This window comes from Xiphophorus couchianus, chromosome 7 (assembly GCF_001444195.1).
Source record: "Xiphophorus couchianus chromosome 7, X_couchianus-1.0, whole genome shotgun sequence".
In the NCBI taxonomy this organism is placed as follows: domain Eukaryota; kingdom Metazoa; phylum Chordata; class Actinopteri; order Cyprinodontiformes; family Poeciliidae; genus Xiphophorus; species Xiphophorus couchianus.
Window position 1 is genome coordinate 14,406,363 of NC_040234.1, and position 118,007 is coordinate 14,524,369.

The 118,007-nt window shown below is 38.1% G+C and overlaps 5 protein-coding genes and 1 long non-coding RNA gene across 9 annotated transcripts; 2 read left to right on the forward strand and 4 right to left on the reverse strand.

The window, feature by feature from the left end:
* Positions 1 to 8,401: 8,401 nt before the first annotated feature.
* On the reverse strand, positions 8,402 to 9,369 carry tmsb4x (thymosin beta 4 X-linked). Its single transcript, XM_028022889.1, has 3 exons — positions 9,215 to 9,369; positions 8,832 to 8,944; positions 8,402 to 8,756 (listed from the first exon to the last, which is right to left on the reverse strand). Exons 2-3 carry the CDS (start codon positions 8,929 to 8,931, stop codon positions 8,725 to 8,727), a joined length of 132 nt encoding a protein of 43 aa, XP_027878690.1. The 5' UTR covers positions 8,932 to 8,944; positions 9,215 to 9,369; the 3' UTR covers positions 8,402 to 8,724.
* Positions 9,370 to 10,611: 1,242 nt separating this feature from the next.
* On the reverse strand, positions 10,612 to 19,622 carry tlr8a (toll-like receptor 8a). The gene is made up of 2 exons (XM_028022888.1): positions 19,164 to 19,622; positions 10,612 to 14,190 (listed from the first exon to the last, which is right to left on the reverse strand). The coding sequence occupies exons 1-2, from the start codon at positions 19,164 to 19,166 to the stop codon at positions 11,113 to 11,115; spliced, it is 3,081 nt and encodes a 1,026-aa protein (XP_027878689.1). The 5' UTR covers positions 19,167 to 19,622; the 3' UTR covers positions 10,612 to 11,112.
* Positions 19,623 to 19,721: 99 nt separating this feature from the next.
* Positions 19,722 to 27,408, reverse strand: LOC114148005 (toll-like receptor 7). Its single transcript, XM_028022887.1, has 2 exons — positions 25,517 to 27,408; positions 19,722 to 24,636 (listed from the first exon to the last, which is right to left on the reverse strand). Exons 1-2 carry the CDS (start codon positions 25,529 to 25,531, stop codon positions 21,496 to 21,498), a joined length of 3,156 nt encoding a protein of 1,051 aa, XP_027878688.1. The 5' UTR covers positions 25,532 to 27,408; the 3' UTR covers positions 19,722 to 21,495.
* Positions 27,409 to 28,378: 970 nt separating this feature from the next.
* LOC114148004 (FERM and PDZ domain-containing protein 4) lies at positions 28,379 to 71,728 on the reverse strand. 3 transcript variants are annotated; one of them, XM_028022883.1, is made up of 17 exons: positions 71,306 to 71,727; positions 52,677 to 52,793; positions 46,182 to 46,342; positions 45,819 to 45,921; positions 44,118 to 44,163; positions 43,146 to 43,250; positions 41,832 to 41,939; positions 41,322 to 41,453; positions 39,847 to 39,966; positions 39,506 to 39,642; positions 39,153 to 39,279; positions 38,110 to 38,199; positions 37,834 to 38,016; positions 37,615 to 37,738; positions 36,551 to 37,522; positions 33,832 to 34,995; positions 28,379 to 30,854 (listed from the first exon to the last, which is right to left on the reverse strand). In XM_028022883.1, the coding sequence occupies exons 1-17, from the start codon at positions 71,344 to 71,346 to the stop codon at positions 29,635 to 29,637; spliced, it is 4,950 nt and encodes a 1,649-aa protein (XP_027878684.1). In that variant the 5' UTR covers positions 71,347 to 71,727; the 3' UTR covers positions 28,379 to 29,634. The 3 variants fall into 3 exon arrangements, with proteins under 3 accessions (XP_027878684.1, XP_027878685.1, XP_027878687.1); XM_028022886.1 differs by having other exon boundaries at positions 30,715 to 30,859; positions 71,306 to 71,728; XM_028022884.1 differs by lacking the exons at positions 52,677 to 52,793; positions 71,306 to 71,727 and adding an exon at positions 52,209 to 52,521.
* Positions 64,116 to 69,034, forward strand: LOC114148008 (uncharacterized). The gene is made up of 4 exons (XR_003596179.1): positions 64,116 to 64,263; positions 67,500 to 67,579; positions 68,504 to 68,655; positions 68,926 to 69,034. It is a non-coding gene; the product is annotated as an uncharacterized LOC114148008 (long non-coding RNA).
* Positions 71,729 to 87,240: 15,512 nt separating the features above from the next.
* Positions 87,241 to 110,317, forward strand: LOC114148485 (rho GTPase-activating protein 6). Of its 2 annotated transcripts, none has more exons than XM_028023804.1 (13): positions 87,241 to 87,510; positions 99,308 to 99,467; positions 99,906 to 99,977; positions 101,488 to 101,762; positions 101,992 to 102,187; positions 102,270 to 102,325; positions 102,418 to 102,568; positions 103,244 to 103,392; positions 105,621 to 105,800; positions 106,369 to 106,466; positions 106,573 to 106,835; positions 107,996 to 108,070; positions 108,171 to 110,317. In XM_028023804.1, the coding sequence occupies exons 1-13, from the start codon at positions 87,364 to 87,366 to the stop codon at positions 108,722 to 108,724; spliced, it is 2,376 nt and encodes a 791-aa protein (XP_027879605.1). In that variant the 5' UTR covers positions 87,241 to 87,363; the 3' UTR covers positions 108,725 to 110,317. The 2 variants fall into 2 exon arrangements, with proteins under 2 accessions (XP_027879605.1, XP_027879607.1); XM_028023806.1 differs by lacking the exon at positions 87,241 to 87,510 and adding an exon at positions 92,669 to 92,855.
* The last annotated feature ends 7,690 nt before the right edge of the window (positions 110,318 to 118,007 follow it).

Below are 118,007 nucleotides of genomic sequence, written 5' to 3' on the forward strand. Positions count from 1 at the left end.
TTGATGTATGTACAGTATGTATCTTATTTGTCAAATTAATGTTTCATAACAACCTGTTTTAGTAGCTGGAGTAAGTTATATGATTCTTTCATAAAGAAAACAAAGGCCATGATGGTTTTTTTTGTAAAAAAAAACATCATGGTGATCACCAAGACTTATATTCTGTGGACTGAGAAGACAATGAAACACATGGTTATGCAACAGAGCAGTGATCAAAAGCATTCCAGCAACTCAGTTGATAAATGGCTAAAAAGACAAAATTCAACTGAAATACTAAATTGACTTTTGCACAAATTTTATTTATCAAAGTTGTCTTTGTCAAATTATTGTGTTTTATGCTCTGAAATATTTAGATGTGACAGGAAATGAAAAAAGAAGAAGCATATAAGGAGGCAATAATCAAACTATGTGTAGCAGAAAATGGAAGGATGGTCAGAGGGATTAAATAGAGGTCATGTTTTCACATCGAAACTTTGTTGTTGTTTTTTTTGTACTGTGTGATATTGGACAATACTATGTGCAGCGATAGAATCAGTTATCTATAAATTACAGTTGTCCATAATTTTGCAATCCATGTTCTGTTTTGTTTTTTTGTTTTTTTTTTAAAAAGCCTCTTTTATTTCTATTTTGAAATTGAACTCTATATTGCTGACATCTCAGGCATGTGTTTCATGTAGTACAATGGAGCTGCTCAGTTGACTGTCAGTTACATTGAAGTGCAGGAAGATCGTCACAACAGCGCCCCCACATGTCCTGGATCAAACTTCAAATTTTGAATAAAAAAGATGTTTAAAAGACAGGACAGAATTTACCTTAAAATTGATGACCTCTCCCTTGCAAGATATCAGTATTAAAGCAAAACTGTTTTTTACACACTTATTTAGGTGAGAGACAGGTAATTGAATGAATAATCAAAGAAAGACTACAAAACTGGCAGTGGCTTTGATGTTTCTGTGTTATATCTCCAATTAAAGCAGCATCTGTGCAGGGGCTCCACCTGGACCAAGACTGTTTGACTGATCTTTTCTTTGTATGGAATGAATATCGGCTTAGTTGTGAAGAAACTACAAGACATATTTGGACACTGAAAAAAATGTAAAATAACTTAGTTTTCACAACATGGTCATTGAGAATAGAGATATTTAAGTTTGTGTTTTATTCACATAATTAGAGGGTTAGATTTTAATTGTTATTCATTGTCTTTGTGGAATTTTGTTTTATTCCTCTTCTGTCACAAGAGGTCTCTCTTTGCTGAGAATACAGCAACATGCATGGGTGTGTAAACCAAAGAACTGCTGGTAAAGAATAAAGACAAAGTACTGCACTGTCTCAAACAGGAAGTATGATAACTTCTTGGTCCTCTGTGGATTTGTGGATTCGTGTTTCTTGCAGTTTCTTGTTGCAATCAAAAGGATGAACGTTTTCCCACCAGAACATTGCTCTGCAGCAAAATGAGCATAGGCTCTCTTTACTTCTCAGGGATATAAGTATCATGACTGAGCAGTGTTCTTTATATTGCCTCCGCAAGGAGTGACAAAGAAAATTAGCTTTTGACTTTTTTATGTATTATAGTTTTATCATGTGCCCCAAGTATTGCAACACTTGCTGTGTGAAAGGGAAACACTCCCCCCATCATTTCCTAAACCTCACTGATGAAAACCTTTGAGATAGCATTCCAAAGAGCAGCAGATACTGAAGATATATTTTACACAACCTTATTCTGTATCGTTCCATTTTATTTTAGAATGGGAAATTCATAATTTTCTTTTACTTGATTGTTGACTATGAGACTTAATGCAATTGGCGAGGTCTTTACTATAAAAGGACAAAGCAAATGTAGTTATTTTGAAAGTAGTCTGCATGCACAACCACATCCTGCTTTCACAGGGCATTGACATTGGCAATGAACGCACAGCAGGCAATGCTGACAGCTTTTTAAATGGGCCACTGCTCATCAGAGATAAGATGCTTTCCTGTTTGAAGCTACTGTTTAGTGTGCATTGGCGTCTAGATTTGACCAATTTCTATGTAACAGTCACATTTAAAAGAGGTGTGTTTAGCTTTCATCGCTGCTTCCTGTTAGATATGCCTGATAGATTGATGCATTGAACCTGTTGCACAATAAAGTGCTTTACTAAACACATCGGGAAGTTCTGCCTCAGTTCAGGGAAGAGAACTGACTTCCACTTGCATTAGTAGAAGTGGCTAAATATGTAATTTCCTTGCCTGACTGAGTATTCACAGTGTATTCTGAGTATCAACAAGAAGCTGCTGACTAAAGTTCTTAGATCTTGAAAAAAAGAGAAGGCCAAATCAGGAACTTGCAAAGACTCTGATTGTAATGAGGTGCTTTACAACATGAAAGTGGAAATGAAACACATCACAAGTTTTACCTAAACTGATCAGTCAAATGTCATATGGAAAACAACAGCAAGAAACATTTGTATTAGGCAGCGTTCCTGTCATTGCATTTTATATACCAGTTTTAGCAACCTCAGAGTTTTACGGTGCTGGTGATTGTCTCCAAGTTACTGGCAGCAACATAATAAAAGATGAATAACTAATATGCATTTCTGATGTCCCTCCCAAGTGAATATAGTTGCTTATATATAGACTGTGGGTAGAAACCACAGACTCTCTAAAGACTGCTGGGCTGAAGACATCCCAATTTTGGTTAATAATATACACACAGTTCACTGTTAAATCTGGACGGATCCAGCACTGGATTAATTTAACAGGATGGGTTTGAGCTATGGGTTTTTCTCAGCACACTAGGTCAACGTTTGCATCAAACAAGAATGCATAAACATGACTCATAAATAATCTGAAAAATGTGCTGAAAACTATAACTTTGGGCACTAAAAAAAGTATTTGCTGAAAATGTTTTGTTTTTTTTTAACTTTTAGTATAATTTTACATCAGAAATTCCCAGTATTGTAAAACAATTAAACAACTACATGTCTTTTGAGACTAAGTTTAACTGAAAAACACTACATTTTGATAACAAAATTCACATTCAGCATACAACACTGTAAACAGCTGTCATACAGCATTGTTTCACCATCTTAGCATTTCTTGTTTTATCAAATAGAAGAGGTTCATTGGGATCTGATGAGTTCCTTGGTGGCACCTCTCAGTCCGCTCTGTAACTGGCTAACGATTTTGACCCAATGTTGTATTAAAATTACCAATATTTGTTCCAACAGCATAAGCCAAGCACTTGATTAGAGAAATAACCTAGCACTTTTTGTATACACCTAACATGCAAAGCAAGGACATACAAACTGCACATAGTCTCCAGTCCTGATTTAACCACTACCTTCTCGCTGTGAGGCAACTATACTGACCCCTGCATGACATTCTGTGTGCATCGTTGCTTGATTTATTTCTTCCATAATGTCAAACCATCAAATCCTCTTTATAGTCTAAATGAGCCAACCTCTTCTAGTTTCCACACAGATTAGTTGACCTCCGGATGGAATATCATTCTATGAATGTTAATAGTTTACAGAACGCACAATGTGCTTTGGTTCTGAATGAGGCCGAATCAAATACACAGACGGTCCTCATGGTACTCAGGCCTTCATTTACAGACACTTCTTTTTCAGACTGTGAGGAGATTAACCTCTTTGTTCAACCCCAGGGTGTTCACATTTTATTCATATTAATAATGTAGGTGCAGTTCTACCAAGTCTGTGGGGTGGATAGGGAAATGCCAGGCAACTAAAGAAGGTCGAGGTGCAACTCATTACTACTTCCAGCAAGCAAGGAAGGTGTTAGGGACATCAAAAGGTAATTTAACTTTTTGACTTTTTGTGCTATATTTGAATTTTAAGTGTTACACCAACAAACTGCAGTGCATTAATGTAAGTTGATAGAAAAATCTTAAGTAGTTCTCAAAAGTGGCGCATCTATTTATATTCAGTTGTGAGCTTCATTGAAGACAAGAAGGAAATAAAAATAAACTTTATTAAAATTTAGTACTTTTATGTAGAAATATAATGGTAAATGACCTGCATTTATACAGTGTTTTATCTCATCCAAAGATTTCAAACTGTTTTACTCTACAATCATTCATCCACAAATTAATCCACACTGGCGATAAGCTACATTGTAGATACAACTTTCCTGGGGCAGACTGAAAGAAAAGCGGCCTCCATTTGGTATCATCGGGCCCCATGATCAACACCAGCAGGCAAGGATGGTGAAATGTCTTGCGCAAGGACACAACTACAAAGTTGTGTCCTTGTACAAGGACACAACTGTCCTTGTGTAAGGACACAACTTTCTGTGTCCTAGACAGAAATGGCGGTTTGAAACAACAAGAATGCTCCTCCTGAGCCACTGCCACCCCTACAGTGGATACCTTTCTTCAGCAAAGACCTGCAAGTTAAGAGTAAATGTGAAGGTGAAGTGAGCTAAATACAGGGCAGTACTGGAAGAAAACCTGTAAAGATTTGATACGAGAGCAGTCATTAACCTGGCTTTCAGTAATGATGCTAACTGTACAGCCAGAGCTACAATGGAATGGTTTAGATCAAAATTCATTCACGTTTTAGAATGACCAAGTCTAAATCTCACTGAAAACAACTGCAGGATTTGGAGTTACCTTAAGAACTGGAACATTACAAACTTGTCAGATTTGCTTTGTGTATTTTCTTGATGTTGAACACAAGATGTAATTTCAAGCATCTTTAGTTTCGTGGAAGGTTTTATTTTGAATCCACAGTTCAGTGCAAGTGCCTCAGTAATAATAAAGACTTCTGACAGGACTGGATAGGTTTACAGTGAGGCTTTAGTTTCTTGTTTGATGTTGAAAGAGGTTCTGTTTTCACTGCGCTTTAAAGGTCAGAGTTTAAAGCTGCCCATTATTCCCTCGCTATTAAATAAGTTTGTATGGGGTGTAATTACACAGCCATGTCCCCTAAGAAGAGACCCTACCTCACCTCAGTGCATGCCGAACAGGATAGGACATGCTGGTATTGCTTTTACTTTGCACAGGTGTAAATGATGTCTGTACTGTTATTAGAGAGCTCTGTTGTCGCCCGTAAATGAAAGATTTAATTTCCAGTTACGCTCTACAGCTGGGTAATAAATACCCAGACTTGACATTTTACACTGTAGTTTCAGATCAGAAGGTTGCATAGATACATTTGTTTATGCACATAAACAAATGGTTGTTTGTCACATAATGCTGCATGAAGAAGTCAGTGAGGCTTTTGTGTTATAAGTGAGCAGCATGCGGGAAAAGCCCAACTGGGGAATAGGGAAACTGTCACAAATAGTAGAAGTTCATAAACTATATAACTATATTACTTTGTCTTCATGGCATACGCTGACCCACTTTAAGCTGTACACATATTCACACATGCAATTCTCACACAATTGTCCACATCGATGCACAGGACAATAAATGTTGACAAATTAGAACTTCAGCTAAATTCAGAACAAGCAGACAGACATTTTTGAATCCAGAGAGTTTCTTTGCACAATTTTAAATAACTGCACTTTGGCAATACTTGCTATACCAAGTGGAGACTTGTGCTTATGATCAGAACTAAAGCAGGAAAGTTAGGTAATCAAATTCCTCAGTCTGCTTTAAGTATGAAACCTGAATTACCTAACAGATTTATGTGTTGAAGTCAGATGATTTATCACCATTCAGTTTGTATATCCCAGTGAAGAATTCCTAGCGGGGAGAATACAGGCATTGTGCAAGCAAACTAAATGAAGATACAATCTCAAATGAATGATATATATAAAGTCACAGATTTTGGAATGAGGGTTTTATTATCTTATAACCTAATTGAATATGTCACAGCATTGTTCCAAACGATAAATACATTTTGAATAAAAATAGTATAGTTTAAGATGTGATACTTTTCACCTTCTAACCTCTTTAAAAACTCAGAAGTAGAATTAAAATAATGAAGAACCAGATCTACAGATTCTAAAACTGACCTTCAGTCTAGAACTTTTGTCTTTTTCTGTGTGCTTAATTAAACTGAAGAGTTTTGCATGAACAGCGTGACTCTGCAGCTCTTTAACCACATCCTGTTGCGTACCTATGAAACTTCTGAGCTCCCACAAATTCACAATCAAGCTGTTTTAACAATCAGTGGCACTAGTTGCTCAGTATGACATGTGAAAAGTTAGGGTAAGAAAAATCTTTATTGTCTGCAATTGTGGCCTACTTTGTCCATATAAATGTCAGTGAATTATCTGCCACTCTGCAGCTTTCTTCAGAAAAACAGATGTTTGACGGCAAACAGTCAAAATGTTAGTGTTGTCTAACGTACAGACAGATACAAATGATTTTCAAAAAAATCAAATACATTTTAATCTGTTTCTTGGCAGAACTTCTCACAAACTAAGTTGCTGTCAAAGTCTCCTTTTCTCTCATGCATGCTTGCTCTATAATTACACCCCACCTTTAAACCACACAAAGATGCACACCAATAACAGCTCACTTCTCACTCCCTCCTCTCACTTCCTGACCTAACTTAATGGAAGAAAACTCAAAGCCTTTGACCCAAGTCACACAGTTAATGGAACAAAATATCAGTGAAATGTGTGTGAACTTCCAACTTTATTTAGCAAAGGATTCTGCACCGCAACTATGGCTAGATTTTATTAGTGTCTATATTTTGATTCATGTGTATTATAAATTGTGAGCCTTGTTTCCTTGTCAGAAAGTTTAGTCAGAGTGTTTATCAAGTTGATTTAGTTACTTATTGCTTTGACATAATGTAGAAATAAACATGCCAAGTTGTTCTGCCTTGTTTCTGATTTACTTTCTTGTTTCTTATTTAAAATCAAAATCAAGGAATTTGAAGACTTATTTTTTCCATGGGCATATCTAATTTTTACTAAACTCAAAAGAAGTGCCTTAAAGATGTTTTTTGATGCAATTGTCCTAGTATTTCAAGAACTAATGTGATCTCGAGGGGGGGTTATAAAACAAAATCAATCCAAAGATCAGAAATCAGCACAGACTCAAAGATAAGTTCTGTCAGTTGTTCAGTTCTGCTGTAACATCACTTCCTCCCATGAAATAGTCAACTGTAGCCTCTGTTTAGCACTGGCAGCATGGCCTTTGAAAAAAGCACAGACACATTCACAAAGCCTGCAAGCTACAGAATACATAAGCAGGTACTTGATAAAGCACAGTAACATGTAACTTGAACCATCACTTTTATTTCAAAATGCCACCTTTTAAGTTTAAGATTGTATTAACACATAATTTTTGAATGTTTCAAAGTTGAGGAGCTGCCTATAAAACATAACCTCTTAACTCTTTTACAGATTATTCTAGCCACTCAGTTATCTACATTATAAGGGCCATTTGAGTGGTACCACTGGGATCCTTTTCTCGAAGCACATTATGTACTGTAAGAACCCATATGCAGCCATAGAAGCATCAGTGTTCTTTGTGTTGAGGTTCATTCTGTTACAGAAGCTGCACAGTGTGCTTGTTAGAATGACAGCAGATGAAATCTTGGCGCACACTGCCAATTTCATCTCAATCAACGCATCGTGTTGTTTCAGTCATTTGCATTTCGTTGCATTGGTGTTAGCAGGTTCACACATGATTATTGGATGCAGCGTCACACATGCAACATTGGCATAAACAGGATGACTGACTTGTGTACAAATGAAGTTATTGATCAACAAATTAAATTGTTGGATAGAGGTACAATTGTCTGACCAAACTACACTTAAACAGCAAGATGTTCTTGTGTTAACTATACATTGTTCCAGTTTTACAGATAAATGTTATTTTCCCAGACTAAAAATGACCTATGTTCCATTTTCTTAGAGCATATTCTTTCACAGCTGTTAGTGAAGACACAAAGAGCATGATGTAATCTCCCTATGTATTGATTCAGTATGGAAAATGAGACGTAGTGTTTTCACAGCCTTCAGTGATAGATCTGATGAATGCCAGTTAAGAACCTAAGAGCAACTTTAGTTACATGCCTACAGTTTCATTTAACCCTAGAGCAATTTTCACTTAAATGCATAGTGAAAAATTCAGAGTAAATTTTAGGTTTCCAGTGATGGTCAAGCCAGTTGGTGGTTTGAATTTGAGAAGGTCACAAGGCTTGTTATAAAAGGAACCTCACCATAGAAATTAAGTTCATTTTTCACTGCTGCAGTTAGTTAACTTTACCGTTCCACACAGTATTGCAGACCATTTTCAACCCTACCCACTGAGCAGTCAGGTTTGGCTTTTGGAAAAAACCCAAAATGTTTAATGTGACCTTTAGTAGCAGCAGATTCCTCATGCTTCAAGTTGAACATATCAGTAAATACTGCAAAATTGACAGCCTGTAGAAAGTTTACACATCTGGATTTTCATTGAAATCCAGTTTGGGACATTGCCATGCAAACAAGCCTGTACACCATTTATTCAAGTTTGTTTTATTTTACATATTGAAACTTGTGCATACAAAGGTTTACAAGACACACTTTGCTTAGTGAGCATTCAGAATTGGCCAATCAAAGCCAACAATGATCATGAAATGCAAGTCCATCATGCAATCATTCCACAGCAGGGATTCAAGGGGCTGATCCCTTGCTAAAGAGAAGCCACTTTCTTTACATCTGGTGGAATTTGTAGACATTGCTACGGATTAGCAAGTGCAGGAAGACAAAATGCATCTGTGAAGTGGTTCAAGTCAGCAACGCTTGTGGAACGTGCAAGACATGGGAGGCTGGTCTTCATGATGACTCTGACTTCTCCTGATCAATGGCTGGAACAGAGTAAAGAATTAAAGTTAACCTCAGAACTAAGATGCATGCATTAAGTTACTTTGAGTAGAACTTACTCTCTTTAGTTGGCAGCGTGTTCTTTTCTTGCGTCTCGGTCTTCTTCAGCTTGGTTTTGTCAAAGGTTGTAACCTCAGTGATGTCGGGTTTGTCAGACATGATTGCAACAGCACTAAACAGAACAGTCATTGTTTTAGTAATTAAATCAGAACACCAAATAAAGCTGCACCCTGGATAACAACCAAAGTTTGACAATCTTACAGCTCAACACACCTGACTTAAGAGACTACTCATTTGACATGGCTTCAGTCACAATACCAGACAGAATTATATTTTTTTAAAAACCAACTAATTAAGGACCAAGTTCTTTTTCAAAAATTGAAAGACGATTTTAAAAAAGAAAATTCTACACACAGAAGCACAACAAAAAAAAGTCACTTACCAAACGTGTAGGCACAGTAGATACACCGAAAAAAATCCTCAAAGTCACAGGAACAGAGTGAGGATGGACAGCGCCTTCATTCAATAAATACTGCCCAGTATGTTAATGACCTGTGACGTCACGCCTACGCTGCGTTTGTCAACCAACCATATTTTTTGGTTTAAAATTATTTATATTATTTAGGATGATTTGAAACAAATGACTAACATATCCATATCGTAACATAAGCTCATATAAGGAAGCAGTGCCTTTTTTGACGGGAAAAAAAGAGCATTAATTTAGCACCACAAGCTGCGTCTCATTACGTGATTAAAAGTCCGGTGAGTTTCTCTAGACGTCACAAAATTGTGCAAATTGTAGTCGTAATTCTAGATGTTTCTTCACACAGAAGACAAAAGACACCACGAAGAAGTCTAATAAAAGAATTTATGGGTAGGATGACAAGTTTTTATAATTTTGCCACTTGTGACCCCATGTGGACTAATGCGATAATGCAGCTAGGACATACGCTGTGTAAAAACGCGAAGCACGTATTTAGTCTATAAACCTAAATATTTTAAGATCAGCCTGTGAATAAACATTTTAAACGGACACTGATGATGACATTTTATTTATAATTTATTTAAAACAATTGCAATCAAATATTCTGAAATCTTCTGGCAAAATTTAAATCAGCATAAACTTATAAGTCTCCCATCGTTTCATATTTTCTTTGGTTTACTCATAAGATTTAAACGTTGCATACAATTTAGAGATTATTATCATCGTACTGTAGACCCACAGTTCCACAGTCCCAAAAATATAAAAGCAATTAAATAAACATTTGTATTTTATGTGTCAAACATAATTTGAAATAGACATGTTCAATAGACAAAGATCTGTCTTTTTAGCATATTGATTAGATAACAGAAAAACATCAAATTAAGTCCAAATGTACTCTTTCAGGTTTCTTATGCTGCAAACCAAAGACCATGAGCAAAACTTACACAATGCAGACCTAAAAATACAACTCATTAATCAGATAGCAACTCAACCCTGAAACAATCATGATGATGACAAACCTATTAACCCCAGTCTGATACTCTAAGACGAACATGTTGAGTCACAATTATTGTATTTAAGTTGAATCTGTTGCATCATTTTATCCATTTAATTGATTAGTTTTATAATTAAGTCGATACTTTTTTCTTTTTTTACTTTGTATTGCCATTAGTGTGCCATTAGCTGCTCAACAACCAGAATAAAGGCTTTAAAAGACATTTTAATAACCATTATGAACAGAAATGTACAAAAGAAAGTTGCATATTTAATGTAGTAGTGTCGTGTTTTTTTTTTGACTTAATGCAATTCTAGAACAGAAAACGACCAATTTCAAAAATGAAACAAATTTGACTGCATGGTTTGGTAAATAGGATTATTTTTATTTATAAAGTGCCTTACAATAACAGGTGTTATGAATTGGTCCTATACAAATTAAAAATATTTAGCTTAAAGTGAAATATGTGGGTCTGTATGATGAGCTACAGTAACATCTTAAATTGTTTTCATGTCATGACAGCCTGCAGAACAGAAACAATGGAAAACTAAATATACAGAAACAATTTTAGGTCACTTTTGTAAGGTTAGCTCTGTGTAAGGTTCAACGTGAAGTAAACTCAGTCAGTGATTATGTATTTGTTTATTTCTTGATATAAAATACTAATTGCCTTTGACAGCCACCCTCTTTAACCTACACATGAAAACATGGTCATGTACAGTACTATCTCAATTTTATTTCTTCAAAAGTGCAGGATCAAAGTTACTAAGAATCACAGTCGCAATGACATATACGAAATAATGACATGTTTAAAATGCTCAAACAATTAGTAGGTTATTCTCAAGAATTATTATCTTTATCCCTACTTGCTGCTGAAAAACGTTTTATACGTTTTGCTGTACATAATTTGATTATCCACTTTTACAACACTTCTCAAGTTCTGCCAGAACCAGGGCTCAGCAGCTGGAGTCCTGGGCCACTCCACAACACTTTTCTCACAAAGCCTCCTCCTGAGGCGCAAGAAGTGAGAATGTTGCAGGACAGGTTCGAGCATCAGCAGAACAATCACATCCTCATTTTCATCCAGCAGTCTCTGGTGGGCCATATACATTGCCAGTCTGAACACCCCAGTCTTAACGTAGCCCTCCGTCAAGACAAACAGGGTTTTGCGACTGTTTTGGATACTCTGTGTAAGGTTATCCACTAGTGGGACTCCTGGAGGCCAGTCTCTCTCCTCCAAGCACAAAGGAAGAAGTTTATTGCCCTCCTCTTCCAATTTCACCCGCAGATTCATCATTACCCACTCAGAGACACGTGGATCTTTGGTGTCATAAGTCACAAAGATGTCGTAAATATTTTCCTGTGAGGACAAGGCTCTGTATCCCTTCAGTTTAGCCTGGACATAGTGCAAGACATAAGAAGCATCCCAGTAAAATAAGTGAGCAACTGTTGCCACAAACATGAAGAAAATAAGGAAGAATGTTGTGAAAACGTACATCTTGAATGCCATATCGTCATTTACACATTGATCAATGTCAAAGTATATAAGGGGCTTGTTCCTGTCCTTTAATGGCATTGCACATCTCACCTCAGTTGTTAATCTAGGAATCCTTATTTGTCGTTTTCCAATCCATACAAGGAAATCCAAAGAATCACATGTACATTGAAATGGATTTTTCTGTAAAAATAAAGTCTTAAGATTCTCCGGTTTGGGCTGGAAGGTGGATTGATTGATGATAGCCAGCTTGTTGGAGCTGAGGCTCAGAGTCTCAAGGCTTTTCATGCCTTTGAAAAAGAAACTTTCCAGGTGACATATCTGATTGTGAGTCAGATAAAGAAAAGTCAAAGAGAAACTACTAACTGTTTTAATACCTGCTATGTTGTACAACAAATTGTAACTTAAGTCTAAAATTTTAAGCTGATGGAAATAAGTCAGACTGTCCCATGAAAAGTCTGTCATTTTGTTATTACTTATTCGTAGTTCAGTTAGGTTGCGAGGGAGCTTTTCATAAACATCATCAGGAATTTTTTCAATGTCATTCCACGAAATATCTAAAACTGTCAAATTAGTGAGGTTGGTAAAAAGAGTCTTATATGAGTCATCACCTACTTTCCAAAGAGTCCCTAGCTTGTTATGTGTAAATTGTAGTTCTGCTAAAGATCTGCTGTGCATCTGTTTAGTTGTTAAAGTAGAAATTGAGTTATGACTCATATTCAGCACTCTCAGGACAGGCAAATTTTTTAGGAAGTTTAAATTATGTGTTACTCCAAAAGATTTAAAATAGTGGTCATTCCAACTGAGGTCTAGCACTTCGAGTTTCTTCAGTTCCTGGAAGGCATTGTCATAAGCCAGATCAATCTTATTGAAGGACAGGTCCAAGTAGGTCAAATTAGGCAGTAATGAGAACTCTGTGCCATTTGGTGCAGCAGAGAATCCATTGCTAGATAGATTCAGACACGCAATATCTCCATAACCTTCAAATTGCTTTTGTGAAATAAAGAACAAGTTATTTGAACTGAGGACAAGAACCCGTCCAGCGTTAAAGCACTGTTGCTTTATAAGGCCATGGGATAATTCAAAGTTGAAGTCTTTCGGAGGAAGTTTAATATATGAAGAAACAGAGATGTCTGACCTTTGAACATATCTCTCTACTGAATTTGAAAGCTGTTTCTGTGGAGTGGGATACAGCCTGTTTTCTGCCAAATAAATCATTTTCAATGGATGAAATTTGTTGAAGACAGTGGAATCAGCATGAATAATAAAGTTAGTCCCCAAATTCAAAGCAGATAGGTTTCTAATTTCATAGAGAGGCTTGAGCGTATCCGGTTTAATATTCTGGAAGACCAAACCCTGCATATGTAAGGTCCTTAATGACTGAAGATTCGAAAACTCAGTTGAAAGATTAATGGTTTCAGAATAAAGTTTTAAAGCATAGTTGAAAGAAAATTCAAGCACTTCAAGCCTTGGGAGGTATCGCAGAAATTCAGCCTTTCCAGTAATTTCTCTGAGTAAAAAGTTAAATGAAAGGAGAAGATGTTTAAGCTTCCTCAGGTTCTTAAACCACAATGGATTCAGATACTCTAGGGAGTTTCCCCCCATATTGATTTCCTCAAGTTCAGACAGATTTTCAAATGCATAGGGGTCAATTCCAAGGGAACCATTTGGGCAAGGCACACAGGGAAATGGCGCATTTTCACATCTGGGGCAGTTCCCTTCTATCTTAAGAAGTTTTAAATTATTCAAGCCAGAAAAATCATCCCTAAATATGTACTGTATTTTGTTGCAACTCACATTAAGTATTTCTAAAGACTGGGGTAGTCCTTTGGGAACATTACTTAAGTTGTTATAAGACAAATCCAGATTTTTCAATTTGGTCATGTGGGTAAAACTGTTATTTTGGATTTTCACAGGTTTGCCACACGGATTCCAGTAGTAACAGTTCTTGGATAACCACAGTTGTGTCAGGTTTGGTAAGCTGGCAAAGCTCGTATGATTCATATTTGTAATGTTGTTGCTGCTCAGGTCAAGGATTTCCACACTGACAGGTAGATTGCTTGGAATTTCTTCGAGGCCATTGCCACTCATTTTCAAATCTTGCAGTTTTGTTAGGTTTCTAAGGCTTGCCTTAAAGACCACTTTCTTGTACATGTTTGCCAAGTTGAGATTGAGCCAAGTCAGATTCATCAGGTTGGAAAATGCATCAGCCTTAATGGTCTTCAGGTAATTGTTTGATAAGTCAAGAGCAGTAACATTACTGGTTATCCCACTAGGTACCCATTCTAGGGCGCGGTCACTGCAGTCAAATTGGACCTCGGAGGAATTGGAGGTTGTCACATCACAGAGAAACTGCGCTGTCCAGCGAGGTTTACAGGTGACAGGCTGGATCTCCAGATGGCAGCACAGACCAAGGAGAAGCAGATAAATCCAACACTTTGCAATCTGAAATGAATAACAAAGTCAATTAGATGGTGGATTAAAGGATGTTATGAGACCTTTATGCAATATGTTAAACTGAAGAGATGGACTCCTGTTGTGATTAACTTCCCAGTTTTTATTTATTTCCACTCTTTTTAGTAGTAGAGAGAAATAAACTACACAGGTACATATCAATAAATTAGGACACAATTAAGAAATTGATCCACTTCAGCAATTAATAAAAATGTCAAAAATAAGTAGATTCGTGGGAAGAATGTCTGCAATTAAAATGATGATCCACCCTAAACTAAATTATACATTAACATTTAAATGTTATTGATAAGATTCATATGTATCTAATGAAAACAAATTATTTGAAGATCACTCAGGAAAATCTATTATCCTGTCCAGAGGTAGTTACAGCTATTAAATCTGTTGCCTGTTGTAACGTGTCTTTCCGAGCCGTCCATAAACATACCATGAACGTCAGCATAATGTCATTTATGTTGGGTGCGGGAGTTTTGCTGCTGAGAAGAGGAACACGCCGTGGTTTGTTAACCCTGTAAAGCCCACACCATGAAATAACTGACAGAAAATTCCAATTCTTTGAAACTGGAGCCTTTATTGGTCCCTCTGAACAAACAAAAAAAAATTTTTTCAAATATCATTTTCCATATATGAGTTTCATTTTGTATCATATTTGATACATCGGGTCACAATGCTCAAAGATTATTTTTTCTTGAACAAACAAAAACATAATAAAACACAAATAACTCAGATAAATTGTTAATTCCAAACATAAAAAGTGCTACAACAATGCAGCAATAACAAATCCACCAATGGAACTGGCAGGGTGGCAGTCTCGAGAACATAACATTTCAATTATTTTCTAGACATATTGTGGCTCACAACCTTTTTATTTTGCATTATGATAGTTTCTGTCCTTGTTCAGACAAAGATGCACTCTGCATTTCTTACAGAACACATGGGCAAAGTGGCCCACACAGTGCTTGCATCTTTGTCGGGTTTCCCATGTTGGGAAATGATTGAGGCCATCCTTTCTCACATCAGGGGGCAACTCAGTGGTTTTCCTCCTCCTAGGAGGGGTTGGCGTTGCTTCCGGAGAGGACAAAGGTCTGCCACACTTTTTGACCTTTCGTGCACTTGTGAGGGCAGTGGCAACAGAGGCCTGAAACCTTCGCAGGAGCAGGTGTGATGCAGTTTCTCCAGGTTTCTTCTGTAGCAGATCCATGCATTGATTACTGCCACTGTGATGGTGTGCCACCAAATGTAGATGTACCATCTTCGGGATCTGAAGCTGAACTTGTACAGTGCAGAAAGCATATCAAGAAGGTCAATGCCTCCCTTGAACCTGTTGTAAGTGTCAACAATGGCCGGTCTGGGAACCATTATGTGGGTTTTGGCTTTTCAATCCCAACGCTTCACACTGCCCAGTGGTTCAACATCAACAAAAGAAGAGAGCAGGTTCACAGCTTTGTTGTCATACCATCTCACAATGATGTTGTTTTCCTGGTTTACTCTGAAATCCAGTGACCCTCTGCCGTTTTTCTTCAGTTCTTTCTCATCCATCAGTTGGCAATTCTTCACCCTGTTCATTCGGTCTGTGCCTATGTAGTAGATTCCTCTTTGTTTCAAGTGCTCTACCAATGGAACTGACGTAAAGAAATTGTCAGCAAAAACTTTGTGATTCTTTCCTGCTGGAAGGGTTGAGGTCATTTTCAGGACAACATCTCCTGTAGCACCAACATCAGATTTCTCTTGGTCAAGATTTCCTCCCCTTTGGCACACATCAAAGTCATATAGATAGCCACTTTGCCCACCACGTCCCCACATCTTGAACCCCCACTTGTGAGGTTTTCCTGGCATGTAGCACCGTAGATGTGATTTTCCTTTGAAAGGCACCATGATTTCGTCAACAGCGTGACATTCTTCAGGTGGTCATCATCGCCGCTATCTGGGTGTTCCTCAAGCCTTGCAGGAGTCCATTCCTCATCCTCATCCTCCCCTAGCTGCTCAGTGTCACTTGAATTCCCATCCATAATCATATTCAGAATATCTTCAACAGTGTATGTCTTTGCCATCTAAAGAAAACCCACAGGCACAAAAAATAGAGTGTTTATTTTATCTTTGAATTGGTCAGTTTTCAATGAAAATAAGCAAAAGGTGCAAGTTGCATATCTATTTTTAAGCTATAAATGTACCAAATTATGAACATGCAAACATATCATTAGTTTATATGAAAAAAGACTGTACATTGCTTGAAATACATGTAAAATACATGAAGTACAATAAAAGACAATTGACTGATTTTTCGAGTTAACTGACCCACTGTATCAAATTTGATACATCACTTTTCAACACGGTTTTACAAAGAAATTATGATAAAATACTAAGTAATTTTACATTGCATCAACTCAGTAAGTGTTCCTATTGATAGTTCACCCCAAAACAAATTTTTTTTTCTTACCTTAACCTTGTAAAATTGGCAAAGTTTTCCTGCTGAAAACGCATGTGTCCCAGTCCTTTGCCATGGCAGTCTTGTAGTATCAGTGGAAAGGCCTCTGGTGAGAAAGTTACTACCCCCTGTTGGATTATCAGTGCACTACATGTGTCTAATTGTATACATCGGGTTTTTTAGGGAAAAAAATGTCACACTGCTCATTTGGAGGTCTCAAAAACTCATGTATCACATATGATACGTTTGGCGTTATAGGGTTAATCATTGCAGCAAACCAGCCAGAACTAGCAAAAAGCAAACAACTTTTCACGTTTCTTCCCAAACAAACCGAGTAAGTTGAATTATGCTGTTGGATGCACATCATGATAGCTAAATGATAACTATATCCGTATATCTATGGCTATATATCATGTTAAGAATGTTAAATGTGCAAAGTGTAATGTTTTTTTTTTATTTTTACATATTTGTTAAAACTATCACTATATATATAGACAGCCTGTTTAATGGGCCTCTCAAAATAAGTTATACAGCCTTCAGCACTGTGGATCATTGGTCAAATAAAACCATAGAAAGAGAACCTGAAAGAGAGTTTTTTCAGGTTCTATCCTTTCAAAAAACCTGAAGAAAATTGTTTTTTTTAAATTCTCTACTGACTAAATAGAAACATGGGATTTAAATTGTTGTGCAAAATCTTTGCTGTCACAGTGTTCACGAACCAAGACTTGAACATAATAAGCAATAATTTTAGGGTCAGAATGGAACCAGCAGGTGAAAGAGTTCACAAATTAGACTCGGCTAAAATTACTGTTCTACTTTGATAATGTCTTCTTTAGACTTTGGGTGTTCTCACACCTGGTAGTCCGCTAGACTCTGCACATATGTGGACCAAAATTGCAAAATATGTTTAATTCTCAGCTGCTGTAGTTCGCATTCACACTGGAAACTACCCAAACTAACTGAAATACCTGTTCCTCCCCGTCGCCTGTGGTGGCGCTGCACCAAGAACTACTGAAGGAATTGACACAAAACCTCTGAAGAAGACCAGCACAACTTTCTTCTTTACAAAATATAAACAAAATGGAGCAGTGTCAGATTTTAGGGGTTGTAGGATTTTTCCATTGATATGCTTTACTAGTTTGGATATTGCCCATTAGCCGCTAATGCTAGCGATGCTCCTGCAGGCGCCATTACTACGCTGTGAATCAGGTCCACAAAACCAGACTGTTCTAATGCGGGATGAGTAAGAATCTGTCACAAAAATGATCGTAGTACTCTTATTTCTTCATCGATTTATATAAATATGGCTTAAATTAAAGCTGAGGAAATTGCTGATGTTTTCATATGTAAAATATGTATTCTCTCTTGATATAAATCTATAAACAGTTTGGTTTCTGTCAAGATGCAAGAGAGTATTAAGCAAATTGCTCTTTTATATTGGTCAATATTTAATATTACATAATTCCCGCCTTTAAAATTGACTCATATATTTATATCTATATGAAACATATGAAATATGTAATCCTATTTGATGATATACATTTAAACAAAAGAGGTCATTAGCCCAGTTTTTGTCATTTATTAAAGGTTTAACAATTGTAGGAGTGCACCATAGCAAATAAATAATAAGCTGATAAATAGGTGTAAAACAACTTTAAACTGTTTATATTCTGCTTTTTCTCACTCTCTGTGATGGCACGCAGACCTGTTACCATGGCAACCGACACAACATCCCCGTTAACCTGCAGATCAGAGAGTCTATGTTTATTATATTTATTGACCAGATTGCCCTGCACTGCAGTTCATTTCCTGCTTTTGACGCAGTCTCCGATCCGCTTGCATTCACACTGCCTGTCAACTGCATCAGAATTCACTTCAGCCGGACCGTGACCAAGGTTCAGAATTTGCTTTTTTAAACCGTTTTGAAATTCAAATTTGCATTCACACTCCCCAAACGAATTGGACTTTCTAGACAAACAAATTAGAGTCTGATTAAAGCAGACTAAACAGAGCTAGTGTGAATACACCCCAGGGGTTTTTAGTCATTCTTTACTGCTTAAATGATCTCAGGTTAGATAAGTAGAATCACTGTAAAAACTGTAAGCATCCTTGGTCACGATCGCTATGAACTAACACATTTAAGTCAAAATCAAATATTTACAAAAACTAAAATCGACTACAATTCATAACTTGTGGTTCATTTCTTTGACTTGATAAACCTGTTTTGAACCAAGTACGTTTACTATTGTTTGATATGACCCAGCCACTGAATGTTGATCCCCAAAAGCCCTAAAATTTCAACTGTGGAAAATTCTTTATGTCTCAGTTTATATGTACTACATTTGTTCTACAGCAAACACTCTAAAAGGCTAAATACTTAGCAATAAAAGATAAGAACAGGTTAATTTCTTACTCTTTTAATTAATTAAGAATTAACACAAAAACAGTATCAATAACATGTTTGACACATTTTTCTGTCGCAAACATAAGTAGCGTTGAAAATTGTGTTAGTAAAACTCACCATTTTGCATGATCCTGTAAAACTTCCAAGCTGGTTTTTGCATTTGTCTAAAAAATATTTAAATGGTATATATAATGTGCGAATAAGACATATTTTTATACTACTGATAAATCCGCATGTTATGAAAAAATGATCCTGCCTACTGAAGTCAGATATAAAAGCGGCAAACTGTTTCACCCATTAGGACAGGATGTGGGGGAAGAGTAGCCTGTCAATTGCAGAAGTAACTGTAAAACAGTTTCATTTCCTCGTTTGCAGTTTTACAGATACGCCAGCCAAAGTCAACATCAGAAATACTTCGCAAAATCTATGAAACAGTTTCGCAGCAATGCAGACAATTAGACAACCATAGCTATTCAGGGAAGTGCATTCAAAGCTATAAATATTACAGAACGATTAATGAGTATGTATTGTGGTTCCTTTATTATCATTTATTATGATTTGAATAATTATATGACCTGATATAGTCAAAATTATAAATATATCAAAGCAATGTAAATGACAAAGATCCTTTATTTTTACTGTTGCTACTTTTAAACACAGTTAAAAACAAACGCATGCATTTGTCAGAATTAGATGTTTATTGTCATTGTCCTAATGGCATATTGATGGATACAATAAAATGTCATTTGAACATCTCAATACTTCTAAGAGTTGGATTTTCAAAGTACACACACTGAGCTGTGCTCACATAAGCAAAGCTTTATGTTTGATACTATGTTTATTTGATATTTTGTGACAATGTCTATTTTGTTAATCAAATTAGACTATATACACATACACATTATATATATATACAGTATATATACATATATATATACTGTATATATATATATATATATATATATATATGGCTGGCAGAAGTTGTTTGTAACTTTGAAATACTAACCTCCTATTGCCAGGCTTTTTGGGTCATGAATTTGCAGGACAGTAATAGCATTAGCTTAACATCCTTTATAAAAATCATGTACTGTATAAATGTATACATGTCAAGGCACGTAAAGACCATCAAACAGCTGTGACACATGTTTGTGCAGTTGACTGTACTAGTTATCAAGACCATGTTGGCATTTATTACTGGCCTTTAAATGCAGCTGGCTGTTTGTTTAAACCAAGTAAAGAATTACATAAATGTGTGCTTGTATAACTTGTAATAAATTATTTTACAGTGGCGGGTATATTGTTGTATGATTAAAGAAGTTTTAACTTCAACACAGGGACATCTAATGAAACAACTGTTCAAAAACACATCAAATGATTAAATCTTAAGAATTATCCTAAAATAAAAAAAACGGTTAGCATAATTAAAGAGACAAAAAAAAAAAAATGTTTCTTCCACATATGAAGATACAAAGAAAATTGTAGTAGCAAAACACACCATGGTACATGCTAGGATGAACCCAGCTGTTCAAAGAATATTCAAAGCTACTGATTCCAGGACATTAAAGCCTTCCAGATCTAAAAGGGATCTGACAAAGCAGCAATCCCTTTACAACACCAGCAAAAACTACTGACTGCCTTTTCTTGCCCTGTATTTCAGTATTGCTCTATTAAAATAAAAAGCAATAAAACTAAGCTGAATTGCATGCATAGAAAAACTGCATGTGTTAGAAAAGCCACATGGAAATTACAGAAGTAGCTGTACTTGTTCCTTGTTTGCAACCATAACAAATAAAGACAATCTTAAAATAATTTGTGGTATTAGCATAAACCTGTTGTTCCTTTTTCCAGTAATGAAACCAAGTAGCACAAGCTTTAAGGTTATGCTAAAAAAAAAAGTGCAACTGTATACATTTAAAATGATCACAAAAAACTAGAAAAGTTGTTTTGGAGCAATATTGCTTCTTGGTATCTTACTGTAGGAAAGGCTTTTTGTTTTCTCATGCAGGGTGTCATGAAAAAAATGCATGGTTGCTTGGATGTGCTTCTCATACCAGAGAGTCCAGTGCAACTACCTTTACTGACTTGTAACAAGTGCTGGTTGAAGAAAGGAATGCCAAAATAGAATGTGACCAAGCTGTCGATCAGCATGATGGCAACATACCAGGCTGTTGTAGCTGTGAATAGCTTTCCAGCGCATTCCTGATACCTCGATTTGTTAAAGGAAAAATGACTATATTACAGATATCTTGTTTCTTCAGACTTCTATTGTTCAATCCAATAAATGACACCAAACAAGAGTCAACAGCAGAAAGGCATTGTGAATTGCCAGAGATTATAATCGTAATTGTATAACTTTAAAAATTATTGCCAAGAAGCATTGTTGCAGAAAAGAAATAACTGATAAAACACAAATTGTCTTAATTTTTGCAAACTCTATATTGTCATCCCTTCAGAGTGTCTCTTTAAAGAGATTGCTGTACTGTTTGTGGCTCTCAGTAGCCAATACACTCCTGAGGCTGAACCAGAAGTATGGTTGTGCCTGTGGGTTTGTTGGCCACTCGAGCACAGACCGCTTGTACAATCGCTTTCTTAAGCGCAGATATTTTGAGTTGCAAGATACTTTTTCCAAAAAAATCAGTACTATGACGTCATTTTTTTCATCCATCAGTCTTTGGTGGGCCATATAGAAGGCTGTACTAAAATTACCCCCTTGGATGTAATTTTTGGTGAGAATGAACACAGTCCTCTTGCTCTTGTGGATGCTCTGAGAGAGGTTGTCAATCAGGGGACAACCGGGGACCCAGTCTCGTTCCTCCAGACACAGTGTCAATCGGCGATCTCCCCGCTCCTCCAGATGAGGACACATATCCTTCATCACCCACTCTGACACAGCAGAATCATTTTTGTCAAACATCACAAAGGCGTCATAGACCTCACTTTGAGAAGACAGGCGGCTGTAGCCCTTGAGTTTAGCCCTGCAGAAGTGATAAATGTACCAGACGTCCCACAGGTAGAGGTGACTAGCGATGGACAGAGTAATGAAGCTAAGGAGGAGTGAAGTCATGAGAATGTAGAGGATGATTGATAGGAAGGAGTGCTGGCAGGCTTGTAAGTCCACTGAGACCACAAGATTACCTTTTTGCACTCCTGGAGAAGCACAGGTAACATCGATTCCTATTCGAGGGATGGTCACCGTGGTCTTGTTTAGCCATGTGATGAACCAAGAGGCATTACAGGTGCAAAGGAAACTGTTTTTGTGCAGAAGCAACTTGTCCATCTGCTTAATAACATTATCTGGAAAGCTAGATTGCTCAATATGTTTTATAAGATTGAAGCTAAGATCTAGATATTTTAAACTTAAAGCTTCCTGGAGGAAATTTGGCGTGAGTTTTAGGATTCTGTTGTCATGTAAAACAAGTTTTTTAAGTGATATTGTACAGTTTGACAGCATTCTTGGAACAGAGGTTAGGTAATTTCCACTGAGGTCCAAGACTTCCAGAGATCTCAGAAGTTGTAATTCCCCCCATGCAAAAAAGTACAGTTTGTTCTTTTTAATGTGGAGCTCAGACAGATTGTCTGGCAGACCACTGAAGACTTCTCTTCGAACTGAAAGGAGGTTATTGGAAGAAATGTCTAGTAGTCTCAGATTACGTAATTTTTTGAAATAGTGGATATATCTTGTGTCCCCATCTCTCCACAACATGTCCAACCTGTTGCCTCTGAACTCCAACTTCTCTAAAGATTCACTTTCCATTTCTGTGTTGGTGGAAGTAGAAATCTTGTTGTGATTCATTAGCAGTACCTTGAGTTTTTTTAAATTCTTAGTGAAATTAAGCATATGAGTCAAGCCCTCTGATTCAAAATAATGGTTATTTTTACTTATATCCAAGATGACCAAATTGCTTAGCTCTTTAAAAGCAGTTGAGTACAACAGGTCCAGGCGATTTGATGAGAAGTCCAGGTACTGCAAATTAGTCAGATTGCTAAACTCAGATCCATTCAGGCTTTGGCTCATTGCGTTTCCTGAAAGATTGAGGCACCTCAACTCCTTCAGGTTTAAAAACCTTGAATGCAAGAAAAATATGTTGTTTCTGCTCACATCCAAGGTTTTGCCAAAGTCGCTGCATTCCTTCTTGACAAATAATGTAACGATTCCAAGTTCCTTATCTTTGTATTTGCAGCTGCGAGCATATTCATCATATCTGAAGTAATGAATCTCTCTCACTTCCTTGTTCTGGAACTGATCAGCTGCTGACATGGGGGACCACAGCATAGCCTCTCCCCCGTTGAAACTAAACACATTTTGAGCATCAGAGGGAGATGATATTTTATTATCAGACAAACTGATTATACGAAAGCTTTTTAACTCCATTAAAATGCTGAGGTTTGCCATTTTGATAAAGTTTGTGCCGAGATCAAGAACTGTAAGATTTGGAAGACGTTTTAAGGGAGCAATGCTTTCTGGCTTTAGTTGCTGAAACACATAGCCCTTTAGTCTGAGAATTTCAAGAGACATGAGGGAGGAGAAACTGGAATTCAGTCTAAGAGTTTGAGGATACCTCTGGAGCTCATAGTTAAAAGACAAGTCCAGTTCTTCTAGCTTGCCAAGAAACTTAGGAAAGTTTGTGGACCCAATATCTCTGGCTAAAAAGTTTGATGAGAGATCAAGCACTCTCAGATCCTTTGTGCTAGTGAACCATTCAGGTAATATACATGTCAGGGAATTACTGTGCAAACGTAACGTTTTTAGTTTTGTCAACATTTTAAAAGCTCCCTTACTTATTTTTAGGGGTGCGTTATTTGGGCATGGGGTGCATGGGAAAGGGGCATTGTAGCATCGAGGGCAATTTCCACTAATATCTAAAATCTCAAGGTTTGTCAAGTTTTTAAAATCCTCATCAGAGACCTCTTGGATGTTGTTATTGTATAGATACAGCTCTCTTAAACTTACAGGCAACCTATAGGGAATAAAGGATAAGTTGTTTGACTTAAGGGACAGCAATGTTAGGTTTTCCAATTTTAAGAATGCACCATCTTCTATGCCATAGGAAACATTACAGGGGTTGCGATAATAGCAGTTTTGTCCCAGGTAGAGCACCTGAACACTTTGGATTTCAGAAAGATTTTCCTTAGAAATATAAAAAATATGATTCACTTCTAAACTCAGAAGGACAAGGTTTGAAGGTAAGCCTTTAGGAATGCTATCAAGCTGATTCCCATCTAGATACAGTGCCCGTAGATTCCTTAGTGCAGTAAATGTATCCTCCGCAATGGTTACACTTTTTGTGCACATGTTGTCCTTCGGGCCAATTTTGATGGGTACGCAGTTGCACCTCATGTCAATCTCTGTGAGGTTGTCCAGACCGTGAAAGGAGGTTGCGTTCAAATTTGGAATATGGTTGATGGTGAGAGTCAGATTGGTAGTCTCTCCTGGGATGGAGATGGGGACGTTCTTGAGACTTCTTTCAGTGCAGTCCACTGTCACAGTCCCATTACTGACCTCGCTGACATCGCATGGCAGGGTTTTTGGGTAGGAGATGGCACTTGTTGTTTGAATGCAATAACCCAGGCCCAGCAGGGCCCCACATATCTGCACAAAAACAGGTGACTTTATGAAAACCATGCAGTGCTAAATATACATAACTATTTCAAATAAGTCCAATTTAACATATTCTACTTTACAATGCAGTAAAACACAAATAGTACATTTTCAATATTTAGCATTTTATTGATTTACATTTTCATTGAAAACTTAATAGTCAAGCTCATAGAGTTTGTTATGTAGATTCTGATATATTTCTGTTTGTTTCTGTTATTTTAGATTACGGATTACAGCTGATGCAAAAATATAGTCACTCACAAAAGATTAGAAACAATCAATAAAATAATAGTCTGCTGAAAAGTCCATCCGTGGGGACATGCATGACAAATACTGCATTAGATGGAGGCTTTCAGCTTGTGGCTCTGCTGAGGTCTTCAGCCCAGGCTGCTTTATTAGCCACCTTTATTTTGTTTGCTTTGTTGGTTCTTAAGTCTCTCGTCTTCCACTATAACACTTGATCCAGCCGCAGTTCATGACTTGCCAATCTCCCCTAGACTCTTAGTTTTTTCTTCACAATCCCTTCAAAGCTGCAGTTACAACTATTGCTTTTGAATCTTTTTCTAGCACAATTTTTCCTTCCACTCACCTTTCTGTAAATATTCTTGGCTACATTGCTCTTTGACAAGCCAACTTCTTTAGAAAATAAATTTTTTACCTAGTAGTTATGTCAACTGGGTTCTACATGATTGTGTGTAAAACGTCTAGTTTTGTACGAATTTGGTGTTACCAGCTGTAAGCCATAGTAATCAACATTAACAGAAAGAAATGCTTAAAATATATCCCTTTGTGTTAAATTACTCAAATAATATTTTTTAATGAAATTCTAATGTATCACAAATATATAAGAAGTGACGTATGTCTCACTTACCAGGTGGAGAAACATATTTTTGTAGGAGTATACAAATGTGGCTTGCTGCTGCTGTCAACACAAGAAGAATGCTGAAAGAGCTGGACTGCAATCAGCACTATAGTAATAACATGAAAGTAACAGGTGGCTATGTAAACCTAGTGTGTGTATAATTGGACAGCATCACTTCCCTATTGTTTTAAACCTCACACATTAAAATTGTTATTCTTGTACATTTTTTATTGTGGCGACTGTGTTTGTCTTTGTTTTGTAGGCATATGCTGAGTGAGAGAATTTCATTTAATTGTAATATAGAGATACAGTTTTTGATATTTTCTACAACTACAAAATATAGTGTGGAGAAAATGTCCAACTACACAGCTAAATAACTAAATGGTTTCATTTCTCTGAAAGTTGATGGGCAGAAAGTGAAATTGATAGTTAGAATTTGGGTTTGAAAATTTACATTGTAAATGGCGCAGAATCTTTTTTCGGCCATCTGTGGCTCATTTGTGGCTTCATGGCTGAACAACCTACACCCTCACATGATCACAGCGTACATGTTAGTTCCTTCAGCCTCTGGACAAAACTTAAAAATCTCAGTGTTTACCATAATAGAATTCACAATCGGTGGTTAAACAAATATGGACAGACATTTTCACTTATTTATTTAATACATTTTGGGCTAAATCCAATGTTTTTTCTGCATCTGATAAAATGGCCAAATCCAATGTTACATTGCAAGATACATTGCTTTCAAATGTACTCTGATTATTATATATAGAAATACATGTAGAATTATATTTTTAAAATAAATATAGCAGTTAAAATGTTCTATTATTTTTCAGGAAACAAAATCATAACAGAAATTTCTTTCCCATTACGTTTCAGTTTGTGTTCGTCAAACTTTCTCCTGAATTAGGCCCATTATAGAAAACTTATTGGGACTTCTTTAAACCCTGGAATCATAAACTCCAACGTCACCACTAACTCGAAAGCTTTCAAAATAAACTTTTTATTTTGAAAGTTTTGGTACTTTCTATTTTAAAATATCTCATCCAATGAATTGTTAAATTTGCTGGGGTCACAAAAATATCACCCCCATCTCAGAGTAGAAATCTCCAGCTTCTTGAGCCATGCTAAACTTACAACTTTAGATTTGCCAATGCAGTCAGATTTAAAGTTTAAGTGTAAAAAGTTATATATCCTACCTGCTCTACATAACAATTGGTGTCTTCATCTTGTATAAATCCATATTGGTGCCAGAGTCTTAATCTACTTCTATACATCAATATGTCATATTAAGTTTAAGCTTAGTGGATGAGAGTTCAAGAGTCATTTATGGATTAAGACAAAAATTATTTAATTCAAGCATAGAAAAAAAAATGCTCTTAAGACTGCAAAGATTGTTGACTTCAGTGTGGATCTTTTGATTGATATTATAGATGGGTTTTTATTGTTTTTACATTGGTAAATGCTTTTGTTGTTTTCTAGCGCTTTGATATTTACATGCATTATAAATACATTATTGTTAAAATCTAGAACTAGAAAATCTCACAGAAAATTTATGCAAGATTGAAAGTCAAATGTTCCTTCAAAGACAAAGTCGTTTTTCTCCCTAAAAGTGCTTCATAATACATTCAGTCATCCACCCATTCAAGCTACTCCATTGTATCTGTCTATAACTGAAATGGCAGTGACATAATAATCATCCCAAAATTTTTTCAAGTGTGAAAAACTATTTGGTAAAAAAAAAAAGGGTTATTTAAATAGCTGAGTGATTTTTTTGATCATATCTGAATTAGTTTCTGAAAATAAATACAATATACAGTGATGTGTAAATTCTGGTTTTCTGAAGAAAACATTAAACTGAACATAAAAAACAAACAAACATCAAATTAACAAAATAAATTCAGCCAGAGTAAAGCACATTTTCAAATCTCGTTTTGGACAAAGCTTTTGAAATTAATACTAACCAAATGTAATGTGTACAGTGTCAGAGTGGTGCAAAGTACATATTGGTAAGATTGCCTCTAAAAATAATGCTACAATTAATAATAAAAATAGCATTCACTTAAACCGCTTTATTTTTATATCAGACAGATATAAGAAATATATCTATAAGGGCCAAAGACAAGAAATATTTTACTTGTTCCTTTTTTCAGTATGCTTTTCATATCTTACATTCATTTTCAGTGTAAAAAAACAGTGAGGTCTCTGTAAATAACAGTCCATTGCAAATCTGAACATAGTTTTTAGCTTAATTAGTAGCAAATTAATATATTTTGCTGCTATGACAGTTTTGAAATTAAAAAGATGGTATGTGTAGGTTGCATACCATCAGCTAGTCCCTTTCAGACTAGCTGTTATCATAAGAATCCGAGAATATTTAATCTGATTTAATGCTAAATGACGCTACAGAAGAGAGTTATTTACTGCATTTAAGATATCTGCTAATAAACAGCAACAGCTTTTTTGTTGACAGACCATCTGTCTGATGATGAGGACATTTACCGTCAGGTTCGAATGTTATATGCTCAGGCAAATATCCTTGTTTGTAAGTTTGGATTCTGTTCTGATGAAGTGAAACTGAACTTGTTTAGGTCATGTTGTACATCACTGTATACGGCACATTTGTGGTGCAGTTTTGAAAAAAGCCAGTCTTCAGAGATTGAAGGTGGTTTATAATGATGCATTAAGACTTTTGTTAAATAAACCCAGATGGACCAGTGCCAGCGAACTGTTTGTATCTGCTCACATCAGCACTTTAATGGCTGTTTTAAGAAAGCTTATGTATAAATTTATTTGTCATTTAAACGAGTCTAATAATAGAATTATCCTACTCTTGACTAATGTTAAATATAGTGCAGTAAAATACTCATCTGTACTCTGGAGACATTGGTATGATCGCCTTCTGAATGGTTAGGAGTCGTTTTTTCTTTTTTATTGTACTTTTAATTCTTTTATTGTCTTTGTTTTCTTTTTATGTAATTTGGACTCTTGAGTCTGTAATAAAAATCTATCCATATCTATCCAAACCATCTATCCATTATCTAACACACTTATCTCTACAGGGTTGCGAAGGAGCCTTATGCCTGTCTAAATCAGTCAACCGGCGAGGGGCAGGGCACACCATTCCATCGCAGAGCAACAATAAACCATTCAGCCTCAATTCAAAACGTGAGCCACAACTGCCAGACAAAAAAGGATTGTTACAGCTGACATATATTTATGTTATTGTTTAACTTAATAATAACATAGTTCTGAATCTTCCAAAACTATGACCATGGCTGTCGACTTGTTTACCTATTTCTCAAATCTCATGCATTTCTCTCTGCAACGGACTCATGCAAATTCAAACAGAACATGATCATCATTAATGCAAATGCTTTACCACCACTCAGGCTTGAACAAATTCAAAAATCGTGAATTATTGAACTGAGTTTCTAAACTTAGGGTTTAAAAAACCTTTCCTCATTGAGAATGCAGTTTGAAATACAAGGTTTCATCATTCAGGTTTCACTGAATAATGAAAGGCGAATAACTGCAAGAGATGTCAGAAATGACTGCCTTAAGGAAAAATATAGCCAGACAAAAAAGGACAGCATGTGGTGTACAACATAAATAAACTATAATTATTTGAGAGAAAGATTTTAAAAGTTTACATTTTTTTAATGATGTTGAGAAAAATACAGGAAATTACTCAGTATTCATGTGTAAAATAGTCAACAAATCAAGTGAGTCAGCAAATACATTTTTATGTATTTCTTTAACTTTGTAATATCTTGTCCTGTGCAATGAATTGTCTAAATATAGTGTATGCATTTCCAACACAATACATATTTATACAATTAAAAAGAAGGTGCTTTTCAGGTTGCAATAATTTACATCTTAATCTCCTAATGAAATCAATAAATCATTAAAATAATCCTTATGTAATATTTTAGAATATACTCGAGGGAAGGGTCATTATTCTCTTCATTAGGGTCTGGATATAATCTCTTTAAAACTTTATTTGATATAATTAAATTTTTTCCTTAGATATTAAAATATTGTATACACAAGGCAAGATTTTCTTCACAGCAGTTCACATTGGTTGGTAAACCCACGTCTTTTATGTATGGCTTAAAAATCAACAATCAGAACACAGCAACAGCTTTTTTGTTGAGCAGTGAATTTAGTGAGATAGTTAGCGTGTTTATAACAACAGACATGGTGGCAGAGTAATGTATCAATGTGTTCACACTTTGGTCACCGGGAGAGCCTCCTGCAGCTCCCTCAGCAGCTTTTAGCAGACACACGTAGTTTATGATGACCTCGTCCACCTTGGCCACCACCTCCCTGCGTTCGCTTTCGGTGTTCAGGACCTCCGCCAGAGACATGCAGGCTTGCGCTAAGCAGCACAATGTATGGAAGCTGTGCGTCAGAGTGAGCAGTAGCTCCTCCGGGCTGCTGTACTCTGTGGACATCTGACTGCAGGCGCTGTTCAGCACTTTGGCCTGCAGCAGCAGAAGCTGGGACAGCGTCTCCATGTCGGTCTCACCCATCTCAGGTATGTCACCGCTGGACCTGTGTCTGACACTGCAGTGCAACACGCTAATCATCTCTAAGGCATCCTTCCGTGCAAGTGCAAACCCTGTATGAAGGCTGTATGTTTTTCCCTTCATTGAGTGTACATGAGCGAGTCTGTCTTTGAGACTCATCTCGTTCATAGATGTATCAGTCCATTCAGCCTTGTGGCCTGCTTTCTGGACTGTTTTCTCCTTGCGACTAGATGAAGTCGGGCTACTTGAGAGCAGAACTTGTGAAGACATCTCTGTATCTTCATAACTACCTTGAGTAATTGGCCTTCTCCTGAGGAAGCAGTGACTAAATGGCCCGTGACACCTCCATGTTCCATCTGGCCTTGGAGCTATTGACTCTGACTGCAACAGTAAGACTCCGGTTATCGGCCTTCTCTCTGCTGAATCGGAGCTGACTGAACCTTGGGACAAGCTTTTGGGTAGGGTTTTGGCAGAGAATGCCCTCTTCACTTTTGGGGAATCTTGGGACTGCAAATTCTGACCTATAGTCTTTCCAGTGAGCGTGGCTTTTGTCTTTTCCTTAAGTGCTTCTAAGCTCCTGGAACCTGGCATTAAGGTGCTCCAGCTCCTTCTGAGCATCTGAACCCTGTGCGGCTTCCTGAGGCTTCTTGTTGGGTCACATGATGACGGGTCAGGCTCAGGGCTGGCCAGTGTTACCTCACTAGACTTCGTGCTACTTCGTAATGATGAAGGTGATATGATGGTGGAGGTGGTACTGGTCTCGTTACAGAGAGATAAAGATGAGTCTTTCCCAGTCTTCTTCAGCTGTGTGCAAGCTACACTAGGGGTATTAGGAAAACAGAAAGAACTGTTAAGTATCTCCCTGCAGCAATCAAGTATTTCTTTTATTATTTGTTTAATGTACATGACTAGATTATGGTAGACAGAATATAAAGTAAGGATATTCTATCATTCTTATACAACAGGCAAGGCCATCGGCTTGCTTATCAAAACAGCGTACACTCACCAGCCACTTTTAGTAGATACACATGCTCAATGGTTTTCCAACAACAGAAAATTTGTCAAAAACATGGCAAGAACCAGTGGTTGTTCTCCTTCTTTTATTTATTAATGTCTTAAAAGTAAGAAGTTTACACAATGAATGAGTGCTATCTCTTTAAACAATGAGGGAGTGAGCTCAGTTTATGATGTCAAGGCTTTGGTTTCTTGATTAATCTAATGATAAATTCAAAATAAATCAGCCACAATATAAAGAAGAGAATTGTAAGTCTGCACAAGTCTGGTTCATCATTGGGAACATTTTCCAGATGCTTGAAAATGTGCCGCTTTTATTTGTTAAACATGTACAGATACTATATCATGGGAATGTCCAAACATCATACTGCTCATGAAGGAGAAATATGATGCATTTCTGTGTTCCAGAAATGAACTTGTTTTGGTCTGAAATGCACAAATTAATCGGAAAATCCAAAGACCTTGTGAAAATGCTGACTGAAGTGGATACAAAGTGGCTTGAGGACAACAAAGTTTATGTTTTGTCATGTCCCAAAGCTCTGATCTCAGTCCTTTAGGGAATTTGTGGGCAAATATGAAAAAACGTGTAAGAGCAACACAGCCTACAAACCTGACTTTATTCCTGCCAGTTCTGTCAGGAATAAAGGGCCAAAACCCTGGAAAACTATAGTGAAATTGTGTGGAAGGAAACCCACAACGCTTGACCCAAGTCGTACAATTCAAAGACAATGCAACAAAATATTGAGGATATATATGTACTGAAAACATCTGATTTTGAAGAAATTAATAAATAAATCACAGATATGCTCTTTCTGTAATTGTTGTGGAATTTAACAAATAGAAATAATTTTGGTAATTCTAATTAACCTAAACCAAAAGAAGTTAGTCCAATTTAATTTCAGACAATGAGAAAAAAGGTGTGTGTGTGTGTGTGTGTGTGTTTGCCAATTAATTAAAGTTTCACATTGCAGTCTACCTTAGAACTGTTGCTGACCATTCTGACCACAGCATCTCTAGTGGCTACTTCTCAAACTGGTTTCTTGTCACAACAGTCAATTTACTATTGTCCATTAGCCTTCAAAGATAACATATCCCAATCCAATCAGCACTCTGAGACGGCAGAGTCACAGATCTGTGAGACGCACATCAGTATGAAGCAAAAATTATTGAAACCTTGTTCAATCTATACATTGCAAAAATAAGTCAGTTCTAAAGGCAGTTATTTGTTAAACCTGACACCAGTAAAGTTAGTCTAAAGTGGCTGGTAAGAGTACATTTTCTCATCTTCACCAATGATAATCAAAATAAGACATTTTTCCTTCAAAAAACAAAAAAAAAACATAAGGTACTCTTATCTGAGACATTATTTAAACATGCAAGTAAGAGCTATTTCAAACTTGCAATAAACATTTAGGTGGGGTTCTCAAGTTTTATGCACTCAGGCAGTCTGCACTTCTCACATAATTTCATATCACACATTTGTTGTCACATGAACTGAGGCACAAGTTTTACACCTAAAGATGTTGTAGCAAGAAGAGCTTGACACTAATAGAAAGAGTATCTCCTTTAGTTATTGAACAAATTGCCAATAACTAAACCACTGCCTAAACAGACGTCTGCTGTTGAGAAAGGTGACCGTAGAATATTTAAGATATACAGAACATTATGATAAGAAGGTACATCCTGGAGACCAAATGACTACACCGACATTCCATCTTTTGCTATTGTATTCTTAGCTTTCAACACCACAATATGTCACTTTGCCATATAGCTGTCATGTAACTTTTGAAAATTTTTCATATTGGGATAAGACTCTCCAGCCTTTACTAATGCTGCTATCACACTGTTTCTGATCTTGCAAAATATGTTGGCATATTCAGTACATTTAATAGCCTGTGATGTTGTAGAGAACAAGTAAGTTACTCTGTGGCTTGATGTTACCAATCAATTTTTTCCATTTTTAAATGGATGGAATTTATATGCAGCCTACAACTCTAAGCAGCTAAAGTCTTATTAGCTTATTAAATCAGAAAACAAGGCCAAGTCAATTTCCATTTCATTTAGTTCAAGCATGTATAATGGTTAGGTTACCCAAGGTCAAACTTCATCATAGCAGACAGATCATCTGCATAGTGTATCATGAGATTAAGTAAAAGTGTTGATTAATTATTGCAACATTTTCATGACATTTATGCAAATATTGTAAATGTGGAGAATGTATGCAGTAAATATTGTATTTCTAGATTGGATAAATCCACATCTGAAATTTAATGTTACTTATTTGTTTGTTTATAAGCCATAGAAATGTAACAATGTGCAGGTATAATGCTGTCAAATAGCTTCCAATTGTTGGCGCTGCAAAAAAACATATTTTGGACACTGTGTTGAGTATATATAATTTGTTTTAAAGAATCTTAGTCCAGTAAGGCCAGAATATATGGTTTCCGTTCTCTCTTGGCCTTTGGAATGTTCCTCAAGTAAAAGAAAATGTTGTAGATCATCAGAAAGCCTTCCTCAACAGATTTGGATAATGTCTCCTGAATAGTTTCTGAAAAAATAAGCTGCTGGTAACATTTTTCAAAAAGAAAAGAGGCTCATCTGAATGCCAGGACCAGTATTTAATAGAACCCCCCGCCCCTAAAAAAAACAAAACAAAAAAAAAAAAACTTGTGATACCAGTGTGAGAATGGAATGCTTGGTGAATGTGTTTTATTTCTTTTAATAGTGTATTTCTATAGAAAAACAGTGTAGAGATGTCCCCTAGTGTTTTTGTCTTACCTGTGGTTTCTTTTATCTTGGGCATTTTGTGACTGCTCCCAAACCCTGGCTCAGCACTGGTAGCTGCATGGATTTTTCTCATCAGGGTGGGGTCCATTGTATGCCCCACTTTCCCCTGCACTGTGGGTCCATAGGCCTTCTCCTCAGCCCCAGCTGCATAGCTCATCCCCTTTAGCGAAGACTCTGATAGTACATGCATACTGTCTGTGGCACAAAGGGGAGAGTCCATTGGAGTGACCCAACTGCTGCTGCCAGTGCTACAACCCGCATCTATTGACGAGCACTGTGAGCTCTGCAAAGAATGAACGCCTTCACTTTGTATTGATGACATGCGCTTGCTAACGTGGTATTCATACATCCGTGTGACATCCTGCTCTGACTGCGAAAACTTGATCTGTTTCTGCTTATTGTCCTGTGAAGTAGCATCACTCTCAGCGGGGAAGGGCCCTTTGGATGGGGAGATGAGATGGGCATTTAACTGTTGGTTTCTTTCATCTGAGTCCTGGTTCTCTCCCTTTGCTGTCAGCCTGTCTGCGTGGGAAGCCTGTGAGTCATTTGCACATTCTGATGCAAGATTCTCTGCCATTTTGCTTCCCGGTGCTCTCTGCTGCCATTTTTGATGCCTGTCTTTGCAGTGAGTTCTCCCTAGATCAAGTTGATTCATGTAATAGGAATCTCTTACAGTGAAAGTGTTGTACTTTCCTACAAGATGAGGGGGCTCCTCCTTAGCGGAATCTAGAGAAGTCGAGTTAAATTTTTCAGAGGAACTGCATCTATCTCCTTGGATACTGCTCTCCGCCTCCCTCTGCCTCCCTCTCTGTCTGCTCATTAGGGAGCCCATGTGCATCTTGGTGAAGAATTCACTGACTGATTTGATTTCCATAGTATCTGGTTCCATCTCACCGCCATCTGAGTGGAAAATCTGAGAGGAGGTAACGGCCGAGGATTTAGCTTCCTCTGGATTCTCATCACTAGTTGTGCAAACCTCTGCCTTTTCTTCATTCATGGCACGGTATCCTTCTGTCATGGCTACATGCATCCTCAGGTGGTTTTCTGAATGTCTCTGAGCAGCTGCTAACTCTGAACTCTCGGTCATCTCAGAGGAGTTTGTCTCATTGCCAGAATCGGAAGACTCTGGGCTAAACGTTCGTGATATTTGTACACCTGCATACCACACATACAAAAAAAGAATATGTTATTAAATATGGAAATGGATCATATCAAGGAATAAATCAGCTATATTTTGTAGAAACAATAACATATATTAACATAAAAAAGGGATTCAAAACACAGTATCAGATGTAAATCAATCTGGAAATAATGAAAAAATAACTTACTGACAACATTATATCTTACTGATACAATGCACAATTATATTTAAAAATGATCAAATCCTCCTGTATGCTCGGATATTGAATAACACTTTATGGAACATCACGTCTGTGTAGTGAGATGATGTCTTGGCATTATTTTCCTATGACATCATGTCTTTTTAGATCATTGAAACTGAAGGCAGCTGTAGATTTATATCAGTTGTGTGACAAGGTAAATACAACCTTGTCACACAAGCATGCAGTTATGTTTTTCATAACTGCATGCTTTCTCTGTGTAATGTGATCTTTACTGGATTGGGACTTGTAGTTTCACAAAACCTTAATAAGATGGATGGATGGATGGATGGATGGATGGATGTTTCAAGAGAAATTTCTAAAAGACAAAATTATTGATTTAATTTAGACATGTCAGGAAAAATATCATGAAGGATTCAGTAATTTGATATCACTGTGTTTTTACTGATGATATACCTAATAATATTCTATTCTATTCTATTCTATTCCATCTCCAAACCCTCTAAAATCAATAAAATTAATAGTGCAAGGTGTATCTTCAAGTAATCAGCATGTCTCTTTTTCTTAAAGGTTGGCTTTATGGAAATAGCTCAAATTTTACCTAATTTTGGGTTACAAATATAAAACCGTGGTACTCTTGAGAACTGATGGTGGAGAAGACAAGTTAAGAAAACTGGACATACCAGATGGAAGAGACTCAGTTTTGTCATAGAGCTGCAGCTTCTCAAATAAATTAGCATTCACACTAATGCAAGGCATGATATAAAAAGATAATCGAAGCATTCTGGAGCAATAACTCTTATTTACTACTTTCAAAGAACTGAGCCTCAAGTTCATTGCTTTTCCAAAATGTATCAGCATCAAAACATACACCTAAAAGTATCTATTTGAAGAATCACCTTCATCAAGAAGCCTGTAATAAAAACATTTCTGATCTTAATAAAACCAAACATTATGGAAAGATGTAAAACTCATATTGCTCATATTGTTTTGCATAAATAGTCTAACCAATAGCAACAGCTGCAAAAATTATTAGCACTCCTGAGGTCTGTTCTTAAAAAATTAAAGGGAACCCAGGGTTTGGTCACATCTGTTCAAAGCTATTAAGGAATATAATTTCTGTAATTCTGTAGACTGTTTGAAGCATACCATAATGCATTTTGTGAAAAAAAAAACTATCTCAAAAATAAGATGAATAACACAATGTGTACAAATGTCTCAAACGAATGAAAAAAAATACTCATAAATGGAAACATTGAACACAATGGGATTTATTAAAAAATGAGACAAAAAATAAGAACAAATCAAAAATGAATGAATCAAGTGAGTATAATGTTAGTGGATGAATGTTACAATAGTATAAGGAGAACCTGTGCTGCTCTCAGACTGTGCAGGACTCTGTTCTTCGGAAGCAGCCAGAGCCTCGAGTGCCTGCAGGGTGGACACCACTGCATCGTCCAGAGGCTCCTCAGAACCCTCCGCTCGGTGTGTGGGAACAGAGTCTATTAGAGAGATGGGGATATCATTGCAGGCCTCCTGGGCCCGAGTCCCAGCCCCCTGCTGTTCATCCTCATCAGAACTGTCCCTGAAACCAGGAGGAGGAGCAGCAATGGCCATGTTGAGGGAGTGCAGAAGCACGTCGTTGTCCTCCTCATCATTAACCTCTGGAGGTGGAGGGAGGGAGGTCAAGTCAATGATGTCATCACTGGACCCTGAGAGTGTCAGCAATGTGGGCTTATCAATGTCACTCATCACCAAATCTTCCTCACAGCTGATGTCATCCTCATCTTCTGCGTCATCTGTTGTCTCTGCATAGCAGATGTCATGCAGCAGGGGCTCCTCGATGCACTCTGTGGGACCAAAGATTTTGGTAGAGTATGGATAACCCTCCTCTATGGCATCCATCATCTTATAATCCTCCTCAAGGCGCCTGTACATGTGGCTGTAATTATCTGCAATCTCTGGGCCTTCGTCCATCAGTCTCTGGTAACCCAGGTTTTGGGGGTTCACGCTGTCCAGAGGGGGTTCCCCAAATATGAAGGAAACCTTTGCATTTCTGGATGAATCCGGTGGTTTAGGCCTTGGTATGTTGAGATAAGTCTGGGAGCAAGGAACTCTGCAGCACTCCGCTCTCTCTGCCATATGAACAGAGTGCTGAGGCTGGTGAATCTCTGTCACATACACAGGCTGGACTTCACATCTACTGTGGTCAAGGTATTCACACTCCTGGTCTAAGTAATCTTGGCTGCACCTCTGGTTACTTCTGTCCTCACATGCTTTGTGAGGTATACTGTAAGCACACTCGATTGCCTGGTAGTTTTGTTTCGGTTTAGCTGCATGGCCTGTGAAAAAGGAACCGAGAGTCTGAATTAATATTTTTGAACACATTCTGCCAAGTCACGGATAGCTATTTCAAATCATATTGTTTCCCTACTTGTTTCCGTGTTTTTGGCCACATTGAAGATGGAGCGCCGAGAGTCTACGAGTAATCTGTAGTAGCCAGCAGTCAAACAGGCCAGATTCATTGCATCAACAGATTCCATTAACAGAGTGATGGGCTGTAAGAGAAGAAAACAATCCGATGAGACAGTCCGATCAAAAAATTTAAGTATTTTAATAATACATAAAATATTTTTTGAAATTTTGTATTAACCTTCACGTCCAGAACATGCAGGTCCACTCTAACCCTGTTATCATCTTCAGCATACATCTCAATGCGGTTAACATGGCTGAAGTCAGCCAGAAGAGCCACCAGATTTGTTTTTGTGTTTATCACATGACTGATGCCGTATTTAGGCCCCACCAGCAAAGTCACTTCTGTGTGCTTCTCGCCTTGCTGTGGACGGGACAGAGACGCCATATAAATATAACTAAACAGGATGTGATACTAGCTGCATGCATGCGGGGATACCAAGACGAGCTTACTCACCACCAGAGTGGATTTGAAAACACGGCCTCCATAAAGTCTCAAATCACTGAGATACTTCAGATAATGCACCTTTGCCTGCAGTGCAGTCAGCTGAAGAGGTGATGAACAGAGGGACATAGTGTCAGATGTAAACTAAACTAAGTAAATAAAAGTTGTAAAGCAGAATATGAAAAAAGAACATTGTCTTGTATTTAAGCACTGCCTTGCAGAAGTATCATACCTCTTGATCTTTTTCGCATTTTGCTATTTTGTAACCACACACTGCAACATGATCAAATTAGATTTTGAACAAAGATAAGTGGAATTGGAATGATGTATACAGGCTCTTTTACATTGATACCTCTCTGTAAAAATTCACCTAAAAAGCCACCTTTAGCAAAAGTACTCCTGGGTGTAAACAACCTTGATATAAATGCCACTGTTCTGTGAAGGGCTCAGAAGATTATGATTAAATATCATCACAAAGATGAAGGAACCCAGCAGACAGTTCAGGGATGGAATTGATAAGGTTTGGTCGGAGGAGATTGAAATGGTACTTTTTGGTTGAGATGCAGAAGGTTGGGTGAAAGAAAAATGGACATTATCTTGAACACAGCACCATCCCCATTATGAAACATGGTGGTGGCAGAATCATGCCGCTGGGATATTTTTCTTCAGGTGGGAAAGATGGATGGAGTTTATGGGAGGTCAGTCCTGGAAGAAAACCTGTTAGAGGCTGCAAAAGACTTTACACTTCACCCTCCTGCAGAATATGACCCAAGCTTTTGCTTTAAAACAAAAAATCATGAAAACCGTGTGTTAATGTGTGTTATTATACTTCCACTTCACAATTATGCATCAATTTGTGCTGATCTATCACCTAAAACCCCAATAAAATACACAGAAATTTGTATTTACAATAAATGTAGCAAAACGTAAGTGGTTATCAATACCTCCACAGTACTACAGATCTTAACTCTCCACTAGGTGGTATCCTTGAGTAAGTTGTGCAAATAAAACAGAGATAAAAAAAAAAAGAATACAGTGGATAAGCAACTCTTTACCTTTTTGCCAGGAGGCACCAAGTTTTGGTTAGTTTTCAAGATGTGGGTGAGAGCTTTTTTGATATTCTTCTCTTTCATGCTAGACAACACTGCAGGTGGCAGGAATAATGCCAGACCCCATTCCTTCCTGAGGACACACAGTTAACACAGATGAGCCACTATTAAAAATTATGTTCATCACTTAAAGTGGGTCCTTTGCTTAAAGTTACAATTATCAGACTATTAAAGCAGAGGCAGAGATGTAGGGTCATAATATGTTTAACATCACCACATTGTTGTACCGTCTGGACCAAGTTGCTAAAAACAAAGAAAGGTTCACCTTCGCAGTGCATTGTGAAACCTGATCTACTTACTCAATATACTTCAGGGAAACTTTCTGAGACTGCTTAGTATTGATGGTCAGAATGTACATTTGCAGGGCAGCCAGGCGAAGAGCTGTGTCATATTTCAGTTCTGACCCGAATCTCTCCAACACCACATCATTACAGCTCTGAAAGGAGGCACAGAAAGATGCAACGGGAAGCTGTTAGCTTAATTCACTTCCATCCATGGAATCCAAAACAACACCATGCACATAGTGAGTGTTTGCAGAATGAGAAGTCTGACTCATGGCTGCTGTCATTCTGCAAATATAAAATAAGCAACAGCTACTGCTCTAAAAGCTATTTCTGTGTGTATATTCTTGCATTTTCACCTGAACGTAGAGGTACTCAAAGGCTACTGCATCTCTTCTTAGCAGGTCCACGGGATCCTTTGGGACAAAAGTGATCCGAAAGAAGCACTTCATCTTGTGTGAGCCGGGCCTCTGTGTCACCTGGAGCATGATCCCAAAATGAGAAGCATTAGGTTAGCTATTATATGTTTGTGTTTGAAACTTTCTGTGGTTAAAAAAAATGCCAACGTTTTATTTTTTTTATCTGAAGTAATGACTTTGAATAACTGAAGTGAATATTGGAAATGCATAACTCAATTAAAAGACCCTGGGATTAAAGAAACTATTTGACAATTATTGTTTAGCTTTTCAGCATTATGGATTAAAATATCAGTGTTCTCGCAGTAAAGTAATGATGGTTAGTTAAGACGGTCATACAATATGGGAAGATGGACAAATATTGATTTCTTCTGCTGGAATTAAATTAATGTGCGTGTTTCCTCACAGATGAGCTAACTACAACATTTTATGTAACCTGCACAGACCTCTAAAAAAAATAAAAAAAATACAAGGTTTCTTTTTTTAGAACTAGAGGCGTTTGGTGAGAAAGAAGTGGAATACATGCAGCAAATGACCCAGGGGTGGGAACCAAACCCGGGATGAGAACTGTAGCATCTGTACATGGTGCACCCACTTTACCAACTGAGCCTCCCAGCACCATCAACAAGAAGGTTTCTCTGAACCTGAATATAAAATTTTGCAACAAGAAGAGTACCAAAAATAAGTAAATCACAACTGGCATTTTTTTTATTGCGTTTCAAATATGTTTTTTGGACAAAACAACTTTTCCAATATGTGTAGCAACTCAGAATCGGATTGACTGGGCACTCCTTTATGCAGTAGAAGTGTGGCATTTCATGAAGATTAAATGGTGAACTTCTCCTCCCTCACCAAAACACACTCTCTGCTTAAGACATATTTTTTTCCCCAGAGTTAAAATAACTGTTACAATCTTGATTTCAAGGCAGAGAACAACCCAAGGCTGTGGGACAAGGATGGAACAAAGTTCACGCCATGACAATGCCAAATAGCTCGGTGGCATTAGCAGCCAAACTATCAGTGCAACTGTGGTTCTTGTTAGTTAGCGTGGAGATTCTCAGGGTCTTTTGACATATTTTTTATCTTAACTTTCAGTCAAATCAGCTTTATTTTTTTCTGGTATGGCCATTGGTGTCTGCTTCAAGTTTTGTCGGTTTTACATAACATCCTTACACTTCCTCAACACTCTTTGGCTGAAAGGCTTGACAGCTTAATTTATTTCTGTTACTTTTAATTTTACACATTATATGCCCTTTAATATCTTCTGTCTTCTTTTGAAATAAAGTTGGTTATCATTGGTTATTGCAGATAAAATCACAATTATTTTTAGTGTCCAAACTAATAAATTTTTTTTTGTGAATTTGTCCAAAGTGAACTGAACAACTGCTCTATCTTTCTATCCATGGTTGTGTTCTCACCTGAGTTAGCATCTCCTGCTCATGCAGGAGCATGAGTTTGCTGGCAGATCCTTCAGCTCTTTGCTCCAGCATTAAAGAGAAGTGCTCAATGCACTTAATGGATAGCTTTTCTTGCAGGGTCAAAATGACGTCCTTCAAGATAGACAATGTCATAGTTAATACAATATACAGTGTGCAGATTGAGCAGCTTCCTTGTGCTCAGCTGACCTCAGTCATGCTCAGAAATCATTCTCACAGCCTAGAATGTTTAAAAGCATCACCATTATAACATACATTTAGAATTCCACCAGCAAAAAAAGTAAGGGGCAAATGTAAATCGCTACATTCGCCTCTCCTTCACAATTAATTATACGGCAACTGCTTTTTGATTGTATCATAAGTTCACTTGAGGTACAGTTTTGAAAGCCACAGTGAAGAGGAAAGGTTACACTTCATAAAGTAAAACCTCAACATGCTTTTAGATTACATAACAGCATTTCAGTGTGAAAGGAGGCTCTTACCAGCACCTACCTTAATGGATGTGTTGCTGTCAAATCTAAATGATTTAGTCTGGCCATTTTCCAGGTATACCTTCAAAACATTTGGCATAAAAAGGAGGGAGTTGTCCTTTACTGTTTCCTGAGAAGAAAAGGAAAATTGTATGATCAACAACTCTCTTTATAAAGAGAAAAGTCCTTAACCTATACTTGTAAGAGACCAGTGAAGCCCTCCAGTAAAGGAACATGCTATGCAGTGCTTCTTCTTTTAAACCATTTCATATTCTGTCACTTTGTCGTCACAAGGTAACCTTAAAGTACGAAAAAAAGGCAGAAAATGACTGATTGTTAAAAAACTAAAAAGTTCAAACTACCTTTTTATTCAGCTTTATTCCGATACCTCTATATAATATCCAGTGCAAACATTGTCATTCAAAAAATAATCTCGTTACTAGGCTGCAAACCTGGCTGTTCAGTAAATGCCTCAGAAGTTCATTAGAAAACATTAGGGAACAAACAGCAAGAAAAAAAGCAGTTGTGGAGGAGTTTAAAGCAGGGTGACAGTAAAATAACATCCTCGGTTAACAAACAACCCATCACTACTTTGATGGGTCATTCATCATTTGGGTCATTTGAATCATTCATCTGAATGATTCAAATGAATGACTGGTTTCTATATAGTCTTGCTGATTTTTCAGACAAGCATTAGTACAAAAAGGACCACCTGATTAGTTAACAAGAAGAAAAATCATGCTAAAACAGGGCAAAGCTGAAAGGAAATTTAGAGGATGCGAAAGACTTGAGTTTGATGTGAATGCCAGTGAATGAAGCTTTTAATGCATATTATTTAATGTATTTTATTATGGGTTTAATTGCCAGGAAGGGGATCCATTCCCTGAGGAGAGGAGGACTACCAACAGAAGACAAGTGAAGGCCAAGCAACAGAGGAGAGCCTGAAGGATGCAGCAGAGAAGGGCAGCAGGAGTTGTAGCAGAGGAGCCAGTCAATGGACATCAGAGATTGAATTTTAAGGCTCCCTTTGAGTGAGTGTGACAATTATTGTTTGACCCCTCAATTTTACCAAGGGAGTATGATTTGGGAAAAGCACTCTACCTAAAAGTGGGGACATATAAACACTGTTTGGATCTCTTTCCTTGATACCCTCATTGAATCTTCTTTTCTGTGACTCACCTATTAATTATAGGAAGCAATTGCACAAGAACTTCCTTTTTATCTGTCTGTGGCCGAATGCTGTTTATATCGTATATAGATAAAGCTAAATCACAGTCTGTCTTTTTCACCTCTAAATATAAAGCTGAACAAGAAGAGTTCTTTTGGTTTGACTTACTGGGACCTGTCCGTTGACGATGACCTCTTCAGCAAAGCGGACTTTAACAGGATTTGTCTTTAACTTGGCCTTTTTTGCTGCGCTGATGAATGCAGATTTGGGTGACTTTTAGAGAGAAAGAACAAATACAAAAAAGAAACAGGAATTTAAAGGACAATCAGCTTCCACTTCAAAATGAATCACAAGTATGATTAGAGGATATCATTCCCCATTAAAACATGTCAACTCTTTTCTGCTGTGACACAATTAGGATAATACTAATCAAGAGCATCAGAATGAGGATAACCCTTTTGTTGTCATATCACAGAATGTAAAAAAATCTGTTAACATGAGTAATCACAGGATGAATTACTGGAACTTAATCCGTTTTTAAATATTTAAAAGTGTCTAAGTGGTTCTTATTAAGTAGTTGACACCACAGACACTGTGGTGCATAAAAGAATCATTCTGCATTCACAATTACTGGAAGATTGCAGTTTCATACCAAATGTAGTTGATATTACAATGAGGTATGCGTTTGAGTTTCCTGCCACATAAGAAAACTCAAACAATAAGTCTTCTTTTCTTTGATGATGTTCTGACATTTTTTTTGTCTGTTTTTGGAAGGAAATCGTGCATTACACCATTTTTAGTAACTTATGTGAACTGTAAACAATGGCTGCAGAGAGGCTATGCTCCTGGCACTGAGTGTTCGCCACCATCTGGTGCGTTGTATCTCTAGGAAATGCTGGTGTTGCAGGTTCATACAAGGTCCTGTGTTGTTCTGACTCCTACATATAAGGGCACTCAAAAGGTTTGTCTTTGTTTGAGCAGCTCAAGTTCTAACTTTACTTGCATGACGGAAAGAGTGCCAGCACAAACATATGGCGTGATTAATTACTTGCTTTCATAGAGTCAACAAAATAATCACTTCCAAATGCTCAAATGGCCTATAGGGATGAATTCAATTTCACTCAAAGGGGAGATACTCACTGGGTATGGTTGAACAACAGTCAGCACTATGGACTCTTTACAGCTCCTGTGAGACAAAAAGAAAAGTAAATCAGGCCATTTTTTTCTTTCCTTTTTATTTCTGCTTGACACAATGTAAAAGGAATGCTCCATGTCTCAAAAGCCAGATCATGACACAGTGCATCAATATACCCAAGACCCCACAATCACCTACCCCCTAAAGACTTTTCTATCCAAAGCTTGTAGGCCTACATGGAGAAATGTACTATTTTATTTTTTGATTGAACCACCTAAACCCCAGAAAACAAAGGCTTAGCCACTGGGCAAGACTCCACGCTGAAGTCTAACGCTAGGAGGATTCACTTGTCTTCCTAATCTCAATGAGTTATGACAACAGTTTTGGTCTTTCTACATCTAGGTCTGACCCCTTTGCCTGAGGCTACTTTACTACGGGAGATTTGATTTGGAAATCTTGAATTGCCACCTTTGCTTTTTGTAGGCGATGGGGCTATGTTGGTCTCTTTGAGTCATGACCTTCAGAATGCACTGGATCAGAAACCAAGTTTGAGACTGCCATGATGAGAGTCAGATCTTCTATGTCTGTGGCAATGATTGCCAATTGGAAAGTTTAGAACCCTAAACCCGGTGAACCACAGTTTTCACCCAGTTAAGGTTCTGTCTTTGCTTCAAGTATCTTGGTGTCTTGATTGTGAGTAATGGTAGGTTGGAGCAAGTGATGGATAAATGCCCTGGGGCCAAGTCATCAGTAATTGAAGTTTCAATTGTCAAGATGAAGAAAGGCCTGTACAAAAGAGCTAACCTCTCACTTTATCTATCTACTTTTTGACCCTCACCAATCACAATGAGATATGAATCATCACTGAAAGAATGAGATTCTGGAACTAATTGGTTAAAACAAGTTTCTTCCACAGGGTGTCTGCACTCAGCTTTAGAAATAGGGTACAGAACTCCTTCATCCAGAGGGAGCTCAAAGTACAGCTGCTACTCCTCTGCATCAAAAAGAGAAAATTGATGTAGTCTGATCATGATGCCAACTGAAGGCTCCATGTTAGAGGTTTACAGTGGAAATTAGACTGTGTAGAAACGCCCAGTGCAGATCCAGATCTCACAGGACCGACTGCATCTTATACCATGATGCCTGGGTTTCCCACCATGGAGCAATTACTCCCATGACACCCATGATCTCAAATAAGCAGAAGGCAATGAATGAATGAATGATCTGAAAAAATAAAGTGTGGTTAACAGAGAAATATTGAGGACAGCAGAAAAGTGCATGTGCCTGACATTTTTTTCCAAGGAAGTAAATTGAATTAACTGAGAAAACCCATTCAAATCCATCAGATCAGTGAAGCATAGGCCACATACCTTATTACCCCACTCTTATAGCAGTAATTCACAGTCAATGACTCAGGTGTATCAGTGATTAATCTATTGAAGTGCTCCAAAACATCCACATCACAACTAAATCACACTGGATGGCACAGCTGGTTAGAGTAATGTGCATACATCAATTCAGTTGAACATATCCCTTCAGAATTATATCCACAAAACATGATAGTGTCAATAAACAGATATGAAGGATATATTGTCTTTAAAAGCCCAACAGTGAATAATATTAATATCAGAATCCTCATTAAAGTAAAATGTTTTTGTTGGTATTCAATTATCCATGACAGTTGTGACACAAGGCAAATGTCTTACCTGACAAGGTCGATAACCCTTTCCCTGGGTGCTGAGCTGACTGGCTCATCATTAATCATGATGATCTCGTCCCCGGGGATCAGTTTGCCTTCAGATGGACCCCCTGCCACAATACACCAAACAACACTTCAGGCACACACGTGTTCAGAACACGCTCCATTTTCTAAGTGTCCTGTCTTGTGGCCAAAGCTGTAATGAACTCTTACTCATCGAGGGCTGTTAAAAATCACTGAATCATCGGCGTAAATGGGTTTTCCTCCAGGCTACTACATTTTAGGTGTATTTCATCTCGTGATGTGACTGTGGACTGAATGAGTCAGGTTATATGGAGAACTCAGTGTGCAGGTGGGTCATTCTCATTACCTGGAGTAACTGAGCGGACAACCACAGGTTTCTCGCTTCCTGCCACAAATCCGAAGCCAAGCACAGGGTCCCGCCTCATCTCAACCTTCCGGGGCGCGGGGGGCACAAACTTGTCTCCGTCCAGACAAACTTCCTCCAGGGAGTTACTCTGGGAGACGTGACTGGAGAAAGAATTTAAAAATATTCCCTTGTCAATTCTGCTATTTAATTAGCTTACTATAATACTTTATAGTCCATTGTTTTCTAAGATAATGTAGTGTATTTACATTTATTATAAACGATTCATTGTTGCTTCATGTATTCTTTAGGTATTAGGTATCCATGATGGCCAATCATTTCATAAGTTGAAAAGTATTACTTTGTAGCTCTATAATGTAGCAATTATCTGTGTACCGTACATATACATACACACACAAACACCAAAACATACCAAAGCTACAAACCAAAACTCAATTGTTTCAAATCCTTCATCTTTTTTTATCAGTACATTTTATAGATACCTCCAACTCCTACCCACTGTAAAATGTTACTATTTCTAGCATTTTAAGTTACAGAGATGTGCATAACTGAACACAAAGTTCACATATTGTGTGCTATAATTTTTACACCATTTGTTCACTCTCCCTGGCTGCAGGAGCGGCAGCAGCAACTCTGCATGGTGCCAACAGTGCTGGTTAATTAAAGCTCTGGGCCGACAGTGTGTAATTCACAGTTATTCTTAACACGAGTGATATTCACAGCTAAATACCAACAATTAATCTTTCATGGCACAAAGACACAGTCAGATCTGTCATTTGGATTTGCAATGTCACAAAAAAGCTGCAATGGGAATAACAAGTTTAAAGATGTTAATTGATTGTCAGAGAAAAAAAATTGGGGGATGATTTCTCTGCTTCATCCAAGAACAAAGGTCATGTCACACGCCATTACAATGTCAAATGTAGATAGTGCACAGAAAAAAACCTAGAGTTCTGACGTACAAAAATGAATGTAAAAGAACAAAATAACCAACAAAACCTGTCAATAACTTGGCAGTTCTAGAACTGGGTGGCCATAATCTTTATAGCGAGGTAAACCTCAGAAGCAGCTTGATAAATCTTGATCTGCATACATTTCTAACAGTGCAACATAGCATATGATGCTGCTTTTTGTTTCATAACTATATTTGTTCAATCTGAAGATGATCATTCAATCCTTAAAGAGGGACAACAACAAATCTTTTATGGTTATTACTGGAGTGTTTGATAAGATTATGCTTTTTCCCTGAGTCCAAAATGCTGTTTTTTATTACAAATTAGATTGTTTCTGTTCCATTCACTACTCCTATTTTATTAGGTCTCAAATGAACAACATTTCCGGTTTGTATGGTTGTAAATATATGACTTATCTTAAAAATACTCAGCAGACACTGATGAAAATGAAGCTCACTGACTCACTGATGCTGACAGTAAGTTGTTTTTTTCTGTTTACATTAGTTAACCAAATAGCTAAAAATATCTGGCAACTCATTATTGTTAGTAATGTTAACCATGAAATTTGTTTATTAGTGGATTCCTACATTTTTATAAATATTCTTTAGGTTTAGAAAATAATACTTTCTATTCTTACATAAATCTATTGTTTATGTTGTTATTGTAGGAGTAAAAGTAGAAGTACTGTTTAAGTATCCACCTTTCACTGCAAATATGGGTGCAAGTCTCAGCCTGCTTTGTACACCAGAAACTTAAATTTTACCAAATATTTCTTTGAAAAATAGTTCAAGCTCAGTTGAACTGGACGAAGAACATCCCTGAAGATCAATTTTCAATGCACTAAACTTCCAATCAGTTTTGACCAGCTTCCCTGTCTCTGCTGAAGAACAGACTCTCACATCATGATGCTGCCACAACCATGTTTCACTGTGTACTCATGGAGATGGTGTAGTCATTACCTGCCATGCAGGTATGTGTTTTCTACTCAAAAAAGTTAAATCCTGGTCTTCATCTGACAAGTCACCTTATGTCACATAATTGTTAAGTCAAATATCTCACCTGTGGCAAACTGTAAATGGGACTTCCAACAACTTTTCTTCCACAGTGTCATTCTTCTTTGCAGTGAAAAGGCTTAAATTTTACACAGAATAATTTCATGAGTTATCAGAAACTATAGTTCTGTTGCACTCCACCATAACATGAAAGAAAAAAATGAATATTTTACATTTATCAAAGTGATTATGGTTTATATTAAACTGTTGAGAGTTTGAGAAAGTATTTTTTTTATTTTCAAGATGTTTGATGTTTGTGCATTTTGAGATGACTTTCAAAGTTGATGTTAATAAAAAACATTGTAATATTTCTAATGTGACAGACAACAATATGGATTAAAAACTAAAATTAAAATCAGAATTTTTTGATTTAGAGCTATGATTTTGTAATATTTGCAGAATGCGGTTTTGTATTATTTTACTTAAAGAGGCAAAAATTTGAATGTCTCTGGACTTAGAACAGTTTCCTACTTCATAAGCTCATCTTTTTTAAGCATGTTGTATATCTTTGTTTTTTTCCTCTATGCCTGCACTGCGATTTCCACAACAGAGGCATGTCTGTTTTTATTTCAGTGCTGCCTGAAGGTTTAAAGATTACACCTATTCGGTGCAGAATTTCAGCTTCTCTCCTATGACATTTCTCTGTTTTTCAATTCTATTGTTTATTCAGTTATCCTTCTAAACAATTAAATAACCAAAGCCTTTGCAATTACAGAGAACTAGAAATGTTATTCTTTAGTTATTCAGGTTTTGGCTTTTTATAATGAGCAAATTTCATGGGAAAAGGAATTAGTTTATTGCCAAAATAAAAACTCTTCTTAAGGAAAAACCTTGAGGCATAACAGCGTCACTCGCAGGCAGACAGACTTTCAAGATCTGTCTGCCTGCAACAGTTTTAAGTTGAACAAATTTGTTTGTAGTTGAACAAATTGGGAGCTTGTAAAAAGACAAAACCCTTGTATCAATGATACAGCATGGATTCATCAACAATACAAAAATTTGCATTAATTTTACTGACATAAATATAATTTTAAAATATATTAGAGAAATGTGCTATGTCATATTTTTCAGCATCAAGAATCCTTAAAAGAACCATTATAGCTCATAGGTTTCAGAAATAAAAATTGAACAGCATGTTTAACTTGCAATGTGCTGCCATGGAGACAAAAGTTTCAAACATAGAAATAAAACAGTGCGATTTTTAAGCAGCCTTATTTGCAATTTAAAAATGGTGTGATTGGAATGGTCATATGTTGGCAAATTTTCATGACTTAAAAGTATTGCACTTTGAAAGTACATCCTCTAATACTGCTAAATAATACAAAGGAATGTGTCCCCCATTAAATAAATACCATGCTGTGATTCTCTCTTTATATAGGAACAACAGTTGCTGCAGGATATGGCTTGAAATTATACAAAGAAATAAAATGTATGTAGAAAGAGAGTTAGTTTTTGCTGTAGAGAAACAAACTCAGCAGCTTGTGCACAGATCAAAAACATATGGACTTGTGCATTCAGGAAGAGCACTGTTCTGTCCCCTCCAAGGCCACCTGCTGAACATGGCTAGGTTCCCATTGTGCAGACAGCCATGCATCTAATGCCCTCTAATCACACCCATTATCTACTAGCATAGCTCCACAATGCTTTCTACAGAAATCACAAGCCATGCTAAAGGTTTTTATCATGAATAAGACGGACAAAAATAGGGAGCAGGAAACACTGGTCTGATGCACTGTGTACAGAGTGTATTTCCATGTGCTCACTTGCTGGATTCTTGCTGTTTTGGGGGTAGCAGAAGAGGAAAATAAGCCTATAACCAAAGCAATATCCTGTTTTTCTTGCCTCAAAATCCTGCTTTAATTAGGTTCTTAATGTCATGTTTCTTTCTCATGAAATGAAGCCATGGTTTAATATTTTTTCTGCCTTTTCAGCTTTGTCTATAGGCCTAAGTGAATTATATAACATGTTGAATTACTGTACTTAAAAATTATGCACACTATATTGTACAGAAAATAAATAAATATAAATAAATAAAACTTGTCTCTAGGTAAGTAGTGTTAATGCTCTGCAAAGTGTACCATGTGTAACCATTACATGTCATCACAAGTTTCAAAATATTTTTTACCTAACAGAAAGGCAGCTGCACATTTCATTCCACTGCACTGTAAAAATGAATTATATTGAGTCATATATTGGACATAAAATTTTAATTGAGCATAGTTTGTAAATATAATGTTCAACTTTAGCCACTTTATTTTGTAACAAATTCTTTTTTTTTATTAGAATTTAACTAGATAGGTTGGTTGGGTCGGCTGTTATTCTCAATCATTATGTTCATGTCCAGCAGAAAACGTGGATTTTATGAATTCTTTAAAACCCCTTGACAGTGATAGTAACACAATTACTTACATATAAGTGTTTTGAGGGTGACAGTTATGGGGTTAAAGCAAGAACGTACTGTAGGTAGTTTAGTGTTAACACTAATGCCAAAGTCAAACTTGCTAGTTTGACATCTTACCAATGAGGCAGTTGTAGGAAGTGAATAGTGCATAGTGTAAAAGCTAACATGGTACGTTGCTGGAACAGATTTAAACTGTTTATATCTTCAAAGTGGGGCTGCACAGTGGCGCAGCTGGTAGCACTGTTGCCTTGCAGCCTGGGTTCAATTCCAGGCCCGGGGTCTTTCTGCATGAAGTTTGCATGTTCTCCCTGTGCATCTCCGGGTACTCCGGCTTCCTCCCACAGTCCAAAAACATGATTGTCAGGTTAATTGGTTTCTCTAAATTCTCCTTAGGTGTGAGTGTGTGTGTGCATGGTTGTTTGTCCTGTCTGTCTCTGTGTTGCCCTGCGACAGACTTGCGACCTGTCCAGGGTGTACCCCGCCTCTCGCCCGAAACGTTCGCTGGAGAAAGGCACCAGCACCCCTCCTATCCCCACTAGGGACAAGAGTGTACAGAAAGCTTTAACTGAGGGAAAAAATGTCCATGCCACAGTATCTGAACTACATTTTAAAATTTGTTTACAGCTTTAAGTAGTTTAGAGATAATGCTTCTGGTGAGATCAAATTTGCTTTCAGGCTAACACTGAAACAGTAACACATTTGCTAGGAAAAGATTTTCATGCCTCCTCTTAAAATGGATATGAAAGATTTAATATTTAATTACCATATTATGGCTAATAATTTTTTTCTTTTCAAGGACAAACCAGATGAACAAAATCATTTTTATTGTAAAATTTTGTAAATCTTACTGAGAGCAAAATTGCTATTAAAAATAGCAATATCTACCCTAATTTATTGGTAAAAATCGAACAGTTGGTTTTATTAGTGTGATACTAATGGATAATGAACGTATTGTGCTAATCAACTTTTCAGTATATTTTTGTATTGGTCTCTAAAGTACACCCCAATTTGCAAAAAAAAAAAAGTGTCAAACTAAATATTTAACCCATAGTACTTTATTCATGCGCTCATGTCATGCAGACTTGGCATGTGTTCCGTTGAGACTTTAACATCAGCACCCGGGAGCCAATAAATCCCAAACTCAGCCTCAGACAGTTTCAGGAAGAGATGTTTGATTATTCATGAGTCTTCCTCAAATTTAGAAAGCAGAAGCTGGAGCCAAACAAGCCTCCATGATCTGTCTCATGCAGACACACTCGGCATCCAGCGCTTTCACTGCTCCGTACTTCTTATATAACTCCTCTGACATCACGCTTCTCGTGCTACGACCCATGTGTGACAAGTGCTCTACTCCTCTTTTGAGAATCATTTCTAATATTGGCTTGTTTGGATGCATTTGAAACAATAATCCACACTTCTGTTGTATTGTACTTTTTAGTAATGAATTAAAAATCATTAACATTGTGTGTAAATAATTTACAGAAGAGGTATGCATGCACAGCAGTCATTTTCTAGTACAATACACCCAGCTAAAGAGAAAACACTCACTTGCTAAACTATATTGCACATAGACAATTAAAAAAAAAATCAATGTTGTTTTTACCTGCCTGGACAGATTGCCTGAAGTGCCACTTATGAAGGATCAACTACGTTGATAGCATAATAACCCAATTTTCTCTTGTAAAAAAAAAACAAGAAAAAAAAAAACAATACATCATGCTGGTTAATTTGATCAACCGCAGCAGCAGAATACACACTCACACCCTCTAAACTCCTCTTCTGCATTTGGGAGACTGCATAAGAAAGTATAGTGGGTGTATCGGAGCGAGAGAGAGAGAGAGAAAGAGAGATAGAGAAAGAGAGAGAAGGAGAGAGAAAGGCAGTCAGCAGGGGCAGTGAGTGCGTGCAGCAGTGGAGGGAAGAGAAAAAAGAATCAGTATTCTGAATGCACTGATGGAGACAGTGTGGAGGCAGTGACGTGGCCGGAATAATCACAGGTTGGCAAAGCGCTCATGAAACATCTGGGATGGAGAGAGCTCCCCCTCTGTTTCTTTAAACACAGGGCACTTACTTGATGTAGCAGTCACGCCCCTCTCTGATGGTGCCCATGTCCCATCCATTTGGGGGTCCTTGGGAAGCACTCCAGGTCCCTGACGGGGGCGGCCAACCAGAGGATTTGGTCCTGTGGCTGGAAAGGTGCAGAACATAAAAAGAACTACGTGAAACCCTGAAACTGCCTCTAAATAGGGGAGAAAATTAAAACTTTTAAATGAGCTAGAAACAATATCCAATCATTTCAAAAAATATAACATTATAAACATCCCAAAAACAGATTGCACTGACACGAAAGAGTCCCAGTCAAGTACAAGGGGGTTTCTGAGTCCAATGTGACAAACAATGTTCCATAGGTGCAGTTCAGTGAGTGAATACAAATCAAATTAATTACATACGCTCGATCCAGGCAGAGTTGTCATGCCCCACTCCTATGCTTCAGAGGCATGGAATTGGCTTTATTTGTGGATGTCAATGCAGTCTTTAAAACATAAAGCACACATGAATCTTCTTCTTAACCAGTTTTTGTTTTAGTGACTCAATCTTAAACTGATCTGATAACCTTTCTTGGAAAACAAGGAAACTTATTGTAGCGACTCAAATACTATCACATCATTGTCTGATTTTGTTGACAAACCCAAGCTATCCAGAGTCATTTCTTTGAGCCACAATTAAGTGGAGGCTTTCCACAAAAGTGGGATGGGTTGGAACAAAGTCGTGTCTTTTTTTTTTTTTCATGCACCCCCTCCTTTTTTTCCTTTTATCACTGCCTTTGTGTCTGCACACTGGTGATGCTGGAAAGTGGTGGCAGAAAGTTATGTCACTTCAAAGGCTTGTCTGCCATGTAACAGGGCTCTTCACATTTATTATTCAAAGCTCCTTTTTCTTTCCCTCTAAAATGTTTCCCCCAGTTACAGTACCAATGCTAATGAATTGTGCACAGCTGTCTTGTATATTTACATGAGAGTGTGTCTCGCTGTAGTTTATGTTCATATGGCAACTTTATACGACATCAATAAGAATCCCTGGTGTACTATGCGAGATTATAATAATTTTCCATAATCCTCAAAGATATCTTCAGTAAAACGCCGTGGCTATGAAATTCTACAACTCTTAAATACCCTTGACTATTGCAAAAAAAAGAAACACTTAAAGAGATGTTGTGTGGATTAGAACCATGGTTGATTCATTAAAAGGAAAATAAAGTTCTTATAGTAAACATGCTCTGTTTTCCTAGCACATCCATTGTTGTACTTTGCTGCCCCATCCATTTGTTACGTCATCTACTGTAATTCTTTACTATCAGGAAGTCCACTAAATGCAGTTAAAAGAAATGCTTTAACTCACACTGCAGAAAGAGTTTTCTTGAAAATTAAAAGGATACATCAATTTATTTTTATTTTATTTCTTTGCTTTCAGACTGCAACTTTACTGGTTTGTTCATAGTTTCTAAAGGTAAACTGGAAGGCAGATCTTTTAGTTATCAGGCTCCTCTCTTGTGAGACTCACTGACAGTTTTTGTCTGTGAGGCAGACACCCTGTCTACTTTAAATACTAGGATAAAAACTTTCATTTTGATAAAGCCTATAGTTAGAGTAGCTTGGGTTATCATTAGCAATCTCTGTAGTTAAACTACTATCTAAGCTTAGGCTACTGGAGAACACTGACCACATCTCTTTGCTCTGCTGTTCTTCTCTCCAATTTCGCATTATTTGCTGACATTTCAACTTTAAGCTTTATATTGTCTCTGTTCTTTTTTTACTCGATGTAGAAACTATCTCTGATCTGGCACTTTGTTTAGTTGTGACAGCTTCCTGAAGGGGGACATTGGCTGAGCTACTGCTGCCAACAACTTTACATTCTCCCTCTATGATGCCCTTGGGCCTGTCTTTCAGTATTTAACCCTGTGTCTATCCTATACAAAGATGTTGGCTGAGCTTTTGCAGCAACTGTATGTCCTTTCTTTTATCCTATGTACTTTAAAACTGTCAGGGTCTGCATTTTGTTTCCGTTTTATTTTGGGTTTTTTTTGGTTTGAGTTTTTTTTTTTTTCCTGCCGTTGGAACTGGCATTCCTCATGACATCCACCAGAGGTCGCCAACAGACAGAGCCCCTGGAAGGCTGCTGAGTTCAACCCGTCTACACACCTGCAGCTTGTTTTGGAGGGCGTGGATTATGGATTTAAGCAGCAGCTCCTCTCCGTCTCATCGCCTGAGTGTTTGCTTACTTCGGTAACAACTCGTTCCAGAACTAGGCTCTCTGTGATCTGTTCCGCTCTAACCCTTTGTTGTCTTCCTCGTCAGATATCCTGCTGTTCTCTCGCGGTTCTGGCGAAGAGCAGTCCTCCCCGAGTTCAGTGTGCGCCTGTGCTCCCCTCGTTGTGGATTCCCTACCTCCTGTGTCCTCCCTCGACGCTGTCGGTGCTACCGGTCAGAAGCCACCCCTCGTGTGTCCACCCTTTCCTCTCGTCGATCCCTCTCTGGTGGAACCCCCCTCATTCCAAGTAAGACAGACTCTGGAATATTCCCGAAGGATTTTCTCCTCACTGCTCTGACCCTGCTTCTCCTGTTGGTAGCAAGACGACCCGGTCATCAGCACCAGGAGTCGCTTCCTGACCCCTCCCCTGACTTCAATAAACTGATTATTGTGCACTTAATCGTTCTCTCTGATTGTGTTCTTGCATGTGGGTTCGTAAAGTAAAACTCAACATGACAGAACACTCAGGCCAAGCTACGACCTCCGCAGACGCGATCAGAGGAGCGTTATCAGACCAACAAGCCCTCATTCAGCTCCACGATTCAGCTCTGAGAGAGCTGGGAAATCGCCAAGCTGAAACTAACCGACGATTAACTGAACTCTCAAATTTCCTACAGAATTCATTACCTCAGGACGCAAATCAACCTTCTGTTTCCCCATCCGCGCCGTCATTAGCCCCGGATCCGCTCGTCCGCTCCGGCTTCTCTGAGGTCCGCCCGGCAACTCCAGATAAGTTTTCTGGTGACATCAAGAAGGTAACAGGATTTATCCTCCAATGCACCATTGTCTTCAACCATTCGCCACAGAGTTTTCCCAATGATGACCGTAAGATTTCTTATGTCTTATCCTTGTTGACGGGCCAAGCCTTAGAGTGGGCCGAAGCCTGGTTTACCACCGCAGTTAATTATGGATGTACCTACCCCGAGTTCCTAACTGAGTTAAAACAGGTCTGTTGCCAGGAGACGGAAGGAACATCCTCTTCCAGAGATTTGCACGGGTTAAAGCAGGGGCAGAAGAGTGTTTCTGATTTCGCCATAGACTTTAGGATCAAGGCGGCCGCATCTGGCTGGAACATGGTAGCTCTCAAGAGCGCCTTTTTCCATGGGCTAAACGAGCAGATAAAGGACGAATTAGCCACATTGGATGAGCCAGAATCCCTGAACGATTTCATAAACTTATCCATAAGATTGGACAACCGAATCTGTACTAGAGCCAGGGAACGCACCCGTCGAGTTTCTTCTCCATGCACCTCTCTAACCAGTAGTCGTCTTTCTGCTCAGCACTCACCTCCTTCCCCAGCCCCATGTATGGAACCCATGCAAATAGGAAACACGAGGCTCACACCCGAGGAGCGTCAACGGAGGTTACGCTCCCAGCTCTGTATTTACTGCGGTGAGCCGAACCATGTGATTGCTAATTGTCCTGTACGTTTAAACCCGCAGGTCCGGCAGTGAAGGCGGGGAAACTGCCGGCACCGTCCACTCCTAAACTCCGTCTCACCTTCCCTGTCACCCTATTCGCCAACAATGACTCACTTTCTGTGTCAGTTCTCATTGATTCCGGTTGCGAACAAAATCTCATCAGTTCCGACATAATTCACCAGCTCTCCGTGCCTACTGAACCGTTACCAGTTCCTCTCCGTGTCGCTGCCCTGGACGGGAAGGGTCTACCCCAGATAACCCACCGGACCAAGCCACTACGCCTGCTAATTTCTGGTAACCACACTGAAGAGATCATTTTCTATGTGTTTCCCACTATCAGTTTCCCCATAGTTCTAGGATTCAACTGGCTATTCAAGCATAACCCCCAGATAGATTGGGTTGAGGGACGGATTACTTCCTGGAGTTCCAAGTGCCACACCACCTGTCTCCGTTCCGCTGTTCCTTCGCAGCCCACACGTTCCACGATGGATGAGGTGGATCCATCCGACGTCACCGCCGTCCCTAGTGAGTACCATGAACTCATCACTGTTTTCAGTAGGGACAAAGCCCTCTCTCTACCACCTCACAGACCATATGACTGTGCCATCGACCTCCTGCCTGGGGCCCCTCTACCTAACAGTAGACTGTATAACATCTCCAGGGCCGAACGCCAGGCCATGGAGGACTACATAAATAAATCCCTCGCTGCAGGTATTATCCGTACCTCGTCTTCCCCTTTGGGTGCTGGGTTTTTCTTTGTGGGGAAGAAGGATGGTTCTCTGAGGCCCTGCATCGACTATAGAGGCCTAAATCAAATCACCATCAAAAACAAGTATCCTTTACCCCTGCTCTCCTCTGCCTTCGAACCTGTTCAAGGGGCAACCGTCTTTTCGAAACTGGACCTTAGAAACGCTTACCATCTACTACGCATCAGGGAGGGCGACGAATGGAAGACCGCTTTTAAGACCCCTATGGGGCACTACGAGTATCTGGTCATGCCTTTTGGTTTGTCTAACGCCCCCTCCTTCTTCCAGGCCCTTGTGAACGACGTCCTCCGAGATTTCATTAATGTGTTTGTCTTTGTCTACTTAGATGACATCCTTATCTACTCAAGGACCCTGGTGGAGCACCAAGAACACGTCCGTCTAGTTCTCCAGAGGTTACTAGAAAATAAATTGTATGTGAAAGCCGAAAAATGCGAGTTCCACCGCCCATCAGTAACTTTCCTGGGGTACGTCCTTGAGAGCGGACAGATCAGAGCAGCAGAGGACAAGATCGCAGCAGTTCTGGACTGGCCTCAGCCTGAAACGCGTAAGCAACTCCAACGTTTCCTAGGCTTTGCCAACTTCTACAGGAGGTTCATCCGGAACTATAGCCAGATCGCTTCCCCCCTCACAGCTCTCACCTCCACAAAGAGGGTGTTTAGCTGGACTCCACAAGCCGAGGCCGCCTTCACTGAACTCAAGTCGCGGTTCTCCAAGGCCCCGGTCCTGGTTCAACCCGACCCAAGCAGGCAGTTTGTAGTGGAGGTTGACGCATCCGATATTGGGGTGGGGGCCGTTCTGTCCCAGATCACTGCGCAGGATCAGAAGTTACACCCCTGCGCTTTCTTTTCCCGCAGACTCTCTCCAGCTGAGAGGAATTACAATGTGGGAGACAGAGAATTGCTGGCTATAAAATTGGCTTTGGAGGAGTGGCGTCACTGGCTGGAGGGAGCAGAACACCCCGTTCTAGTCTGGACCGATCACAAGAACCTGTCCTACCTCCAGTCAGCTAAACGATCCAACCCACGCCAGTCTCGCTGGTCTCTGTTCTTCGCACGCTTTAACCTTTCCATTTCCTATTGTCCAGGTTCAAAGAATGTAAAGCCAGATGCTCTGTCCAGGATACACTCCCCTGACGATTCGGAGGAAAGCCTGGCTCCCATTCTCCCGCCTAGTTGCACAGTCGGAGGAGTAACGTGGGAGATGGAGGACATCCTCCGCCAAGCGCACCAGACCGAGCCTCCTCCTGAAGCCTGTCCTCCAGGTAAACAGTACGTTCCCTCCGCTGTCCGTGCCCGCTTCCTACAATGGATTCATGCCTCCAAGTTCGCCGCTCACCCTGGAGTCAGTTGCACCATAGGGTTGGTCAATCGCAGGTTTTGGTGGGGATCAATACACAAGGACGTTAAGGAGTATGTCTCCACCTGCGCAGTCTGTGCACGCAACAAGTCGTCCAACCGACCCCCTGCTGGCCTCCTACAGCCGTTACCCATACCAGGACGACCATGGTCCCACATCGCTGTCGACTTCGTCACCGGACTCCCAAGGTCCAAAGGTATGACCACTATTCTCACAATCATCGACCGTTTTTCCAAAGCCTGTCATCTTGTCCCCCTACGCAAACTACCCACCGCTGCTCAGACAGCTAAACTACTCATCAAGCATGTTTTCAAGCTGCATGGGATACCCCAGGAGATCCTCTCCGACCGCGGGCCCCAGTTTATCTCGCAGGTCTGGCGTCAGTTCTGCTCCGCCCTGGGAGCCAGGGTGTCTCTCAGCTCCGGGTATCATCCCCAAACCAATGGGCAGACTGAACGTATGAACCAGGAGCTGGAGGCTGCCCTGCGATGTCTCACCTCTACCAACCCTGATGATTGGGCTCCACACCTTCCGTGGGTGGAGTATGCACATAACTGCCACACGTCTGCAGCTACTGGTCTCTCTCCCTTTGAAGTAGTCCTGGGATACCAACCTCCTCTCCTCCCGGGTGATGAAAGTAACATCTCTGTCACATCGGTCCAGCACCACATTCGCAGGAGTCACAAGATCTGGAAGGACACCGTCTCCGCCAGTAATAAACGACTCGCTGACCGACGTAGGATCCCTGCCCCGACATACTCCGTGGGGCAGAAGGTATGGTTGTCAACACGGGACATTCCCCTTAAATCTATGTCCAGGAAGTTGTCCCCTAGATTCATCGGTCCTTTCGAGATACTGGCGCTCGTGGGTCCCACGGCTGTGCGACTCCGACTCCCTTCATCCATGCGTATCCACCCGACCTTCCACGTGTCCCACATTAAACCTGTTCTCTCCAGTGAACTTTGCCCTCCGGCCGAACCCCCTCCTCCCTCCCTGGACAGGCGGGGCGACGCCATTTTTGCCGTCCGTCGGCTAGTGGCCTCCCGGCGGCGGGGTCGGGGCTACCAGTACCTCGTCGACTGGGAGGGCTATGGCCCTGAAGAACGTTCCTGGGTCCCTGGATCGTTCATTGTGGATAACACCCTCATTAGGGAGTATTGGGACTCTCAGCCCTCATCTTCTGCTCGGCCGCCAGGTGGCGTCCGTTGAGGGGGGGGTACTGTCAGGGTCTGCATTTTGTTTCCGTTTTATTTTGGGTTATTTTTGGTTTGAGGTTTTTTGTTTTTCCTGCCGTTGGAACTGGCATTCCTCATGACATCCACCAGAGGTCGCCAACAGACAGAGCCCCTGGAAGGCTGCTGAGTTCAACCCGTCTACACACCTGCAGCTTGTTTTGGAGGGCGTGGATTATGGATTTAAGCAGCAGCTCCTCTCCGTCTCATCGCCTGAGTGTTTGCTTACTTCGGTAACAACTCGTTCCAGAACTAGGCTCTCTGTGATCTGTTCCGCTCTAACCCTTTGTTGTCTTCCTCGTCAGATATCCTGCTGTTCTGGCGAAGAGCAGTCCTCCCCGAGTTCAGTGTGCGCCTGTGCTCCCCTCGTTGTGGATTCCCTACCTCCTGTGTCCTCCCTCGACGCTGTCGGTGCTACCGGTCAGAAGCCACCCCTCGTGTGTCCACCCTTTCCTCTCGTCGATCCCTCTCTGGTGGAACCCCCCTCATTCCAAGTAAGACAGACTCTGGAATATTCCCGAAGGATTTTCTCCTCACTGCTCTGACCCTGCTTCTCCTGTTGGTAGCAAGACGACCCGGTCATCAGCACCAGGAGTCGCGTCCTGACCCCTCCCCTGACTTCAATAAACTGATTATTGTGCACTTAATCGTTCTCTCTGATTGTGTTCTTGCATGTGGGTTCGTAAAGTAAAACTCAACATGACAGAAACCTGCTCAGAGCTAATCTGGTAAGCTGTGCTTCTCTCCCAGATGAAGCCACTATAGGAGCTACTATGGCCATTAACTTATTTTTTTCTCTAACACGCAAAGTACAACTTGATCAATGCTTATGTTTCTTTTTTGTGTGTATGCTCTGTATTCTCAAGCCTCCAATCAGTCCTGGCAGATGGCCGATCACATTGAGCCAGGTTTTGATTGTGCTGAAGGTTACCTTCTGATAAACAGTAGTTTTTCCTCTCCACTATTGCTGCATGCCTGTTCAGTGATTACACAATGGAAGCGATTGACCACAAGGAGTAAATGCTGCAAGTCAAAAATTTGATAAAATCTGCTGTGTTTGCTTAGAACATTTTTTTAAAGTAATGTAATAAATTAACTTGACTACACTGTTTGATAACTAGGATCAGTTGGAGTGTATTTATGGTTGAATTTACTTTTTTTATTACATTGTCTTGAGATTACATGTTTGAGATTAATTATATAGGTAAATTGAACTGAACTCTCAACTCTTTGTGCAACGTAAATGCAACTCAAGTCCAAGTTTCAGACTCAGTTCCCAATCTCGTTGTGAGAGATGTTAATGCCCATCTGTGCCTTTAAAAAGCTGTCAGTGTTCTACTTTCAGAGTCCTCTAAACAGTCCAAGCAATCTGATTTCTTTCCCACATCAGTGGTGTTTGTATGTTGATATGGATTTATTTGACCCACAGTGCATTAATTGGATACATATTACAATGCCGTATATTTAGAACTGCTCAAATCAGGATGTCAGACACTATTAGCCCTATGACCATCTCTGTCATAAGTCTCAGAAATGTAAAAACAACCATGCAAACTCATCCAGATTAAAATAAAAAGTTCCAGCATGTCCTCACAATGATTGAAATTTCCAAGTTGCAGAATGTAAGACAACATCCTTGCAGGGTTATGTTTGACATTTCTTCCAAGGTCTACAACATAATAAAGTATACTTACAATTTCAAATGACGTCACTTCAGGATATGTTTATAATCCGAAAAAAAGGTGTCCCAGAAAATCAGTTTTCTGTCTCTCTGGGCCCCAATGACTTTTTAATGACCCTGCAGTCAAAGATACAATGATCTTTGATTTATTTTGTCTGCACATGGGAGGCCCATCATGCCACTCAGTCGCAGGAGTCCCTTCTAACCAAGAGGCACAGAGGGTTCACCCACTGGCGGACAGTGAAACTGATCTTCTTCATCAGGCATTAATAAATAATACCTGCACAGTCACATCGGACTAAGTAATCAAGCTCTAAGTAGGCAAGCCATGCTACACAATTCATGAACAGGTTACCCAAGAGTCATTGCACGACAATTAGAAGTAAAAAGGGAGCTAAATGTAGGTCAGTGGGGAACTTGTTAAACATAAAACTGCTTGATGGCATTATGATTTGCAATATTTTTAGATCCTACTTGTTGATTTGCTGTAATAGCTAGACAACCATATTTAAAAATATTAAGGCCAATAGGGAAAAAAAATCAACCTCCTTTTTTGAAAAAAAATAAATAAATACATCAATATAATTTCTTTGCAATCACAGCAGAAAGCAGATTTTTAATATTTAAAACTAAATATGTTTTTTTTTTACATGTATTCATTCATTTTAATATCTTATAATAGAAAAAATAACTTATGTCAAAGTGTTTGAAAAAAAGGGAGATTACTTCTCAGACTTTCACACAGACTGCATCCACAATACCATTATGCTTCCTTAATCAAAGAAGTTCAGTTTAAACCTCCATGTTTTTCAACACATGCAGAACAACCATAAAGGGTGCATATCCTAATCATGAAGGGAGTGATAATACATTATAGAAAAGGCGACTGCTTGGAGGAGCAACATTCCAACACAGACACTCAAGTTAGTTTGAATAATTCACACCGACAATCTCCACAAGGGCTGGCAATATGAAACCCTGTTCCGGCAACAAATGTCTGCCGTAAACCCACGGAGAGTGCAATAAAGCTGTTCTTTCATGAGGTATTCAGAACATTATTTCCTTTGACAAGTGCTTCACGTCAGTGACTCCCATCTGCATGTAGCTGCAAGTGATGTTTATGTGCTGATCGCCAGGGGGACCAAACCATGAATTCCCTTTTAAGTTTCCCGGCATGCACTTGGGAAGGACAAGGGAATAGCCCGAGGTCAAGAAAGCCACAATAAACGCAACATTAGTTTGCATGGCCATCATATCTGAAAGATAAAAATACTCTCATCCCATGCAGCTAATTACATTTTATTGAACTCATGTTTCAGGAATGATATTGAGGACAGCTTCCTCAATATCCAGTCTCTCAAAATAAAGAAGTTAACATTCTGTTATCATGTGTGTGAATGTCTTGCTATGTTTGGGAATTTAAAAACATTTAAATCCTTAGATTGTTCTTTTCTTTACTTTTTATGGGATGAAATAGCCATACGACATCCAAGTTCAATAAGTTTAGAAACAGGAATTGAGATCATAATGTTAATTGGATACACATATTTTACAATCCACAGAGGTCTGACATTATGCATGCAGGCTCAAATGCATATTTTTATCCCCACTATTTGGATCAGTGTCTTTAGGAAGTTGCACCTTGACCACTTGTATTTTGTAGCCTCAATAGGCTTTTGCTATAATATTTGAGCAATTTTAGATATTCAAGAAAATTTCCTCACAGAAAATCTTGGAATAAATCTTTTCACATATTTTTCATTGATTTTCCGTCGAAATGAGGTAAGGGTAATTCTAAAAGCTTAATTTCAGTCGGTTTCCCCTATTCTATAAGCAGTTTTCTTGTGAATTTGGATCATTGTTCTGTTGGCAGCTTAAGTATCTCCATTCATCTGATGCAAACTCTTGCTTTAAAGAAAAAAAAATGTAATTGGAAAACCTGGGATATGCTGGAACTCCAGTATCACGGTTCTCACTGAGTTTCAAAATAACATAGACTGAGGCTCAAGAAAATGTTATTTTATAAAACAATCATCTTCATCTATGGTTTATGCTGGATCCAATCCACATGGCCTAGCCCAGGGGTGGGCAATCCTGGTCCTCGAGGGCCGGTGTCCTGCAACTCTTGCAAGTCTCCCTGGTCCAACACACTTGAATCCAGCAGCTGAATCACCTCCCAAGTGCAGTCAGGTTCTCCAGAGTCCTGCTAATGACCTCATTATTTGACTCAGGTGTGTTGAAGTGGAGATGCATCTAAAAGTTGCAGGAGTCCGGCCCTCGAGGCCTGGAGTTGCCCACCCCTGGCCTAGCCTAATCCTTTTGGAAAAACAGGTTCTGATCTCAGATGAGAAAAGGTTTGAGCTACTGAAAGCTGGTTCTTCAGACTACCTCAACCATCAAAAACGTTGTTGAATCTTACACATGGTTGGGTGTTCGAACTTTAGAGTGGACTCTAACACACACTAAACTGGTTCTGCAATTAATAAGTACAGTTAATTGTAATCATAATGAATGATCCCAACCTCAGCTCCATTAAAAACACATAATTTATAGTGTTGTAGTAGAGACCGGTCTCCTCTCGGACTCAGGATTTTATTTCAAGACCAGTCAAGACCACAACTGTGGAAATATCATTAAATTGTGAGAAAATTGCCCAGTTTATTTGTCAACATCCTTGTTTTCACTAAATGCAAAACATACCCATTTAAATCCGAGCAATAACGCGACCTACTAATTATGGGAGAAGATGCCTATTTAAACGTCGGTAATAAATTTACCTACATAAATCATAAGAAAGCATATGACGACATGTGAATTGAGCAGCGCTTCGCTTTCAGAGACGGTGGGGAGTACGTCCAACTTTTAGCGTCACTTTGAGGAAGCTCAAACAAAGGTAAGCTATGTGGAAGTGAAGTTAGCAAAGCTAGCTGTGCGGTGACAAAATGTGGCGTTTGCGATGAAGTAAAGCTATCACTTACTGCGCTTATTGTGCGGAGGTGATGACTGACATGTTGCACATGTGTGCGACGACGCTGTGACCAAAGTCTTCAATATAGTGATGTGACATTCACGAACGAGCCGATTCTTCTGAACGGCTCTTTATTATGAACGATAGGACTGGAGTCTCACTGAGGACCGTTCTTTGTTTTTGTAATGCTCCGCGCACACTGCAGAAGTTATTATTATTATTCTGTTGTATTAAATATATATGTTTATTTAATTATCAAATGAATAAAATACAAGAATGTAAGATAATACACAGCGCATGCTCATTGCTCTGATTATTTTTCGTCACCTGCTGCTACTTGCCTTAATGCAACAGAACAGTCACGGTGTGCTCCAGTATTCATTGTTGACTATTTACCGATAGTGCATTGTCATGATTGCTTATGTTCAATGGTGTAGAGTACAGTGGTGGTTTCTGACATAGGCAATATGAGCAACCACCCAGGGCGTTATCTTGTTAGGGGCGACATGAAACCTCTGCAGATTGTGACTCAGAGACAGAAGCAAAGCAGAACAAAGAAGAGTTTGAATTGATAATTATAATTTATTCCAGCTCCAAGCATTTAATATCTAGGTGTTTTTAGGAGAATGTGGATTTTTCAGATCAATTTGAGAAGCAGTTTTTATCATATTTCACATTTTATTGTGTTGTGTAGAACACGTCTTGACTCGGTCTCGACTTCCCTCGGTCTTGGTCTAGACTTGGTCTAGGATTAAGTGGCCTTGACTACAACAAAGCCTGGTCAATGCCAAGAAACCAATTGGGATAAATGAGAAATTTCTCATAGAAAAAATGGTCATATATCTAGACAGAACTTTGCCACAACCTTGTTTTAGACCATGTGTAGGTAAGAGGAAATTCACAATAAGGCACAGTTTTTCAAATTTTCTACAGTGTATTGAAGTTAAATGTTGTATTTTCATGTCTATCAAAAACCGGATGGTTCAAATTAAACATTAAAAACCAAAAATGAATGTGCCCTTCATCCAAGTACACTTCTGACAGTAGTACCCGTACAGTTTCATTGGTAGTTTTTTGTAAATAGTAGTAGACACAATGAGTCATTAAATATGAATGTCTTCAATCACCTAATGGTGTGAGTAAGATTTGTCACTCTATTGCAAGCCCAGGAAATATCTTTTAAGCTGACTGAAGAATAAAGATATGTTTTGCTCTCTTGTGTAATAGGAAATGTTGCAAATATGACTTATGATGCCTTGAAGAGAGCGTGAGAGTTTTTTTCTTTTCCTTTTTTTTTTTGCCAGTGGTGTTGCAATAAACAGACATGTATGCAGAGACAGGCTGCTAATGGGATTCTGTCTGAATATGAAATCTGTAGAGACAGAAATGAGCATCTTATGGGAAGAAATTGAGGCGATGTGCAGAGCAGGGCTGCAGATGTAGAGGAACATTTTTGATTAAAAGATTTCTCCTTCTGCTTCTCATCTTGAAGGCACATAAGACACAGTGTTTTGTTTCAGAGCTCATCTACCCTCTGCTTGACTTCACCAACCACCAACATGGCTTTAAGCCTTTGGCCAATATAGCAGCATGGCAGAAAAACAGTCAAATCTGTTATTTACATCCTGCTATTGAAATGTTACTGTGAATGCTATGACTGCTAGAGAAGTCACGTATGATGCTGTAGCTACAGTAGACAACTCAGTTTTCTCCTGCTGTTTATATGCCTTGTGTGAGTAAGCGTGCCATGTTGTCTTGTTTTTTTTTTTTTTTGTTTTTTTTTACTGGAGCCAAGTGGAAGAAAAGGCTGTTCCTTGCTGATATGCAACAAAATCCTTATGATAGGAATTATATAACAAGAACACATCAATACAAGCACAAGAAATGGAGCTAGCACTGTTTTGCCTTATAGATTATTACTATGCGAATCTTCTGCACACCAACATTCGCTTTAAAATTAGGGTGTCTATCTTCCCTAATATTCCAACAGAATCTTACATTGCTGAGTTAGTCTTTGGTAAAGCTCAGACATTGTTGCTATGGGCAACCACACTACCCTGAACATCTCTGTTTCTCTATTTCCCTCTCTCTCGTTCACTGACTCACTCACTCATGTATATATGTGTATATATATATACGTATATATATATACAGTATATATATATATATATAACAGGTTAATCTGCTCTATGGTGGAAATAAAACAGCATCTGGGAATCTGGTAAGCAGCCCACCCGCTACGATTCACTACAGTGAGCGAGGAAATCAGTCTCCTGCTGGTTTCAGCTTACTTGACAAACATCCAAAACCTGCCATTGTATAAAGGAGTTACTGTTGTGGGATGCAACCGTGGCTTTCTTTGCGCTGTGCGATATCACCAACACACAAGTATTCAGCCGAGTAATGAAACGTTCATTTCTTAATAAGTGCTATTGTTAAAAAAACGATGAACATATTGGTCACATTTTCTGACTTCATGTCATTTTAATTGAATTTTGTTGTGACTGTCACAACAAGATGTGCATATTTGTGAAGTGAAATGAAAATGAAACATGGTTTCCAAAGAAAAATACACAAATAGAAATCTCACAAGTATGAGATGTCTCATGTTGTTTAAGTTGTTTGTTCTTACGTACTGTTGTTTTTCGCTGTAAATTGCAAATAGATCTGTTTCTTTTAATAATTACTTTTTTCTTGCCACTCTTCATCAAAGGTGGCATATGTAGATATGTGCATGAATAAGACTATTTACTAATAAAGTGGCCTCCTAAAGCAGGTTGGTTGGTAGATTTTATTTAGATGTAGTAAATGCTTTCATATTTAGTTGGGAAATATTTGAAAACCATGCAACCTTTTCTCATGTCACAATTACACAATAATTATACAATTATACATTATTTTGTGGTTGGCTATCCTCTGAAAGCTTAGTAATAACCTTCCATCAAATGCCTATACCTGCTTGTGTTTGCAGGGTCGCGGGGTGACTCATACCTATCACCAGCAATCATTTTGGCGAGAGGCATGGTACGGTATGCCCGGGTTGGCAGTCCATCACAGGACACCACAAAGACACACAGAACAAACATATGCAGCAGCACTTAAACCTAAGGGCAACTAACAGAATTCAATTAACCTAACAGTTGTTGTGTTTTTGGCTGTAGTAATAAACCGGAGTACCTGGAGAGAACCCATACATGCATGACAAGAAGATGCAAGCTGTATGCAGAAGGACCCCATCGCTGTAAGGCAACAGAGCTACCAACTGTACCACAGGGGAGCCCCAAAATCTTGGTATAATGTAAAGCATCCACCTTTGCAAAGAACTAGATTTTAAGCTGTAAAAGTAGATCTAATTTCCTTGCTTAAAGTGTGGGTCTTTTCTGCTCTCCAAGTAAAACATTAACCAAACACAGCAGCAAATGTTTCCTGTAGCAGCTGACATGGATTCTCCTGCACCTTTTTGTGTTGCACTCTAGCTTTTATGTTAAAACCTCCAAAGGACAGAACAAAATTAATACTTGCGACCTCATTCCCCTGCCAGTTGGCTCCTGTTTCTGACCCACAGCCATTTCTGAGCCTCTCGTCCCTACAAGCTTGTGATTTTATCGGCTATATATATATGACAGATCTTTTTGTCTTTTGTTGTGCTCTGATGAGCATGGACGCTAATCAATTTCGGTCCAGACCAATGATTTTCTATGTTGAAAATATTCTGCCAAAACATATTGAACAATGGATCAAATAATAGATGTTACTTAAGAAACAGAGCTTGGAGGAAAGCAAATAAGCAGCTCCAACAGAAAGTGACACAGTATAAATTATTTTCTTCCAATTAAGATTTCTGCGTTTATTAAAGGTGATATTATGTACTTTAAGGGGACATTGTGTCATTTTATAGCACACTCAAGTAACTATGTTAACTTCAGCTGTTCTAAAATGCTGTATATATATAAATCAAACATAACAAATTAAATTTGACACCTTTGTCTCTTTAAGAAGCTCCTGCTCTTTCCAACACATAGCCTTTAGCATGTCAACAAAACATGCTTCTCATTATGCCGTTTACAATCGTTCTTTGGAGCTTTTGACAGAGAAGTAGTTTATATGACAAGCCCAGCAGATGTGCAGTTCGTCCAGATGTTTGCTAATTGCTCTGCTACTCTAGAGGAGCTGAGTGGGTGAGGAGCTAGCCAGCGATGCTTTGTGAGACAGAGGTTTGGTTGGGGCCTTCAGATCAGAGGAGGAGCTATGTGGAAATAGCTGCAGCAGAAGATTTAAGTATTCTTCCACCATGAAAGGATCAAAGCAACACTGCAGGTTTGTTTTTGATAGGTGACTAATGTTATAAATTGATATAAAGCTGAACGTACATTATGTTAACATCAAGACTTTGTACGTCTCATCATATAAATCTTACTAAATCTTGTTTACAACACATTTTATTTTGCGTGGATATTGTTAATATCTAAATTACTCAATTATAATCCAGACAAACTTATAAATAATGAACACAGTTAATAAATAAAATTTTTATAATTTTCTGGGAAATATTATGCTGAGGCCTGTTTTTGTTTGTATCCCTTTCAGACTCATCATATCTGACATTTTGAACAGACAGGATTAACAGGGCGTCATTTTCTTTAGTTTTGTCATTGTGGAAGTGCTACTTTAAGGTAAAAATCTTTATCTATGATGTAATAACTGATCAATCAAAAAATTAGGAACTAAAGAAGATTTATTAACAGCAGCCTCATCTGTGACTTGGGACTGCACAACCTATTCCTGTTGCTATCCATGCTGTTAAACTGTGCTCAGTTAAAGGTGCTACTGCACAGCCTCAGTTTCAAAGTACAACGTATTTCATGCTTACTCACTTGCAGCTGGCTGCCTGACCAGCAGCTGGCAAAAGCGCGTCCAGGAGTAGCTAATAAAAATAAAAGTACTGGTGATAAGTTTATTCAGGAAAGATAAAGAAATTCAGGCAAAAACCTTTTTTTCTTTTATATGCTTTATGAATGAGGAAGAAGCTATTATTGACTAATTCTCCTTGAATTTCTCCCTGTGGAATAATAAAGTTTTTTTTTTTTTCCATTTGATTAATCCTTCAGAGTTCAGCAATCCTTGTAATTGGAAGATAATTGACAATATCGGCATAGATTTGTGAGGCTGATGCTCATTACTGCGTCAGTGCTGCTGTTGCTGCCAAACCATTCCAAACACCCACAGATCACATCAAAAGAGTGAAGGTACTTAGTGGTAGTCCCAAGTTATAAAGCACCTTGAATTGCCTTATCGCTGAAATGTGCTACACAAATGAACTTGCCTTGAATTTTGATGCAAGAAACTGCACCATTGAAATGCTGTCAGGATTTCACCACAATGTGAGAAATACTCATTTATGCTTCTTGTTTCTGAAAAGCTGGACGTCTGGGGGAGTTGAAGGCAGGGAGAAGGCTTCATGTCTAATAGCTCTTTATACATGAAGTGGCTTTCCACACTTAACATAGCAAGCTATCGTGTGTTAAGTTCTTGCCGCCAGCTCAGAATGTGAAAAACAAAACATAAAATGTGTAAATGTAGCTGAGCTAACTCATGATCAGAGACAACTGTGACAGGAAGTAGTGACGTTGGTGCTCCACTTGGAGCCACATAATGCACGCCGTCACAGAGGGAGACCAACAACAATGCTATCCTACCATAGTATATTTCCATTTCTGTAGTGATTGGCACTAATTGTGCAAAAAGAGCAACAATATTGTTCTTATTTACATATTCTTGGCCTCAGAAAAGCAAGAACATTGTGTTGATGACTCATACGTGAGATTGTGTTCCAAATGGCCATTCCTGTATCATAAAATTTCTGTGTCACATTCAGCATCTTGTATTAATGATCAGCTGTTCTCTCCATCAGTGGTCTGTGATGTTTTTGAAGGAGGCTAATCCCCAGGCAGGATTAATGTCCAATGGCAGACCCATGGGCTCATAAAATGAGTTGTCGCTCCTCACAATGAAAACACCTATTCCTCCAAGCCCTATTCATTTATCTTTTCCACTTTTCTCACACACCAGATATACTAATTGAAATATATTTAAGAAGAAAATAGTGTAAAATGTATTTTCTTTCTTTATTTATGATCCTCTGTAGCTATTTGCAAAAAATAAGTGTGATTTTTCAGCCACTTGTTATGTATTAAATACATCTGATGAGCTAAATTTGATCATGCTGAATTATTAAATGTAAGGACGAGCATAATGAATTGCATCTCCATTTCCTTAATGATCATTTCCCATGGGACATTGACATAAGCATTTAACCATTTGAAACAACCTCAGTTCATTTTTCCTCTAATACTTTAATGTTTTTATGGCCCTGAAAGCATCGGGGTTCCCACACAAATTGAAAAAGTCAGTAAAAGTATGGAATTAGGTTTGAGTTTTTCCCAGATCTGAATCTGAATGGAAAATAATACAGGATATGGAAAGATAATTGTATTTCCAGATTTTATTTTCTATTCCATTATCTAAAATTTCAATCCATCCATCCATCTTTGTTCATAATTTGAAACTGAGCTAATAGGGAACTAAAAACTTTGGAAATTAGATTTTTAAAAAGTAAATTTATTAACATGGAAAAGAGTAATCCTGAGCACTTATGCAGAAAAACAGTAATTAATTGCTGCATGAGAAATTTATGAACTTGGATGCACACAGTTTAGAACAAATGAATCATCCTAGCTTTTAGCATCCGCCCCCACTGCCATCCACCTCGCTTTCTCATTCATTCCCCATCATACATGACTGCACAACTTGCTACCTCAAAAGATTATTAACTCAGCATTTCCAAGGCAGCGGCTCAACATGTGAATCCTGTGTGGCTCTTTACAGCAACACCTCTGAAACGCATGAACACGATTTCCAGTAAACGCACATTTACAGTCCGCTTAGTATATATGACAGCCGAACTCACCCGGAAAGCTTTGGCATCTTGACAAAGCTGAACACATCCATGTGTGCTGCAGACTGCAATCAACCTACACATGCAAAATTAACTTCACTCCGGCACCATTGTAATGCATTGTTTTTCGCCAGTAAATAACGCAAAGGGGAAGAAAAATAAAAGTAAGGCTTCCAGAAGTCAGGTGTAGAGATTAGTCGTTTTCTCTGAGCCTCTGCATGGCTGAGTGATTGCTGTGTCCTCGCCTCAGCAGCACAAATCCACATCCCATGGAAAAGGATCTGGCAACGCAGCTTCCCCCGGTTACATCCTTCAAAGCATGTCTCTGTTAGCTGTGCTAAGCCACCTTCATTTAATTTCCATCGCAGTGGAATGATGTGCGGGAGCCGCACCGTAACAACAGCTTTGGAGGGAGGCACAGAGAGAGCCTGAGCGAAAGGAAAGGGAGGGGGGTCAGCGATGTTGGTGGGAGATGAAAGTGGAGGGGAGAGCAACAAGAATGTGAGAGCTTGTTAAGCCCGTGTGTCTACAGGAGGCACAATATTTGCAAATAAGGGGTGCTGCCTGTGTCCAGGAATTCCCCCTCCCCAAAGCATGCTTGGATCATATCTCAGACATTTAGTGTTTTGCCTGGAAGAGCGAAAATTTTGAAAAAAAAGGAGCCAGATGGATGAGATGGCACATACGCACAGTTCCCGTAAAACAACACAGGAGCAACAAGAGCAGCTGTTGCGTTATGAGGACCTAATGGGCCCCCTCCCCAGCTGAGGTCTCTGCCTCACAGCTGCACGTCACACTGCCTGTACTGCACAGCGCATTTGTTTTGACCTTTCAATGTAGTTCAACTGCTAAATGCTCACTCTCAGTGCACACGAGGAGCATCCAAACCTTTCGGCATCGCATCTGAAGCAAACTCAGAGCAAGTAAAATGCTACCAAAACAAAAGGAGAAGGTTTAAGTATTAAAGTTTTTTTTTCTCTAAAACTTTCATTGTCTCAGTAAAAAAATTATCATAGTGAAACGAAAATATAGCTTGGTTTTAACAATCCTGTATCTAAGTCCCCTGAATCAGTGTGTACATCTTTCCATGCAATTGCAGCTACATGTCTTTTTGACTATATTTGAACTAGCTAGCTTTGTTCATCAAGATACTGAACATTTTGTTCAATATTATTTGCAAAATAATTCAAGTTGAGTGAGAATTTATGGATTTTGAGCATGCATTTTTTAAGTTTTACCAGAAATTATGAGTTGTATTTAGGTCTGGATTGAAGCATGCTGCTTTAATTTAAACTAGCCCAGTGTAGCTGTAGCTGGTCAGGGCCACTGTCCTGATGAAGGCAAACTTCTTCTCTCAGTCTCCATTATTTTCTCCATAAGATTGCCCTCCATCCATCTTCCCACCAATTCTGAGCACCGTCCCTGTCACTGCTGAGGGAAAGGATCCCCACTGAACGATGCTGCCACCACCAAATATTACACTCAAGTAATATGTAGTGTTAATTTGGCATGTTTACAGTTCTTTTAGAAAGCAGTGAGAAATAGAAAAAAAAATCCTCTGAAGAAAGTCATACTATAAGCCTCTTACTCTTTAGAGATGCCTTCTAGAGCCATACTTTTAATGCTGTGGGAGTCTTGGCATCAGTGGAGAACTTAATCTTTCATGTTTATTTAATGTTTTCTTGCCAAGTGTCTGTCTGCAAAAGGCCTTTGCAGTACTTGATTGGCAGAGACAGTTTTTATTAACATAGAAAGTTTTTTTTTTTACCTTGTTTTGTCAGTGATTTAAACAATTTGCTTCTTTCTCTCTCTATAAACTAGTGTTTGGTAAATGTATTTGACTGGAGAAATGGGCGTGGATGGTGAACACACTAATGAGGTGCACATTATTCTTTACTAAGGCTTAATAATTAGATTGTTAGTTTGTTCATAATTATTTGCCATGATGCCTTTGCTCACTTTCGGCTGATGAAAACATAGATGATGCCAAAGAAGATACTAAAAAAAAAGATCTAATAGAGCATCTGAAAGCCGTCCACGCTATGCTGTACCTCTTTATTTATTTATTTTTAAATAAATGAAGGCATGTCCAATATCAAATGCTTATTACTTGGAAATTGAAGCAATCACTGAGAAAACAGCACAGATCAGTCCCACCATCAAATGAAGGATGCCCTAAGGAGTGGGAACTACCCTTCATAAATTAAACAGCACAGATCTGTCCTCTTTCAACAAAAAAAAAAAACAACACAAAAAAAGACAAAGCCATTTAACCTCATGCTTGAAGTTAAATGTTTTGTACTTTTTCATGTGTCTATGACAGTTTGGATAAAATGAGCGTTTCATAGTAGTCAAATAACTTCCTTTGTGATCCAGAGGAGCGAAACACACAGACAACATGACATCAAACACATTCTATAAAGCAATTTCCTCCAGCTGTCAAATGGCTTGTTAGAACTGAGCCAATTGCCAAAAAAAGACTTTGATTATAAGACTGTAAAATCAAGATGGTTGAGAAATGTTCAAAGTCAGTTTGAAACTCAGTTCAAAGCACTACACAAAAAGGAACAGTTTAATCAGTAAAAACGTTACCTGATGGCAGAAAGGATTAAAAATGTTTGTCTTCTAGGGGGAAATTCCAAACAGAAACAGTGAAAGCTCACAGAGGTGCTTAGCACCGAATTTATGCTAAAATGCCACAACATGTAAGAATCTGGAGAGTGACTCAATGTGCCTTTGCTGAGAGTGATACACAGCATAAAGAAGGTTGTCACTTCCACTCAGAGTCAAGCTTGGATTTGTTTGCAGTCACAGAAAAAGATGCAGATTGGTGGTGGAACATTGTGATGTGACTTGATGCAATTATTTTTAAAAATCAGTTCGAGACATTATGTTAATAACATTCGAAAACCACGCACATTGCAAATTTGTCATGCCTATAAGGAATATTGGAACATGTATTTTAGGAATGAACAGAAGACATGAAGGATTCTCTAAAAAGTGGAGAAATAAAAAACATGTTCAATGACCTGCTTCCAACGCAACGGCAGTGTCCAATGGCAGCAGGATTGAGAGATTCAGCATTTTCTGGACTGTTAGGTTTGTCTGTTTGGGACTGTGGCCCAGAGGCCTTCATGAGTGGCAGAGGATATTAGGGTCAGACAGAAGCGTGATCTAAGGCGACTATGGCTGAAGCTTTGACCGATAAAACCCTGCTGTCCTGCTGATACCATTTTTTTTTTTCCTGAGCTCCTTTTAAAACAGCTGATTTCAGACATTCTGCGACACTTGGTTATTTAAACTCAGCAGTGCTTAAATTTTTGCAAACGCTGCTTTTGGATCACATTGCTTACCTTACAACATAATAAGGACATGCTAACCATTGGCATAATGGCGACTGGGAAAGTGCTGCTAAAGAACAGCAGAAAAAACAATTACAAAAACAGACTGAGATTGTATTTTCAAATACATTATCTTGAATACAATGTCTGGGAAAAGTATTGACCTCCTTTTTAATATATTTTTCCCATTGTTTTGTTGCAAAAGATTAATACAAATTAGTTCTCGGAAGTGAAGTGGAAGGAATATTATACAGTGAATATTTATAGTGCAAAGTGAATCAGTACTTTATAGAACCAGCTTTATACATCTGGAGACACATCTGTGAACATCAATTTTAAAGTTTTGTCTCAGATTCCTAAGTATCTTTAGGCCTAGACTTTGACTGGGCCATTTAAACACCTGAACATGTTTAGATTTGCAGAAAACCATTCCTTTGTAGTTCTGGCTGTATTTTTATCTGTTCTGTCCTTCTGGAAGGACAACCAGCTGAAAATATTTTCACAATCTCCTGTAGGTTTTCCTGCCTTATCTGTAGCTCCGTCTTTACATCAACTCTGACTACCTTCCCTTTTTTTATCAAAGGAAACAGATACCCATAGCATGGTGCTGCTACCTCCTTGTTTTACAAAGGTGGTTCAGGTTCAGGTTTATGTCCAGTTTTCTGCCACACATACATTTTTGTATGTGTGGCAGAAAACTTGTCCTACTTGACACGGCATGTGGAAAACTACAAAATTGGTTTATAAGGGCACCACTAATAGAGTTGTGTATTTCTAGAAGTCCTACAGACTTACCATAGACCTCTTGGTTGATTCTCTAACTATAGTGTGGCTTGTCAGCACAGATTAACAGCCATGTTTTGATGGGCTGCAGATGGGTCCTTAGTTTTTGTAACCTAACCCTGCTTTAAGTACCTCCACAGCCTAATCCCTGACCTTTCCGCTGTCTTCCTTTGTCTTTATGAGAATGTTTGGTCATTAATGTTCTTCTGAGGTGAATCCTGATAACAATTGGTAGCACTATATTTTATTTAGGGTATCGGAGTAAAGGGGACTAAATACAAATGCAAACCTTTTTTCAGATTTTTAGTATGAAAAAGTATTTTTTGCAGAGTACAGCAAAAAAATGCAGACCTGATTCCCCAAGGGGTTTTATGTTTTTGTGTTTGCGAACCTCAGCCCCTCGCCTATCCTGTCTCAGTGTGACACTAATTATGCTGAAACTGTGGCTGATTTACTCAGTGAATTAAACTGCTTTTAGGGCAGAATTTTTATATAAACAGAGGTATGATTAATTGGGATAAGAAGTCAAGTTACCTGCTATGCTTTGAGCAGATTATGGATTTTTAATTTACATTTTACCAGACCTGCTGATAACATTCACTGCACTAGTGGCAGGCAGCAGCTCATTATGGGAGAAGCTAATAAAACCTTGTAATGAGGACACAATGGTTGACACTGTAGCAACTGTGTGTTTGGATGACCCAAGAGTTATAAAATATGCCAGTGGTTATTGGGCGCTCATGTTTGCTACATCTGTCCATGTAAACTACCAAACACTTCCAGTAGGTATTAAAGTAAGAAATACGTCGCTGTCTATAAACAATGCTTCATGACTTTTTCACATTTTCTCAGATTACAACACCAAATTTGTTTTTGTCTTAGGCAGTCTATGTGATATCCCAACACAAAGTAGTGCATAACTGAAAGCATGAAAACTGCTCCATAACTTCAATTTTCTTTTTAAAATTTCAAAATACTCCTAAGCAAAACCCAGTACAACTAATTCCCTTCAGTTGTCCCCAAATAACTGAACAGTGTTAATCTCATTATAAATTCAGTCATTCTGTGAAACCCTCAAAGATTTGCTAGAGAACAGTAATGAACAAAAATAATTATGATGACCAAGAAACACAGTAGACAGGTTGTGTATTGTACAGCTCATTTTCTGATAATATAACAAATATACCACAACTAAAAGGTTTTCAACCAATTAAGAAGCCATCACAGGTCACATTTTCAATGAGTTTTAAGCTGTGTAGAGGACAGTATACATGTGGAAGCGTGTGTTCTGCAAAGCACAATGTGTGGTGGAAATCTACCGCTGTATGTCATCCTTTACACTCAATACCGAAAGAGAAGCATTGTGGTGGCAGCATCATACTGTGGGTGGGAATGATTGCTTCAACATTAGAGATCTCGGGAAAAAGGTGGGAGCTAAATGCCAGGTAATCCTGGAACATTTTTTTTTAAGGGAAGCAAATGACTTGAGATTGAGGCAGATGTTCGCCTTAGTCTGTTAAAGAAAATTAGGGTACAAAGATAGGAACCTTTATTGCTGTCCAGTCGTAACCACTGAACCTACATCAGAATTAATGACACCAATCAAGTATATGAAAGTTGTCCATCTAATTTGCACTGATACACCTGCAGCAATCCTTCTCCTGTTTAGCCAAAAAACATTGGCAATGACTTGCAAAAGGAATGTCAAATATTGATCCTTAAGCCAGCCAAAAGGTTTGAGTTATTCTGGACCATTTATATCTCTTTATTTTTGGAAAACTATATTCAATGATGATAGTCTCCGTAAGTGATTTTAAGTCAATGACAGGATTTCTGCCACAGAACCATAACTGTCTGTGCTGTGGTACTGCCTGAGGCCCGTCACGAACATCTCCATCACTATAGGTTTATGTTTCATTCTTTGTGAATAGAGATATTGTGGGTTCTCTTTGTCTTTTAAATGCTCATCCTATCAGGCATTAAATACTTATTGTCCTTTCGGTCCTGGCATTTAGGTCTTGTTTCAAGTTAACTCTATATTTCCAAAACACAGTGTTGCCACAGTCTAATATTAGAAATATTGAGTGGCCAGTGTATTTGCAACTCAATATGGATGAGAGTCCTGCGTCACAGTTGGACGATGAGTGAGGAAAACAATGTCACTGTTCAATTTCTGAATGCTTATTGATAGATTGCTAGTTTTTTGCTATTAAACGTCTGGTTGGGGTGTCTAACATCAAAGTCATAAAAAGTTGTGCTGCATGACCGGGCACTGCATAATCATATAACCCTGTGTAGAAAGCTTTCAAGATTGCTGAATGATTAAATAGTTTTCAACCTGACTAACCATACAAAACAACTTTGTTGCCAAATTGAAATAAAACATGGCTGGAATTGAGTTGTTCAAAAGAATTATAACAATATTTGTGATCCACAATAGATTGGCATTAATTCGTATCTGCCAAAGATGTAAACAATATTGCTAAATATGGGCTATAGGACTTAACAGCAATATTAACATTAGATCACTAGTTTTTATATTGGTATGTATATTTTTTGCATCTATAAAATTAGTTAATGAAGTTAAAATAAATAACAAGGTAAATCCTAAAGAGCTTCCTGAGGCAAGCAGAAGAAAAAATGCATTGGAGCAAGGATTAAAAGTAGCCATTCTGCTATACAGCAAATAGTCTATCAGTACAGGACATTCAAAACATTCCCCAAGTGAAGGTGTGTGCCTTCATAATCAGAAAAATACTGCACAAGTTTAACTTTCATGGTAGGTGTGAAAGGAGTTAGCTTTTGTTCCAACAGAAGTTTAAAGACCAAACTGAAATTTGCCAAAGAAAAAGATAAGTCTAAAATGTTATTATTATGATACCAGAACATAGGGAATGTTTGGCACAAATAGCTTTACTTGATAAATAACCTCATAGCAACTATGATGTACATAACTGAAAAGGATACACAGAAGACAGAACCATGTATCAAAATCCTAAGTCCATCTTTGAAAAACATTACCATAAGTAGATCCTCCAATATGACAATGATCCAAAATGACCACCTAAAATACCCACCTAGGACGGACTGACAATTAACAAATAGGTCAAATAAAAGCCCGGCTTTTGATCTAAATGAGATGTTGAGGAGTCGCTCAAGTTAGGCTGAACATGCAAGATGTTCTTGCTCACAGCTGCAAGTGAGATATGTGGCAAACTTTCTTCAGGCCAATGTCAGAGAGTAGATATCTACACGATGCGTCTCACTGGAGTTGTTTCAACTAGAGATAAATTTGCAATTGTGAGATATTTTTGTTGATGTATTAGTTTGAAGAATAAAATAAAGTATAATTGCTTGTTTATCAGCAATTTGATATCTTTCCTTTCCAGAGATTAAAAAGACTAGATATCAAATTGAGCGTCTGAATAATCGTAATTGTTTTCACACCATCATATATAGGTCAAAGCACTGTTATATTCAAGAACTTTCTGTGGACAAAAAAAAAGATAATTATTACAAAATCCCAAATCTTTTTTAAATCTATATCTTAAGACTTGGATTCCATACACTTTCATATTAGAAGATATAATACTCATAATCATTTTTGATTCAGCCCAGAATTCAATAGAGAACTCTCTACTTACAGAATGACTGTAATAATGCCAAGATCGCTGTCAACTGGGTCCATAGCTGGTGACAAGTTTGATCAAGTTTGATGGAGAACTTGTTTCAGTTTTTCCTGTCCGGGCCTTCTGAGCCTTCTTTACTGATGAGTGCTCATGTTCTTTCTTCCATCTACAAAGTTTCTCATGGCTTGATTTTGACTCAATAGTCAACTGAGCCGCATCTGACTAAGCCAGTTATTATTACATGCAGCGGGGCCCGTCCAAGTGAGTGGCCAGTGCCCTGAGGGAGGAGACCGAGCTTGTCGCTCCTGCCTTGGTAATGAAATAACATCACATTCCGGGCCAGTGCATCAGAAAACACACAGAGAGATCAATGTGGAACAGCTGGACTTCAATGGCTGGCTGTGCTGGGGTAAGGCTATAAGCAAAGCTCTCACGGACATTCAGCCGTGGCGTTTTTCTACATCAACGCTTCTCTGGAGAGGCTTTGAAATGCACTTAAGTGGTGCCAGAACTAAGTAATACAAACATTATAAAATAATATCTGAAATATTTCCTTACCCAAACTACAAAGCGTTTTGAATATGCCATGTGTTTTATCATCCATAAGAGCTTAGAAATTAAGCTTTAGCCATAATCCAGGCTCTATCACTGTCTGCCTGCCAACTGTCACCCCTAACTGAGCCAGAACTAAATCCTATATAAACCATAGAATTAGGTCCATGTTACACAGTAGCCATCAGGTAGTTTATTTCTACTGTATTCTCAGGTAGATTTATTGTTTTACTGTATAACACAGCCACTGAAAAATCTTACATTTGAAGGTGTACCTATATGGCTCAGGAAATCAGGTGATTTTTTTCTCATTTTCACATCTCTTTTCACTTTAACCTACAGCTATTCTATTTTAACATCATGCTTGCTGACACTGGATAATACCATGCTGACTCTCATGCATGAATGGCATTCACAGTCCTCCATTAGTTATGAAGAGAGGCACGTGTCTGCTACTGGAAGCAAATGGAGCTGCTTGCATAACACATCCCATGCCAAGTACACAAAGCAACGTTTGACAAGTGAAAGTTTAGTTTGCAAATATAAAAGCAGTACAGCATGCAACATTCAGACATTCGGCTTCGCCACCCTGGTTTGAGCACCATGCCAAAAGCATGGACCGTTTCTGTTTGCATGTCCAGTAGCTATGCACGGCCATATGGCCACAACAGAGTGCAGTGTGAGGTTAAAGCAGACCTTTCTGTGAGAGAAATACTGCTCATGAATCCATCCAATCATTTGGCCCAGTTCTCGCCCCTGGGCCAGAGAGCACACTGCATCGGTGGCCTGTTTTTCTGTGTCAGACAGGTCGCAACACGAGCGAGAACAGAGGATGTACAGAAAGCAATAATCATGCACTCTGTTTGCAGTTAAGAATCACATTAGGCATGCTGCCTCTGGCTTACAGCAGGCTTGATTTAAGAAGCGTTTCTATACTGGGTTGATTTAATGTGTTGTGCGCTGCTTGTGGGTGGATAGCTCATTTTAAGCTATTTAAGGTACTGTGCATCTTGAAAAATCCTATCATTTACTGTTCCTTGGAAAAGCAAAATACACATTCTAATTGATTTTTACATTTTATTGCAGTACAATCACAGACTTAACTGTGTTTTATGTAGATTTTACATGATGGTCCATCATAAACAGAACATAGCTATGAATTGGAATGAATATGATTTACAGTTAAATCAGTAGTTAACATACATAGAGTAAAGACATGTATGTATTTTCTATTGTAACATTAAAAACCCAGACTGCCGTTTTCAAATGCAGACAGGAAGAAAGACCTTTTTTTTTTTTGAAGAGATGTGATTAGATTCATCTAGAAGAAACAGTTCTGGTCTCAACTGTCTGTTTTGGAAATTAATAATTATAAAATTGTGGCCTGTATTTGTAAGTAGCCCCTTGGTTAATATTTTTATAACAATGTTTTTCTGTAAATGTGTCTGACTCTACCAGCTTTGTACCTCTGGAGCATGGATCGCCAAAAAGTTCAGCAGGTTACTTTTGTATGGGCTTACATATAGCTGAAAGACAGAGATTTGCATTTATGATTAATTAGAAAAATATAACACAGAACAGATGAGACAAAATGTCCAAGCATTTTAAAGTTATGGTTAAAACAGTCAACATAAGCTCATTTTTAGTACATTACTGTGCTGGAAGTTACTTTTTCCTTACTTTATGAAGCAGAACAAACACTAGATTCAGTCATTTGCATAAAATGATGAGAGTCACTTCATGCAGAACAGGAAAATGCATATTAATCTAATAAGAGCAGCAGCTTGACATATTCTGAGGCCTGCAGTTGTATGTATTAAAAACTGCCAACCTAATTTCCTCCAGTACTACTTAGTATTACTTCCAGTTTGCTGTATTTGTCTAAAATATCAATCAGGACAATTATCACTCTTGCCATCAGAAGACTGCCTGGTAGATAATTATTCATGATTAATTAAGCAAGTTAAAAAGCTAAATAATGGATCTAGTAGTGCATTTTCATGTGCTCAATTAAATATCCGCCATCAGAACGGCTAACAAGCCAGGCATAAAAGCAAACTGTTAAGCGTACATATAGAAAAGTCAGGAAGCATAAAGAAGTCAATGAGATCTCAGGATATCACATTCTGCAAATCAGATAACCACTCCTGTGTCAACATACTAAAGAAGCTCCTCCCTGCTGCCCTGGGAGGATAGGATTCACAGCATCCAGCAATTATCTGTAATGTGGGAGAAAAATCGATGCGCCCGTGGAAAGCTGCTATAGGTCACCAAGTCGGCGCTGTCACTTGCATCAGAAGCACTCTTCTGCTGCAGGCACAGCTCCAAGCCTCTCTGAGAACCTCTGCGGGAGCACGCCTCATTTCTAATGCCCTGGATTACGGCAATTATTAGCCTGACAATACGGAAGATAATTGCTTTTTCATATGGGATCATGCAAAATAGTGAAATATCACACATTTCACTCATCCATTATTACAGATGGAAGTACCACTTTAAATAAAAGCTGCACACACTTATTTGAGTTTATCTAAATTTTTTCAGTATCAGATGTTTAGTATGTTATCTTAATCTTTCCAATAGCATATATTAGACTTTCACAGAGGGTCTTTTGTTTTGTATTTAGTGAATGACATTATTCTTTTTTGTTGTTGCTATTTACAACATTTGGGGTGGACATTACATTGCTAAAATGACAAAACTCGAATTTTGTTTAAATATGAATTGACAGGAAAAAAAAGAAACAATCCGAAAGTTGAATTAATACATGCATTGAAGAACAGAGTGAAGACAGATGATTTAATTTAGTTTTGGGTGTGAGCACCAAATTTACCAAATCCTCAAATTTCCTGTATAGAAGTATTAGGTACTTTTGTGTAACATTAATTTCAGTTAATCTGGATTTTTCAAATGTGTTCAATTCATGTTACTCTTTGTTTATATTCATTTTACAATGCAAGAAAGGATGTTGGAAATCACTTCTGGTCTAGAATTATTTGCTTCTAAAATGCACCTTGGGAAAGTTATAAAAGTTTCAAAATCGCTCTAACTTCTTCTCTTTAAGTAGGTTTTACTCTTCTCGTGTCTTTCTAAAAAAGAAAAAAAAAACAGAAGTGAAACAGCTGTTGGCTCACCTCTGCTCCTCGTGGTTCTGGTCCAAACACCTGGCAACACAACTTTCATTTTTATCTTTGTTTTCAGGCTCCATATCTTCTCTCTCAGGTAGCTAGGAGCTGATGAAAGGATGAGCTTTCGGTGTGCCCCTCTTTGTGGTTTAGAAGATACTGGCATCGCCACAAAGAGAGGGGAGGGGGGGCCTGCTTGAAAAACTGATAGTCTGGTGTAAATTCTATTAAAGGCAAGAGGATATTGAGAAGGATGAAAAATCAATACCTCGTGACCAGTAATGTTTGAAAGATCAGGCTAAGAGGGAAAAGTGAGCCGGCAGTAGCCAAAGCCCTGACTCAGAGGCCGTGTCTGCAAGTGGTTAATCAAGTGCTTCTCTGACATCCAGATTGCATTTTCTACTCACCAGTACTCCCATTTTCATCCTTCACTGTAGAGAAGATGAGCTATCAAATGTAAGAGGCGGTAATCTGAGTAATAAAAACCAGCCCACCAATCTGATATAAATGCACTCTTCTCAGAGGATGCTTTGTTTTTATTTCTCAGTTTTCAAAACGCTAACAACTCTGTGTTTGACAAAAACGCATGAACCCCGAGGGTGCATGCATGTGAGGGTTACACATGATTGCGTTTCCCAGAATTTATGAGTCAGTGTGGTAAAATTTTATTTTATAAATGCCTATTAATGTAAAGTTTGAACATATTCAATATATCTTTCCAAACTGCTGCAATTTTAGACAATGACATTGGTGTTTAATCACATTTACATAAAAAGTCATGCAACAGTTCAAGAGGTGCTGTTTAGCTCCGTTTTTATGGCCCCGTGGGACAAATTCTCTGTCTCTTCAATGTACATTATTGATGGCTCATAAGTGCTGTAAGCGGTTAGCGTTGCTGTAAGATACACTAGCGCACACAAGTGACAGAAAAGTGGCACTGCAGAAACCTATTTTTACTGGATGACCATCCATTTTTATGGTTGAAATTACGCTGTCCTTAATACGTTGTTCTTTTCACTTTAAAGTAAACAAGACATGAAAAGATCCAATCTAAAGTATTCTGTTGTCTCTCTTTAAAATTGCAAACAGTCGTCCTTTTAACAGATTTCTGCACCAACAGAGACAAAAATCTCTGCAACTTGTATAAATTTAACTATACAACCACCTAAAATACTGTAGCTTTCTCCGCATTTGTTTTGTACTTCTTAAGATTTAATCACACTTAAAATATGTTCAAATTGATGCAATTTGGTCCATGCAAATAAAAACTGATTGATGAAATATTTAAGCACACAAATGTAATTTTGAAATTTTATTTCTGTGGTCCTCTAAACCTCAGAGGACCTTGTGTTTGACATAATGTGCTCTGAGGCCTTCACAGAGCAGCTGCATTAAAACCATACCTGGACTCTACTTACAAATTGACTTATTTATCAAAGCAAATGGCAGCAATGCATTTTATTAATGGGTACTAGAATAAAAGGGACTGGGCTCACACTTTTCAGTCTATATTAATCATAGAATGTATGATTTTCCTTCCACTGCATATCACTTTTAGTCTGCCACATACAATCCTAAAACATGCATTCAATGTTTGGAGATTCTACCTGTAAAAAACGTACTTGTGCAAGACAAAGACTCTCCGAGACTTTTCTCTTTTCTCTGAAGCAACTGCAGTTCAGTGGACACAAATTCAGCCTATCTGCAATGCAAGACAAGTTAACACGAGCGCTGCACAGAAGGAATTTTGAAGATGATGGACATCATTTGCCTGTGGTGGACATGCAATCTGTAACTCTCCCCTCACCTGGTACTCAGTGTCTGCTGTACAGACAGCCAACAAATCCCCTCTCTGCCCCCCAACAAACAAACCACACATGTCGGTAGCAATTTAAGCATTTGTTCTACTGCCATCTCGTGGTCTTTTTCTCTGCCCTCACGGCCATGGTTTGTTTCTTTTCTTGACTCCAGCTATGATGACTCATGCAAACTCAAGACAAAATATTTCACATCTGTCTTTCTGAATTATCTAATAAATGCTGAAACTATTTGTTGATCCCCTTGGTGAGTTTACTTATCAAAGAGAAATCTTAATAGTACAGATGTTTTTTTTGTTTGTTTGTTTTGAAGACATCTATTAACACAAAAGCCCTGTTCTAAAAAAAAAAAAGGGAAATTTTCCCCTCGCATGCAATGCCTTGCAAAACTGAAGCCTTTAAAATGTTGTTAAACCATAACCAAAATATATATTTTATTGAGTTTATTTGATAGATATAAAGTATTTAATTTGATTAACTGTAAAGCACTGTACTCCCTCTGAAACATGTTTGACTGAGACAGAGGAGTGAGTAGCGGCTCATTCTGTTTGGATTTTAATGCTCTGCACATTCCAAGTTTACTTCTCAGTTTACTCCCCAAAATAGTTGTCATTTTTGCTTACATTTATTAAAACTTCACTGCAGCAATTTTCTGTTTTACACCTATACAGTACTTGAAACAAACCAAAGTGTATACTGAAAGGTATTCTATAAATCAACATGCCCGGGGTTTTCTACTTGGTCTAGCGTTTGTCTTGCTGCACCTATCCCTTTGAGAAATTATGTCTGATGAGAATCTTCCGGGAGTCTCTACCCAAACTCCACCAGCACCAAATAAGCAGATCAAACGTAAAGCCGCCCACTTATCACCACTTCCCCTGTCTGTTTAGTGGACTCTGTATCTGATAAATCCTTATCGAGGCCATACAGTACTGGTTCACATGTTGCGTTATCACACTGGTCTCTTCCCCAGGGCTCCCACAGGAAGGGTCTGTTCAGAGGGCATGGCATGCCATGTATCTCAGCTACCTTGCAGTGAAGAAGTAATACAGTGTGACTGAGTGAATGCAGCTGAGGTGTGTACAAGATTGTGACTATATGTAAGAATGAAACTGGAAAACTCTTACTATATCTGTGAAGTGGATAAAACCAGTTTTTTCAGCTTGATCATCTCTGAAGGAAACCTTTAATGTATACTAAACTATTCTCCCTTCACAAATTTCTTAATAATTTTTGTCACATTGAATTTGTTCCGAGCATCAAAGGTAACATGGGAAAATGTAAACTATAGTTTTTAAATGTCTCCATTGAAAAAGGTAAGAAAAATAGCTGTCTGGACCAACCTTGTTCGATGTGAATAAGCAATTGCCCCCAAAACCTCATACCCAGCTGTGCCACCCTTGGCAGCAATCACTACCATCAAGCACTTGTGATAACAGGTGGCCCACTCTTCTTTGCAGAATTATATTACTTCAACCACATTGGAGAGCTTTCATACATGGACTGCCTGTCTAAGGCACCTTTTAAAAATTTTAGTCTTCAATTACAATATATTTTATCGAAAGTTTTAAGAATCACCAAGAAGTTTAATGAAAAAATATGACACAGTTAATAAGTAATAAGTAGTAGGTCTTACCTCGACAATCTCCCATATGATGCCGTTTTGCCCAGATTCGTTCTTACTGTTGAATCATGAACTCTGGCCTTTAACTGAGGCAAGTGAATCACACAGTGCTTACATTGTTGTACTGGACTCCTTTATTACCTCCTAGATGAGTCGATGCACTGCTGAAATAATTTTGGTAAGCAAGCCACTCTTGTGAACATTCACTACAGTTTCATGCTTTCTCCATTATATCGGACTGCTGTTACTGGAGTCCCAAACCCTTAGAAATGGCTTTAAGCCTCTGTGTTCCTCACCTCTTGTTTAATTTCTTCAGATTGGTGCTGATGCTTTGCTTTTTGAGATTTCAAAGCCAACTTAATGTGGTCAAGCAGGTTCAGTTTAAGTGATTTCTTGATTATACGTGTCAAGCAGTAAGCCTGGCTGTGGGTAGTTAAATTGAACTCAGCTGTCCTACAAATATGGTTTATTATTATCAATTAAGTAAATCATGATTCATTAAAATTAATTAGGGTTGATTAAGTAAGATTTCAAATGTGCCCAGATTGCCTCGATATATATTTATATATATGTAGGCTATATATAAATTTAAATATTCAAGTGTGATAATTTTTTTTCTTTCAGAAGACTGTAACGGATAATATAGATTATGCGTACTTGTAATAAATGAGACGCGTGTTGTGCACACAGTATTTGTCCGTCAATAAACAATAAACAGAGATGTTCTGAAAAAAATACATAAATCAGTTTTGAAAAGCCATGAAATATTTGCAGACTTCACGTTTTATAAACTACTTATAAGTCCGTTTTGAACACCAAAATCGGTTTACGCTACGAAACTATCATCTATTTTATTTTTATTTATTTTTGCCGCGGGATCAATTCAAATTGGTTTGGCTGAGTCACTCAGAGCCAATATAAACAAAGTCATGCCCCCCTAATCCCACTGAGTATCGTTTGTCATGCTGTTTTGGAGAAATCAACATACTTCTTAGAAGCATCATTGAGATGTTGGACGCAGGAAGCACTGAGTCACGGCGTTGGGAGGCGGAGGAGGTGATCTGAGAACAGGGGCGCGCATTTCATAATACTGGCAGAGACGCTGCGAGCGCTGGACGGGAAACGGTTCATCTCGCAGCGTTCCGATTATGTGTTTGCGGATCTATATCCAATATCACATGAACGGCTGAGTATGAGATATGGCCGCACAAGGACTTTTGAGCAGCGTGTTCTCATGCTCGCTTAGCCCCAAAAGTATTTCCAAGAAGAAACTGAGGCAGACCAGAAGTTTGGATTCGACTTTGATGCGGCACTGTGGTACCGAGGTTGAGGAAACTTCGTATCAGGTTAGTGCCCTTTAATTGATTGCTTTGAAGGCGGATGTATCATTGCTACGTTTTGTTCTGGATCATACTGCAAACAGTGGTGGCTGTGGTGGGCGTTAATTATCCCTGCTGGAAATCTTCGAGCAGAAACTTATAAAGTAGGAACTTTGAAGAAACCAAACTTTCAAAAGCAAATTTCACTCCCCAATTCATTAGCAACATTTAAATTACACAGGGTGTAAGAGTTGGTTACATTACTGTTGTCTCTGTATTACTCACAACATTGCGAAAGTGAATGGAATATAATTTAAAAAACATAATGCAGAAGGATTAACTCTGCTTTCATTTATTCGTTTTATTTTATATAATCTTGGTATTATTTTTTCAAAAATGCTGGATGGGACTTGAATTGAAAAACCTCCCTAAACTAATCAATCACAGTCTTCTGCTATTGCAACACCATCAGGTCTCTGGCTAACTGGGCAGGTTTGCTTACGTGTGGACCAACATGTTTTACAGCTTGTTGCGTCACTACAAGTGATGAATGTCATCCCTTTTCATCCAATTTGTTGAGATGAATAAACTGTTGCACATTTAAGAAGACTGAAGTGAGACATTTTAAAGGTGGTTCTCTGGAGGAATGTGCAAAGTTGAGACAAGTGTTGATGTTACAACTTGCAAGGCAAACAGATTTTATTTTTTTTTTAAGATTCATAGTGCCTTGGGACAAAAATGTTACATTACAAGCTGAACATGCAGACAACTGCCATCTGAATATATATATATATATATATATATATATATATATATATATATATATATATATATATATATATATATATATATATATAGCTGAAAGGAAACACTTCAGCATACCTATTCCTACATGAAACATGGTGGTGGCAGTATGATGCTGTAGGAGTCAGCAGGGGCAGGGGATGGGATCTGAGTTAATGGGGTCACAGGGTCACAGTTGAAGAAGATATGGCAGAAATTTTAAAAGACATAAAATTGGGTGGCAGTTCATCTTCCAGAAAAACATACAGCCAGAGCTACAATGGGAAGTTTTGGATCAAATCTAATATTCATATAAAATAGTCAAAGTCCAGACCTGAATCTAACTGAGAATGTGGCAAAACATGAACACTGATGTTCAGAGAGGCAATCCATCCAGTCTGACCTACCCTGAGTTACTTTGGCAAAGAACGGGAATTATTTTCAGTTTACAGACATGCAAAGTTTTGTAGCTGTATTTGAAAAAAAGAAAGCTGTTTAGTAAGTTACTGGGCCTGAACACTATTGTAAATAAAAGTTTTCAGTTGTTTTATTTGTTTGGGGAAAAAATTCCCAAAAAACTGAAACTGTGTTTTCTTTTCTTTATGCTCAATAATTTTGCTCTAAATTGTGTTCAAGTCCATGAAGTCTGAATAAAATTTTTGAAGTTTATGGTTGTAAACATAAGCAGGTCAAAAATATAATGTAAATATAAGAAACTAGGTGCATTTGTGCTTGTCTTCTTGCATAACCACTTACAGATCTCACATAAAACAACACAGAGCAACTCTAAACTTGTATGGAGGACAGCAAAATTGTAACTCAATGTGCAGCAGCTGCTTTGCAGAAAGTACACTGGAAGCTATCACATTACTAAATAAAACAAAGTACTAAATATTGGAGGCAATCTGCACTGTTGTGCTTAAATTTTCCCCATGGCAACACTGTTTGTTTATCATATTGGAAATATATCATTGACCTGACACCGTAACAGCCTTGTAATGAATGCCAAGTATCTGTCCTCCGGAGTTATCAACACCAACTCCACAGCCAGAACTTTTTCCTTTTTCACAGAACCTGAATGAAGCTGGGGGAAAAAGTGAAACAGATATTTGGGAGTTGTATGAGGTTAAAGTCTTTTGGACAAGTTTTTGTTGTTGAGATGTTCATGCTAGCTTACATTGTTGTTAAATACGCTAAATTATTAATCACCAATATTTGTTATTTAAGATGGTGCAGCTGCACTGTGTTTTATAGTCTCAACTGAAAACAGAGGGACTGAGTTCCTGCCTGAAGACTCACATGACCATGCTGTCGGCTTACAATCAGCTTACAAGCCAGTGCCTTTGCATGCAAAATCTTTCTTCAATTCAGTAATCAAAGTCACATTTTTGTGGGTGTGCATAGAGTCATGTTCTCCTCTCAGGGACAATAGTATCCAAGAGACCACTGCAACAACACATCAGGGTCTCTGTTTTTGTGGGTGTTTTGTTCCCCTTTTTCACATGAAACTTCTGCACCTCCACCCAGTAACGGCCCCAATGCTGTAAGACTTCCATTTCAAGAGTGACTTCATTTGGCTTGTTCGGTTCCATCTGGTGTAAATGTATTTCAAAACAACTGTTGCAGCCTTTGCATATACTTTTGCATGTATGATGCTGTGCTAATTAGAAATGTTTAATTGCGGGTAACATAGCAACCCACTTTGTAAACTTGAGAAGGTTTCCTCACATGAAGTTGAATATCACTCCTTTTTTTTTTTTTTTTACTGGTGCGCTCACTTTGGATCTCTGCAGCCTGGGCCGAGATGGAAAGCAGAGACATCTGGTTTACATGAAGAAAGCTTCGACTCTTATTTCTCACAGTGCAGCAGCATGACCTGATCCTTGGCTACAATCCCTCAGGCACATATTTCTTCCCACTAGAGACTTTACATTTGCATGGCATGGGGCTAAACTTGCTGGGCTGCAGCGACTATGGCACCTTACAATCTGGCATTTGTGTGGAAAATGGAAATAAGTTTAAAACATCGCAGGTTGTTTGCAGTTGTAAAGTGAAGGGTCGGTCATTGTTTCGGAGCAGTTTGCATCAACCTTATATTGCAACCTGTGTGTGGTCACACTGCAGATATGATCTGTTTTGTCAGAAGGGTTTTCTTGCTGTAAATAGAAAGATATTCACATACTTTGTGAAAAACGCATAAAAATGGGAGCTTAACAAAATGGTTACATATGGTTACAATGACTTATCAAAGTGAAAGATATGGGTTGTTTGTCTTCTGGTTCACCCCAGCATATTACATTCAACTGTGTAACAACATGAGAACAATGGGCACTTAAAACTTTATCAAAAATATACAACAGCAGCATAGAGCAAAGAGGCATTTGGCAGTAGCAACTTGTATTTGATATATGCTGATATCCTGTGCACTTATTCCCAGCACTGTGTACAATGTCACTGACCTCTAAGTGTTCTACTCTCCCTTTAATATTATGACAACAGGCATGAAGGCTCTCCTCCAGGTCTGTAGTTAAATGTGACACTAATCTTTTCTCTGATCCACAGCGTGCCCAGCATGGTTTATTGCACTTCATTTGAGACAATTCTGCTTTGTTGCTAGTTTAGCCTTTGGATATGGCTTTGTAAGAAATCTGAAAGTATTTTCTTTGTTTATTGTTTCTGTTTTACTTTGCATTCTTTTTAATATTGTCTCTGTGGAACTTTGTTGGAAGAGCATAGAGATTATGAGAGCTTTAGAAAAATATTTTTTTTAGGATGCTTCAAATAACCAGTTTGGATATGCTTCTTCAAATTAAATTTTGTCATTCATTTTCCCCAAACCCTCAAAGGAGCCTCTGATGGAAGTACCCAGAAAGCTTTATGACCTTTAGATTGAGCCATTCATAACTCCTTTGTAAGGATATAATGATATTAAAAATAAGAATAAGTTTAATGATCACTGGAACAGAGGTCAGAAGGTTAATAGGAGCCTTAATCTAAAGATAGGAGGATGTAGCTCATAAAAATCATCAGGTCATGTTGTTGGCCAATGAAGCATTTTTACTGGGTCATAATTTAGATGTCATTTTAATCTGTTTTTGTGTCCATTAGGCTGGGGGAGGAGTATGGATTTACAATGCAATAAATCGAAGGGTCTTGTTGTTTCTGTCTCTGGGGATCATACTCCCCTTTAACCTCTGCAGGTCAATTCTTTGTATACAACACTAACTAAATAATAATAAAAAAGAGATGTTTCTGTAGAAGTATTTAAGATCAACTTAAAAAATCATGGTTTGCTTTTAAAAATGTTTTTATAATACCTTCCAAACACTGATCTTCCAAAGACTGAGCTTTCAAAGGCATATATTTTAATGGATATGTTTATTTAGCGAAGAAAAATCCTTTGGTCTTTTTGCAGCCGACACATCTTTGGCCCGTTCAATCAATCCTAACCTACTTTCCCAACCATATTTAGAAATCTATAGTACATGTATGTTTTTATGTGTGCATCTTTTCAAGTTTCCCTTTCTAGGCATGTCTTTAACTGTGTTATCTACTGTATGTGGTAGCAAGATACACATCAGAGAAGCCAAAAGAAAAAAAACAACAAAAAAACCCCTAAATTACCAACCAAAAATACAGTCCGTCATATGTAAACGGATATAAAAAGTGTCACAAAATATGTAGTGGTTCATGAACATGGTTTGAAATTAACCTATATATAACTATAAGAATTGTGATTTGAATAAAGCAGGAAATAGTGATGAAGTAATAACAAAACAAATATGCTTAAATACTGTAACCTGAGTAGATGAGCAGATTTGTTTTAAATTAACAAAAATTAAGTGATTTGGTTTGTGAGAAGTTTGCGAAGGTTTGGCTAAAACGGTTGTGCATGCTTTGATTTTTAAAACACTAAATTAAATAACAATTTTTAAAATTATTGTTTACATGTAAGGTTCACTTTGAAAAAGGATTCCAGTAGAATGCATCTTTAATATTGGCAATGACGTTTAAGTTTCCACAGTAAAAAAAACAAAAATTTTTTTTTTTTTTTTTTGACTGACCACTAGAAGTTAGATGATTAATATCTGGTTCAGAGATCAGAACCATCGTAGAACATTTACTATAAGTTTTATGGTAATAGCTAAGCTGAGGGTTATGGGTAATGTAGTCTTAATAAGTGCTTGCTTTTGTCGAACTGTGCCAAGAACTTTAAAGTGGCTTCATTTGAGGTCTTTCTTTCGACGCTAATCTGCCAGTACACACTTTAATGTGTTTGCGGTACATTAAGGAAGAGACCCACGCTTCCAGGCAGCCCCACCCTGTGTCATGCGCTTCTCTCTTTGATAGATGTTGGATATGTAGGGTCGTTCAGCTCGGTCTTTCTCTCCGCGTGCTCGTAGTGACCCCTGGTGGCCAAGTGTCACCATGATTCTGACTTAGGTTCATTGTCGTGAAGAGTTGAAGCGAAGTCAGGTGGCGCAGGTTAAATTGTGAGAAAGTTCAGGTTTCAACGGAGTTCGGGTGACTTTTTGTCTTCGGAAAGCAGGTTTTTCGTGATGGGAGAACGAAGCAGCATCCTTTGTCTTGTGAGTAACTGCTGGGTTGAGTTTTTTTTTTTTTTTCTCGCTGTTTGAGTTAACTGTGGCTTCTGAATTTTTCAAAGGTGTCCCGAAGTCAGCGGGATAATAAATAAAGGCAAACAAAACACAATGACGCAAATGCATTGTTACCACTTAGTGAAGTTTTCTTTACTGCCTTAAATATACTTGTAATATGTTGCATAATTTATAATAAATGTTTTCTTTTATTAGAAAAAGAATATTCTTTGGTGTGTGATAGATGGTTTCATTTGCAGTAGTTTGTGCTCACATCACATTATTGTACTTTTAAAACGCGACGAACTGACTAATAGAAGATTGGGCAAAAATTTCCAAATAGAAAAACGACAAGGTTTGATACAGAGTCTTACAAAAGTATTCATGCCTCAGTCATTTTTTTCTCCATTTATTTTGTTCCAACCACAGTTTTTAGTGACTGTAAAGTGAAGGAACGTATGGTGTTCAACATATTTTTAAACAAAATTCATCAAATTGCGTTTGCATTTGTTTTCCATTTGTTCTGAATTATTTGCATTTTGTTTTTTCTTTGCAAGACAGCTCAACTTTTGTCAGATTGGTTGGAGAGTGTGTGAACAGAAATTGTCAGGCCTTTCGAGTTAGATTTAGGTCTAGATTTTGACTTGGTAAAACTGCAAGTCGTATTTATCCTCTAGTCCAAAATACTTTATCCTCTAATTGAATACTCTTTTGGGTAATCAATCAATTGGATGAAAGTAATTGGTACATTCTGCAGATTTTCCATTTATCCACTTAAGCCATTTTGTGCAAAATTAGAAATACATCGAAAGATGCCAATAAAGAAATAATACAATTCCTTTTTAAATGAGAAAATAAACACGTGTGTGCTAAGATGTTGCCTAAAATGCAACATGTTAGCACACCTTTTGTGTGCTCTTGATGTTCTGTAGCAAAGATGTGTCTGCAGCTAAAAATGCTTCCAAATTCAACATGTGAAAAGCTCAGCCCTTTCTGCTTAACTTAACATCAGTTCTTCTGTGTGTGGTTAGTATTTTGACTATTTTCTGGATTAACTGAGTAATAATTGGATAGCAAAAGGTGCTATCAATTTTGGCTTAATTACTGCTCTGAGTATGTTTGTTATTTTAGCAAAAGGCCTTTTTTGTCTTAATAAGTCAGTTAATGATTGACCAATTACTTCTTACACAATGGCCCTCGTTTCATTCATCTTCCCATCAGCAACCTTACATGGTCCCTAAACACGCCCACAGTATAATACTGTCACTACCATGTTTCACAGTGTGTATAGAAGATTCAGGGTGATGCGTTAGGTGACTGCCACAAATAGTATTTTGCACAAAGGACAAACTGTTTAGTTTTAGTCTTCTCATATCAATTTAGCTTATTCTCTGAATAATGCTCTTCTTGCCCAGACTGTTATTTTTTGAAGTAGCTTTTCAGTTTGGCTGTCCTCTGTGCATTTTGGATGATGCATTGGTCTGTGAGACTCCACATGTACAGACTGTTCGAAAAGCAATTAGTCGCAATAAATTTGATTGAGTGGTATCAAATATAACAAATCTTCTTTGTTAAAAAAAGAAGAAGAAAATAATGCACTTCATCTTGGTCTGTCATATAAAACTTGAATGTAGTACATCAAGGTTTGAGGTTGTAATATGAAAACATGTAAAAAAAAAAAAGATAAAACTCAAGGGCTAGACATACTTTTACAAAGCACTATTATGTCTACAAGTTAATCCTGTTTTAACTTATCCTGCAGAATTGACTCTTGGCATCCAGAGCTGAGGAGTATTTCTCACCTCCATGGATCTCGCTCAAGTTTACTAGATCAGCGCAATCTTTCCAGGCATATTGTATGAATTACTTTGCAGATTTCCTCCCATTGTTTTCTCGGAAGCACTGCTGCTTTTCAGCAAGGCTTTGAATTAAAATTAGCTACATCCACATACACCTGTAAGCAAGCAGTGGATTTTCACTGATTCAGAATGGGAGCTGGTATGACTCACTGTTTTATGCCTTTTTGACAGGATTATTTACCTAATTGGCTGGGATATTTAAACATTCAAAGTAATTGACTCCATTATGAGTGGTTATTTCTCGGTATCTGTTTATGTTTGGCCAATTCTTATTTTTTGGTTTATTCAGACATTTTTATTTTGTATGGAGGAAACAAGTAAAGCCAATTCAAAGCTATAGCATATGTGTTTCCTAAGTAAAATAGGAGGGGGTCTGTCCTGTAAGAACTGGGCCCAATTGTTTGCACTTGCATTACAGTTCGTTGTTTAAAAAAATACCTGCATCACTTTAGGAAAATTCACATTGCTTTCATAACCGGAAAGTATTGGAGCAAAACTGTGGCATGGTGGCATGTCTCGGCTTGACCAACTAACACCTGTGATTATGCAGAGTGTGGAAGGATGTTTCATTAAAATGTTGAGCACAATGCTTGGAAATTACTCACTTTTACTCTTTATCTGTAGATGTCAACAGAAACTGTGGGAAGGCACCTCGCATTTGCATCAGACACAGAGAAAGTTTCACTTCAAACAGAGTCATACGAGAGGAATTTATGTTTGTCAGAATTGGCTGGCAGGATTTGCTCAATGCATGTCGTGTCACCTCTGACCTATAAAACATTGCCACATTTCTTCTTTCTGCTAGTAGATCACATAAACGTTCAATTTGGTCCAAAAAGATGAATATTATTAGTTAATCATACTTTGCAACTCAGACAAACAAAAAATATACAACAGTCTGTAGGTACTTGTTAAGCATTCTGTCAGTGTTGCCAATAAAAACAGAAAAGACAAGACATTGAGACAAGCCTTGTAAAATGTACTTTGCTGGCAACAGTTCAAAGCTGGTAAATATGAGACATCTTGGGAACAATTGAAAAATTTTTACTTCTAAAAGAATGTAAAGACAGAAATGAATGTCTGAAATCTACTGCATGATTTCTTGTGCTGGTTAACTGACTTCCCCAAATTAGGGGATTTTAGACAAAACCGTTAAGAGAATATCAAATGAGCGCTTAAAATTGTCTATATGCATACCTGTTCCTTGGTCTGTGCTGTCCCTGTACCATCCTGCATTCACAATCTCTATGGTAACCAATTGTTGTACTGGCCAAAAAGTGGTAGTTTACACTACTTTCCACTACTTTCTTGCTTTTAACTCTAGTTGTTATAACTTCAGTATAAAGATTTGCCTGGAATGATGTTTGATACCAGCCCTTCAGTACATTTAGCTGGATTTTAAGATGTAGCCATAAATCCTGATGAAACCAAATTTACAGCATGTCATTACTTGCAAACGTCTGTTCATGCTGTGTGAAAACTTAAGATAATTCATCCTGTAACTCGAGATGTATTGCCCAACCTCCATCCTCAAACAAACTGCATTGTGTGCAACCTAATTCAGTTTGGTCAGCTAGCTCCCTCTGGAGCAATTGGTTATGGAGCTTCTCCTTCATATCAAGTCATGCTTTCATATGTCAACAAAGCTTACCCTAAAAAAAAAAAACAGCACTTGGAATATGGATTACTAACAGGTGCATCTCAATAACTTAGAATGTTATTGAAAAGCTAATTTATTTAACTGATTTGAAGCAAAACCTATATAGAATCGATACATTCTTACTGACACATTATTTCTTGTTAATTTAGAAGAAAATGACATATGAGCCAAAGTTCTCTAAAATTTTAGGTGAACTAAAAGCTGAACTCATTGGATTTTTCCACAGTTGTATCTAATTCTTTCTGCACTTGATGCTTTTCAATACCTTGTTAACGTGCTAACTGGGGCTCCAATAGGTAGATATTTCCACTCTTCTACCATGTTTTGAAGCTTGTTGTTCTTACAGCCTGGAAACCTGGTCTCAACCACTTTGTGAAATTTTGACTGACTCGATTGCATCTGTCTCTTCAGGTAGTTTCAAACTGACATAATGATGTTGACTTCAAGACTCTGTGTGGGCTGAGCAGTGGTTACAGAACTCCTTGTTGTTCTCGTCGTTGAAGATATTTCTTTGACAGTGTTTTGGTTGTTGCGATGCAGAAAAAGGAACCTGGAGCCAGATACATCCCTGCCACATTTATATTCCTCTTCTCACGCTTTGCGTGTATGAGTAAAAAAAATTCTGCTATGGTAGCTCAGTCCTAATGCTCGTTTAAATGGAAGTGAGCTACTTCACCGTAAGCCTTATCCTTATAATGAGTTACTAAGCCTCTTTGGAACATGGCTCAAATGATTGGCTCAATAGATGTGGATCAAAGCACTTTAATCTTCAGCATGAAGATGCTTAAAGCTTGAGAATGTAAAATCTGATTATATGCCCCCTTTACCACTACTGTGCTAAATCTTCACAATTGCTGTAAAATGCTTTTTGATTCATTAAAATAAAGGATTATTACTGACTTTTCAGAGTGTGCACTGAAATATCTGCATCTGAGGCAGATATGTTAAGGATTGGATTAAACTGGAACATTAAGTGTTGTATTAATGATTTCACTGTAAATAATTTTGTTTCTTGCAAAATTTTATACAACTATTAAGTAAACAGTTTTACTGTTTTTACAGCTGTGGTGCAGTTTGCATTTATCAGACTGAGTGAAACAGCTATCAGTTTCTGCATACCAGGGGCCTCTTGAGTGTGATAAATAGTGCTGAGAAAACAAGTCTTTGTCTCCTTAAAGTTTTCTTTTGTCTTTGCTTTTTGATACATAGACATGTTTTAGGTGATCAAACTTTTTTTGTGTATATCAGACGAAGACAATCTGCGTAAAGGCTAAAAGCAAACTGTATAGTGGCTTACCTGTTACATTATTATTCATATATTTTTGTTCATTTTAACCAGCCACACCTCAGCCTAATTACAGTAATTGAACCACAGTGACAGCTATCATCCAAAAATGGAGAAAACGTGAAACAGGGATGGTCTAAGACCAAAAATACTTCAAAGGTGCACAAACATCTGACCCCAAAGGTCACAAAAGAACCCAGAATTATGTCTAAATCACTGTAGGCCTCACATGTCTCAGTTAATGTTAGCGTTCATGATTGAACAGTAAGAAACAGAAATGGCAAAAATGGCATTCTTGGTAAAGTCCTAAGAGAAAACTCCAGCTGACCAAACTGAAGAGAAAGGCCAGTCTCATATTTGCCAAAGAAAACAGCTGCAAGACTTTTGGAAAATATTCCCCAGACTGATGAGACAGAAGAGAAACTTTTGAGCAGTTGTGTATCTTTACATGTGGCATAAAACTAACTGAGAAAAAGAACATCATACTTTTGGTGGGAATATGATGTTCTAGGGCTGCTTTGCTGCTTGGATATGTTTTAAGATCATGATGGGATGCATATACATATACACACACTATAGGAATGTTCCATTTATCACAAGCACTTGATGATAATTGTTGCAATGGTGGCATAACCAGTTATCAAGTTATATCAGCTTATCTCTGTCTGAAATTAATGATTAATGTTTAATGATCTGAAACATTTAAAGCACAGCTTAATGTTTTTTACATAATTGCTAAAACCATGTTGTGACAGTATAATGAGACAGATAATCTGTGAAAAGATTGATCTCCTCCACTGGGAGGAGAATTACCCGGCTCCCAGTCAGAGTCAACCAATCAGAGGCAGGAGGATCATCTTAGCGCTGTCAATTAACCTTGTGAACATGCTGTTAAATGTGCTAGTGGTGGAGAAGCAACTCACTGTTACAGAAAAAATCATTTATCTGCTGTGAATAGTGGCCATGCTAACTAACTTTAGCATTCACACCAGGCTCTGGTGACGGAGAGAAGCTGTAAGGAAGCAGAGTGCAAGAGGGGAAGAGGGAAAGAAGTGAACAGTGTACACATGGAAATGATTGACAGCACTAAGGACCGCCTCCTGGCTCTGATTGGATGTTTCTAATTAGCACTGGGAGGAGCTTGATTTATTCTTTTCACAATTTTGTCACCAGGGTTTTCCTCAGTGTATTATAAGTCTGGCGGGCCACCAGGCTTTACTTATACCCCCACCAGGCTAGGCATTGTTTATTTTTTCTTTTAATGTTTGCATTTTTAGGACTTTATAGTTGTGTTCAGGTATTAATCTTCCAATCTTTTCATAACACATAATTATCAAGTGGTATTTTCAAGCTATCTGTCAACTTTAAACATTTTTTAACTCAAAAACATGATGGGCCCCTGGATGAATGACTGCCATAGTGCCCAACCACCGGGCTTGACAGGTTTTCTGGAGGAAACCTTGCTGTCACAACATAGTGACGGTTTCAACAAATATGTAAATATTTTTTATAAACTTTACATTTTGCAGCGTCAAGTGTGACAAGCAAGCAAAAACAGAATTCTTCTGTTTAGTTGGCAACTTTATTAACACAATTTTGTCTGCTTTATTGAATTAATGATATCTGCATGTCTCCTCAGGGTGACATCACCTGGAATACATCTTTGGGACCCAGCATTTCCCTAAAGCCAGTCCCACTGCAGAGCCTCTCAGAACTGGAGAGGGTCCGCCTTCAGGAAGTTGCCTTCAGGCGACTGATTCGGTGTCACGACCTGGGCTGCCATATCACCATTCCAAAATGTACTTATCTTCTTCACACACACACTCAAATATTCACTTGTGCAAACTTCTTTTTGTCTGCTGACATATATGAACATGCACAGATCCACTTATTGGAAATCCTGGTAAATATATGTGGAAAAGCTGGAAATAACTAATGCTGCTTCCAAGCTGTCCTTGTCACTGCTCTGATGTCTGAGATTCAATATGTTGTGCAACTTATTCTTTCTCTCCTACACTTGGTGAGAGGCAATTAAGTTTTCTAGTTTGCATCAAATCAGCTTCAAGATTGCCTATAAAAAAAGCTAATCTTATCGAATCAATTGCATTAAAATATAGATTTTATTCACCCTAGTATAGTGCAAAAATGACATTGCTTGCTTGAGTTTAAGGGGATCAGTAGTGAAACAAGCCTGAACAGGAGCTAAATAAACCAGATTTTTGTATTTACTTTTACAGATGGCCACAAGCACAAGAAGTCTCTTAGGAAGAAGTTGGATTCGTTATCTAAGGAAAAGAACAGAGACAAAGGTAATGCCGCTCATGATGAGTAGTGGTGTTTCTCAACTTTATCCTGTGAGAAGATTTCACACAAATATTACAGAAGAATGGTACAGCTGTAAATCCCAAACCGAAGTCGTTTTCAAGCCTGTGGAGATAAGCACAGTTGTATTTTAGATCCGTGGGAGCTTCTTATTAGTTTCTTGGGCCTTGTCAGGCTCTGACATTTTAAAAGCTGCTCTTATCCTTTTTGGCTGAAGCTGTGTACACTCACTCCACCAAACACACTTTCAGCTGTTTATTCGCTTGGAGCTGTGAGTGATCAGAATCTTAAAGAACAGAGGAAGCTGTGATCTTCAACCACCACACAGCCCCGCCCGCTGCAACAATGTGGCAGGAAAGTGATGTTCTCCGTCAGAAAGAGGCAGTCAAGGGAAATAACTAAAACAATCTTAAGTGGAGGCTCATTCGTTGCAGCTTATCCTCCGGCATTCCCAGCCCCCTCTTTCCTCTTTTCTCCTCAGTCTTTTGTTTACAAAGGCACTTGGGAAAGTATGCACTCACTGAATATTAAGTGTGTGCTGTGCTGTTGCCAGTTCCTCTTTATTTTTAGTAGAATTTATTTAAGATTCGACTAAAATTTTAATATGTTTTCCTGAAAATTATACAAAGGATAGAGTGCTTTGAAAAATGTACGTAACCCTTAAATCTCTACACATTTTATCACGTTACAATCACAATGTATTTTATTGTGATAGACCCACACAAAGTAGGGTATAATAGTAAAGGAAACATACATTTTTATATGGATTCCAATATATATGTCTTGAATTCACCCACTTTTATCCTATACCAAAAAATGCAAAAATTAAAAAAATGCTAACTAACACTGCACTTAGTCCTTAACACACTATTCCAAAGCTGAAATTTGGTGGTGGCAGCATCATTATGTGTGGATATTTTTCTCTAGGGTTAGAGGGAAGCACATAAAAAGGTCAGTGGAATGACAGATGGAGATAACCATAGAACAACATTAAACATGCAGCTACAATAGACTGGAACCGTAATAAACATATCAATGTGATAGAATGGACCAATCAAAGTCCAGATCACAATCCCTACTAAAACATCCCTGGGAAGACTTGAAAATCTTTCACACACCTTCCCCTTTCAGTCTGCGCAAAGCTGTTTGACCCATACCCAAAAGTACTTGCACCTCCAAGTGCAGCAAAATGTAATTCTTAACTCAGAGTACTGGATACAAATCAGTGCCACACTTTTCAGTTTTTTATTTGTAAAAATATTGAAATCCATCGTTCTTTTCCCCACTTGTGCCTTATTCTGTGTTGGTCCATCCCACACAATTGTCATAAAGTGCTTTTAAATTCACAGTTGTATCATAAAAATATATAAACAAATTGAAGAGGTATGAATGCTTTTATGAGACATTGTGAACTATACATGACTGAAGAACAATTCAGAAACTATGTGCCAACTTCAGCTTTAATCACTACTTCTTACTCTCCCCCTCATCACACAGAGACTTCACCACAGGCGTTTGGCATACCGCTGTCGCACGTCATAACCAACGACCGCGTGCACAAGCTCCGGCATGAACACCAGCACGATCACCAGCGGGAGGAGCAGAGTAATGCTACTGAATTGATGCTATCCTTCCTTCACCTGTCCTCTGGCTTCAAACGGCCTAACAAGGAGCTCTCCAGCAGCAACTCCTCTCTGAGCTCCACCCCAGAGAGCCATAACGATTCTCCACTCCCCAGCACACCAGACATAGCCTCACGGACATCCAGGAGGGTAAGCCTTTCTGCCAATAAACCTGAGTCACTCATGTAGAACAACAGGGGTTCTGTCTGATTACAGCCGCTCTGCAGATTTCGGTGGGAATTCGTGACCTTTTTAGATATTCACCCTGCATGCAGATGTTGCGGCCTTTAAATGGATCCAGCACACACGTTTTCCTGCAGCATAGCTGAGCTGGTTTGCTTTCCATTGACTACATGGTTGTCACTCTTATGACTGACAGGGTGGAGTGTCTGTGGATTGCATCACTGACCTCGATGATAACCAGGCTCGGCTGTTGGAGGCCCTTCAGCTGTCTCTGCCAGATGAGGCAGCCGGGAACAGGAAGAAACCCCGTGACAAAAAGCTCAGCCTTAACCCTATTTACAGACAGGTGCCAAGGATAGTTGATCTCTGCTGCCAACACTTGGAAAAAAATGGTACAAACTTCAGAAGCATCAATCATTTTATGAATGTGTATGAGGTTGTTGCCACTTGTGAAGCATTCGTGTCTTTGTTCAGGCTTGCAGACAGTAGGAATTTTCCGCGTTGGGAGTTCCAAAAAGAGAGTACGACAGGTAACCTTCTGTACTTTGATCAACTTCCTCAATGTTTTTAAAAAAATAAATAAAATTCTTTGCAGCACTGATTGTGATGATGTTTCATCTAGCTCCGTGAGGAGTTTGATCAAGGCTGGGAAGTGCACTTTAGCGATGAGCACTGCGTCCACGATGTTGCTGCTCTGTTGAAGAAGTTCCTCAGAGACCTGCCTGACCCGCTGCTGACAAGAGAACTGTACACAGCTTTCATCCACACAATGCGTGAGGAGCACACAGACAGATGCAGTCTCAATGAAAAGTTTGCATTTACTCACCATGGGCATGGATGTTGTGTAAATTTGGGACATTTAAAGATGCAATATAAATATTTATTTTATTTTTTTTTTCAAAGTTTGAATTAGTTTATTGCAAGCATTATTGTAAAATGAAAGAGTAAAAGAAATTTACTGTCAGATTTATATAGTCAAGAAAGTATTTAAATAAAACTTTTCTAACAACAGTTTGTAACGCAAGGATTTGAATCCTTGGAACACTCTACCTACTGTCAACCCTGTCGAAACTTTGTCAGCTATTTTTAAACTTCTTTTAAAAGTTGGATCTGTGCCATGATAACTTCTTAAATATCAAGTCAATTATGCAATAAACTTGTTAATATCTACATAAACATCTACACATTGTCTGTATTTGTGCTATGTTTAATTTTGAACCATTGTAAATTTGAGAAAATCCACAATTAGTTCAGTCACGCGCTGACTATTTGTAAAGAGAACTGTAAATGAAATGTGTCTATGGGCCACAATTTATATAACATTCATGCCAGTGATTGGTATCAGCAAGTTTTTCACAGGCTTTATACACTATTTTGATGTAAATGTTTGTATGAACTTTTGATTATGTTTTTAACTGACTTATGTTGATGCACTTGTGTTTCTGCAGTGCTGGATTATTCCAAACAACAGAGTGCCATCCAGCTCCTCATATTTCTGCTTCCTCCCTCTAATAGCGACACGCTGCAGCGCATCCTCAGCTTATTGTCCACTGTGTCCTCATATGCTGAAGACAGCCTGGACACAGAAAGACGAAAGGTAAAAAAAATACATCTTCCCCCTTTTTGGATGAGTTGAATAAAGCAGAATTTGCTTTGTATAACTCATGGAAAGTATATATATATATATAATTTCCCAGATTGTTTACATTAATCATCACTTTCATGTTAATTACAAATTAGTTTTATTGCTTAGACAAAAAAGCAAAAGCCAAAAGCATAGAAAAAAACCCCCCCACATGATTAGCCATCAGAGAGTAATTTGCGTCCTCGTAAACAGACTGTTCCACAGATTTAATGCGATGAATGCCAGCAGCCAGCAGAGGGCAGTTGGACAGATGTGCCTTGCATCTGCAGCCTCTAATTTGAAGAGATTACTGTGCCAAAACAGCAGCTATGTTATGCATGTTAATCGATTATAATTATCTTTATCAAATGATTCATGAACACTCTCTCCATGAAGCACCATGAGCACACAGACACCAGGCTTCTGTGAACATCCCTCTATTATGGCCTAATTTGTTTTTTCTCCTGTGATAAAGCCCAGTACCTGTGAGCATGTGTGAGATTATGAGGAGACATATTAGGAACACTTAGCATCTATTTATTTTCATTTTGCCTCTGTGCACTGAATAGATTTTGTATAATTTTTAGGTAATTACCTTGAGATGGGTAATGTGTTGGACTGAGAATAATATAGGGTTACATTTTAATTTGTGTTGGACTAAACTCACTGAGCCAATGGCTGAAAGAATTTATTTCTGTAATTATATTCTACACCCTTACTTTTTGCTTTTTTGCATTGATATGAAATTATATTATTCTGGTAAAGTTTTTTGGGGGGCGAGGGGGAGGCGGTAGTATTTTCAAAATAAAAATAGCCATTATCAATGTTGGCCAGCTTGTGGCTCACTTTATGACAGATAATGAAAACTTCAAAAAAGAAGCTGCCAGAACATGGATGGTTTCAGGACCTATTTGGAGAGGCCTACTGCTGGGGGGTCATCAAGACAGCAGTGCACTCCATGCTATTCTTGATGAGTCAAAGCCTTCTCTGCCTGTTTGAACAAGCACAAAGCCTTCCTGGTGAGATTGTTGTGACAGCATTTTTGCATACTTGGTGTTGCATTAAGCAACAGCCTGCCTGATAGCAGTAGCGGTGGCTTGTCCATAATTCATGGTTTGCATACCCCTGTCAGACAAATTCAAGCAGGTCTATGAAACCCAGGATATCTTGTCACTGTCAGCCCTGTAAGCAGACTTATCTATTGTAAGGCTTTTTCTAGGTGTGTTATCTACAACCTCAGCAAGCAGATGAAAATATTTAAAAATAAAAAAACATGCTTATGCCCCTTGCTGATAAGAGATTGGTATGCACTGAACTCTCCATGAAGAAGTGCACACTCCTCCGAATTGCACATAGAGGAAAATTACTGACAGATTTAGGGGAGTTGTGGGTTCTTCAGACTGCGTCTTAAATGTGAAATGTGTTTTCCCTCTGTTGAAGCGAAGACTTGACATTGCCTTTAACCATGAAAAGAACAGAGGACTATGTGAAGAAGGGAAAAGCAGAACTCTGAAAATAACTTCAAGTTTCAGACAGCCAGTCTGATGATCACAAAAAGATAGAGATGTTGGAATTTTTTTTATGTATGTTTCATTCTGACTGAAGTCACAGTATGTGGATAGAGAAACGGGCCATTCGTACTGAAAACCTCATCATCTGCATCCTTTGACACTGGTGAAGAGTTGATGAAAACACAGATGGTGCTTTGTTCTTCACAGTAAGATGGAAAGTGACAGTGGAGCTTCAGAAACCTCCAATATGTGCAGAGAAATTTTGCAAATTGTCATAATTGCCTTCACCATGAAATTATGGCTGAAGATCCTGGAGACTGTGTAGAACATTTTTAATCTTACTTGAAGGGAGCCAGGTGTTTACATTTTCAGTTTTTCCCAAGAAAGAACCGTCATTTCCGGACTTTAAGCTGCTTCTTCTTTCAAGCTCTTTGAACATTGCAATACAGCTGATACACAGCTTTTTTACAAACAGGGTTCAAAAGGCTAGATTACTGTGTGAATAACATGACAACACAAGCTGAAGTGCGAGACAAAAGTATTATTAAGAGCAACAATGAAACTAAATTACTGTAATATCCACAGAAACAGACTTTGAACAGAATCATTGACCTAATAAGTTTTTTTTTATTTAATTTTTTAGTGGATTAATTCGTAAAAAAAAAAATTCTATCATCCTTTTTTGTTTAGATCCCAGGAAACAAGATGACGTCACGCAATTTAGCCACAATCCTTGGTCCCAACTTGTTGCACAAGCAAAAGAACTCAGACAAAGAGTTTGCTGTCCAGAGTTTTGCCCATGCAGAGGAGAGTTCAGCCATCATCAGTGTTGTCCAAAGGATGATCGATGCTTATGATATGCTGTTTATGGTAAGTGGAGTACAGGGCATTTAAAACAGCCAAAGATAAGGTGAAGTTTAAGACTAACTGAGTCACAGATATTCTTGTTTTATGAGCCAATTGTTGGGCTTAACAGAGTGAAGCCACATAAAGAAAATGTAAACATCAACTTAATATACCAAGAGAAGGTTTTATAAATGCTTGTAAAACAAAGCTACATCACTAAAGTAAGTTTGTTTTTAGTCCAGGACCTTGTGAAATGAGCTTTTATCTACCCTCAATTTTGAGAACTAAGAAGCCTACTGGAAGCATTCCAGCATCTGCTTCATCTTCTTATGTTTTTGCTTTTTACAGGAATTAAGTCATGCTCTTTGAAAAGAACTCACAGAACTCTCTCTTATATAATAAAACAAATCTGTACTGCTATATAAACATTTAAATTTAAATTTAAATTAGTGATGTAAAAGAGAAAAATATGTACTATGAAATAAATCGTTACTATTCATAATACGACTTTCTTTACTGCTACTAAATATATATTAGATATTATCGATTATTTATAAGATGATGAAACAAACTGGACTTTTGCGTTACCCAGGTTCCTGCAGATCTTCAGAATGAGGTGCTGATTAGCTTGCTTGAAACGGATTCTGATGTTGTCGAATATCTGCTGCGAAGAAGGGCCTCTCAGTGCTCGTAAGTCTCCAGTAGTTCCCTCTTTATGTGATTTGTCTGCTAGGCCGGTGATCCTTTTTGTACGTTATTGAGATGCCATAATTTTTTTTTTCTGTTTTCTTTGCAGGGAGTCAGGCATTCTGAGGCCAGAAGATTCATTTTCTCTGACTGAGAGTTGCATGTCTAGTGACTCCCTCAAAGTGTCCAGCGGAGAGGTGTCTCCTTATGACAATAACTCTCCTGTGCTGTCAGATCGACTGCTACTTAATGACACAGAGCACAGCAGTTTGAACTCAGACAGAGATCCCATATGCCCCAGGCAGTACAAACTAAGTGACCATTCCAAAGATGGATCAGGAAGCGCTTCGCCAACCCTTTCCGCTGACAAAGGTGAATAAAATTTATTTTATGACATGGTTGTACTTTAGAAGTAGTTTGACTCACTCACACCCTGACACCCAAATTGGCACAAGAGGCAATGCAACAGAGATGTTTGGAACTGACCCACTGACTTGTCTTTCTGACAACCAGGAGAACAGAAACCTGTGGGATGAACATGATTACACTCAGAAACATAAAAAAAACTCATTTTGAAAGCTTAGGATAATTTATGATTCTCTTAAATTTAGGAAAACTTTGAATGTGAAATATTATGACCAAGAAAAATTAAGGCAAGACGAGTAATAGCTACCGAATGGGTTCATGTACTGTCTGAGGACAGCGAGGCGTCATTTCACGTAAACTCTTTTTGCAAATTTGTCACAGTAGATCCCAATAATAATAATAATGTATGTTGGGGGGGATTTTAAGTGGTAGACCAATGCAAAGTGGAGAGATAAAGTTGTGGAGAGGTTTGAAGCAGAGTTAGGTAAAAAAAAACAACAATATTGATAGCTTTACAAATCTCATTAAATGTTGTTCAGTCTATCATCTGACTGAACAGGTTTAGACAAATGAGGCAATTGTAAACCTTTATTTTTCTTCATTAGGGACAAAAAACTGGTAAAAGTTGATGAAAAGATTAATGGCCTGTGCATGTGCAAAGCTGAGACATTAAACAAAGAAGATTCTCAGTTGTAACTCTAGGAGATCAATGAAATTTTGACTCTGCATGGTGTATGTTTTAATACATACATGCAATTCTTTTAAGATTGTTATTTGTAAAATATTTTGATACACTGTGTATCATTTTTTTTACATCTATGCAATACTATTTGCTGCTCTGTCACATAAAATCCCAAAAACCAGACAGAATGTGACTTTACAAACAGTGAAAAGTTCATAAGGCATGTATATAGAGCTTCTTTAGAGATTCCCCAGGTTCAATCCAGTAGGCTTTTTTTCTTACTTTGTTATAATATAAACATTACAAACTTTCCAGCTGTTACTGGAGCTAAAAATATTTTTTCACAGAACTGGAACAATGCAAGTGCCAAAAGCACGCAGAAGCCAGCCTAAAATAATCATGACTTTAGTTCTATCATATTTCCTGCTCATATAACCATGTATTAAAGCAGACAGTATAATCTTTATTTTCCTGCTTCTCTCAGATGCCTCAGCTGATTGTTTCTGGGACACCTGGCATGAGCTCTTTGGGAAGGATTTTATTAGCCATCACATTACTGGTAACAAAATTATCTCCGTTTTATCATTTCTCTAATGCTCGCTCCAGACGGCCTTGGGATGTGGAATAAATGCAAAATGTTAACAAATGATTCCCAACAGGCTCCCTTGGAGATGCCTCAGAATGTGACTCGTATGGATCGTTGGAGGGACTGAGCAGTCACCAAGGCAACAACAAGCTGCCCGTCAGAGCGACACAAACATCATTGGGCGTTTTGGAGAACAGGCCACACCTCCCAGTGACTTGCAGCAGCAGTGGTCCTCATGACCACAGAGAGCAGAGGCAGCCAGAATCACCGTTACATCAGTCACTGAGCAGCCAATCAGAGGCTGTTACCTCAGACAGCTCAGTACAAAGGACGGGACGCCCTACATGTCCATTATTTATGGACAGAACAGAGGTTTTGTCTCCTTGTCTGTGTGCTGGATCTGTTCGGGAAACTTCAGTTGCTCCCTGCCCAGTCTCTGTTTTCAACCATCAGCCCGACGCCCAGACATTGCTGCTCCCCCAGCAGAACCCGCCTGCCCTTCAGACTGTAGATCCAACAGAGAGGAAAATGGCCTCTGACTGCTCAAACTTACAGACAGAAAAGTGGCACATCTGGCAGATGATGTCAAATAAAAATCCAGAAACCTACCCAGAAAGTTTGGTGTGATCCTCATTTCAGCAACATTAGATTATGTTATGACTGTTTATTTATATGTTGTTTTAAAAAAATCTACCTATTGTTTGTTATATTCTCCATTTTTAGAACTTTTGGACTGTTTGCTTGAAGGATGCTTTTTTACATTGTTTTTTTCTATTAATGTTATTATTTTATTGTGTTAAAATGTTTTATAGAATTATTTAATACAAATTATTTTTTTGCAACCTAACCATGAAAAATCTATACACTTTAACACCACAAATACAACGCTGTGAAAAATTGTGTCCCTTCTAAGAATTATTTTGTTTTTCCTTTTTTGTCACATTTAAATCCCCTTAAGATAACCTGAGTGAATATAAAAAGCAGTTTTCAAATCATTTTATTTATTGTGAGAAAAGAAATAGCTGTCCAAACAAACTATTATTTTAATTACTGGTCCTTTGGGGAAAAAAAGGAAGTAGTTGGTCCTCTGACCACATTTTGTAGTTCAGTCCCACGGAGAAACCATGAAACTTTGGTGAAACTTCCAAAAACAGTGCGGCCAATTACTCTTAAAGCTCACCAATAGCTAATCAAAAGGCCACAAAAGGACCAAGAGCGTCCAAGATATTGCATCAGCCCGTTGCCCAGACATTGCTGCATTGCACAACTCTCCTGCCTTAGTTAAGCTCATTGTTTATTATTTAACAATAAGAACGAGATTTGGCAAAAATTCCACCCAAATTACATTTTCAAGTTAAAAGCCACTTCTGACCTACAATAACACAAAAGCCCATCCCCCCAAAAAACTCAATTTCTAAGACTTTTTGGGAATTTAACTTCCAAAATAATGTGAGACAAGTTGTTTGGAGTGGTTCATACCAATAAATCTAATGTAAAACTAACAGCAGCATTTGAGGAAAAAAAAAAACTACCAACATTAATATAAGCATAAAGGTGGTCATGTAAAAGTCTTGGGTTATTTTGCCACTTCAGGCTGAAGAAGACTTGCATGAAATGGTGGAACCATACCACAAATCCAAGTGCAGTTATCCACAGAACACCAGCAAGTCTGTGCAGATAAAAAAAAAAAGAAGAATTAATGTTTTGAAGGGCTTAGTCAAAGTGCGACCTGATTGAGATACTCTACGAGTATCTTCTATTGCGGAATTTAAAAAAAAAAATTCTGCAAAGAATGGAAAGACTTCCAGACCACCTAATGGTAGTTGCTGCCACTAGGGTTGGAATAGCCAGTTATTAGTTTTGTACTATGATTATATTTTCAGATAGAGCCAGGTTGTTTGCATAGTTTGTTTCTTTAATAAATGAAATCTCCATAATGAAAACTGCATGCTGTCTTCTCATTTTATCTCTGTCAGATGTCAAAATGTGTTTTATAGTGAAAAACATTTAAGTGTGAAAACAAGCGAAAAGGGAAGAAATCTGTGAAGAGGAAAACAAGATTTCACAGCAATGTGCACTTGAATGTCTTGTTATGCTGAATGCAATAATACCACAATGTACTTTGGTTACAATTTTGCTACAGTCACAATAGTGAAAATGGTGCAATCTGTGTATGTTTGTGTGTTCCAGGAAATTAAAGCTGGCCTGTCATCTTGTAAATGTGTCATTTCACTTCCCTGTTGCATTTCAACTCAATTCATGCCTCACACTTCCCACTTCTGACCATGTTTTACCTAAAATCTCAAATTCTATTACATATGCCAGATTAAATTTTTATATAGTTTATATTAAGTATTTCATGAAAAGCAGTTATCAATTCATATGACAAAATAAATGCATTTTGTTTTGTCAGATATTGTTTTTCCTTATACTCTTCATATGTTCCTTTCTTGTTTATATAGATGAAATATTGAACTAAATATCATTCAGACACCCACACAATCCAGTTTAAATTGTGTTTTGTCTTTGACCTACACATGTTTGTCACTGTCATTGAAGTAATTGAGCATGTACTCTTTTTTTTTTTTAATCTAGTCCAAGCTTGATTTTTTTTTCTTCTCTTCTTTGTTGAACCCTTTTATCCTGCCCCTGGAGACAGTGACAGGTTTGCATTTGTCAGGCAACCAACACCACACAGTGATGTGACCTTTGTTTAGATGAGCAGACAGGTAGGTGTCACTCTGTGTTCACACAGTGTCACTCATCGTCGATAAATCTCCTGAATCTCAGCTCAGGGATGGTCACCGTGGTTTTACTTAGGAAAACACCAACCGGCTTTATCAAAGCATCACATCTATTGATTGTGTGATGTGCGAGCCTTGAGTAAAATACACTCTCTTTACAAAATATGTCAGATACTAATCAAAAGTGTGGATTTTCTTGAGTAAACTGATATTTAAACAAAATTAAATCCACTTAGTGGCTTTTGTGGCCATGTACCTTCCTAATTATTTTTGCCATCACAGCTGCCTTCTTTTTTGGTATTTTGCAGATCAGTTAGAAATATTATATTTCTCATAAACCTTGAAAAACAAAACTTTTCTCCAAGGATATCTTTGGTAGGGTTGGACTTTTGTTATGCATAAAATAATGGGTTATAGCAAGAAAAAAAATTCAACCAAATGTCTTTTACCTTCGTGTGGAGGAATTTTAACAAGTCATGCCACAATATCTCAGTTGAGTTGGTCAGCCACACCTGGGAAAATTCAACAATATTCAGTGTTTTTTATTATTAATTTTGATTTCAATGTACTTTGTGGGATTGCCAAATTATTCTAGACTGATAGATGTCAGTGACTGTGTTGTTTGTTCTTCAGATTGGATGCAGTCTGTTTTTTGTTCTTAGATCTTGTAGTCTGCTTTATGCTGTCAGACAGGTTCTATTTAAAGTTTTGTTAAAGTGATTTCTTGATAGTATAAGAATCAGGATAGGGAAAAAAACCTGTTCCTTATTATAATTACATGCCTTTTAACGAGGGGGTCTTGTATCGTTTCCTGTCATAGACAACTCCAGTGCAACATTGCAATGATAACTACCAAAAGTGGCCATAGGAGGGCAGCATAAGACCACTAACGGGTTTTCATTTAATCTGTAATTAGTAAGCAAACACTGTGGCTCTGTTCAGTGAGCTTCAACAGTTTATTGAATATTGAATAGAGTTTGTTAATTTCTCTTCACACTCAATCATATCAAACAGTCAAACATAATTAAGCATTTAAAGATTAGATTTTACAGGCTATCAATTAGGCTCTGGCATGTCCTTGGAACTTTCTGCAAGTAAGACATTTCAGAAAATCTGTGGTAATAAGTTACAATATTTAACACAAACCTGGATGGTGAGAAACTCCTACTACAGCTTGCTGATGCTGGAAATTTCTGGGATATAAGGCTTTTGTATACTTAAACTATTTGAAAGGCAGAAAAGATTCTTCAATCTTTTCAACAGGTTTAACCTTCACAGCTGTGTAAGAGAAATTGGAATGACCAGACCACCATTGGGTTTGATTTAAACAACCCTGAAGAGACAGAGCAGGATGTTTGGATGTGTTGTATGCTTACTACCAAACCTCACAGATGTGCCGTATTTCTCTAAGAGCTGTTTTCTCCTCTAAACACTAACAGATTGGGGAAAAATAAACAGAATGGAGATCATATTTTCTTGTGACCTGCTTCCTGAAAGCACGTGATTGAGATATAATATTTTATATAATGTCTTATCTTTTCATCTTTGCCGCTGGATGCAAATTGAGCCTGTGGCAGAGGGCTGCTGCTGTTCCCAGCAGGACGTCCATCCGTTTTGAGCCGACTCCTTAGCATCAGGAGCAGCTGCGGGGAGGACAGAGGAAGGTCACAACCAAAATGAGACTGAGTGTGTTCAGCAACAAAAGAGCCTTGGCCCTGTGGTTTCAAGGGCAAGATTTATGCAAAAAAATCTCTGCACATGAAAAATGGAGCACAGTGGAGCTCATTAAGGTGTTAGTCATGCACAATATCTTTCAAATCAAATGCTACAAAGCCTCAGTCTTTTCGCTGTCATTTCAGGGATCGTCTCTTCACTACTTAATATGCTGCAGCATACTGACTGCTGTTCAAATACATTCCATAGTTCTTGAGTGCTTACTAACTTGAAGGATTTTCTCCCTGATGTGTTAAGTACCCAGCAGATCAGAAGTAGCTGCTCCCTGCAAATGATAGCTCTAAATTCAGAGGTGAAGGATACCATAGATTAGCCTTTTTATGCACAATTTCATAATCAGAATAAAACTATAAAGTGTTATCCTAATCAGTGGTGTAAAATAAATAGCATTTCATTTGGTATGGTGACATATTCAGAATAGTCTTGGTCAGGTTTCATTGTGTTTGCATAGTAAGAGCCTTTATATCATACATCACATCACCCATCCACTTTCTTACACCCTTGTCCCTAGTGGGGTCTGGAGGGTTGCTGGTGCCGATCTCTAGCAAGACATTTCGTACAGCCTGGACAGGTCACTAGTCCAACACAGGGCAACACACACAAAGACAACCATGCACACACAGGCACGCCCACCCCCGCACACACACCTAAAGAGAATTTAGAGAAACCAATTAACCTGACAGTCATGGTTTTGGACTGTGGGAGGAAGCCGGAGTACCCAGAAAGAATCCATGCATGCACAGGGAGAACATGCAAACTCCATCCAGAAAGACCCCGGGCCGTGAATCAAACTCAGGACCTTTTTGCTGCAGGGCAAAAGTGCTACCAACTGCACTACTGTGCTGCCCGTATCTTATATTAATGAGCTGAAATGTCAATCAAAGAGGAACATGAGGAGGAATATATATTTCTCAATATTTCTTAATATGATATAAACTATAAAAAAACAATTTATGTACCCCCCCACCACCCAAAAAAAAAAAAAAAAAAAAAAAAATTAGCAATATAAACAAGCATGTAGAATATTTAAGAGCAATAAGTAAATTTTTTAGATTATTATTTTAATTGGGAGATTGAAAAAACTAACTGGTAAATCTAAAAGTGATCTAAGTTCCAAATATTGAATAAAGTAAATTAAGTCATAAATATTGGGTGGTGATGTTTATATTTTATTTAAAGTCAATATCTAAGGATTAGAAATAATTGAGGTTTAGGTGTCTCACTATAATTGACCAAATAACTTTATTAACAAAACAATACTTAAAGTAACTTTTCATTCTAAGGTTTTCTAGGAGATTTAAAGGCGAGTGCTAGAAGTGACACTTTCTGACAACATCTTGTTAATCTTTCATTCATAGTCAGTTGTTTTGAAATCAATTATGCTGCCTTTGTTTTAAATGATCTATTGAGTGTGTTGTTAGAATTATTGTTTGTTCTTTTCTGTTTTCAATAGTCGTGGTTTAGCACTGGAAGAGCTGTGTTCATAAAGCCTGTAAAATCTCATTTCATTCATGCCATCTGTTCTGCCTCTTGCTCCCACTGGCATAAATGTGATTAACTTGCCTCTTTTGGAAAAAGAGTCTACACTGGACCAATAAAAACTGTAAAAAAAAAAAAAAAAAACATCCAAACATTGAAATTATTTTCTTATATGTCCTTAAATGTATATAATATGCACGTTTAGAAAGTAAATATGTGTTTATGTGTGTCTGAAATACTTAAGAGCACACATCAGAGGCAAAACACTTTCATTTCATTGTGATCATACATGCATATATAATAGGTTTTAGACAGAGAAGGGTGGGACAGTAGGTCAAGTTTGGCCAATCTCTTTTTTTGCCTGTTCCTTGGCAAGGCTTGGCAGTGAATGATTGGCTGTTGAAATTGCATCAGCGGGACACTTGAGGACACCACCAGGCAGCTTTCAACAGACAGCTTTGTTCGTTCCTCAGTCTTGCGCAACAAGCAGCAAACTATGTGGCGGAGAAATGACTCCCATGCAACACCAAGTACTTCGATCAACCAGATGTTTCCCTCCCTGAGCTTGTTGTTATCACACTTGTTTTATAGGACATCCATGAACATTCTGATTCTGTCTTCATCTCGGTTCAGACTGTCAGCATGCCAGTTAGCAAACATTTAGCATATGCTCGGAGACGTGATATTTCACAGCATATGTTATGTGACAATATATGCCACACAGCCATATGGTCAGAGTGTATTAATACATCAAAACAGATGAGACTAACCAACATTATTTGAAATGTTCTTGTTTGGGGAAAATGACAAAAAGGTCAGTAGTGCAACTTCCGATTGTATACCTTTACTTTTAATGTTTAAAGTTCATATATAATCATTTTTGCACCTTTTTCATTTCAGCTGTGTTCAGACTTGTATCTCACGATGGTTATGTTCATCTTTTCTTGAATGATGAAATATGTGAAAAAGCATGAAATAACACATTTTTCTGCGCAAGGCAAATAAAACTTGCCATGGCAGAAAAATTATACGTTTGGAATGCTTAACTTGGACATCGGTGGATTACACAATGATGCAAGACAAAAAGGAGTGATTGCGTCATTGCCTGCTCATGCTTTAGTTAGGAATGCAAAAACGTATGGAGATCTGTCCAGTGAAGAGGAGGATACCTATCAAACCAGCACTCTACAGAAGAATTAAAAGTTTCAAAAGTCTCACTTTGGTATCTCCAGACTAGTGGTTTCAAACAACGCAATTTAGGTTATTTTGTTAATTTTGCAGCAACATTTAGTTATAGATATGCAACACAAAATAGCTCAGTTTAATGCTACAGCCACTACATAGCCCTCATATCCATCTTAGAAACGGCCATCTCTCTATATGTCTTACAACCTGATATTTTCCTGAGGTCTCCATTTCTTCCTTGATGTCTTTGTCATTGGTGGAACGATACTGACCCCTACTGACAGAATAGGTGATGGACAACAACATATTCTATATTTTAAGCCAAAATTAATGATTCTTTGTGCTCTAACCCCAAAAGCAAAACTAGTAAAGAACACAGAAAACACAAAACAATATACATTTACACAAATGTATATTGTTTATGGCCACAGAAGCACAATTATGAAAAGTTAAAAGTGTGTAATTTCTTACACTTCAATATATATAATATTAGAAAATGTGAATTCAAGATGGAATCTTTGACAACAGAAGAACGTTCTCCACAAACAGATCCCTTTTTAAATTTATTTAGTTTATTTAATTAGCACCAATTCAGAAAATAATTTATTGCCAGGTACTTTACATAAACAGGTCATTCCAATTTCAGTACTAGCTATACTACAGTTGCTGTTTGCTGCAGTTCAACTTTGTAACAAACCCTAATCCTATACAACACTGTACAAATTAGAGCAAATCTATTCTGACTTAATAACAGCTTTGCAGTGTAAATATTGAACTTCGTTGGCACAAACTTGTGCCTGCTATTTTAGCAGGTAGAAGGCTTATTTTTTCCTAACAAGTTGCTTCTCATACACCGATATTCACCCAAGTCATTAACACAACATGCTAATATTAACAGAATTAAACAACATTGTTTTACATTTGAGCATTTCTTAATATTGCTGTAGAAAAGGCTGATTGGGTCATTGGGTAAATACTGTATTTTGGTCTTTGAAGGATTATGGGGATTTATAAAGCTCACAATTTCTATCCCAATATTTGCTTAAGCTACCCAACTTCTGTCTCAGCTTAGATTTAAGACAAAACCCAGTAGCTGCTGTGAGTGAATCAATGAGTTTTGTGTGAGTTTAGGGGTTTTGGAAAATGACACAAATCCTTGAGTCAAATCTATTGGTATTGTTAGAAGTGCTTTCAGTAAAAAGCAGGTCTTTAGCTGACAAAAATCCCCTGCTAAGATGTTTTTTGAAAGTGTTGTTAATATTTAATGTAACACCAACTGTATAATTCAAAAGTTGTATTTGTCAGCTTTGAGCTGCCCTGAAGGAGCAGTACTTTTTACACACAGAGCGAAATACTGAAGCTGTATCAACTAGATTGTGAAACTCTTATGAAATTGCAACATGTCATAGCTGATTTATTTCACTATTGATTCAATCGAAAGACGTGTGATATTTTTTCTTCATGCCAGAGGTTTGAAGTAATTTTCACCAGATATCTGATCTGAGATTTTTTTTGAACAAACTGAGTAAGTTTTTTTTTATTTATTCCGGGAAAGTGGAGTTCTCTTTCCTCTGGAGCAACTCTGGAGAATATTTGTTGAGGCGATGAAAGCAAATAAACTAAACACGGTTGATCAGCTCCAGCAGTATGAAACACAATCCCACAGATAAAGCAATGCTGTTCGGTTCATTAGGTGCGTTCTCCACTTCTCGTCCTTGCTATCACCACAAGACATGATTCTGCCTTGAAACAATAGATAAGAGCTTTGATATTTGCCCAGACTGAATTTTTGCAGCGTTGGGTTGACAGTGCACATCTGCTGTAAATGTTTGAAGCCTCTTCACATCCACATGTGGTGAGTTAATCTTGGGTTTGGCTGCTGTTTGCTGGAAATTTGCTGAAGTCATCCAACTCTACTTTGCTCAAAGGAACTATAAAGGTGTAATCACCTCACCTCCACAGGTGTGTGAAAAGTCCCTTCTTGTCTCATTTAACAGCTATTTTCTGGTCACCTTAAACAGCTCCTAGGTAGCAAACATCTGCAGCTTTGGAAAAATGTTCTCATGGCATACTAACTGGTATTATCTTCACAAATGAAAAACAAATTTTTTTCGTTTCATTTCGAAAAATGAAACTTTCTTTTCATACTGAATAAAAACTTAACTATTTTTTCATAGAGCTGAATCGATGGGACTATCTCTGTGAGACCACTGCACATTTCCCTTGTATACAAATGTATACAAAGATAAGTAGCTTAAGGTAAGAAAATTCCATCATCTGCATTACACATATCTTTTTTTTTAGCATGTATTGACAAATGATACAAAATCACTTGATATTAACGGCAGCGATTAATATCAAAGTTACCCAATCTCATGTTGTGATGGCCAAACATTTTGTCAACACCGATGAAGATTCATTGTTTTTGACAGGCTGAAATATAAAATTTGCTCACATGGCAAGGCAGGGGAGTTAGACTTATTTTCTGAGTAATAATTATTTAACCACCTGGGGATCCAGTAGATCTTATATAGAACATTTAACTTTATTTCCAAAATGTCAAACCGTTATTACCATTCATCACAATGCACACATTTAAAGTCGAATAAAGACATATAATCTGCTTTCTTGCCACATGTGTGGTAAGATCCTAAAGCCTATCTCAGCCAAGGATATACCTAACTGCTTCTGAGAAAACCTATTATTATTCTATCATTGTCTATTTTCAAAACGTGCAAATTTAATCTGTTGCAAAAACTTAAAATGAG

Bases quoted from the DNA above. Each gene is read 5' to 3' on its own strand.
- tmsb4x (XM_028022889.1), bottom strand. From the start codon at position 8,931: ATGTCTGACAAACCCGACATCACTGAGGTTACAACCTTTGACAAAACC. The intron at 8,757-8,831 runs GTAAGTTCTACT...ACTCTGTTCCAG, and splicing joins CACGCTGCCAACTAAAGAGA to CCATTGATCAGGAGAAGTCA.
- LOC114148004 (XM_028022883.1), bottom strand. From the start codon at position 71,346: ATGGATGTGTTCAGCTTTGTCAAGATGCCAAAGCTTTCCGG. The intron at 39,967-41,321 runs GTGAGAACACAA...ATCATGCTCCAG, and splicing joins AGCAGGAGATGCTAACTCAG to GTGACACAGAGGCCCGGCTC. The intron at 39,643-39,846 runs GTGAAAATGCAA...GCCTCCTTTCAG, and splicing joins TTGAGTACCTCTACGTTCAG to AGCTGTAATGATGTGGTGTT.
- LOC114148485 (XM_028023804.1), top strand. From the start codon at position 87,364: ATGGCCGCACAAGGACTTTTGAGCAGCGTGTTCTCATGCTCGCTTAGC. The intron at 87,511-99,307 runs GTTAGTGCCCTT...ATGTCTCCTCAG, and splicing joins TTGAGGAAACTTCGTATCAG to GGTGACATCACCTGGAATAC. The intron at 102,569-103,243 runs GTGAGGAGCACA...GTGTTTCTGCAG, and splicing joins AGCTTTCATCCACACAATGC to TGCTGGATTATTCCAAACAA.